Consider the following 123,739-nt stretch of genomic DNA (forward strand, 5'->3'; position numbering starts at 1 on the left):
AATCCGCCTGCCTCTGCCTCCCAAGTGCTGGGATTAAAGGCGTGCGCCACCACCGCCCGGCTCACTTTTTCTAATTCTTAAAATTACATCTATTTAGGCTGGACATGATGGTGCAATGCCTTCAATCCCAGCACTCAGGAGGCAGAGGCAGGTGAACGTCTGTGACCTCAAGGCCAGCCTGATCTAAGGAGTAAGTTCCAGGCCAGGCAGGAATAATGATGAGACTCTCTCTCCAAAATAATAATATGTTCATATATTTGTTGAAGGGCAGTGCATATTCATACAAAGATCAGAGGACAATTTACGAGTTTCAGTTCTATGAGTCTTAGGGATTCAACCTGGATTGTCTGTCTTGGTAGCAAGCACTTTAGCAGTTAAGTCATCTTGCTAGCTCTTTTGTTGTTGTTCTTATTTTAAGCTAGTCTCAAATTCTTGAATTTCAGTTTCTCGTGCTCCTACTACTTGGAGCTGGAGAGATTTTTCAGTGGTTAAAAGCAAGTGTAGCTCTGGCAGATGGACCCAAGAGTTCAGTTCCCAGCATCCCAGTCTGGTGGCTCACAACTGCCCTGTATCCCTGCTTTGGGGGACCATGATATGAGCCTCTGACTTCCACCAGCAACTGCACTCTCGTGCATATGCTCGCTCCACACACAACACAGTCCACACATGTGTACTCATGCATGGACATAATTTAAAATGATAAGTCTTAAAAATTTAATCACCAAAATATCTTGTCTAATTTTGGACCATTTTTATCTGTTCAGTAAGAGCCTTCAACTCACTTCTAGAGCCTGTTTACAAGTGATCTGGGCTCCCACCCCAACTGAGGGAAGCAGTCCCTGTGTAGATTTGCCTCTTCTGGTTGTTTCCTGTAAATAAAGCCATGCAGTGTGCGGTTGGTCCTTTGTGTCTGGCTTCTTTCACTGAGCATAATGTCTTTTGGAGAGAAACCCATGTTGCACTTGCATCCGTGTTTCCTTCTTTTCTGCGGTTGAATAGCATCCCATTGTGGTTTTGATTGACAACTGGATTGTCTCCACTTTGGGGCTGTTATGAATAGGGCTGCTATGAACATTTATGCACAAGTCTTTGTGTGAATGTCTGTTTGCATTTCTCTTGGGTAGATAACTAGAGTGGAATAATTGCTGGGTTGTATAGGAAATTTGTGTTTATCTTTTTAAGAAACTGCAGAAACTGTTTTTAGAAATGTTCATTCCCATTAACAATATATGAGGATTCCCGTTTCTGCACACCCTTGCCAACATTTGGTATTGTCTGTCTTTCTGATTACAGCCATTCTAGTGGGCATGAAGTAGTATCATGTTGTGGTCATAATTTGCATTTTCCTGATGACTAATGAAGTCGACCATCTTTTTTATGTGCTTATTAGCTGTGCTAATATACACATAGGAGCATCATCCAAATCTTTTGTCTGATTTTGAATTGGGTAGTTTGAATTGTTACTATTGACTCGCAAGAGTTCTTTGTATATTCTAGATTCAAATCCTTTGCCAGACATAGACTTTATAAATATTGTCTCTGATTCTGTGGCTTGTCTTTTTCAATTTCCTTCTGGTGTCTCTTGAAGCATGTGAGTTTTCCAGAGTTTCCAGTTTATCAACTTTAATTTTAGGAACTGTGCTTTGACATTAACATGGACTTGGTTCTGCTTTGCATTAAAGTGCATCTAAGAAGGGACCATTGCCCTTGACCGCCACTGCCTGGGCCCCGCCATCCATAGCTTGAATAGGGTAACTGCCATAGGCTCCGAGGTGTCTGCTTCTGCCTAGCTCTTTGCAGTCTCCTCGCCTCGGCAGACAAGGATACTTCCCTAGAAGCTAGATCATGTCTCTCCTCTCCAAACCATCAAAAGACATCCCAGCTCGTTTTGGAGAAAAGCCAAATCCCTTCAGACATTAGGTCAACTCCCACCCCGACTTTCTCCTCTAGGTCCTTATTCCCTGGTGTATGGTTTGCTCCCTCAGCTCCTTGATGACATGGGACTTCTTCAGCAAAGTCCTCCTGGACCACCATTGTATGCTTGCTCTGTTCTATGCTTTAGTCCTGACCTGGGCTGAGGCAAGAAGAATCACAAATTCAAGATCACCGTCTACAGTGATTTTAGGGCCAATCTGGATGACTTAAAGACTTAATGGGACCCTATGGAAAAATTCAAAAGTGATGGAGTGGGGCACTTAGCTAGTAAAAGCACACACACACACACACACACACACACACACACACACACAAAGGAACACTCATACCCATAAAATAAAATAAAAAAAAATTTTAAAAAGTGAATTGGTGGCAAAATGGGCCAGCAGGTAACAGTGTTTGTTGCCAGCCTGAAGACCTGAGTCCAACCTCTGGGATCAAGATGGTAGAGGGAGAGAACCAGCTCCGGCTAGCTCTCCGTGACTTTCATGCCCACGCAGTGACATGCTTGTGCTCATGTATAAATACACCATAAAGAAACAAATGTGGGGGGCTGGCAAGATGACTGCTGTAAGAGGAGTCTGACTGCTCTTCCGAAGGTCCTGAGTTCAGATCCCAGCAACCACATGGTGGCTCACAACCACCCATAATGAGATCGGATGCCCTCTTCTGGTGCGTCTGAAGACAGCTGCAGAAAATTACACCAGAGCGAGCAGGGCCGGAGGGAGCGGGGCGGAGCAAGCGGGGCGGCAGAGGTCCTAAGATCAACAGCAGCCACACACACGATGGCTCACAGTCCTCTCTACAGCTACAGTGTACTCATACACATAAAAAAAGAAAGAAAGAAAGAAAGAAAGAAAGAAAGAAAGAAAGGAACAAATGTGGCTGGGCGGTGGTGGCACACGCCTTTAGTCCCAGCACTTGGGAGGCAGAGGCAGGTGAATTTCTGAGTTCGAGGCCAGCCTGGTCTACAGAGTGAGTTCCAGGACAGCCAGGGCTACACAGAGAAACCCTGTCTCAAAACAAACAAACAAAAAAGAAACAAACAAACAAACAAATGTGGTTTTAATATACCTTTAATTCCAGCACTTAGGACACTTAGGAGGCAGAGGCAAGCAAAGCTCTGTGAGTTCCAAGCCAGCCAGGCCCATATAATGAAATCTTGTCCAAAAAGGGAGGGTGGGTGCATGGTAATACATGCCTTTAATCCCAGTTCTTGAGAGGTGAAGGCAGATAGAGCCCAACCTGGTCTACAGGTTCCAGGCTGGCTAGGGCTGCATAGTGAGACACTGTTTCAATTAGTTACTCAGTAAATTTAAAAGTTAAGAAGTGAATCCTGAGCCAGACAGTGGTGACTTACGCCTTTAAATCCAGCACTTGGGAGGCAGAGGCAGAGGCAGGCAGATTTCTGAGTTCGAAGCCAGCCTACAGAGTGAGTTCCAGGACAGCCAGGGCTACACAGAGAAACCCTGTCTTGAAAAACCAAAAAAAAAAAAAAAAAAAAAAAAAAAAAAAAAAAAAAAAAAAAAAAAGATTAGCTTGGGTTGGGCTGGAAGGATGATGGCTCAGAGGTTAAGAGCACTGACTGCTCTTCTGAAGGTCTTGAGTCAAATCCCAGCAACCATATGGTGACTCACAACTATCCGTAATGAGATCTGATATCTCCTTCTCTGAGGTGTCTGAAGACAGCTACAGTCTCAAACAAACAAACAAGACAAACAAAAAAATTTAAAAGTGCATAAAAAGCTGTGGCTGCAGCTGAACAGTAGAGACTTTGCCTAGCATATGTGAGGCTCAGAGTCAAGTACTACCAGGTAAATTAAATAAAGACCTGTTGAGTGGTATGTTTTCTTTTTGCCTGCATAATGAACTTCAAATTTGGAAGTCAGCAATATTGCTCATGACCCATGGTGTGTAATTGAGAGACTGTGGATAAACTAATGACTTTAGCCTTTACCTCTGGTTCAGTCACACCTAACCCTTGTCCATGGCATTAGCCACTGAAAGTAAACACTTTCCCTGGGTACTCTTGGAGGCTTTGGGCACAAGAATAATAAGCAGCAGGAACTCTCTGATTCAGCTCCACCCCTTGAGCCAGTTCACTTCTGCAGCCAACCCAGTCATGTAAATGAGGAAAGAATCTGGCCTGAACTTCGCCCTGCAGACAAAGGGCAGTTGAAAAGACGGGGCATCCTGGACAACGAAATATAGAAATACAAACACACATTTGCATAATTAGACTGACAACATGGTTCAACCAGTAACGATGCTGGCCATACAAGCCTCAGGGCCTGAATTTGATCTCTGGGACCCACGTGGTGGAAGGGGAGATCTGATCCCCAAAAGTTGTCCTCTGGCTGGCACATGTGAACCATGGTGTGTACACATAGAATAAGTACATTAAAAATGAATCCCTCACCCCACTGAAGCCTCTTTAAAAGCTCCACTGGCTTAGAGTAGAAATGTATGCCTATAACCCCATCCTTCGGGAAGGAAGACTGGAGAAAGCTCAAAGTCCTCTCGTTACAGAGTTCCAGGCCAGCCTGTCTCTAAACAACAGTAAATTAGCTGGGTGTGGAAGTTCATGCCTTTAGTCTTTCATGTGGAAAGTAGAGACAGGAGGTAGCTGCAAATTTGAAAGCAGCCTGGACTTACCAAGTTTCAGACTTAACTAGGTCTATAAAGTGAAACCATGTCTCACAAAAAAAAGGAAGAGGAGGAGGAAGAGGAAGAGAATGAGGAGGAGAAGGAGGTGCAGGAGGAAAGGAAGGAAGGAAGGAAGGAGAGAAGGAAGGAAGGAAGGAAGGAAGAAAGGAAGGAGAGAAGGAAGGAAGGAAGGAAGGCTAGATATGGTGGCACATGTTTTTAATCCCAGTACGGCAGAGGTAGGAGGATTTCTGTGAATTTGAGGCCAGCCTGTTTTAACTAATAAGCATATGATGAGTTTCAGGACAATCAGGACTACATAGTGAGACCCTTTCTCAGGGAACAAAGGGGGGGGGAAACAGTAGAATAAAATAAAATGATAAAACCTGGGTGTGGTACATGCCTTTAAGCCCAGCACTTGAGAAGCAGAGGGAGGCAGAGTTTAAAGCCAGCCTAGTCTACAGAGAAAGTTCCAGGACAGCCAGGGCTACAGAGAGAAACCCCGTCTCTGGGCAGGGGGCTAGGGATAATACAGGGGAAATACTTCTCATATTTGATACTTAGAAATGCTAGCAGATACAATTTTATTATGCTTCCTAAAGGTGAGACATAAAAAAATCTTTGGCATACTCCACAAAACAATCCAGGCCTGGGTGTCATTTACTTGAAACATGATGTTGCCACCAAGTAAAACACCCACCCCACCCACCTCAGCCGTGCTGTGGGAGCCATTACTACCAATGGTGCTAGAGGCTGGAAGAGAAAAGCAGTTTGTCCTTGAGAAGAGGGCTTGACTTGGTGGGGATGGGAAGTCGCCCTTAGAGCTGACTGGGGTGTGTGCTCACTGTGGAAGCTGGAGGGGAGACTGAGGAGGGAGGCAGAGATTGTGAGCACTCGAGCTGCAATTCTTACAATGAATTTCTCTCCTATCCGAAGGCCAGATAAGCGTGTCTCCTTTATCCATTTAGCAAACATGGATTGCTTTGAGTCAGGCTGTAAGCCAGGAGGTGAGCAATACTTGGTCCTGGCTCCAAGTACACAGTCTAGTACAGACAGACAAGACAAGCAATAATTACTATGCCAGATTGTGTCCTTTGTTATCCCTGCAACCTGGATAATTTCCTTGATATTTTTCTACCTGTTACTATTTGAACAGCTGATGAATGTACGTGAGTATATTGTCACTCTCTTCAGACACACCAGAAGAGGGCATCAGACCCCATTACAGATGGTTGTGAGCCACTGTGTGGTTGCTGAGAATTGAACTGAGGACCTCTGGAAGAGCAGTCAGTGCTCTTAACCACTGAGCCATCTCTCCAGCCCTCTACCCCCACCTCACCCCCAGCTTTTTGAGACAGGGTTTCTCTGTGTAGCCCTGACTGTCCTGGATTCATTCTGTAGACCAGGCTGGCCTTGAACTCACAGAGATCCGCCTGCCTCTACCTCCCCTGGCAATGCAGCTGGACTAGAGTCTAGTCTGGTGAGGTTGGGGAAGGACTTGTGTAAGGTGTGCCAGGGAAGAAAGCTAGGAAGCTAGGAAATGGGAATGACATCTGCAAGTACGGCATGGCGCTTTTCTCTACCTCTGACACTTATCAAAAGAAGTGCATGTCAAAGGTGGGAAAACTAGAAAACGTACTTGAGATAGATAGGGAGCACCATCCCTGGATCATTGCTAATGTTGCTGGCACACATCTTTGTCAGCCCGCCTCTAATTTTAACGCTCGTACAAGTGCCATAAGGAGCTGTCAGAGCACAGGTTCTGAGTCAGCAGGTCTGTGGCAGGGTCTGAGATTCTACATTTAAAGAGCACCCAGGAGACAGCGATCCTATATACGTGTCTCTGTGTCTCTAATTTGGGTTGTTTTCAAGCCTTCAGCATTAGGAATGCTGCTGCAGTGTTTAAATTATTTGTGGGTTTCCCCTTATATAAGTTTCTAAATATGTATAGCTGTGTAAGTGATGGAACACATTTAAATTTTTTATCTGTCTGTCTATCTGTCTATCTTTCTATCTATTGACTTTTTTTTGTTTGTTTGTTTTGGTTTGGTTTGTTTTTTCGAGACAGGATTTCTCTGTGTAGCCCTGGCTGTCCTGGAACTCACTCTGTAGACCAGGCTGGCCTCGAACTCAGAAATTCGCCTGCCTCTGTCTCCCAAGTGCTGGGATTAAAGGTATGTGTCACCATTGCCCAGCTAATTGCTTGGTTTTTTTTTAAATATTTTTATTTATTCTTTGAAATATCCATCCATCAATCCATCCATCCATCCATCCATATATACATACGTACAATATATTTTGATCAAATTCAACCCTAATTCCACTCCCCTGTTTGGCTTGGGAAGTATTTGTTTGTTTGTTTGTTTGTTTGTTTGTTTTTTAATGAGGTTCCATGTAGCCCAGGCTGGACTTAAACTTACTGTATGTAGCTCAGACTGGTCTTGAATCCCTAATCTTCTTACCTCCATATCCCAAGTACTAGGATCACAGACAAGTATTGTGGGACACTCTTCCTAGGGAGACACAAACAAATGTCTACTTACTCCAGGTAGGGAACTGACCACAGACCAAAGTATAGATACCATCAAAGTCCAACTGAGTGAACCACTGAGCTTTAATGGGGTTACTTCTAGGAACAGGGGTGAAGGGTTACTACAGGAGCACAAATGATTCAAATACAGCTGCATCACTAAAACCCCACCCTCTTATGAGTGACAGCTCATGGAAGCTGGAACCTGGAGCACAGTGCATGATCTACAGGCAGCCCGGCAGCCTGGAGAGTACTTTCTCAAGGCCACTGAAGATGTAAGACTAATAATAATAACCAAAGTGCTGTGGACACTGGACCAATGATGCAGAATCTCAGGTGTCTCTCAGCAGTCCTTACTGTTTATTCATACTTGAGGGAGAGGACTACTGTGTCTGATGAGTTTCAGGGACTTCCTGAAGTGCTGAGAGGTTCCCTGAAGGACAGATTGTCTTACCTCCCTTTAAAGAATCCTTAGTCTTTTTTTTTTTTTTCCTTGAGTGGCTCAAGAATGGTTTGAGCCACTACATGGATGCTGGGAACTGATGGTCCAGGTCATCTATCTGCAAGAGCAATAAGTACCCTAGACTGCTGAGCCATCTCTCCAGTCCTAGAACCATTTTAGGCATGATAATCTTTGGAAGATTTTGTTTGTTGTTGCTTTTGTTTGTTTGTTTGTTGTTGTTGTTTTGCTTTGTTTTGTTTTTGAGACAGGGTCTCACTATGTAGCTCTGACTGTCCTGGAACTCAAAGACATCCACCTGTCTCTGTCTCCTGGGTACTAGGATTGAAGATGTATGCCATCGCCCCCTGCTTGGATGGAAGGTTTGACTGAGAGAAAGTTGTTATAAAATAGCATGTACACCACTATGCCTGGATAAAAATGCTCTGTCGTTTCAACCAAAACTTTCTCCCTGCTCAGTACTGACCATGGGATGGCATTAAGGGCTCTGCACATGCTAAGTTCCCTACCACTGAGATAGCACCTTCTCTGGTATGCCTTTTTATTTCCTAGAGTCTCATGTTTTCCACACTGGCTTGGAACTTCCAAACTCCTGATACTCCTGTCTCCACACCAGGGAGTACTGGGTATGACAAGAATACACTCCACCCAGTTTATGTGGTGTCAACGATTAAACTCCTTGTACGTGCTGGGTAAGCACTCACTAGCTGAGCTACATCCTCAGCACCCAATATGACCTTTGATAAATATTGCAAAACATTCTCTAAAAAGGCAGAATTGGTCTATATTCCCACTAGCAACATGTGTCCAATTCCCTGTGTCAATATTGATGTATAACTTCTGCTGATTTATTTTTTTCTTTTGCCTATTTGACAGTCAAACATCAGCACCTCATTTTTGTTTCAATTTGCATTCCTTTGACTACTTAGTGGGGCAGAGGACCTTTACTGTTATCGTGAGATTTTGTAATTTTCTTTTGAATTTGCCTATTTGTCTCCATACCCATTTTTCTAGCCAGGGTATTTACTTTTGCTCCTACTGATTTGAAAGGATCTTTAACTAGTAGGTCAAGGTTTAACACTGCCTCCCCCCCCCCCACACACAACTTGTTTCTCCAGACGATGATCTCTCTAGGTAGCTCTGGCTGACCAGGAACTCCTTATGTAGCCAAGGCTGGTATCGAACTCACAGGCCTCCAGAGTTCTGGGATTAAAGGCATGTGCCATCAACAAGCTCTTTTTCTCTTTTCCTTTTAAAAAAGAAATTGCAAGCTCGGTTTATAAAGAAGTTTTTGCTTTCTTTCAAGACAGAGTTTCTGACTGCCTGGAACTCTGTAGACCAGGTTGGTCTCAAACTCACAGAGATTCACTTCCCTCTGCCTCTGAGTGCTGGAATTAAAGTTGTGTCCCACTACCACCAGGCTGCAAACAAAAGTTTTAAAAAGATTTTTTAAAAATTTAATTTGCATTTGCATGTATGTATACTGTGTATATTTGTTTGTGTGTGTGTGTGTGTGTGTGTGTGTGTGTGAATTTATACACACACATGAGTGTGGGTCCTTGTAGAGGCCAGAAAACAATGCTAGATCATCTGGAGCTGTAGCTACAGGACATTGTGAGCTTCAGGAGTTGAGTGCTGTGAACTGACCTCTGACCCTCTGGAAGAGCAGCAAGCACTGAGCCATCTCTCCAGTTCCAAACTCGTCATTTTAAAAAAAGATTTATTTATTTTATTTTATGTATATGAATACATTGCAGCTGTCTTCAGACACCAGAAGAAGGCATGGGATCCCATTACAGATGGTTGTGAGCCACCATGTGGTTGCTGGAAATTGAACTCAGGACCTCTGGAAGAGCAGTCAGTGCTCATAACCACAGAGCCATCTCTCCAGCCATCTCCATAGATTTTTACTTTTTCTTCTCCCTCTCCCTCTCCCTCTCCCTCTTCCTCTCCCTCTCCTTTTCCTTCTCCTTTTCCTTCTCCTTCTCCTTCTTCTTCTTCTTCTTCTCCTTCTCCTTCTCTTCCTCCTTCTCCTCCTCCTCCTCCTCCTCTTCCTCCTCCTCCTTCTTCTCCTTCTCCTTCAAGCCAAATCTCACTTGTAGCATATCCTCCTGCTTCAATCTCAGTGCTGGGATTCCAGACATTCGCCATCAAGACAACTTATCCCTGTGCTGTATGTGCCCTGTGTATGTCTGTGAGTGCCTGTGTGTGGAGGCCAGCGGTTGACCTCACATGTCTTCCTCTGTCAGTTTCCACCTTACTTTCTGAAGCTCACCATTCGGGTTAGAATAACTAATAAGCAAGTTCCAGGATCTACCTGTCTCCACCAATACCACCTCCGACCCCAACACCAGAGTTAGAGGCACTGGCCACCACATCACATTTTTAACCTCGGTGCTTGGGATTCAAATTCATATTGTGTAGTAAGCACTTTACCCACTGAGCCACTCTCTGACCCCAATAGTTTTCTTTTGACTAAAAGCATTAAGCTTTTAGACTTTATTTTTTTTTAATGTTAACATGCTCTCTTAGTATTTTTATTGTTGTGATGAAATATCATGACCAAAAGAAAAGGATTCATTTCATCTTATACCTTATAGTTAGCTCATCATCCAGAAAAGTCAGAGCGGGAACTCAGGCAGGAATCTGGTGGCAGGAACTGAAGCAGAGACCATGGAAAAGCACTGCTTATTGGTTTGCTCCCTATGCTTTTCTCAGCCTGCTTTCTTAAAGACTCTGGGACCTCTTGCCCAGGCTGGTACTGTCCACAATGAGCTTGGCTTTCCCACCGACTAAGAAAACACCCAACAGGCTTGCCCACAGGACAATCTTATGAAAACATTTTTTCAATTGTGGTTCCTATTCTCAGATATGTCTAGGTTTGTGTCAAGTTGACCAAAACCAACCAGCACACATGTCTATTCTTCAGATGTGTTCCCGTCGACTTTTAAAAGATACAGTAAAAATCTGTTAGGAAAACTGAGGGAGGAAGGGCCTGGAGATTTGACTCAGTTGACAGAGTGCTTGCCCAGCATGAGGGATGGCCTGGGTTTGATTCTCAGTTACCTCATAAGCTCTATAAATTGGGCTTGAGAGTGCAGTCCTGGGTCCTCAGAACTCTTTGGGGGCAGGAAGATTGAAAGTTCAAGGTTATCTTCAGCTACACAGGGAGTTTGAGGTCAGCCTGGGCTACATGAGAGAGACCCTGTCTCAAAAAGAAAGAAAAAGGAGGATGGTAATGCTGGAGAGATGGGTCACTGGTTAAGAGCACTTGTTCTTTCAGAGAGCCCAGGTTTGATTCCCAGTGTTTACATAGTGGCTCGTAACTGTCCATAACTCCATTTCCAGGGGATCCAGTTCTTTCTTCTAACCTATTCAGGCACTAGACATGCATGGAATCTAGCAAAATTTTCATACATACAAATAAGCAAGGCAATAAGTAGTGGCAAAGGCCTTTAATCCCAGCACTCAGGAGGCAGAGGCAGGTGCTGAGTTTGAGGCCAGCCTAGTCTACAGAGTGAGTTCCAGGAGAGCCAGGGCTACACAGAGAAACCCTGACTCAAAAGCAAAACAACAACAACAACAATAAAACTCATACACATAAAATGAAAAAATATAAAAAAGAAAAAAGAAACCCCTAGTAATACCCTACCTCAAAAGAAAGAAAGAAAGAAAAAAGAAAAAAAGAAAGGAAGGAAGGGAGGAAATAGATAAAAATTGAGAGAATTTCCCCTAAATAATTCAATGTTCATTTGGAAGAAAAACAGAGACTAGTCAAAATAATTTGAAAAATATAAAAAGATGACTGTAGTGGACTAGCTGTGTAATAAAGCAAGCCAGTAAAGTTAGATGCCTAGCTCTGGCTAGACTTAGCAGCAGCCCAGCAGTATACTCTGTCCACTTTGTAAGAGAAGTACTTCTTCAGACTGGGTCTCATGGAGCTCAGGCTAACCTTGGAAGTCCTATGCTGACAAGGATTACCTTGCTGTCCTGATCTCTTACCTACTTCTGCCTCTGGAGTGCTGGAATTGATGAAGGTGCATGCCACCACAGCCACTGTGCCACCACAGCCAGTGTGCTACCGTAGCCAGCCCTGTCATTTAATTTCTTTTTTTTACTAATTAGTTAATCTATATTGTATATGTGTGGGTGTTTTACCTGCCTGTATGTCTTTACTATGTGCATGCATGGTGCTGTTGGAAGCCAGAAGAGGGCATCAGATTCCCTCGAACTAGAGTGACACACGGTTGTGATCTGTCATGTATGTACTGGGAATATAAGTTTGATCCTCTGGAAGAGCAGCAAGTGCTCATAAACACTGAAGCCATCTCTTCAGCCCCTTCAAAATACTTTTTATTTATGATTTATGTATTTTATATGCATTGGTGTTTTGCAGCATGTATGTCTGTGTGAGGGGGTTGGATCCTCCAGAACTGGAGTTATGGGCTGTCATGTGAGTTCCTGGGAACTAAACCTGGGACCTCTGGAAAAGCAGCCAACAATCTTAACCACTGAGCCATTTCTCCAGTTCCATTCCAAAGTATTTTTAGAAAACAAGGATCTGAGTTAGTGAAATAGCTCAGTGGGTAAAGCATTTGCCATTTAAACCTGATAACCTGAGTTTGATCCCTGGAAACAAACTAAAGGTGAGTGAAAACCAGCCCCACACAGTCATACTCTGACATCTGCATGCATGCTGTGGCTCATATGCACCCCCGTCCAAACAAGAAGAAGAAGAAAAAGGAGGAGGAGGACAAGGAAGAGGAGGAGGGAGGATGGGAGGAGGAAGAAGAGGAGGTGGAGGAGAAGGAGGAGGAAGAGGAGGAGGAGGGAGGATGGGAGGAGGAGGTGGAGAAGGAGGAGGAGGAGGAAGAGGAAGAGGTGGAGGAGGAGGAGGAGGAGGAGGAGGAGAAGAAGAAGAAGAAGAAGAAGAAGAAGAAGAAGAAGAAGAAGAAGAAGAAGAAGAAAGAAAGAAAGAAAGAAAGAAAGAAAGAAAGAAAGAAAGAAGAAGCAGCAGCAGCAAAAATTTAAGGCCACATGTAATATTGCATTCCTTTAATCTCAGCTCTCAGAAGATATCAACAGTCAGATCTCTGAGTTCAAGGCCAATGTAATCTACATAGCAAATTTTAGGCCAGTCAAGGCTGTATAGTAAGGCCAACCATGACTAAAAATTAAATAAAGGAAACAGTCTGCAGCAAGCTCTTTTTGTAAGAAACCTGGAGTAGGGAAACTCCACACTGAATGCTGATAGTCTCAGGCACGCAAGCATCAGAGAGCTTACAGTCCTGTGTGGAAAGTCTGTGAGAAGAAGAGTGCTCCACACACGGGGACTTGGTGCAAAAGGACTGGCATGCCTGATCAACACAGGGGTGGGAGGGGATGAGTACAGTTCTGAAATGAAAGGGACAAGGGGCCGGGCAGTGGTGTGTATGCCTTTAATCCCAGCGCTTGGGAGGCAGAGCCAGGCGGATTTCTGAGTTCGAGGCCAGCCTGGTCTACAGAGTGAGTTCCAGGACAGCCAGGGCTACACAGAGAAACCCTGTCTCAAGAAAGGGACAAGAGGAAAGTCCTCAGAAGACCTGCTTGAAGCCGGGCCGTGGTGGCGCTCACCTTTAATCTCATAACTTGGGAGGCAGAGGCAGGTCTCTGAGTTCGAGGCCAGCCTGGTCTACAGAGTGAGTTCCACAACAGCCAGGCTAGAGAGATCCTGTGTCAGAAAAACAAAACTACAAAACAAAAAGGAAAGAAAAAAGAAAAGGGAAGAAATGGATTCTTCAAACACGCAATTCTTGAATTGCGTGTTTCATAAACACACAATTAAAATGCTATTTGTTGGTTTTTAATTTTTAGAATGAGAGGCTTCATTGTACTAATGAAACAGTATTATAAACACCAACAACATGAGATCAGGGGAGAGAAAGGAAGTGGAAGGAGGCGGGGGACATAGGTACACTGACTTCCTCATCTTCCCCGAGGAGAATCAATAGGGACCGTCCACAGGTGATAAATCAGCAGACAGACACTTAAATATCAACGTTTAAAGCCATGCAGGGAGCGCTGAGACAAATTAAAAATAGTAATATATCTTACAGAATTAGGAAGTAGAAGAAAGGTAGAGGCAAGGGGTCAAGTAAATTTGCCAAACCTGTCACATTTATAGCCAAGGAGTCAACAGACATTCATCTGCTAAAGACGTACAGAGTCTTCCATCAGAAGAGCCGGGTGCAAAGAGGAGGCTTACCTTTCGGTTTGGATCCTTTCAAACTGAGCTGGTGCAGCAGCTTAGCCAGAGAACTGTTGCCTAGCAGGTGCAAAGCCCCTGGGGATTGATCCTCAGCAGGTGCACTCAGCACACACCCAGACACAGACAGACAGACAGAGAGACAGGCAGGCAGGCAGGCAGATGGACACACGGACACACACACACACAAGGATACACACTATATTGTGAATAGTTTCTTTGGCTGGGTATTTGGAGAAAGAGAGCCACAACTGCCAATCCTCCTGCCTCAGCTTTCTGAGGAGCAGAGATGACAGGTCTGCACCAGCCAGCCAAGGAGCTTTCTGGCTAACTAATGACAACTGTATTTGTGCCTCTTGTCCATTTGACTTATCTCCTGCTACTCTCTGGCCTTTGCTCAGAATATTAAAGCCATCCTGGTCTCAGCGCATAGCACACCCCTTTGCTCCAGTGACCCCCTCTGCCTGGGTGCCCACCCTTTTCTATGTGTGGGAGCCCTTTGCCCACTTGTGTAGCTGCATACCTGGCATACTTGAATGTCAAGAGAGGGCATCAGGTCCCCTGAAACTGAAGTTAGAGAAGCTTATAAACCTCCGTGTAGGCATAGGGACAGAACCTGGGCCCTCTGGGAGAGTGAGTGCTCTCAACAGTGGAGCCATTTCTACAGATCCTGGATACTCATCGTGAAGACAGTGAGCAACCTTTTCCACAGTGTTCAAGACTCCCCTGCAACCCCATCTCTGAGGATTAACTGCATGGTCCACTTGACTGGTTTGAGAGGCACATTTCTGGGTGCAATTATGAGTATGTCCCCGGACAAGATGAACTGAGAGGGAAGATGAGCCCTGAATGTGGAGATCTGGACTGAATTAAGGGTAAGAAGGAGAGACCTGACAACACCCTGCTCTACTCTGTGGCCCACCATGACCAACGACGCTGCCCCTACCATAGCAGATGGGAATCATAAACCAAGAAAAAAATTTCCTCCTCAGTTCATTATTATTTCCTTCTTTTAAATTTTGTGTGGGTGGGAATGTGTCCAGCGTATACATAGTGCAGGCAGGCATGTTGGATGTGCAGGCATGTTACATGTGTGCACATGTAGACGTTATCAAATAGCGTCTTCTAATACTCTGCCTTATTATTTCGTGGTAGGGTCTCTCAAAAATAAGAAGCCAGCTGGGCAGTGGTGGCACATGCCTTTAATCCCAGCACTTGGGAGGCAGAGGCAGGCGGATTTCTGAGTTTGAGGCCAGCCTGGTCTACAGAGTGAGCTCCAGGGCAGTCAGGGTTACACAGAGAAAACTCGTCTTGAAAAAGAAAAGAAGAGAAGAGAAGAGAAGAGAAGAAAAGAGAAAAGAAAAGAAAAGAAAAGAAAAGGAAAGGAGAGAAAAGCGAAGCCACTTTGATTAGACTGGCTGTCCAGAGAACTCTGGAAGTCAGCCTGTGTCTGCCCTCCAGGGTTGGAGTGAGGGACACCCACCACCATGCCTGCCTTTTTTTTAAGTGGCTATGCTTCATGATTGGCTACATTCTTTTGTTTGTTTGTTTTTAGAGACAGGGTTTCTCTGTGTAACCCTGGCTGTCCTGGAACTCATTCTGTAGACCAGGCTGGCCTCAAACACAGAAATCTGCCTGCTTCTGTCTCCCAAGTGCTAGGCCTAAAGGCTTGCGCCACCACTGCCTGGCTGATTGGCTACATTTTTATCCACTGAGCCATTTCACCCGCCCTTGAGTCGTTTCTGTCAGGCATTTAGGGAACAGAATAGGAAAGTAGCTAATATGCCATTTTTCACTGAAGACTGCCTGATCCCTCCTACTGTACCACCAGGGCACTTACCACCTCCTGACACATTACAAATACATTTATTCACTGATTTTCATATGCATCCTCTGTCTCCTCAAGAACACATGCCTCCAGGCAGCCATCTGTGGGGTTCACTGGCGTGTTTACTCTGAACTCTAGAATGGTGACTGCCACATGGCAGGTTCTCATTAGGTACTGGAGAAGTGGATGAAACATAATATTCCAAGAGATAAAATAGGCATAATTGAAGCGACCTTATAGCTTATTGTGAGGATTACATGAAATAATAGACTTCAGATACCTGGCATAGTGAGACCATCTTGCCTCTTTTAGGATGGTTACCGCTGGCTTCTGAAGGAATTATTTTCAGCTGAGACTAAAAAAATGAGGAGTTGCATGGGTTTGGGTGGGTGGAGAGGAACTGGGTGGGAGGAGTGGGGGAGGGGATCAGAATATACCGTGTGAAAAAACTGCTCTGCAATTAAAATGAGGAAAAAAGTTATCACGTGGACAGGAGGGATGCTTTGTAGAAAGATCTAGAGCTGAGTGGATGGTCAGGTCCAACATTTAGAGAACTGGCTTGGGGCTAGAATAGAGTTTGCCTAGTATGTGCAAGATCCATCCGCAACACTGCATACACAAACAAAAGAAGTGGTTTTTTGTTTTGTTTTGTTTTGTTCTTTTTGTCATGGTTGGGAAACAGGGTAAAGGGAGAAGGAAGATTAGGCCAAAGGCCAGGTCCTCCAGGCCTAGAGAACCAGGGAGTTACGGCTGATTTTGAGGGCTTGGTGGGACTCTTCCGTCAGGTCTATCTGGGATGAGCATTCTGGTTGCCATGTTGAGACTGAGCTGGCTTGGACAGGCTTGGGAACAAGCAGAGCACGTAGACAGACGGCATGCTAAGTGGGAAAGGATGGCTCAGGGTTAGGCATGGTGGCTCATGCCTGTAACCCCAGTGCTCAGGAACAGTCTACCATGAATGTGGAGCCAGCAGGAGATACTGGGTGAGACTTGTCTTCACTGCTGCAGGGCCTAGTGTATGGCTTGGGTCAGAAGCAGTGGGACTGTAGACAGACACACGACGGGCAGGGTTCAGTGTGGAATAAGAGTGTACAGGAGAGATTAGCAAACTTAGTGCCTAGGGTGCTAAACTCTGCAAGGGGAGACCTCTGAGGGGCAGGCTCGAGGGTAACAAGGGAAGGGTGTGGCTCGTTTGGTAAGAGTGCTTGCCTGGAAACCAGGAAGCCAGAGATGGTAGTTACAGCCCTGTGATCTCCGCATTTGGGACATGGAGGTAGGAGGGTCAGAAGTTCATCCCAACGTGCATGAATTTGAGGTCTGAACTATGAGGCCCTGCCTTTTTTTTTTTTAAAAAAATGGGCATAGTGGTACACACCTTTAATCCCAGAACCCAGGAGGCATAGGCAGGCAGATCTTGGAGTTTGAAGCCAGTCTGGTCTATATGGTGAGTTCCAGGCCAGGGCAGCCAAAGCTACATAGTGAGACCCGGTCTCAAAAAACAACCCAGCTGACACAAAGTACAGTGGAGATTTGATACTGTTGGGGACGGAGAAAAGATTTTGAAACAGACACTAGTGTGTGTGGGTCCCAACCCTGGTGCTTAATCTGCCTATGGTCTCTTTGGTAGAAGCCCTTACTGGTTAAGGACTCGCTGATCTGCGTGGATCCCTGTGGTTTATAAAGCGCTGAGTGCTGTGTATGTGTGTGTGTGTGTGTGTGGTGGGAGCAGGTCTGCATGCTGACTTTCCTCAAGAGTAGGCCTGCTTGGCATTTACTCTTCCCTTGACATCTCATGGTTCGATCTTTGATTTAGCAAGTAATTCTTCAAATCATCCCATCAGAAATCATGGCACACGGGTTGCTCTTCTCTGAACAAATACAGATGGATTGGGCACTAAACTAAACCAAGGAGGGGCTGGTTCTAGGCTTGGTCATTGGGAAGAGGGGTGGGTGGGGGTGGGAGGGTGTTGGGTGGGTGGTAGTGCGGTCGTGGGGGACTATTAACCCTGGAACAGCCTGGGGCCTCTACTCAAGCTGAGCCAGGACAATGCAAGGCAGGTGGTCTGCAGGACATCTACATCCCTTTCACAACCAACTCAGTTGGTCTGGTTCCATCCACTACCCCCTTTCCAGCCTTAGCTTGCTGTGGCATAGGCTTCCAATCCTTTGCACGGGTCCTTCTTCCACTAGGAACTCTCTCCCCTGCTTTTCTGTTTGTTTTTGTTTTTGGAGACAGGGTTTCTCTGTGTAGCCCTGGCTGTCCTGGAACTCACTCTGTAGACCAGGCTGGCCTCGAACTCAGAAATCCGCCTGCCTCTGCCTCTCAAGTGCTGGGATTAAAGGTGTGCGCCACTACTGCCCAGCTCTTCCCTGCTCTTAAAACTAACTTCTACTCACCCTCTAAAATCACCAAATGCAACCACCACTCGGCTGTGTGTGACTTGGGTATTTCTCTTCTGGTTTGTCTAGGATGCTGAGGTCAGGCAGGGTCAAGGCTGCAGGGTCAGTGAACCCTCCTTGCTGTGTCCCTGAGCCTAGGGGGGTCTCACTGTGTGCATCCAATACCCACATGGCAAGAATTACAAGATTTCTTACTGATCAACTACTTCCATATGGTCACTTTCTAAGTCCACAGGGCTATTCCATTCCTTATAGCACGGGAGAGGATGAAGGCAGTGATAGTGTGTTACATCCTCTATTTGTGAATCCACAGCATCACAAGGTGGAGAGAGACGAGGGTCTGAGAGCCTCTCCACAGCTACAGCTCAGGCAGGTGGTTCCATCAGGCAGCCATGGCTGGAACCTGCCCTGTCATAGGCACTCACTCAGGTGGGGCCTCATCCTCCTCTTGGGATGGACTCCTCAGAAGCCACCCTAGCCAGAGACTTAGGATCCCACACTCTAGACACAGCAGCTGAGACAGAGGCCCGGTGTGTAAGAAATCTTGATTATTCAAATTTATTACCATCAAGAAGTATGCAATGATGCTGTAGTTTTTCTTAACAAATAGAAAACAGACTGTGTACAACAGTGAACTCTACAGCACTAGCATCCACAAGGTAAAAATGAATGTTTCATCCAACACCACCAACCCCGGACTGTTGATCTTGACTTAGCCTAGCTATATCTGGGGACGTCGGTATCGAGTCCCTCGGCTAAAACAGCTATGCACCCTTCCCCGCCCCCACTTACCTATCTAGATAGTGCTGCCCAGAGGAAGAGACCCTCTCCCTGCCCCTCAGCAAGCTGAGATAAGAGGACTGCGTATAGTACCATGGATACAAGTCCAGTAGTCTTGTCACATTGGTTTGTGAGGGCAACTTGAAGGAGTGGGAAGAGCGGGTCATGGGGGATTTGAAGACAGCTGCAAACCAGGAGAGAAAGCATCTGTCCTGTTGAGGACAGACATGTGCTACCAGGCCCACTGGCCTAGACCTGAAGGGCCAGCCACGCCCCCGCTTGGCCCTGAGGTGTGTGGGGCGTGGCACAGGCCCTTACCTGTGCCATTCATTTACCGAGGTGGCCAGAACCCACAGCCTACAAACACCTGCCACACTGCGACGCTGGGGATGATAGCGACTCTGTGGGCCCGTGGCGAGCCCCAGGCACATTGAATTGCCTCCCACTTCAGATCTGAAGTAGGGGCCAGGGGATGAATCTTTATTTCTTTTCTTAAAAAAAAATATTTTTATGTTTTTTTTTTTTTTTAAATTTTTGTTTTTTTGAACCTTTGCAAACACGATGGTGACGAGGAACGCCTTGCCAGGCTCCCCCAGACACGTCTGTGGTTGTAGGCTATGAATGTTAAATGCACACTGGGGATGTGTTTCCTATCGACTCCCCGCCCACCACTGTCTGTGGGGCCTAAAAAAAGGCTCTCAAGGAAAAACAAAACCTAAAACAAACAAAATAAAGTGTTTCCCTGCATTTGGCTGGAATAGGATCTCATCTGAAAGGCTGGAGGACAGTAGGAGCCATGCTGCCTCCCGGGGCCACAGCCGACTTGTTCAGGTAGGGCCCTAGCTCTGCTCAAGGAAGGTGTGTACTGGGTCCTTCCGCAGAAGTTGTACAAGAAAGGATCCAACGTGAACTCAAAAAGGAAAACAAGTTTAAGTCCCAACTCCCACAGCAGCCCAATCTGCAGTGAAAGATCTGCAAAAGGAAAGTCGGAGGAAGAGGCTAGGACCCGCAGTCTACCCCGCCTAGTGTATAAAAACTGGGGGCTTTGCCCCCTTCCCCACCCCATGAGAAGCATGAGAAGCGCGGAGCTGAACGGACAGCTTGAAGCGGGGCTCCACTTGGGCCCGGTGGACGAGGGCCCAGAGCCAGGCTGCCAGTCCGCCTACTTGCCCAGGTGTTCTGGGCTCTCTGACTGGTGTGGCAATGTTCCCGAAATGCTGTGATCCCAGTGGGCTGTGCTCTGCCGGCAACAGCATCCGTGCAGGAGGGCTGGACGATGGTCGGTATGGCTCAGAGGAGCTGGGTCCCCTCCGGAGCCCCTCAGGGGAGCATCGGAGGAGAGGGGAGCAGTAGTTACGTTGCATAGTGATCAAAGCTGCCGAGGTATTCCAGGGCCGCACGGTAGCACAGCTGGTATTGGTCCTTCGAGAAAGAGGGAGGGCTGGTCAGTGTGAACAGTGCCAGTAGCTATTCCAAACAGAAGGGCACTCACGCTGCAGCCAGTGGCCCCAGCTGCTGGCTAAGAGCAGATGCTGGACACAGAGAACTGCCCAGGTATTCTCCAGCTGAAGCCTTGAAAGGCTGTTTCTCCTTTTTCTCTCTCCCAGACCTCTGCTACTCAAACCAGGCTCACACGGCTTACACAGACTGCTACGTCTAACCCCGACCCCATAGGCAGCATGACACACTAGAACTCAGGAAGGGTTTACAAAAGTAAGGGCACACAGCTTGTCGGGCAGACACTTGGGTCCTTCACTCTGCTCTGCGTACCTCTGTCTGCACCATTGCAGGGCGCTGTGTGCGGAGGGTCTTCACCGTCTGGAACATGTCAACCACACCCTCGTACCGCATGCGCTCCAGGACAATGCTCAGGGTGATGAACACACCGGTGCGGCCCACACCAGCACTGCTCAGAGAACGGCTGTGTCAGGAGTCCTGCTCCCTCGCACAGTCGACTTCCACCCCATCCCTCCACGGGGACTGTCCCACCTGCAGTGCACAGTGATGGGCCCATCCTGTCCAAACTGCTCCTTTGTCTTGTGCACCTGCCCGATGAAGTCGATGAAGCCTTCACCGGTTTTGGGTACTCCTTGCTCTGGCCAGTCTGTAAACTGGAACTGTCGGATTGTCCTTGACTGCCCATCCTGGGAGAGAAAGTCAGGGGTCAGAATTAAGGTTTGTACCTTAGGCCCTCTAAACCAGGAGCACAACCACACAGGGATACACTCACAACAACACTCTAGGAGTAAGGCACAGAACTCAGATTCAGTGTGAGCTGCAGTGTCTTGGGGCAGACAGACCCACATGTGCTCAAGTAGCGCGAGGGACACGTTTATGTGCATATTCTTTGGCTGACACTCACCCGGGCATCTGTGACTTTGAATTCACGCAGGATATACTGCGGCATGTTGTACTCAGCCATCGGGTCAACAACAAAGTATTGATAGCGAGCGGAGCGCTCTGCTGGCCAGTACTGGTGACATTTCTCCTGTGGACAGAACCAGGCACCACGCCCATGATCAGGTGGGGAGGCCAGGTGAAGAGAATACCATGTCTCAGAAAACTTTGGGACAGGGTGCCTCCAGGGTTGGTAAAAGGGTCTGAGGCTATGCTGATGGGAAGCTGGGGTATGAGAGCAGAGAGTAAAAGAGGTATGTCTTTCCCAAGGGTAGCTGGTGTCCTCCCTGGTATGAGAAGGGCCCTAGGGGAAGGGGTGGGCTCACCCTGCCCATCTCCCGAAGCTTGGTCAGCATGACGATGATGGTGGAATTGTGCTCCCATAACATGCGCCAGAAGTCCTCGGTGCTCTCTGCCAGAGGCCCCTGTGTAGCTATGTAGGCCTTCTGCTGTCTGGGTGACATAAGACTTGACATGCTGGAGGTGCTGCTGCCCCGCCCCACCTATCCCGACACTGCCTAGCTCCTTAGGACCCTGCACAGAGAGCAGCCCTCCTCCAGGAAGCCCTCACTTCTGTCCCCAACTCAGTCTGATCTTTTGGATTAGCTCACTCTCCCAACCAGAAGCAGACCAAGGTAGCAAAAGGCACAGCGGGGCAGGGAGAGGCATGCCAACCTGTAGCCATCTAGAAAGCTGGCATTGATGTAGTCAGAGCCCTCCACACCACGGATGGGCTGCAAACACACTCGAGTCAGCTCATAGGGCATGATATTCACCAGGCGGTTCTTAAACTTGTTGCAGGGCAGGTTGGCACTAATGAAGCGAGATGTGTGGGCCTTGGAGTTGGCCAGCAACTGTGAAGAGGAAGGGTTCTGTCAGGTCTGGCTTCCTGCAAAGAGGCTTCCCACAACCGAATCAGTCCCCTGGAGTCCCACCTTGAACTCGAGCTCCATGGCAGTGACACTCTCCCCCGGAGGCACTTGGCCTAGCTTCTGGATGTGGGCATAGAGGTTTCGAGCAAGCACCTCAGTGTGTCCACACATGGCAGCCTCTAACAATGCCTCATGGATGAACACATACTGGTCCTCTGTCTGCACCATGTAGTTCCTTTGTGAGCGCATGCATGTCACGTGGCCATAGATGTCAACCGTCTTCTCGTGCTTCATACGCTCCAGCATTGCATCGATGACAATAAAGCAGCCTGTGCGGCCCACACCAGCACTGAGGAAAAGAGCAGAGCTTGGGGTTGGGGGTCCCCTCATCTCCAGTCCCTCTCCTCTGGTGGCGGCGCTGTACTCTCACCTGCAATGCACCACCATGGGACCTGCATCTAGTGGGTTACAGGCCTTGACCCGTCTCAGGAAGGCCAAGATGGGAGTAGGGTACTCAGGAACCCCGTGGTCTGGCCAGGCCATGAACTGGAACTGACGCAGCTCACGCTTCTCACTGGAGCCACTCTGGGAAAGGTCAATAGAGATAAGAAGGTTTGAGGTTTGCCTGCCATAGACCCAGGGAAGGGGCCAGACCAGCCACTCTCAGGTGATACCCAGAAGCCACAGCAGTCACCTGACACAGGTCGTGAGAACCCCTCATACACCTCCCAGGCCCTGACCCCACGGCTGCTCATAACATTCATGCTACAACCTAAGTGACAGATGAGCACTTGGGCACTCGGGGCCATACCTTATGGAGAGCAAAGGTGCGCATGGTGTATGTGGCCAATTCCATAGTGTCTACCAGGGTCACCTGAATTAGGCCATAGGTCTCAGTGCCACGGGCTGGCCAATACTGATCACACTTTACCTGGAGGGGGATGGGCAGGACAGGGGACAAAGTACAGGTGACAATGTTATAGGATCTCAAACAGGCAGAAGCAGGGGAAAGCAGGTCCAGCTTACCTGGCCACACAGGCCTCAGCTCCCTCCGAATTCTCACTTCCCTCTTCCTCACCAAGCCTCACCACTCTAAGCTACCACCTCATTCTAAGCTGCCCTCATTGGCTGAAGGAGGACCATAATTGAAAATTATTTATTCAACACCAGATCGCACCAGGCACATTTTCTGCCAAATTTACCCATAACGTTTATGCCCCATTTTCAAGCTCTGTAAATTTTATGTTCCAGTCAATGCTTCACAGTGCAAAAGCAGACATCAGCAGCTCCTTCCACTAATTAACTTAGATGTGTGAACACCCCAGGAGCATTCAGGCATCTGGGGAACATGTGAACACCCCGGGAACACCCCACAAACTGGGGAACATATTAACATTCCAGAAAATGACAGCATTTGGTGAAACATATTAACATCCCGGGAACCCATAAACACCTGGGAACACCCTACGTTACATCCCAGCAGTTCCCCTGTATCTAGGGAATGAGACAATACTCCAGGAAAACCACAGCCCCTGGGGAGTCCCTTGAAAACATTCACAGAAGGTGGTACCCAGCGCCACCAAGTCATTTCCCATCCATTCTCCTCACCCGGGATTTCTCCTCTAGCCTGGTCATCATGACCACTGTGGCTGTACGCTGTTCCCACACCATCCTCCAGAAATCGCCCATGGTCTCAGGCAGCGGACCCTGTGTGGCGATGTAGGCATTCTGCTTTCGGTAGCCATCAATGTAGTTGGCATTGATGTAGTCACTCCCAGGAACACCTAAAGATGCAAAGGGATGTGAGAGCAGTATCCCAGGGCCCTGGGCCAGCCCACCGTGCTCAGAGCATTCTGGAGAGCAGGGCAGAGGACAGAAAAGGGCAAGGGGCAATGTGCTGCAGGCTCACCATCAATGGAAGTGAGGAGGACTCGAGAATGGTCATAGGCAATGACATTTGCATAGCGGTTCTTGGGCTTGTTCACCTCTGAGTTGGAATTCTCCCACGTGAACTGCTGTCCAGGGTCAATGGACTGCCAGAAATGAAAGAAACAGGGAGAGTGAGGGCCAAGTCAAGGGATGCCTACCCATGGTGCTTTGTAGTTGAGTAACACCTACACTTCCCAGCCACATGGCTGATACAGCCCAAATCTGGAAACAGACAAACTGAGGACTCAAACTTCCATGACAGCCCCTTGTAGAGTGGATAAGGAGTGGGTGGGTCATGGGACAGGCCCTGCCCCAACCGGTGGAATGAGATGATGATGATGATGATGACGACGACGACGATGATGATGATGTGGCGGCCACCTGGGCCATGCTGGAGGCTGTCCATGGATACAGGTCCATGCAGCACGCTGCCTAACTCTCTTATCCATCTCTGGCTTTTCCTATTCTGCACCTTCCCTGCCCTCCCTGCGGGCAGCACCTAAGCTCCCCTGCATCTCCTACCTGGCTCTCTTCTCACTCTACATCTTCATTGCTCAGGAAATGCTTGCTTGTTTGGATAAGGTCTCTTGTATACCTGTCTAGGTTTGAATTTACTACCTACCATGCAGCTAGGGATGGCTCCAACATTCTTATCTTCCTACTTTCATGTTACGTGTGGGCGACCAGTAGGATGACAGTGTGTGCTACCCTGTTTATGTGGTGCCAACAGGTGGTGCCAGTGCAAATTTTTGGTGAGTACTTTACCAAATTAGTTTCATCCAGAGCCTATTCACAAGATTTTTTTTCTTTTCTTTCTCTCTTAAAATGCATGTGTGTACATGTATGTGTTTGTGCACCCATGTAGTAGACAACCCTAGAAACACCCTCTGCCTTCGAGCCAGGACTTCTCAGTGGCCTACCGTTCACCAAGTGAGCCAGGCTGGCTAGCCAGTAGTACCATGGTGGCTTCTGTCTCTACTTCCCCACTCTGGATTACAAGTGGCCATTTTACATAGCCATACCTGCAATCTTCACCATTTGTAATCTTCATTGACTGAACCCCCATTAGCGACCCCCACCCCATTCACAGGACTCTTATGCTTACATGCCAGAGCTGCCCCTGGACATCTCCATGTACAAGCTTCATAGGTCTTTCCATCCCCGTCCTTTTAAAGGCCAGATCATCCGTTCCCCGTCAAAGCAGGCTCTGCTGTGACCTCCCTCTCAGTGGACAGCACTAATCACTGACCCAGGAAGTCCAGCCAGGTTTGAAGTCCACCTTAGAAATTCCCCAAGGCCCCTCCCATTGCTCACCATGCCCTCACACTCCCTTCCTCTGCCATTTTCAACCTGCTGCCGCTGCCAGTAGCTAGCAGCAAGCTCCACTTGGTACCTCTAGGCCTCTTCTCTTGCCCTACTCCAACCCACTCTGTCCTTCAGCCAGAACAGTCTTTCAAAAAATGCAGATCTGAGTATCAAATTCCTGCTCAGATGCTCATGATTGGCTCAGGGCACAAAAATGCTAACAGCTACATTTCTGTGTGAGCTCATGGTGTGCTCAGCACTGCTCTAAGCCGCTGTGTGCATTTCTCTTTCTCTTAAGACAGGTTTGAGTTATTGTCCTTACTTTGTGGATGGACAGAATCAACGCCTATATCGCAGTCTCCTCCACTTTGGTCCCAGCCTCATTATTCTCGAAGGAAGCTGGCTCATCTTTTCTGCGAGGCCCCACCCACTGGACACACCCACCATTGTGTTTGCTATATTTCAGTCTCACAGCACCGATCACTGCCTGTGTTTCTCAGTGACTGTGTCCCAAGGCCATCTATTTCTACATGCCTAAATCTCAGCAAAGGGACTGGTACACAGTTAGATGCTAGCAACAGTCTGACAAATGGCTTATAGACCATGAAAGAGAAAGTTTCAGGAGAGCCCACAATAGATCTGGAGGCTTTTAGGACAAAGAAGGCCCTTTAAAGAAAGCTCAGATGGGAGGGATGGAGGGGGAGGTGGCAAGGTGGCGGATATGAGCAGGGGCTCTGGGTACCAAGGTGGACAGAGCCTTATAGGAAGGATGGCAAGGTGTGGGTCAGGACAAGGGTGAATATTGGTAAAAAACAAGGAAGGTTTCCTTGTCCAGAAGCCAAGCTAAATCCAGGATGCCCACCTGACAGGCTCTGCCTCTACAGCAGAGGTGGCATCGTTGCAATGTACAGACATGCTCATCCATCTACCTGCCAAGTTCAATTTTCTTCTTTGGAAGCCTGGCCTATTGCCTTTAGGATCTACCTGGCCTACTGCCCTTAGAAGGGCAACTCCGGTACCCAGGGATATATCCCACAAACATAACTCAGGAGTGGACACCTGACTAAAAGAGAGCAACCCCCTGGGTCCAGCTGAACAGATCCATCCATCAACTGTCCATCAGTCATCCTCCGAGGACTATGCCAAGTGCTGGCAAAAGAGCAGCCGACACAGTGGAGAGACAAAGAAAGGGGGTCTCCTTATCACTTTCTTTCTAACAAGGCTCCCCTGACTGGATGGCCTGGGGACACTGAACTGTCCCTGACAGAGAGCTGTGGGTGGGCTAGGCGCTCACTGACCCTGAAGTCTGTGCTCCTAGCAAACAGAGGTGAAGGTCAGAGGTCAGAGTGAGGCAAACACTTGGAGGACTTCCCAACTCCCCATCTATGAGCTATGTGTTTCTGCATGTACTTGTGATCACATGTGGAAGCGTGATGGAAGCCGGGCTGAGGACAGCCTTCCTGCCTCTCTCTGACAATGGTCACCATGTGAAGACTCAGTAATACTGTTATGCAAGACTGAGGTGTGGATGGTCATGAAGCCAGCACAGGCCAGGTCTGGGTGGCAATCTTGGCTCCACTACTCCGCAGCTGTTTGACTCTAGGTAACTCACTCCCCTGTTTCAGTCCTGGTCTCTGGTATATAAGACTGTGACAGTACCACTCCATGGGGGACCAAGTGAGAGGATGCTGTCCAGTACCTGGTAAGTGCAGGCCTATTCTTATTGGAGATTGTGTATTATAGCCATTGTTACTAAATCATTGTCTGCTTCTGTAGGCACGGAGACATCTGCCTGGGCACCTAGCAGAGCCTTCTGAAGCATGTCCTAGGGTGACCACCAGAGGGCTATGGTGAGCCTGTGGGCTGAGCCCAGCACCTAAGAAGGCCGATTCCTCAATTGAACTTTGCTATCCATCTCCCTGGCCTACATCGCAACATCCTTAACCCCAGCTGGGACCCACGGCAAAACAAAAATGGACTTGGATAGACTGAGGACACATAATGGGAGTGGTGGGTGTCTCACCTCATACTCCTGGGAGAACTTGAGGCCATCGTTGGCTTTGAGGCGCTCGATATTGTCTGCCAGGTCAGTGATAGGGATGGGCGGGTGGTCTCGCATACCTGGGGGAGGTGGAGCAGACACACAGGTGGCATTAGTGCAAGTTCTGAGCAAGGTGGTAGAGACAGCCCAAGGCATGTGTGAACATGTGTGATCATGAGGTACTCGGCACTGGTGGCATGGAGACAACAGTACATGCAGCGGCGACAGGAATGGAGAACACACAGTGGCTGGGCATCAGGGGAGGCTGGAGAGGGAGGCGTGTGTACTGTGAGCACGCGGAAGCATGTCCAGATGATCTGGTGCTGCACGGGGACAACAGGGCTCTCTGCCTGCCAGGTCTACCCTAAGAGGAACAAGAGGCTTCTTCCCACGAAGATGGGGCTGCAAGCTCAGGGACGTGGCGGCAGCATGACAGGCTGGAAGCTGGACTCTTACCACACCTGTCTGAGATAAACCCCCACCCCTCATTGATGCCAGTCACCCCGGGAGATTTGGTGACCCTGTCACCCCGGGCACCAAGTGTATGGGCGGAATGGTCATGGAGTGCAGAGACAATGGCAGAATGGCATAGAAGTAGGGAGAGAAAGAAGCAGAGATGGAGAGGAAGATACAAAGACAGGCAAGGGAACAACAGGAGTAGGGACACAGAGGGGTCGGACGGAAACCAGAGGTGGCAGAGACAAGGAGATAGGGTTGGAGAGATGACACTGGAGGAAGCCAGGTGGGCACAGGAGGGGACAGAGAGAAGGGAGAAGGCCGGGAGTGGGGGAATAAAGGCAAGGGAAAGAGAACAAGGAGGAAGGGGGGAGACGTGAGGAAGTAGAAGGATGGAGACACACTGAAGCCAAAGTGTCCCCGAACGTGGGAACTTTGAAAACTAACTTGAGATATTCGGGCAACTGGGGGCACTGGAACCTGCAGAGAAAACAAACCAAGAAAACAATGGGACAGGAGCAGAGCTCAGGAACTCTCTTTTGGGCTCTGCAGTTCGACACTGAAGGGACTGTAGGTGAAGGGCAAGAGGAAGGGGCATAGGTGGAAGTACGGATCAGGTCCTATTATAAGTGCACATGTCTTCCAGTAACACAGAGAGTCCCCCTCCCCCGAAGAGAGAGCTTCCAAACACCACAGGTCTAAGTGGCCTCTTGAGACCCTATAATAAATGTCAGTCCAGCCCAGCTCTCAAAATCTGACCTTGGCCATTTTCAGATGGTCTCCACACTGGAAATGAAAAAAATCCTTTAAAATCTCATGTTCCTCCTTTCTCAGGGACGTCATGTATCCATGCTATCCTTCACACACTGGTATCTGAAAGGGGCTCTGCATCCCCTTTGCTGCTCTTCAACCCACGGAAATACTCTTGCCTGAAGGCTGGGTCCTACACCCCAAAGCTATGGGCCCCACCTTCTCAGTATCACACTACCCTAGCACTGGAGACAGGGAGCCTTTCTGCCTACACCTGTCTGCATGCTCTCCTAACACCATACCATCCTGCCGCCATGGGTTCCCTTCTCCTTCCTGCCCATTCTGAGCTTTGACCACTGCCTGATCCTTGGCACCACTCATACTGGTAGCTTCCGGGCTGAAGTCAGCACAAAGGTCCAGAGACAAAGGCCTACTGCCACTTGGATATCCTCTATGGCAGCAGCTACAGAACTGCCTTTGCATCTGTGTGTGAGCTTAGCTTACCTTCTGCCTTAGCACCTTCAGCTTCCCAGAGCCTGTTCTTCTCCTGCCCTCCCTTTCCTACCACGAAACTGCCTGGCTTCTTCCCCAGGGGCTTGCTCTCCACAGAAGCAGTCAGTTATTTTTACAGCAGCCCCGTTGCTCCTCTGATGAAGACCTTCAACAACTCCTTTGGTCAGTCAGGATGAAGTCTAAGCTGTTCAGGGTGCCGGGCACAGTCCTGGTCAAGAAGGCCTAGCCCCAGTTACCTCTTGGCTCCAACGCTGTAGAAATACCCTACAGGGGTTTAACTTGATGTACACACACTGTGCTTCTACTTAGAGCCACCTTCAACCCAACTCCTATATGGTGCCCATGAAGCAAGGCACCCTCTGAGAACAGCCTCCTCTAGTACCCCTTGCCTTCCTCACAGATCCATTCACTGGGTCCACACAGCACACCTTCTCAAGACACGTGTCTCTGGAACTCAGTCCCCATGCTGTAAGGAAGTCCAGGCTACACAAAGAAGCTAGCTCGTCAACTACCTACCACCTGAACAAACCACCCATGGGTTGGCAAACATTTGCTACCAACGGCCAGAAAACAAGTACTAAAGGCCTGTAGACATCCAGGGTCTCTTCTACCTTCTATTTGTCAACTGACCTCTATAGTACAAATGTTCCCAGAAATGAATGGGTGTAGTGGTGTGCCGGGCAAATTTTATTTATAAAAGCAGATAAGCAGGCCGTATTTGGCTCCAGGCCATAATTTGCCAGCCTCACTTTAAATGATTCTAGTTCCCAGCTTTCAAATCTTCCGGCTGAGGGCCTGGGTATTTCTAGAATAGACACTGATCCTACCGTGCCCTGTCTGAATTCCTGACTCATAAAAACTGTGAGAGAGAATACATAATTACTGTTGTTTTAAGCCTCTAAGTTTAGGGTAATTTGACGTGCAGTGATAACCAACTCACACATACGCAAACCCTCTGTGTGCACACATTACTTCACTCACTCATTCCATTGTTGTGTGCTCACTGGCATCCAACGAGAATCTACCGCATGATAAATACAAGGATAGGGTTGAGCAAGCCAGGTCCTGGAGCTATAGCTACAGAGACTGTTGCTCTCTGAGAGATACCTCTGGGGTACAGGGAAGGAGTGATATTCTAGATGGAAGGACCAGAGCAGCTCAGGGGAAGGGACAGGTCTTAAGCTTGGAGCTGGGACCCTACATCCTTGGACAATGAGCCTGAAATAGTCTTCAGGAAGGGTCAGGTGTGAGCCCCTCACCTACCATTCTGTCTGCTACAGCTTCTCACTTCTAATACAGCCTGGGTGTGTGTGTGTGTGTGTGTGTGTGTGTGTGTGTGTGTGTGTGTGTGTGTGTGTGTGTGTGTGTGTGTGTCTGTGTGTCTGTGTGTCTGTGTGCATGTAAAATGGGCCAGAGAGCAGATATAGAGACTGACCACTTGTGTCAGAGCTGTAGGCTTCGAGAGGTCCCTTATAGTCCATATTCAGAGACTGGAAATACACAGGGATCTCTGTTGTCTCTAGAAGTCTCCTAGCCTGTCTACTTGTTTAATATGGATGCCTCTATCATGTCAATCCAAAGCGAACAAAAGAGGAAGAGAAGCAGCCAGAAGTAAGCATGCATTAAGGTCTTTTGGTGGGAGAGACCTATGGCCCGTGGGACTAAGCTGGAGGCCAAGAGGCTGAGGGATCAGTCCTACCTGGGGTCTGGTAGTTAAGCCTTCGCATCTCCACGGGGTCAGAAGAGTGGGCCAACAGGGAGTCCTTCAGCCCAATTGACTGCTCATCCTTTGATGATGGGGAGTGTGTTCTCTTCCTAAAGAAGCAAGAAGAGGCTAGTGAAAACTGGGAGCACAGGCAGCTCCCATGGCCACAGATGTCTCCCCACCACCCCACCTTATCCTGGGATCTCTGGGTGTGAGCCAGGGGCAGAGAAGCGTCAACATGAGAGAACACAGGGTAGGGCTGGGGCAGGGAGACAGCAGGTGTGGAGTGGGCACGGGAGCAGTGAAGCGAGGGAGGAAGGTTAGAGAAGCTGGTGGTTCCTCTGGACAGGAGGCAGGTCACTGCTGGGCAGTGGCTGCTGTCCTGAACTCGACCACAGCTGAGGCAGCAGAAACCACCACGAAAGAACATGCACTGGCACATAAAACACACAAATATCACAAGGGACTGGGTCCCAGCTGCCTGGCTCTCAGGGCGAATATCCAGAGTAGCAGGGGAGGGGCAGGAACCGCAGGGCCCTAGCCAGACAGAGTCCTCTCTCACTGGTGTCAGCTTGCCCATTGAAGGAGGACAAGGTCAGAGACAGACTACTGGGACACCACCTGCAGTCCCTGCACAGGAGTGTCTGGGGAGAACTTGGAAATATGCCCACACATGTGTGCATCAGGACCTTTCCCTGCTGCTCTGCCGAGTGCAGAGATGGCCTCTTGTAGGAATCAGTTTGGAGAAATGGGAGCCTAAGGAAGGTTCTGGAGAGCTCTGTGGACTCAGGGAAGCAATGAGGGCTGCAGCGCGCACATGCTCCAGGGAGGAGCATCTTCTGCGGAAGGTACAGAGTTGGACTAACAGGAGCGTGACAGAGCCTGCACCTCATGCCCACGAGGATTCATCCAGAACTGCAGAGCCTACTGTGCTGAGCAGGCAGCTTGCTGATTAAAGCCACAGGCTAAGAGGGTTCAGTCAGAGCTCCACCCCTCCCTGCAGGCCCAAGATGTGCACAGGGATAAGTAGAGGGGGAGGCGTGTACAGAGAGAAGGAACAACTCCTACCTTTCTTGTTTACTAGGTCCCGAGAGACAGGCAAGGACAGAAGAAAGGAATGGTCATTGTTGCTGCTGAGTACTCAGCCCTCACATGACAAGGGAAATGTGGGATCCTGAGAAGGTACCCATAGGACAACTTCAGGGAGTTCACCTCTATGTACAGACATTAGAGCCCAAGTGGGGATGGCGAGGTTAAGTGGGAGGAGGGACACTCCTTAGTGCCACCTATAGGTCTGTCCACTGCCAGAGGAAGGAGTGAACTTGCCAGGAAGGATTATGGGGTCCAGACAAGGGCAGGGTAATGAGAGGAAAGTGGGTGCCATCATGAGGAGACACATCTCACATAGCACAGGACATATTCACCAGCCAGCCATGGCTAGTTGCTGAGGCCCAGCACATATCCAGTTGGGCACTATGGGTGAGATGAGAGGCTGTATAAAGACGGGACCAGGAGCCAGAGATTTCTGAAGCACCAGAGATAGAAGAAAGAATGTGGAGTGAACAGCTGCCAGGTGAGGGGGCTTCGGGGGCTGGGGGTGGGCACTGAGGCAGAGCAGGAGCCCAGGGGCCAAGGGACCGTATTTATTTGGTGTAATGATGTCAAGGGAGAGGCTAAAGATACACTTAACCAGGCATTTCAACCATCAGGCTCAAAGGTTAGGCTTTTAAAGAACTTTTAAGTTTTTGTGGTACTGGGGATTGAACCCAGGACTTTGTACACACAAAGGTAAGCACTTCACATTGAGCCATAGCTCCTCACCTTAAAAAAACAAAACAAAACCAAAACCAACTTTTTTTTGAGATAGGATTTAGATTAGCCCCCAGATCCTGCTACCTCAGCCTCTAGAGTAGCATAGGAAACAGACAGAGGCAGGCAGATCTCTGAAGCCATCCTGGTCTACACTCTAGGGAAGTCAAGGCTATACAGTGCGACTCTGTTTTAAAAATCAGAAAAAAAAAATTACATGTGTGTGTGTGTGTGTGTATGTGTGTATAATAAATAAAATTGGGGATGGCCAAATAAAATATCTGGAAGTGGCTTGGAAGGTGAGAGGGCAGTGGGGTACCTCCAAGGACAGGTGTGACAACCACCCAAGACAGGTAAGTGTTAGACAGCCATAGCTATAATGGGTCTTTAGTAAATGTCTGCTATGAAAATACTCATGGGGATGTGGGTGTGCAACTCCACCTGGACCTCTAGTGGGCCCTAAGGAGAGGAGGCCGGATAACCAGCCAGGACTCAGTGGCCGAAGACAAACGCTTACAGCAGGAGACCAGGAAGCAGTGGCTCCTGAAAACTGAAGATGAGACAGACACACTCACATGCACAGAAACAGAGAGGGGCATGCCTCGGGACACACATGGTTCACTTCAGCCCTTCTTCATAAAGGCGGACCTGCACAGATGTGCACACACACAGACACACTGTTTCTGTCCATCCTGGCTTCCCAAGGCACCCAGGGGCCAGGCAGAGATGGCCCACTTAACAATGCACCAGAGAGTACCAGAGAGGCAAGAGGCAGGTTCTGTCCCCCCAGAACCAGGCGTGGCACTTACCTCTTGAACAGGAGGATGGCGATGACAATGAGTATGATGAGAATGACCGCCAGGACAGGGCCTGTCACCCACAGCATCTCGGGCTCCTCCTGCTGCTGAGCTGGCGTCACCTGGACTACAATCTCGTCCGAGTAGGGACTGGAGGCATAGCGCTTCTGTGGTCCAATGAAATAACAGCAAGAGCTATGAGCACAACAAGAAAGCCCCCACCCTCACCGATCAAACCCAGAGGACACTGAGACCAGGCTACATAGGGCCGACCCAGGCTATAAGATTGACTTGTGGCAGGTCAGCAGGACCGGGTTACTGAAGCCGCGTTAGTTCTGGTCTTTACATCCTGAGGCCTAGTGACATGGGATACCTAGTATAGGTCTTGGTCCTCAGAGTTGCCCTAGTCCTAGGATGCTGGAGACTGAGGATAATGCAGACCTGGGGTCTCCTAAGATCTAGACTGGCCTAGTCTTAGATTAATCCTGGGGTATCTGTGTTCTGAGAGTCATGCCAGCTCAGACCAACCTGGTCCATGGGTTCCTTGAGGGAGGCGAGCACAAAGCACTGGTAACTCAGATCTGGAGACAGGGGCCGGTTGTAGAAGCCACGGTAGTTCTTCTTGTCCCCCAGGGTGAAGGTCTCAGGGAGCTCATCCACTTGAGCTGCTACATAAGGCTTCAGCCGCTCTGCTTGGCGCCGGCGCCTCCGCTGTTTCTCCTCGCCCTGCTCGATGGCCTCCAGAAGCTGGCAGAGGAGAGCACAGAGTCACACAAGGCCTGGGAGCATCCGTCCCTGGGGCATTAGCTACTGAAGCTGATATAAGGGCTCCCTCTCCCTAGGGATCCCCATGAGCCTGGCCTGGCCATAGCCATTACAGGATACTTCCTGACATCAGAGTGGTTAGCCTCTAAGGAAGGGCCTCATGAATAATCTCACCCTAACCAGAGAAAGCAGTTTCCACATGAGCTGTGAGGAGGAAACAGGTGATTTCTTGTGTTCAGGAGAACTTAGGCTTAAGGTGCGAGCCTTCCGTGGGCTCTACACCACAGGCCTCTGAGGTCCACAGGGCTCAGGACACTGAGAGCTGCAGAGATGTCTCTAGTGACTCCTATACCATGGGATTCTTACCAAACACCTCCAGGGAAGTCACTCCTGGAGTCCAAGCCCTCCTGGAGTTTTTAAAATCTACTGGGGATTCCCCTCAGAGTCCCTCTCCTGAGAGAGGGAGCGACTGACAGCCACATTCAGACTTCTGGGGCAACACTCAGGGAAAGATGGCCACTGCCCACCCCGTGGCTGCCCTCGATGCTGATCTTCCCCTAGGCACCTCGTCCAGCTCCAACTCCTCTGGTGTGTTCCATCTTGGTGCCAGCAAGTTCCCGCCCACACGGTCAATGGGCACCACCACGATGTAGAACCACCTGTGTGGACAGAGCAACAATTAGAACCTTCATCGACTGTTGCTACGATCCCAATCTGTACCAGCCTCCAGCCTCCTCTGTACACCTGACTAGTGAAGGGTCCTGCACTTGAGGCATGGAGAGGGAGAAGCGGCCATCCTCTATAAAGGCGGAGGCAGGCAGTGGCTTCTGAGGCAGGAGGTCCGGGGCAGTGCGGATGGACACCAGGTGCTGTAGGCCCCCGGCGCTACTGCCACGATTCATCAGGACGAAGGAGTACTCCGTGTTGGGTTGTAGGTCTGCGATCAGCTTCCGCATCGAGTGCCCGTCCACCTCCACGCTCTGTCCATTGTACAGGATCTGTAGGGGAAAGAGAAGCAGCTAATGCCTCTGGGTGAGAACCCCCACCACAGGTCTCCAGGGCACAGAGGCTGCACGAGGATCCAGTTCACAGACACATGTCTGTGTGCACTGGGATGGGAATGGCAATGCAGAGCAGACGTTGGGGGAACCCTGGTCTAGGTTGGCAGTAATCTACCCACCTTGAAGGGCACAGCTGACTTATAAGAGTCAGGGACCTCCCAACTGAGCAGCACAGATGTCTTCATCGCAGCGGCCACACGGAAATTCTTGGCAAACACTGTGGAAGCATGAGGAGGGAGTGAGCTCTGTGGCTGGCTGGGCTGGGGTGAAGGGGCCGGAGGACATGGCAATGGCTATAGCACAGGTATAGGGGAGGGAGGGGATATGGACTGAGGGTGACAACCAAGTACCCCCAGGCAGCTTCACATTGCATAGTCCAGCTCCTAACCCAGGCTCTTCCACAGTGAACACTGAACCGGCTGGGGATGCCACTGTGCCTGCGGTCAGATCTCCGAAAGAGTATGGGTGAGAGCCGCGGCTCAGACACGGGGTCAGAGTAGCCAGGGATTAGTGGGTTGTGGTCATGAGATGTACGTGGCCACACGGTCTCTGGATGTCAGTAGGTTAGGCCCCAAAAGATTAGTGCTATAGACCAAAGGAAGCAAGCTGCACACCCTAGAAGGTGATGTAGCAAAAAGAGATCAGTGGATCAGATCACAAAAGACTGGAAGGTCACGCAGATAGGTCAGTAGGTCAAGGACAGCAGAGGTCAGGGCCACACACCCAAGAATGTGGTGCCTGTTCATTAGAGGTTAGCGGTCATGAGAGCGTGAAGTGTCACACAGCAGAAGCTGGTGGATCAGTTGCGAGAGGTCAGTGGGTCAAGAACAGCACAGGTCCCTAGGAGCAGTCACACTTGGGCAGCCAATGCCATGACCACAGCACACACCTTGATCCATGGGCATGGTCCGGGACTGGATGCTGGGGCTGAGTGGGCCGGCGCCTTTGCTGGTATGTGCACGGACCTTGATGTCGTAAGTGGTGTCCGGTTTGAGACCCAAGAGTGTAAGGTGTATGTCATCAGTAGCATTCTGGAGTTCAAGCTGGCTGTTGATGTCACGGTAGACCACGGTATAGTTGGTGATGCGACCATTCCTCTCCGCCAGCACTGGCGGGTCCCAGGTCAGTTCAGTGGTTGACGTGGTCAGGCCTGTCACTCGAAGGTTTTGAGGAAAGCCACTGGGCACGTCCTCGGGGGTGGTGATCTCTTTCTCAAACTCTTCACCTGGGCCAGCCCGGTTCTTGGCAGCGAGCCGGAAGATGTAGGTGGCCCCTTTGTGCAGACCGGTGACTGTAAAATGCTGGTCATCCTTGCCAAAATCTATGGTGTTAGGCCGTGCCTCGTCGGCCCGCCGGTATTGTAGACGGTAGCCCAGCAGCTCTCCGGGCAGCTCCTTGGGCGGGTGCCACTGCAGCAGCGCCGTGTGCATGGCCGTGGTGCTGACCATCATGGTGGGCCGTCCTGGGACTGAACAGCACGCACTGGGCTCTGGTGCCGTCCTCCCTGCTGCCCACCCAGCTTTGTCCCTGACCCCTCACACTCACCTGCCCCTGTTGTAGTAACCACTTTGGGCTTGCTTCGGGCACCATCCCCCTTAGTGGTATAGGCAGCAACGGTAATGGAGTAGGTGGTCTCAGGGGTGAGGCCACTGATGGTGGTTTCCTGAAGGGGAAGGGGGAAAGGCAGGTCCCATCATACTGCGTGAGAAGAAGTTAGACTATCAGTCACCTGAAGACTGTAGCCTACGGTGCCCCAGGTACATGGGACCAGGGTCTTGAGAGGTGAAGCTGGGCAAATCCTTACTCTGCTAGAGGCAGGACAGCCAGGTGGGACGTGGGCTAGGAGCATGCCACCCACCCCAGAAGTCCCAGGCTTGGGGCAGACTGCTCATTCTTCCTTTCAGAGGACGAAGGCTACATACACTGTTACTTTCACTCCATTGTGCTTTAAGTGACACCTCATGTGGTCTCTACACACTGACAGAACCTTACAGGCACCAGGCACCTTCCATGCCTCTTGGCACATAAATCCATACAGACTACTGTCCCTTTTGAATTGGCTGGTGCATGGCCACTTATAGACACTAGTACACACACACACACACACACACACACACACACACACACACACACACACACACACACACACACACACACAGAGTGAGTGAGAGAAGAGTACAAGCGCCAGATAAAGGAGAGGGCTAAAGCACAGCACTGTCAGTTAGAGTGACCCCAGCTACTCCAGTGAGTAGAGTGACCCCAGCTACTCCAGTGACTGTAATATCCAATCCCTCCTGAGACCACAGAAGAGAGAGAAAAAGACAGGACACAGAATTCCCCAAACCCAAGAAGACATCCCCCTCTTGTTTCCACTGATGCCCAAGAAATGAGCCACTCCACTTCCTTCTACCTTGGCATTTCCTACCCACACACCCATCCAGCAAAGGCATCATTTCCGTACATGTGGAGAAACACCATAGGAGACCAAGCCACGCCACACAGAGAGGAGGAAGAGGAGGAAGTGAGGGTACCACCATGGAGTAGGCATAGGGCTGCCAGCACCAGCCTGGTGTCCCTCCAGCTCTAAGCCTCAGGTGGAGCCAACTGCAGATGCCAACAACCCTTTGGAGGGCCAAGCTGGAGGGTCTCCCAGGGCTTGGGCTCCAGCAGTACCAGTGCTGGACCTGGCTCCCAGTGCTTCTCCCAGCCTGGGCCTGAGCAGGTGATTTTTCACTCTAGGGATCAATAAGGCCTAACGATCGGGATTGGATTTAACTCCATCCCTGTCTGGCCAGAGCAGGGGCCAGGTCCTGGTCGATTGTGAACATTGGCCTCAAATTGCTGCTCGACAGGCGAGGAGTACGGATTAGAGGAAACGCCAATCACTGCTCAGCCTGGTGCTCATGTCTACACGCCAATTTTCTCTGGATGTGGCTGGTGCCCTGTGGATCTCGGCAACACAGGCTGGGAGAGGGGGAGTGTCCCATGAGCCCAGCCTGACCCAGTCTTGCCCGTGCTTGCACACCTGTTACTTACATAGTCCTCGGACTCCTCTGGTCTCCACTGACAGCGGGAGGAGGAGAAAAAGGGAGACAGGACGGTGAAGGATTTGGCCCAGAGAGGACCTGGCCCACAGAGAACTGATAGATAGCTCTCAAGTACCCACTGAGGTGATAGCCCAGGACCAATGCCCACTCAAAGACACAAGTCCCTGCATCATTGAGCACCAACTGTGCCAGGCCTGTCGAGGGCAGGGAGACATGGTGGACTATCAGATACAGATAGCCTTGACAGCTGAGGCAGAGGTGAAGACATTAAGGGATGTCTGCAAACCCTGGTAAGTGCTTAGAGTCCCAATGTCCTGCTATGGCTGTTCAGCTCTACCTACCTACCTACCTGCCTACCTACCACCTACCTACCTACCTACCTACCTACCCACCCATCTACCAATCCTCCTCTCAGCTGAGACACTAAATTAAAGTCTCCTGAGCTGAGTGTCCTAGAATATAAGTGCTGGACTTATTACTGGAGTGGGCCAAGAGTCAGGCTTGCCAGAGAGATAATAAAGGCTAAGTAGGCAGCTGAGAGCCTGGGCATTACCCCAGAGCCACAGGGAGACCTCACACCCCTGATTTTGATTCTACAGGTGCCTGGAGCCAAAATAGGAAAACTAGTTTCTTGGCTGGCAGTGGTAGATTCTAACACCGGCATGCATTGGTATGCTGGGTGAACAGGTCTATGGACCGAGGACTCTAATGTGAAGCCTTGTGGTCTTGAAGCTAGGAGTTGGCTAGTGAGGGGCAGGCTGTTTGGAGTCCTCTAGCCAGATCACCCTCATATAGCTGGTCTGGCCTGTCCACTAGCCTGGTGCTGGAGTGGCCTAGGCACCTGCTATTCGAGCCAGCTCTGTCACAAAGTCTTTGCGACAGAATATAGAGAGGCTATAGAGTTCTGGAATGATCATGTCTACTTTGCAGAGTGGGCTGGGACCTGGTCTTGTTAGGGTTCCATACTTGAGGGGAACCCTGTGTGGAGTTATCACAGGGAGCCCCTCCCACGTCAGGTAGTGAGAGGAGAAAGACAGAGGGGTAGGTGGGAAAGGAAGAGGCTGAAAGAGGAGTAGGGAGAGGAGACAAGGAAGGGTGACAGAGAATAGCTAGACTAAACTACAACAGTGAGAGAAAAGCCAAAAGAAAGGGACAAAAGGAGGTGGAGGGTGGCGAGTCTCATCTACAGGGAGCACAGGGGAGGCGGGCTGGGCTGTGCACATCTGGTGGAGATATACATCACATGCTTCTTTCTGATCTTATTGAGGCCCTGGGCTGCACAGATGGTTCTATTGGGTGAATAAGGGCAGGCTGGGGTGTCCTTGACAAGAGTCACACAGGGGATACCTAGGCCCTGGGGCCAGGCTGGATAAGTTCGCCATCTGGTCTCCCACTGGCCCAAAGCAGAATGACACAGTCCCAGGGGGTGGGAGGCTACAGGGGCAGGCCTTGTCTTCCATGGCCTCCCTGGAGCCTGCTTGGGTATACTCCTTGTAAAAAGCACAAATATGGGGACAATGTCCCTGATCTTATTACCCAACCCCCTTCAAACTGTTGGGGACCAGCACACAAAAACTACATGAAGTGATTTTCCTGGATCCACAGTGGCTGCAGCTGTGGCGCCAGACTCCTAGGATGGGAGGGGCTGGATCAAGTCATTCTCTGGATGTTTCTGGGCGGGTGTGTCTGCTGAGACTTTGTGAGGAGCCCTCAACCTGCCCCAGGAATGCAGGCTGGTGAATACACCCACCTCCCCCACCCCTGGGTCCTTCAGCACAGACAGGTTGGGAGAAGAAAGAGGGCACCCTCTGGCTCGGAGGGTGGAACCTAGCCAAAGGTATGAAGGCAGTTTGTCTGTGTGTGGGATCATCCCTCAGCACAGCCTGCAGAATATGGGGTTCTCACTTGGTTGGGGAGGGAATCTAGGCTCTTTCTGTTGGGACTTGGTGCTGGCCCAAGAATCCTCAGGACCTGGTTCAGGACAGGGAGACCAAGGACAGACAACACAGTTTTTCCAATACTTGATTAGTCCTTTCCCAGGGTAGAGACTTGGCCTCCTATCCAAGCCCTGCCACCCACATGTTGGCTTATTTAGCTATACATATAACCTCACAGTGCTCGGTGCTCCTTTGATGGACTAGCAAGGTGGGGGTCAGAATACTCCAGGGATCTCACTGTAAGCCTGAAGGCAGAATCCCTGGGAACACGGAAGCTTCTAACAGGAAAGGGGTGGCAGGCTCAGCCTCGGACACTCAGCTTGATTATTTGCAGAGCTTTGCCTCCGTCACTGGCTTGAGGCCACGGAGGATGGAGAAAAGTCTTGTCTGCCTCTGGCTGTGCGGTACAGAGGATACTCAGAACAGTATTGCCTAGGACAGCAGTTCAGCTCAAAGCCACAGCAAATGTGCTTTCTGCAAACCACACTGGATGAAGCCAGTGTGCAGGGAGCCTTTGGAAGTAGTAGCCCTGTGACTGCTACCTGGGTGGAGCGGGTAGCGGGACCTAGGTTAGCACAGCTTCAACAATCCTATCAGAAAAATGAAGTCTTTCTGGAACATGGGCCTCACCTCCCGATCTCAATAACTCCTGCCCTGCCAGACCAAGGCAGCTCCAATGACCATAAAATGCACAAACACCTCTGAGGGTAGGCATTGGAGGAACAAATCTGGGCTCTAGGGAGTCACTGTGACACACTGGTCACTGTTTACCCTGCCACCCAGCACCGTCATACCTGAGCCTCTGCCAGCATGACATCCTGGATGATGGGCTGGCCTCGGGGTTCACCATTCTCCAGCCGCACATAGGTGACCTGGTAGCCACGAATCTGTCCGTGCTGCTTGTTGGGGACGGGCAGCTTCCAGGAGACATGCACAGCAGTGGAGTTCAAAGGCTCAACCTCCACCTTCCTTGGTGGCCCGCTAGGCACTAGGGGCCAGGCAGAGGAGAGAGTCAGAATGGGGGAACTGAGCCTGGCTTAGGCATGTGCAGCTAACTTTAGGGCCGTGACTCTGCACCCACCCCCTTGGGAAAGGCTCTAATGTTGTTTTTGTGGCTGGCTGATTTGCCTGCTGTGGGCCATCCCCATGAACCCTTCTGGCAGGGCTACTTATTCATGGGGAACATAGATGTGGGGAATAGCCAGAGGTAAGGTACCACGCTTTCAACTACGTAGGCTCACACCATCTGTCACAAATGTCGTTAGTATCCAGCCAAAGCCCACTTGAGTCCCTTGCACTCCTCTTCCCAATCCTGACTCATATTAGCTGGGGCTGTTGCTTCTGCCCTAACCCTTTACAGTTTAAGGCTTCAGCTATCTTAGAGACGGCCCAGAAGCCAGGACCTGGATACGAGATACCCCACCAACTACATCGCCCCAGAGTTTAGACCATTAAGCCCAAGTTTACAAAATGAGTCTGTCTGGTCCTGTGGAGGGAGGATCCTGGGTGCTTGGCAGGCAGCCCCCGATGGCGTGCCTCCCACTCCCGCCCCACCTCATGACAGTGCTACCCACTGCAGCCTACCGTCCTCATCGGTGCGCACCAGCACCGGGCTGCTCTCAGGGCCAGGGCCCACGTCTGTGTGTGCCCGCACCCACACCCGGTACTCTGTCCACTTCTCCAGGCCCAGCAGGTCCCAGCTGGAGTGCTCACGGCTGATGCCATCCACCACATGCCGTTTACGGTCCTCGCCGTCCACTGCCTCATAGGCCACGGAGTACTGGGTGATAATGCCGTTGCGGCTGTCAGCCGGCGGTGGAACCCAACTTACCCGGACCGTGGTGGAGCCCATGCTCTCACATGTCACCTTCTGGGGAGGGGCGGATGGGGCTGGGGAAGACAAATGGGGGGAAAGCAGGCAAATGGAGGGTGGGGATCACAGGCACAGTGACCAAGTAACAAGGGACTGGAGACTCACCCAGCTATCCTGAGGCCCTCTAGGCATACTGCTGCTGAGACAGCCTAACTCCCTCAGAACTAGCTCTCTACTGTTACACACACACACACACACACACACACACACACACACACACACACACACACGGTATGTGCAGTGTCTCGCACGCACATATGGAGTTCTAACAGCGTCTCTCCCATGCATATGCTGTCTCACACAAACATGGTATCAAGTATATATATATACACACACATACACACCAGAACACTCGGAGAATATAATTCTCTTCTGGGGATACGTGATGCAAAGGCCTCCTTTGGTTTAAGATGACCTTAACCTGTGCCTGCATGCACAGGGCTCTGTGCTTAAGCTCATGAAAATCTGAGGTTAGTCACAGGGATGGCTAGTGGCCTCTACGGTTTGGAAGGAAGTATTCAACAGATTCCTTATGAGGTAGAAGGCAAGTGTGTGCTCTCTTTGTGACTGGTGACTTTTCTAGATACCACACCATTACCAAGACAGGGGCTTCCTTTTACCTCAAGCTTGCCACTCGATGTCTGTAAGTTCAACAGCCCCCAACTCACCAGTGCTGGGAATGACCTTTAACCTCCCCCCTGGGCACCCACCTCTTGTCCCAGCATTCTACTGGATCACATCACCCACTTCCATCCATACAGCCCTGAATATTCAACCGTGACTTAAAAGCGCCCTGGCTTATCAATTCTCACCAGTGCCCTACACTCACTTCCTTGTCTTTGTAAGTGTCTGTGGTGGATGAATATGTGTATGTATATGTGAATATGTGCATCTGCCCCACAGATTCCCACTTCAGCCTCCTGACAGTGCTACTGCTAAAGTGCATATGTGACCATACTTTTTTAATGTAGGTGCTGAGGATTTGAACTCAGATCTTCATGATTACGCAGCAAGCTCTCTTACCTGCTCAGTCATCCCCTCAGCCCCCCGTTTCCCACCAGTGCTTGACCCACACTAGGTAATGGATACTGCAGCACTGAGGCAGGCAGACAAGGCACCTCCAGCTGGCTCCCTCTGGGCTCTATGGGCTACCTGCTGAGGTCTACTTGATCTTACTCACTCTGCCACTTTACAAATAATGCACACAGCTCCTAGAACTCCAGCTCCCTTTGCCTATAGGCTTGCTGCCTGCCTATAGTACCCGCTTCTAATTCCAGCTACCAGACCCCCTCTTCCTGTACAATCAAGAGTGAAGTCCAAGGCCAAGCTTTCTCATCCACATTCTGCCCCCTTCCTTCTACCTCCAGAGACTTTACGACCTGGCCCTCTCCATGCTTCCAGCGTGGTCTTGACTCTTATAAAAGCACACAGATGCACTTTAAGACCCCATCCTCATTGCTACACGCCTCCCTTCCCCCGTTACTACAGCTTGATGACATCTTAGCATGCTGGCTTACTTCCTCACACACTCTGAGCCCCTGCCAAGCTACCACAAAGCCGCCCCCCACCCCCACCCCCGCCATCCCCAAGCCCGCTTTCGGACTACTTCTAGTTCCTTTCGGCCACTCAGCAGCAGCTTCAGGTCCACCTCTGTAAGCTTCCTTTGTCCTCTGTCCCACCCCTAGATCTCATTTCTAGTCTTCTCAGGTCTGCCTCCTCCAGCTTAGGCCCCACACCTCCATACTTCTACCCCTGACAGACACAGTAATTTGAATCTCGGTGCCTGAAACCAGGCGTACTGCTCGAGCCTGCTTTCCATGCAATGGCCTGACCTGGGGGGGGAGTGGGCACTATTGGAGCTTCCCACCAGAAACACGATGTATCCCCATATCTGTAACCTACTGCTCCTCCTCATCATCATCAATCTATCACCAAGCCCTGGCCAGGAAGTACCCAGGGCAACCCCAGCCCACTATCAGCAGTTCAGTCAAGGCAGTGAGCTCCGTCTAGTCCACAAAACAGGTTTCTAAGTGGTCTCTGCATCTTGGGTCATCTGCCCATTTTCAGAGCCACCCGACTGGCACAGCTTGGGTGGCTGCAGAGTCCCTGCCCCGGGCCACCATATTCCCTGTTCCTTTTACCTAATTAGCTTCCACCCTTGCTTCAGCGGAGGTGAAGTGTCATAGCTCCAAGATTCAACTCTCTCTGACCTTGCACCAACAGTGTTTGCCTCTGACCTTGGACCAACAGTGGCTCCTGTAATAATGCCATCTCTCCACCTCCCAGCTCACTCTGCACAAACGTAATTAAGAGCTCATTTGGGTAATTACAGGCACCACTGTATGTCTGTCTCAGTCCACTGCAGAAGCCCTATGGATACAGGCCTTGCCTTCTGGCCGTGCTACCAGACCTAGAGCACAGCAGAGCCTTCTAGAATGAACTTAAACTACAAAGTCAGGCAATCTCTGCACACAGTCCCACCTCCTACAGACTTCACTGACACTGCCCTGCTTATGGGTTCTGTTTCCCAGTGACCCCCAGCCAGTCACACCCAGGAGCATCTTATCAAACAGGCAACCTTGAAGATGCTGGCATAGTGATCACAGACAGGCCATCTAGTATCACACCAAGTCACATTCACAATCTGCCATCTTGTGCCAATCATAATCTGGGTGTGACAAAAAGTCACACCCACACACATTGACACACTCAGGTGCTATTGGCTGGTATTCATACAAACTCCAGGTGGTTCTACCAACAGTCATGTTGTCACTCATGCTGTCACGTAAGCCATGTGCTCCCACGGGCAGATGTGGGGACACACGCACTGGCACACAGTCACATTCTCATGGACCTGTCCCCAAGTGCAGAGGCCTTAGAGAGATTACACAGCTCCCAAGGAACTGTGGTGGGGTATGAGGAGGGGACGTGGGTGATGAGATGTGGGACCATGGGGAGGAAGACAGTCATCTAGGCAGGCCTCAAACACGGCAGGCCCACCAAATCAATGCTATAATCTAGGTATGGAAGGAGAAGGAGAGAGGATAGAGATGAGTCACAGGAACACAGAACTTACCTGTGCAGGATCTAAGAGTCACAGGGGTAAGAGAGGGTCAGAAGGCTGGGCAGGGAGCAGAGAAGGCAACCACTGCCTGGACACAGACTAACAGGACACTTACCTGTCCCTTTCTTGGGGTCCAGACTCAAGAGCCCAGACTGGAGTCCAGTACTGGACTCAGCAGACCTGACCACCCACCTGCTTGAAAGGGAACGATATATGCTTGTGTGTAGTGTACCAGCCTTATGTGACAAGGTGGCCTTAGCAGACACTTACTGGACTGTGCTGTACGGGCCTCTATGGTGGGAGTGAAGACGCCCACTCCCAAATCTGAGCGGGCAGCCAGCTGGAAGTGGTACAGTGTGTCAGGCTTCAGGTCCTCCAGAGTGTAGGAGGAGGTAGGGTCGAAGGTCACCTTGTGCTAGAAGAGCAGAGAGCACTTACTGACTGCTCAGATCTCAAAGGCCACTCAGAGGTTATTCCCTATGTGGGCTGCAGGCAGCTGGCAGAGGACCCACTGTGGTTCTCTAACAGCCCCACCCTACACAGTCACACAGCCTTACAAGAAATGCAAGGCTTGACTCATGCCACAGCCACCTCAAAGATCAAAAAGGCCACCAGGGATTGATGACGGGGGTGGGGGGGAGCTTTAAGGCTAGGACAGTTATCACATGGGCCACGAACCCAAGAGAACAAAGGTAGACATTAGAAGCTTTGCCTCTAGCACAGGGGTGGTGCAGACTACAGAACCATATAGACTGTAAGAGCTACAAAGCTGTAGGGAGAAACCTAGGGTCTGTAGTCTGCCTAAGTGTGCCCATCACAGACCACCAGGAACCCCAGGAACCCGAGCCTATCTTCCTTCCACCCTTCCCAGCTTCATGGCTCACCTGCTGGCCTTCATCCTCGGCTGCCCAGTACACCAGTTCATACTTGACGATCCGCTCCTGCGGGGGCAGCAGCCATGAGAGCTGGATCCTGGTGTCCGACTCAGCTTTGGCCTGAAAGTCCGCAGGCTGTGCAGGCACTGCAATGTCCACCCCAGGCAAGGTTAGCCTCAGGACACCTCCAAGGGCCGGGTGAGAGGGTGCCAAGCTCTCACTAGCTTGGCCTGCATCCCCAGTGACCATGTATCTGTGGAGTATGGCACCCTCGCCCTCCCCAAGATCCAAATTTCATAGCCTGAGGAAACAAGAAGGACCCTGCTCGAGCCTCTGTTGTCTGCTGTCCATCTAGAACGGACCCCCTACCTACCTCCCTGCTGTGTCTTGACTTGGATGGTGGGGCTGGGTGGGCCATCGCCCACAGCAGTGAATGCAAGGACTCGGAGGCTGTAGGTGATGCCAGGTAGCAGGCTGCCCACGGTGGTAAGGAGTCCTGCGTCGGTGTTATGCTTATGCCAGGCACTCAAAGGGCGCCGAGAATCTGGGGTGTAGTAGACACGATATCCCCGTACCAGGCCATTGGGCTCTTCGGGTGGTTCCCACTGTACCAGCATGGTGCTGGCGCTCAGCATTCGGGCCTGCACACGGCGTGGAGGGCTGGAGGGGGCTTGCTCCCCCGTGCGTGCTCGCACCGCCTCACTGGGTGGTCCTCGCCCAATGCTGTTAACAGCCAACACACGGAAAGCATATTCTGAAAAGGGGCTGAGGCCACCGATGCTGTACCGGGTGCTGGCCACACCATCCACTTCCTGGAAGGGGCCGTCTGTGCCAGCTGCACGGTACTGGATGCCGTAGAAGGACACAGGCTCGGTATTTCCAGAGTCCCATGTCAGAGTAACACTGGTGGCGGTTGTCTCTGTCACCACAAGATCAATTGGAGGCTTTGGCAGAGCTGAGGAGAAAGAATTGTTAGATGTCATGACTCTGAGGACAAATCCAAGGCATCAACCAAACACAGGGTACGGCCACCCAAGTGTGATTGATGCCCATAACCCTCCTTCAAAAAAGGCTTGAGGGCTGGTGAGATGGCTCAGTGGGGAAGACCACCGACTGCTCTTTGGAAGGTCATGAGTTCAAATCCCAGCAACCATATGGTGGCTCACAACCACCCGTAATGAGATCTGATGCCCTCTTCTGGTGTGTCTGAAGACAGCTACAGTGTACTTACATATAATAAATAAATAAATCTTTAAAAAAAAAAAAAGGCTTGAAAAGCTTGAGGTGACTTCGTGGGGCAGTTACTGAGATAGTGCAGCTAGGTCTGATGGTAGTCCAAGGAACCTGAGCCCTTTGGTATATAACAAGTCACTCTTAAGACCCTACACACATACACACACACACAGGAGTGTCACATTAGCACATGTGATTCACACAACAAACAGACCTCCTGGTCCTGTCAAGTCCCACACAATTCACATGCCAACACTAGGCAGGGACCTACCTGGTGCTCCTCTACACTTACTTGTACCAAGTTCTCTCTCTCTCTACTTCTCTACCTCTCCCTCTCTCTCTCTCTCTCTCTCTGACAAGGAACTGGCCTTTTAGAGTTCAGAGTGATCCATAAACTTGCTAGCTCTGCCACTAGGCCCCATGACTTGATTCAAAATGAAGGTGGCAAAATCCCAGGCCCACGATCACTGCATGAAGAATGGCCACTAAGTCCTAGGAACCCTGTTCAGCGCCACAATGGCTTGTGGTCACATTCCTGCTCTCTGGAATTTTATAGTCTGGGGAAATAATCAGCAAATGAGTTGATGGCAAATGTGAGCAAGGACAGGAGGAGAAACATAGCCTCCCCTTGATGGGTGTGGGGATGGGTACGGGCAACGCCTCACAGTGCTGGGCCACTGACTGTGACAGAGGAGGAGCAGGCGCGGGGGGGGGGGCGCGGGGGGACTAAAACAGTATGTTTTTGTGTGGCTGGCAGAAACTGAGAGTGGGAGACCAGATGATGTTCCTGGGTGACTCCCAGAGCTACGTGAGCCCCTGAAAGCTACCTTTTGTTTTCATAAAAGGAAACGGTGTAAGGCTAGGTGTATAGGTGCGTATCTACCGTGTGTAAGGCCCTGGGCTCCATCCCAAGGAAGACCAGGAGGAGTGACATGATTAATTAATCCTACCTTAAATCCTGATTTCCTTTTGGCAGTACTTGGGATTGAATCCAGGGCTTCCAACATGGTAAATGCTCTACCAACTGAGCTGTGTCCCCAGTTCTTGGGGAGCACGAGCAGGAGGCTCTCTATGAGTTCAAGGCTAGCTCCTATTTATCTGCCATAGGCCTCAAGACAGAGGAAAACATCAGCTGGCTGAGGCACCGGTACACTCACCTTTTACTGTGACCTGGGCTGTGGCCTCTATCATGCCTAATGAAGAGATGGCCACACAGGTATAGTTGGCAGATCGCATGACATTGCTGAGCTCCAGAACATTGCGGCCGACTGGCATCTCATCCTCTTTGGTCAGCTCCTCGGCGCCCATCATCCACTTCACATATGGCATGGGTGCACCCACTGCCACACACGTGAGGTTCACGCTGCCGCCGGGCATCACCTCCTGGCTGCTGGGAGGGATGGAGAAACGAGGAGCCACACGGCGCACTGCGGGAGGAGGGAGAGAGGCACTCACAGGCTGGGCAGGATGCGAGGGGGGACAGAAGGGCAGGGGCCCCTCATTAAGGAAGCCTCTCTTTCAGAGCCAAGCCCATGCTCAGAGACAGGAGGAGTGGTGTCCCTGGGGCCCGGCTCACCATTTCCCACCTCACTTTGGGAACAGAAGTAGTCCCTGCACTCAGGGACCATCTGGAACACCTCTTAATGAGAACTTGCATAACCAAGCTCCCATCTTATGGCATGGGACACTCAGCCAAGGTCACCCAGGACTTAGTGCAAGAGCCAGGCCTGGTTAGGGCCACAGTCCAGGTGGCCCTCCAATGACCACTCTTGCTTATTCCTGACTCCCCTCCTCCTGTGTCTCCAGAGGGACCAGATGGGGGAATCAGTGAGAGAAATCCAGGTCCTCAGAGCATGGCTGGGGCGGGCAAAGGATCAGTCTGGGAGAGTAACACGGCCACCTTCTCTGGAGTCAATATCTCCACCTAAGGCCATGGCCCCAGGAGAGAAGAGAAAATGGCAGAACTACCTGCTGGGCCTTGCCATCCACAATGTGGATGGCCCCTTAGGAGGGCTAGTCGGGGTATGAGGGGTTGGGCGGGCCAGGGACGTGGTCCGCGGGCAGGATGGGCATGAGGATGGCAGTAACATGATGAGGGTGCCGAGCAGACAGCTTTCTGCACCAGTGAGTAAAGCTCTCAAGGAGGGTGGCTGTGCCTAGCCACGACCCCCAGCCTTGGACTCCCCTGGCCAGAAACTGTCCTGGGCTTCTCAGGCCAGGGCAAAGCCTGGAACCAACCCCGGAGTGGCAAGCTTGGCACAGACATTCAAAGCATGCAGAGGGGGCAAGGTGGACAAGACCTAGCTACACATAGGCATGCTTGACATGCAGACAGGTCATGCAGCTGCTGACAGAGGCTCAGATGTATCCTAGAGGGTCACCCTTACACAAAGGGCTAGCGAGGACAGGCAGCAAGCCTACGTGACCTGAGGGCCACTATGAGAGCACAGGTCTCTGAGGACTCTTGCTGAGGAGCCCAGACATGCAGAGGACCGATGTACGTAAGAAGCATGTCACACAGCCCCAGGCCACAGAAGCAGAGGTGGAATCCCTGGAAAGACCACCAGGTTCAACCTCACTTCAATTCCTAGAGGTCAAACTGAAGCTCAGAGCTGAGACATTTAGTAAAAGTCACCGGGTTGTACTAAGGGTCTGCCGAAGGCATCTTTCAAAATCCATTTCCCTCTACTAGTAACATCTAAATAACACCACTTCTGCGGTCCCTCTACTTCTTACACTAACCAACTCCCGAGCTCTCCACGGACAACTGGTGTTTCCCTAATTAATGAAGTTTCTGTGTGGTTCCTGATGCTCCATGGCCAGCCTATAGGACCTTGGGTAGAACTTGCTTCCACACCTTCTATGCCAGTTTCACTAAATCCTATGGGCCGAATCACAATATTGACAGCCCCAAGTGAGTCCCAGTGAATGGCAGACGGGGCCTGCTCCCCACACTCACGTCAGACATTTACCAGGAGTGTATTGTACACATCCAGCTTCCACCTTTGGCCTGAAGCAGCAGCACCCTTATATTTTCCTTCCTCCTACCCTCCCTCTACATCCTTCTCTCCCTCCCTCCCCCACCTCTCTTCCTCTCTTTTTTAGAGTACTAGGAACTGAACTCAGAGACTCATACATGCTAGGTGTGGTAGTCTACCGCTGAGCAACATTTCCAATTCCGTCTTCATTTTCTCTAGGGGAGCCATCTCTCCATCCTTGGCACTCTGCAGTATGTAATCTAGATCTGGCTAATAAGTAACAACCAACCTTTGGATGTTTGCACAATGGATGAGAGCAGCAACACACTTTACAGGGGCAGTTGAGCTTAGGTTCTCCTTTCCTAAGGCGGAGGAGGACCTACTCCAGTACAAAGATAAGAGCAGTGGAGGAACAGTGAGAGGCTATGGCGATCCATGGCCTGACCACACTGAAGACCTGGCTCCAGTCCTGCTCAACACCAAATCTACTTCTATGCTTCCTAGTTCTGTAACATAAGACTTTCTATTTTGCTTTCTCTAGTATACATGGATTTCTATCCCAAGTCTCTTTTTAAAAACTTATTTATCTATTTTTGTTTTTGTTTGTTTGTTTGTTTGAGATAGGATTTCTCTGTGTAGCCCTGGTTGTCCTGGACCTCATTCTATAGACTAGGCTGGTCTCAAACTCAGAAGTCTGCCTGCCTCTTCCTCCCAAGTACAGGGATTAAGTGCACTGCCCAACAGAAACTTATTTTATTACCCATTTATTTAGGTTTATTTTATTATTCTGGGTGTTTTGCACCACATGCATGCCTTATGCCCAAGGAGGTGGTAGGCATTCAGGATGGGACTGGGACTAGAACCGGGGCCTTTGCAAGAACAAGAGGTCTTAACCATTGAGCCAAATCACCAGCCCTATTTTTTTTTTTTTATATGTGTGTGTGTGTATGCCTGCACAATCATAAGTATACCACATGTATGCTGGAACCCCCGGAGGCCAGAAGAGGATGTTGAGAGCCTATAACTGAAGTTACGGATGGCTGTAAGCCACCATGTGGGTGCTGGGAACTGAACCTAGACCTCTTCAAGAGCAATTGCTCTAACCCTTAAGCCATCTTTTCAACTCCCTTATCATTTATCCTTTTTGTTATTGTTGGTTTTCTAGACAGTATTTTCCTGTGTACCCTTGGCTGTCCTGGAACTTACTCTGTAGAGCAGGCTGGTCTTCAGCTCAGCCTCCTGAGTACTGGGATTAAGTGTGCGCCACCACTGCCAAGCCTCTTTATCATGTTATGTTAATATCAGGAGTCTACATGGCTGATGACACAGTATCATAGATACAGCAGTTCTCATGACAAGGGACAGGTAAATCCCAGGGTCATGGCTACCAAGTGATCCATGGTAACAGACTCCCCTTCAAGAACTCTCAACTGGCAGAAGGTACAGGCAGGCTTTGCCAGCCCAGGGCATGGGCACTTCTGAGCTTCAGACAAGGTCCTACAAGGGCTGGGCACTACAAGGTGAAGAATAGGTACACAGGGCTGCATTTAAGCCAAGTCTGGGCCTAGCAAGGAATGGAGGAGTTCAGAACACAGAAGTTGCTGGAACTGAACAGGCCTCTCTGTCATTCTCCTTTTCACTGAAGGGCATGGAGTCAGGTACAGAGGAAGCCACCTCCCCCCCCCCTCTTTATTTTTTTGAGACAGGGTTTATATATCCCTGGCTATTCACCATGTCTCAACTGCAGATGAGGGCCAGAGTCAACGCTGACACAGGAAGTGACACATCTGCCTTTATATACACAGAGGAACAGGTCTGTGTGGTAAAAACTCTATCTTCGAAAGCCATGAAGGCCATGGGGTCTTAGCACTGGCATAAGATGGAGCTCCAGATGCATTCAGATGGGACATCTGACAGTGACACCAGGAGAAAGGTCAAGGATGGACGTCTGGCTCTAGTTAATGGTGGAACCCTAATGGAAGTGAGGCCACTGGGTATCAGATGCCAGGGGTTATACAGCAGGAAGTAGGTCTTTGGCCAATAAACCTGGGGCCCAAACTTTTACCCCTGGATAGTCACTGGTGGACAGTGTTTTCAGCAGACTCATGGATCAGCTTCAGAGCCAGGCCAATGTCCTGGGCCTCTCCTTTCCATCTCTAGCCACTGTCAGGAACTAGGCCCCTGTGGGAACTGATACTAAGAATGGCCTTTATCTTCCCTCCAAGATGCAAGCTATAGGGAGAACTCTAGTGGCTACAGACAGGTGTGAGGTCAGGGTCACCCCTCACTAGGAAAGGAACTCAGCCAGAGGCCCCAGGTGTTCCATTGATAACTACATTCCTATATAAGGACACTAGGGTCCAGCCACATGCAAAGACTCCTGGAAGGCGATCAGCTAGAGCTCAGGCAGGCCAGCACATCTACAGAAAATAAGGGAAAGAGGCAACAGAGTGCCCCAAATGCTAGAGGCCCTGTGTCCTAGCCCAGCCTAGACAGCTACCCCTGTGCCAACAGCTGGAAGTGGTTGATGCTTCAACATAGCATCTCCACCATCCTCCCCCGGCCACCACAAGCACAGGGCCTCCAAAGGGAGCAGGACTCACCCTGGACTCAGTCTATTGACAGAAGCAACAGCAGGGAAGAAAAAACTGGAGCTGGGGAAAATGCACTTAGGGTCTAATCTCAGGCTCCAACAATGCTGGTCTATTGCCGTTCCCCGTGTATCCTTAGTGCTGACATTTTATAGACAATTTCCAAAACAGGGCCCTGCCATTTCTGGATTATATTTCAGCTGTAACTTTTAAGTCTAATTATTTGCGCTGACAACCCCCTATAATAGGGTGGTGCGGCGCCTGGAGGTATCAGCATTCAGTGGAGTGACAGCCTAATCGCAGGGGGAGGTAGCCCCGCAATCTGCATTCACTTGCGGAAATTTCTCTGATGAAAATAACACAACATTAAGGAGGGGATAAGGGGCAGGATCCACTGTATCAAGATAAAATAACTCTTTAATAAATAACCTTGTGGCTGCCGCAGAGCAGTAATTAAATGCTGGCACACCCGGCACACAGTTTTAAGTAAAGCTAGAAAAATGTAAGATGCAATTATCAGCACCAAACAAATTACCAGCCCGGCAAATCCCCCCGGAATATTTAGAAACTCGTTTCTCCTTCCCGTTAAATATTTGTGTATGCGTTTATTTTTGGTGGGACCACAGGGTGGGTGGGGGAAAGAACAAAGGATGCAGAAGGTAGGTGAAGGGGTGTGGGGGGAGTGGCTGCGGACTGGGCTGTCTGCTGATGACTATTTTCTGAACGCCCCAGCAGATCCGCCTGGTCAGCGAAATGGTGTAACCGAAATGCCCCAGAGCTCAGGAGTGCATATGGAGGGAGGCTTATGTTGATATCTGAGCCCAGGCTGCAGCCCTCCTCCTGACTGGCTCCCTTGTCCTCCCGGAGTAAACTCAAAACCACAGAGCACAATACAGAGGCCACCTGGTAGCTTGGTTCTGTGCTGCGCTTCTTCCTTGGACCCCTCCAAAGCCCAGTGATTAACCCTTTACACCACATGAGACGTAAAGGACCACTAGCCCCTTGCTGGCCCAGTACTGGGAAGTATAGGCCTGGATTCAAAGGGACAGATCTGGGAGGGGATCCAGGGAGTTTCAAGAAGCCCTGCCCAACCTAAGGCTGAGCTGGACAGATACTCAAGGCCTCAGCAAGTTGCAGTGACAATTCAGTCACTCCAGGCATAGGCAAACTGGATCTAAATGCTCAGTGCCACTGCCCAGCGCGGGACTGAGGGCTGTTAGCTGGTCAGCAACCCACATACACTGTACCCTTGGAGAGGCATAGAGGCTGCCTTGGAAGCCCTCGTAGAGGGGTCTGGGCAGGTAGGGTGACCTTGGTTTGAACCTGGTAGGAGACAGAAAAGATATAATGTTGGGACACTTACTCACTATACCAAAATGATGCCACTTGCCTTGAACTACGGCCATCAGGGTGTTTGAGAGGCAGACCAAGGCTGGTCTTAAGTCTCAGAACAGCCAGTCTGCTTCACAGAGCACTGGTAAGGATCTGGAGGCCTCAAGGACAGGGCAGACACTGCAGGACTGTGTCGTGTATTGCAAGATCTCAAGGGGACAAGTCGTTCTAAATTAGTCTCCTCCTATTGTCCCCTGTAGTTCCACCTTCTCTTAGGGAAACTCCTAGGCCTACATAAGGGTGGGTGGGGACATTGTAGACGCTTCCCCGACCCCCCTACATGTCAAGTGCTTCAGCCTTTACAGTTTCTCTGACAGAGATCCCCACAACCATTCCTGGAACCATTCCAGCTAGCCTGGTCCAGGTACAAAGCAGGGTGCAGTTCTATGGGGTACAATTTTATGCCGTGCACCATGCATGTATGGCCACTCCAACAGCAGAGCTAAGGGGACATGCAGACACACATTGCATCAGGGTCAAGCAACAGGAACATGCAGGGCAGAAGGCCTGCCCACCCATCCCTGGTCCTGCCTGCCAGCCAGCCCAAACACTGAGAAGAGGCCAACTGGCGGGCAGGCGTGGCTGGAGCGAGCCTGAGGGAGCCGACCAAGCCCGCTGGTCCCAACTGACGGGCACAGTCGGTGGGCGAACTGTAGATGGATAAGAAGTGAAAACGACCAACCTTCTCGCTGATCTGAGAGATGAGAGTTTGGGTTGATGGCAGAGTGCGATGAGGATGAGAGGGAATAAAAAAAGACAAGGAGAAACACAGAGAGAGTAAAAACAGGCCAACCTCTATCTGCCCACACAGCACAGAGACAAGACAGGACTCCTGTGCCCCTCGCACACACACGTGCACACAGGTGCACACGGACCACGCCGCTCACAGAGGACTCAAGACTCATGGAGGGACACGGTGGACAGGGTAGGGCCCACCAGCGGTGCCAGGGACAACGAGGGCAGAGCAGGTAGGGGTAGAAGTGGGGCACGGGCTAGTCCCCATGCCTCACATACCCTCACCGCTCAGACAGACCCTATCAGGCTCTGGGGTCAGGGTCCACCCAGCTCACAAACCCACCGAGGCATACAAGCCACTCCAGTCCCACCACCGTGAGGAAGCCCCATGCTGCGCCAACACCAGTGTGAGGAGCATATCTGGATGCCTGTGGGAAGAAAGGCTAGGAGGCAACGTCCTCTATCCAGACAGTGGAGTCTCAGATGCCGGGTCCCTGAAGAGAATGAGGAGGCTGGTGATCTTGGTACAGGTAAGGCAGGCTTTGCCAAGGGCAGGGTTCTGCCTTGACCCAGGCAGCTATATGCCTGGAGAGCCGGAGGGGAGAGACGCCGTGGATGGAAGGAGAGAATGAGTCACTTGGGGAGGGAGTCAGATGGTGATGGAGAAAGAGGCTGGTCTACCCAGCGTGCCTGGGCCTGCTAGACTGTGGGTGGAACTGCAAGCAACTGTGAATAAAGTTAGATGTAAGTGTACGATGTTGTGTCCTCCAGCGCTAGCCCAACAGAAACCTAGACAGCTGACTCTCATGTGCCTCCTGTGCACCTGGCAGAATGCTGGGAGCTTTACAGGCCCATGGACTGCCCCCATCGGTTGTAGCAGCCCTAGGGCCTCAGAGAGGCGACAGTTTGGGGAACAGAGGAAGAACATGGGGAGGCTAAGCCTGAGAAGATGAGTCAATAGACAGAAGAACAAAGTTAGAGATGGAGACGGAGCCCTCAGGAGGTAGCAATGCCGAGCAAAGGGTCTCCACAGGGGCAAAATACCCTGGGAACCACAGTCTGGAGAGAGTTGTGGTTATTTAGACGGGTCTGATTAAGCACTGCTGGTACCTGAATGGCTAGGGATGCTTCTAAATAGCCTACTATGCATAGAATGGCCCTCAACAGAGATGTATTCAGTCTAAAATGTCAACAGTGCAAAGGATAAGAAACACCTGAGCTATAATTCACACTCGCCTGAATCAGGGGCTTAGGGTCTGACAAGAGCTGGAGACTTCCATTTCAGGGTGATAACAGAAACTACTATGGACTGACATCTTGAAGCCGCTATATTGGGAGACAAGAGTCCAGCAGATAGGAACTGGGGTGGGGCAGGATTCTTCCATGCCTATCCACCCACATACAGAGTTACAAATACAGAGCTGGTGATTAGCATTACACAGGCAGTCCCGGAGCACTCCTGGGGCTGATGGGGCTTTGCTAGGCACACAAGAAAGCTGGAAACACTACAGGCAAGGGTCCCAGTGAGCAGGTATTTCCTTATGGTTGGAAATCCTAGACCAAAGGTCCCTCATAGATTTAGATGGGTTCTAGATATGAGGCAGGGCCCGGAGGGTGAGCTGCAGAGGCCAGGTTGGCTATGTTAGGCTCTAGACAGGAAGGGCTGAGAGCAAAGGAGCTCCTATACCCCTCCCTGACCTCCTAAAGCTCTTTCAAGTGGCGCTTATCCCAAGAGATGGGATAAGGCAGGATCCAGCTAGGGTAATGTCCAAGCCAATCACATGTGGACAGCAGGGACTCTGAAGGTAGGGATGCCCCAGGGAATTTAGGGTCTCCTGGTCAATGCCTTAGCAGCCACCTCAGCCTATTTCCAGAGATAACCATTGCCCTGCCACTGGCCACAGCCTGCATGACAGTGCTAGCTGGACAGGTGCGGTGCCTATTGTGGATGGCCGCATCATCCTTTTTGAATCTGGGTGTCCTTTTTCTGCTTTGGTTCTGCCTCTGGCAGCTCTACCCTAGGAAATGGCCATCAAGCAATGCTTAAACAGCTGGCCTAGGGTTTACCAAGGCTCTGCCTGGATTCTCCTCTCTCTGGTGTAGCTATGTGCCATGTGCCAACGGGGGCTACCCTGGCTGAAGAGGGAGGAGACGGCTAGTCCCTGTGAAGAGTCTTTTCAGCTGCTAATCTCCCAGAGGGAACTTGGCAGGCTCCTGTGCCTTTGTTAGGATACCCAGCCGGGATGAGCACGGGCTTAAGCGTGTGCTCTTCCCAGTTCTACTTCAGTCTGCCTTCAGGAAGTTTTTGGGTTCCTGGTCTCTGTCCTGGTGGTGTTCCTAAAGACAGGCAGTGGGTCATTTCACTGACTGGTATACAGGACACCCAACAACAAGGACAGTGATAGGGGTTTCCCAACTCCTAGGAAGGAACACAATTAGCCTAATACAAACAGCCCCTCTGGTCCACTAACAGGCTGACACCTGCAAGCCCTCCAAAACCATAATGTGCTCTGGGACACTGCTGGCCCTCAGTAAGTAGCTGGCAGCTTTCACCTCTCCACCTTGAGTAAGCAAGTCTACCAAACTGCTTTGAGAGGAAGACAGACCACTGCCATCAGTTGGGCTCATGAACTGGAGAGACGTCAGACCATCCTCAGAAAGAGGGGAGGGAGCTTTTAAGTGATGGAGTTACTACTGCAGGGGAGCTGCAGGGAAGCTTGGTCTTTCCTTCAGCCATCCCCAACGAGGGATCCATGCTTTCTAGACTACCTCTCATTGTATCATGGAGGGACCCCTGACCGGTCCCAGACCCTTCAGCTGTGGACCTCACTGTAAGTAGCCCCCAGTCCATTTCGCCCCAAGTAGGAATGCCCAAGGCAATATGCTCATAGGGGCTCACAGCTACCTTAGCCTTGCCCGAAACATGAGGGGTGGAGTTGGTCATAGAACTCCTGGAAGGCCCATCTGGTCCATTCCTGCCAGATCTAAAGTTTAGAACCAGAGTCCTAAAGTCCAGCCTGCTGGGGTAGCAGGAGGGAGCCAGGTCAGACAGGTATATTCACATGTAATCGCATGTGTCTGTGCCCTCACTCCCCAGCCCCAACACACACGCGCGTGCGCGCGCACACACACACACACACACACACACACACACACACACAGGAACAGCAGTGTCTGCTCAGAAGGCTCCAGACTCCCATAGGGCTCTGGGACCAGGTAGCAAAGACCTACAAAAGATACAAATGCTCCCAGGGGTGAGAGGGTAGAGGGAGTGTCTGCTTCCCCAAGGGCCTGAGGGGAAAGAAGGCAAGTAGTGGCGGCTGCTAGTAGAACGGCCCCTGGGAGCCACGGAGCTGGCGGCGGAGAGCACTGCTGCAGAAAGAGATGGGAAGGAAAGGCTTGCAGAGTCCCTCCAGCATCTGCACCAAGGTCTCCTCCAGGCAGCATGCTTGGCAGGTGAAGCTTGGCTCCAAGTTGACAGAGCCGGGTGTGGCCAAGTTCTTACCTCGCACATACAGGTTGGCGGGGGCCGAGTAGCGTGTGCCTGCAGAGTTGGTTGCCACACACTCGTACTTGCCTTGGTCAGACTCCTCGCTGCTCTCTATCTGCAATGCACCTGTGGGGGGGACACAAGAGAAGACATGGGTCATGGTCCATGGTGAGTGTGGCCTGGGACGCGGAGGCCTCGACAATAAGTATAGCCCCAGCTGCAGTGGCTCGCCTGGGCCACAGCATAGGGCCTGGGTGGCTTCCAGGAAGCTCTTTCTGATGAGCCAGGTCCCTCTAAGCAAGAATCAAGAATGTGTCCTTAGAAGCAAGAGCCACCCAGGGGCTGTCCATAGAGTGCCCACCACTGTCCCGAGTCCTAAGGCTAGTTACCAGTAATCATGCTTATCAACATTCTTGTCCCCAAAGCCTACAGACCCACAGGTCTGGAATTCCTAAACAAGCTCATCAGACAAGAGCCTGGGACACCGTCACCTCCTCGTTTGCCTTGGGGCCTGGCGCACAGCAGCCTCGGGCCACACTCCCACCATCTCCTACTCTACCTCTACCCTGCTAGCCCCACCCTTTCCGGCTACTTCCCTAAGCTTGGTCCTGCTAAAGTGCTTCGACCCACAGAGGCTTCTGCATAATTCAGAAGGCTAATGGAGACTGTAGCTCCCACTTGGGCCAGTGCCCTGAGGGGCTGCTCCTGGCCACAGACGGACAGACAGGAGCCAAGCAAGACTGGGGGTGGGGGTAGCTGAAAAGACCCTCTGAGGGGATGAATGAAACTTGCATTTGGGACCCGTACTGTCAGGTCAAGTGAGTGAACTCAAGGTGGAGGATCATTCGAATTGATGCCGCCCCACCCCCACCCCCAGCAATAAACACTTGGAAACTGCTAGTGAAAGCAAACTGGGCTATCTATCTATGTCAGAGAAACCCACAGGGCAAAGCACCACGCCCCTCCCTGGAACAATCTGACAGACAATTACACCCACACAGGACAGTCCAATGGACAGCTAATAACCCCCACAGGACACAGTCTGACAGAAAACCACCTCCTGCATGAACAGCTGGAACAGCTCTAAAGAGCTTCTTCCACCCCGACTGACAATCACGCCCACACAGGACAGACAGAACCTGCCGGGTCCCACCTAACTGGACTGGACAGGAACCTCAGAGGGAATTTCAAGCTGTGTTCTCACAGCCCAGGCCCATGGGGAATCACTCTGGGTCCCCAGCTTCAGCTTCCTCAAACCCCGTTCTTCCTCCTTCCACCATCAGCACCATGGCAACAGGAGCTGTGGGGGATTCCAACACAGAGGAAAAGGGCTAGCTAGCCTGTCCGTAGCCTTGACCCCAGCCTCCCCACGGATATCAGAGCACAAGGCAAATGCCCAGCAACTGTAACAGCAGTGCCGACTGGCAGCCAATGGGTCACATTCATGGGATGAATGGACACTATTATAGCAGACGTTCACTCAAACAGGTGAGGATCAGGGCCCTGGCTGGTAGGCTTTGCCCATGGTCAGCTCAATAGAAGTTTTGGAGGAGACAGGCAGCAGGTGCCACAAGTTGAGGACAGGAAATAGTGCCTGGGATTGAGTTGATGGAAGGAGGAAGCTCCCCATGGGACAAGAGTCTAGGTCTGGTTAGGAGACCTGTGCTTGTTATTTTTGTCAACTTAACATAAGCTAGAGTCATAAGAGAAGAGAGACTCTCAATTGAGAAAAAGCTTCTGTTAGATTTGCCGGTAGACAAGTCTGTGGGATATTTTCTTGACTAACCATTGATGTAGGAGGGCCTGGCTCACCGTGGGTGGTACCAACCTTGGGCAGGTAGTACTGGATGTATAAAAAAAAGCAAGCTGGGCAAGCCAAGGAGAGCAAGTCAGTAAGTAGCTCTCCTCCACTATCTTTCTCTGCTTCAGTTTGAGTTCCTGCCCCAACGTCCCTCAATGACAGACAGTAAATCAGGACATGCTGGCCAAATGAATCCCTTCCTCCCCAAGTTGACTTTGGTCATGGTTATCATAGCAATAGAAAGCAAACTAGGACATTATCCAGTACAGACCTTGAATCTATTCGCACACAGACATCTCCAAATCTGGTACTGACACCCAGAACCAATAGTAGGGAAAGCAGGGTGGGTGTGTGCTAAGAAGACAGATGTGCAGGGAGAGGCAGAGAGGGAAGGGAAACCGAGTCCTGTTATCAGAGCAACAAATAGCTACTCCCCAGCCCCAGCTTCTCCCCTGAGCTCTCCAGCCTTCAACAGAGGGCAAAGATGTGCCCACAAATATTGACAAACGTGGGAAGAAAATGGCGGGATAGAAACACAAACTACCATTCTGTATGTGGCAAACTGTCCGTACCCATCCTCACTCTCCTGTAGGTAACACAGCCCTGAGGGGTGGCCCTGGCTCCAGTTCTAAGAGGAGACAGACTTGAACCCTGACCTCTACCAGCTCAGAATCTATGCTTTCTCACCAGTAGGTTACAGAACCCTATTACATGAAGGCAGCTCAGGGGGGCTGCAAGCTGATAGGTCAAGCTGACTTAGTTATGCATGGGTCTGTTTATTTCCCAACTGCCATCTAAAATGATCTAAAAATCTCTAGTCCTTGCTGCTGAAGGGACATAAGGGATGATCCTCTTTTGTCCTCGGGACCAAAATACTAAAGGAAAGGTCACATAGTAACGTAAGAAAAAGGAGAATCTTAAGGGAAAGGCCAGACTTGGTCATGTTCCCCAACCACTTTCTCCTGGAGAAAGTGTCTCTATCTACACCAGCCTTAGGGACAGGCTAGGATTCGCTATGGGAACCAAATGGGTCCATTTTGTGGGGCTGGCCTAGAAAGCCTGGGTAGCAGGGCTTGCCATCCTGGGTGGTCTCAGCTGGTTATGTCCACAATGCAGACTTGTAATGGATGAGTCCACAGGAGGAAATGACTGAAGAGTGGAGGTGTGTGGTGGCTGGTGGCAGAGGGGGCTGGAGCTGGAGATGAAGAGACTGGAAAGGGCAGGATGGGTATGGGGAGGTGACGGACTGGACGGGATGGAGTGGAGGTGACCGACGGCGACAGTAGTGGTGTGGTGTGGCGTGGTGTGACGTGGCGTGGCGTGGCGTGGCGTGGCGAAATGCACGGACAGCATTCTTACCTCTGATTGGTGAACCACCTGGCGAGGTAATTTGAATGCAAATAAGATCAGAGAGAAACATTAGTACAAAAGGAAGGAAAGCCACACAAAGCCAAATCAGATAAAACAAAACACTAGAAAGGGCCTTAACTATATGGAGAACTTGAGGCCTCAGTGTAGGTGACTCAAGGGTTGTATGAGCAAGCACTAGGCTGGGCCAGGCTGAGTGTGGGTGAAGCATGTCCCCTGGGTCACTGGCACTGCTCTGGGGGATTTAGAGAGCTGGAGCTAGTGGAGGTACTGACAGGAATCAGGGAGGTGGGACTGGGCTCCTATGACCCTTGCTGGCTGGGCTGATGGAGAGAAAGGGGAACAGCACCCACCCCAAAGACCACCCAAATCCCAGAGTTTGTCCAAGGAGAGCTCTTACCAAAACAAAACCAGGGCATTTCATCAGGCAGGGTTAAGGGGACAGCTCACACAGGTTACCATGACCAGCCTTGCATCCAACAAGGGAGGCATGGGACTCAGCTCACACCCCAGTGGCTAACAGCCTGCAAAACCCACCTGACTCTATTAGGATAGAGTAGTCAGAGCTCCTTAGCCTATCTGGTGAGAGGCAAGGGGCCAGCACCCACCCCTTGTGTGTCTGGTGCTTCAGACCCCTGGGGATCAGCAGCCAAAAGGGGCAGGCACTTGATTTTCTAAGCCTGGCCTGTTATGGACCTTGAGTAGGCTTGCCTTCCAACAGGAGCCTGTCCCAAGACTCCCACTTCAAACCACTGGAGCCAGGAACTTCTAGACAGACCCAGATACAAGTCTACCCACCCTCTTTAGCTCCTTCAGTGGGTTTGGGTTGGAAGTGCTCAGGGCCAGAGAGCAGTTCCTGTCTCACTGAACTTGGCAACACCCAAGTGGAAAAAATACCCATCTCTATGTACAAATGAGGAAAAGGAGGCCTGGCTTTTACATGAGAGGACAGGATCTAACCAGTATAACTTGGAGTCTTCCTAATGGACATCCTGCAGATGTGGAAGCTAGAAGGCAAAGGTGGTGGCTGGGGAGGGAGTGATGTGTTCATACAGGAAAGTGAGAATAAACCAACATAGAGATTCTCCATGTGTATTCTGAAGGGGTGTGTGTATGTGCGTGCGTGCTTATGTGTGTGTGCGTGTGCGTGTGTGTGTGTGTGTATGTGTTTGGGGGGAGGAGGGAATTACTGAGAACCTTTTAGGGAGCCCACCAGAATAAAGCCTTCAATTAGTTCCTACAATACTGAGACTGGGGAGGGGTGTGGAGTCTGCCTGTGATCTTAGCACTTGGGAGGCCGAGACAGGGTGATTGCAGCAAGTTCTAGGAGAGGCTGGGCTCTGTAGAGTATCATGCCTGGGGCTATACAGTAAAGACCTTGTTTCAAAACCAGAACTATCTGCCTTATTTAAATGTTTTCTCTTATGAATATATAGTGTCACTTCCTGAAGAGTGCACAACCTGTAGTACTTTTAACAGGCTGAACGCAGCCACATTTAAGCTCCACATTAACAAGGAGGTTTTCCTAACTAAATATTTTTTCTCTTAAATTACACAATTATCTTTTTTTATTTTAGAATGTTACTTGGGTCAACACTTGATAGTTTTTAAATTATTTTAAAATTAGTAAATATTTAAAATCTTCTATCTTAAATGTCTAATATGGTAAACATCAATAGGTATAAGCCAGATAAGCAAAACTACCTTAAGGTCCTTAGAGTTAAAGTTAACAATACTAAGACCAGAAAGTTGACAACCGCTGACCTCCTATGGCCTAGGCTGCAGCTAGGGTGAGGGTCGTAGTGTACACAGCCTGGCACTGAAGCCCTGAGCCTGTGGTTCCCATGACTGAGAAGCTGGCTCTTCTGTTTCACTAGACAAGTATATGGGACTGAAGGGGCACAAGTGACAGCCTCCCCAGGAGACTCGTGCTAACGAGCTCAGATGCGTAACCACACACTGACTGCACTATTCTGGAAGACCCAGCCAAAGGCAGAGCAGTGCAGCGTAGATGGGCACTTCCAGTCAGTGTGGGGCTGGCCAGCAGAGGGAGAAGCCACAAGTAGCTCATCCGAGGGAGCAATGGCCTCCTCCTACAGCCAGAGCTACCATCTCCACTTGACAGTCCAGATTCTGCCACGGCCACAGCAGGCGCCCTTTCTGCATGGGCTTGCCGGAGGTCTCAAGCTCAAGTGGCCCATTAGGGTACTGAGGCAGCGGATCACATTGTTGCAGCAAAAGAAGAGCCCTTCAAGCAGAGCTGATGTGCACAGATGTGCTAGGGCTCAGATGCTGGCAGCACTATAGAGACCACCAGGCAGACCTGAGGTCTGATGAGCAAATGTCTGGAGTTCTGATAGTCTGCTTCTCATAGACTCCAGGGTTAGGATATGCCATTAGAATACACTGAGGTGACCTCCCAGGACCTCCATGTGTGACCCCTTGACCTTCGGAAAGTAGACATAATCATCATGGTCTATCTTACTGCAGAGATGTTGCAAGAGACTCCAAGGTAATAAAGGGTGGAAAAGCACTGTGTGAACTGTCCCGTGACATGAAAACCACAAGGATCCTTGAAAATATGCAAGTATATAGGGACCTGAACCCACTGTGTGAAGGGATGTCCCCACACGGCTTCATCCCAAGCCCTGGACACACACGCCCTCTCTAGTCTATCTATGATCCTTAAGTCACAGCTTCCTGGTAGCAGGAAAGGTCAAATGAGTAGATATCATCTTCAGTGATAAGTCCCAAAGGTCAATAAAATAATTCCTCAATGAGGATGTAGAGAGAACCAGGTATGGTGGGGAGGGGCACCTTACCAAGCAAATCTGTCCCAGGTCTTCCCATATCCAGCCTAGGTAAGTAGGGCTGGAGACCAATGCTGGCAGCATGAAGCAGGGTGGCTCTTGAGGGAGTAACCGGAAGCTGGGTACAGGCACCCAGTGGAGGGAGCTAAAGTGAGTGGAGGGCCAGGTGGGCAAGGGTGGGTCATCGTGGTGACCTGCGAGTGTGAAGCTGCGGGAGGCAGGGACAGAGCCTTTACCACAAACCAGGCCACAGAGTGTCACTGTGTGCCCTTAATGCAGCTACTCTGCAAGATATGAAAACTGACCAAGTTAACTTAACTAAGGCCACAGAACTAATAAGGTGCATGTAGATAGAGCAAGCCGAGATAAAGCCGGCATGTGACGTGAGCAGGGTCCCTTGACCAGGAGCACATATCTGTCCACGCAGGCAGGGTCAAGGGTTAGGAGCCCAGGGTCCAGCACTGACTCTCAGAGTCTAGGAGGAGGATGAATGGGCAAAACCAACAGTTGCCAGAAGACAGAGTTTTCAGAGGAAGCCTAGAGGCAGGGAGAACAGTGGTGTCCCAGGCTAGAACAGAGGCAACAGAAAGAGAAGAGGGCACCAACCTGAGATCCATTTGGTGAGGCATGAAGAGGATGTGGTTCCTTACTAAATGGGAGTGATGGGTCTCTCTTATTTGGGGGGGTGGGTTGCCTCTCATGGACAAATGGTCAATGGGAGCAAGGAATGGCTGTTTGTAAAGAAGTCAGTGCTTATCTATGATAGTGTGAAATCCAGACGGCATCGAACGTAGGACCTGGAGCTCATACAGGATATCTGGGCTGGGTTGACCAGTATAGGACAGATAAGGAGTGGTGACTGAAGCGCCAGGAGCAATGGATTTGCCTGCCAGAGGACAGACTGTCAGCAAGGCTGGCAGGTCTCTGGGCTAGAGGAACCAGCACTTCAGGCAAGGACAACAGGGCAGCTAGAGGAGTTCAGGGATGGTAAAGCCCAAGGGAGGGCAGCACATTTGCTCAAGGAAGAGGAAGGGCTGTTGGCCACTGTGAGGACAAGAAGGAAGAGGCCTGAGCAGCATCCAGGGGAGTGACGGGCAGGGGAGGGGTGGCACAGGGTCTGGCACACAGCAAGAGCTACATAAATACTTGATGAACAAATGCTGGAGACAGTGGGCCTTCCCAGAACTGCTGCCTGCCACAGACAGTCAATGCCATTCCGGGGAGGAGTCAGGCCTGCAGGGAGGGCCGTCTGGCAGCATGGGGGACCTGCCTGGGGGCACCCATGAGCAAAGACAGGGGAGCCGAGCCATGCCGGCCTCTGCGCTGCGCTGGGCAGCAGCCACGAACGCTGCCGGACCATTTCCTGCCTTGATTATGGCTGTTTTAATTAACTGCACTACAGCTGCCTCCATCTTGTTGAGTTTTAATTAAATTAAATGAGCTAACACTTCGTGGGCTGTCTCAGGCGGCCATGGCTGGGGCCGGAATCCTGCCCTGCTGGGTGGCTCATCATTCCCTCTTCTTCCTGGGCACCAAAATGGTTTGGGCCTCATGCAAGTGGCTAGGGAGGGGCTGGGACTGGTGTGCACCTCTGAAGCCAGCAGAGCCCTAAGAGAGGCGGATACATCCTTCATGATGTTGGCATTACAACTGATGGGCAGCGGTAGGTCAAGCCATCCAGCAGAGGCCTACCTTCTCCCAGCCAGCAGGACTTTTGGAGCTAAGTCTGTGGGTCTATCCTGAGCTGCTATAGGGTGTAGAATGCAACCAAGCTGATTCTGAGCCTTGTTTCCCACCCACTCCATCTCTACAAAATCAAAATCCATTTTCTTGGCGGGAGCCTCACAGGCAGATCGATCAATGGGGCGACACTTCCCTCTTGGTCACAATGGCATCCTTTTTCCCAGGGCTCCAAGGTGGCTCAACTGAGATATCCGTGGGAGGGAGACAGGTAGCTCTGATGGCCACAGCACAGAGGCAGATCCCCTAGTTTCAGGCTCTTGGGCTCCATTTGGAGCCCGATGAATCAAGTATCACCAGCCCCTTCCCCAGCAAACCTTGCTGCCTAGAGAAGCAGAGACATGGGCTGGGCTCTGGAAACGTAGATGAAAAGCCAGGGGCACCTTCCTCAGGCTTGCCATGCTGGCCTATCCTGCATGCTTGGAGGAGCAAAACTGGCCTAAAGTGTGGTGGTGCCTGACCATCCTAGAAGGACCCTAAGCAAGATCTGGTCCACGACGACATTAGGGACATTATAACCAGTCTTCCTTAGAAAGTTCATCCCCCAGCATCTAACTGAACTAGGCTGGAAGCTGTCTTCCCCAAGGTATTCATGACACCTTCACTCTGCCTTAACTCAGCTCACCTGAACGCAGCTGCTTGATACGACCGTTGCTCGCAGCAGGGTCCACAGGAAGGAAGTCTTTGAACCAAGAGATCTCAGGGTCTGGATTCCCACCAGCTGCGCACAGCATGGTGGCAGTGCGACCCTTCTCCACCACCTTCAGCTGAGGTCCCATGTCGATAGTCGGGAACCCAGATGGCAGCTGATCCTCTGCAAACAAAGAGTGACATGTGCATTAGGACTGTCTCTGCTCACCTCTGAGGAACTCTCTGTGTAGCTTTCTCCTGACTTCCAGATTATCTGGGACCCATAATACACTATTGTTTCCCACCCCTGACTTCTAAGCACAAGCCCTACTCCAAATAAGGAGTCAGAGTCCTGGGTCCCTTTTGGCGAGGCAGGGGCTGCAGGAGGGCCCATAGCACCACATCCCTGCTGGGAAGTTGCCAGGTCTGGAAGCACAGACTGAAGATGTCAGCACTTATCTCTCTAGGTCCTGGGAAGAACAGAGATCAATGATCTGCTGGCTGCGGCAAAGTGCTATATGGATGTGGGGTGGGGGTGGCAAGGGAAATAGAGTTCCCCAAGCATCAATAGCCACAGCCCCACCAGAGGCTGCGCTTGTCCAGCCTCCACTTCCTTGTCGGCACACATGATCTCTCTCCTTGGCCTGCATCCCTTCAGCTATACTATGTGGCAGAGCCTCAGGTCTCTGACCCTGGGCCCTGCCTACCAATGACCTAACTCTAGTCTTGCCTCTGATCATTCTCTACTGCAGTCTTGATCCCTGGCCTTTCTTACTCATTCCTGACCCTGAGAACCAGGATAAAGCCTAAGGGCCATGTCTGAGTATGCATAGGCTAAGAAGACAAAAACAAACAAACAATAATAATAATAATAATAATAATAATAATAATAATAATAATAATAATAAAAACCCTCCCAATATTTCCTAGAGTTGGTAACTCAAAAAGGAAATCACTTCCACTTGACCCATTCACTCCTGCTTTAGGTTCCTGAAGCAGTCCCCATGAGCTGAGACAATGCTGCCCGATCTCCACCTCTCAGAAGCACCAAGAGCTGGAAACACAAGCCCTGGAACAGTGTAGACCATGTGGGACTGGCCTCTCTACCGCTAACTACCACCTCTAGGGCCTCACTGATGCTTGATCTGTCTACTGGGTTTAGGTGTCCACCTTATAAAGATAACCTTGAAGACTCCCTCAGAAAAAGAATCCAGGGTGCTGAGGAGTATCTGACACAGAACAGGTACCCAGTAACTATTAGAAGTTATAATTAACCAGGTCTGAGGCACTGGGACAGACAGATACTGGCACTACAGCCTGGGGCCCCCTTTCCCATTCTGGGCTGGTAAGAAGTCCTTCCCATTGGAACAAAACCATCAAGTGTTTTGCAGAACTCAACAGTACCTCCCCTCTTCCCAAGCTTGGTTCTGGGCACACCAAATGAGGGCACAAAGAATATCTGCCCTTTATCTTTCGGCAAAAAAGCCGGGCTATGTGGTGAGGGGAACAGACACCACTCTGCTCCTCCCCGTCACATACCTGGTACAGGTTAGTGTGTAGGAACAAGTTGCGCCCAGGCTCCCATGCCAGGAAGACTCAGCCTCAGAAGGAGAAAAGTAAAGGGCAGGGTGATGGCTCCTGCTTTCCCTGCCTACTCTGGCAACCTAAGAGGAGCACCCAGGGGCACAGACGAGATGAAGCTGAAGGAGCCATAGCAGGCCGAGGAACCCCATCAAAGCTGCAACTTCTAGGAACACCCTAGAAGGGTATCTGGCTGGGGTTAAGGAGATCTTCCATCATGGCCCTGAATCTCCAGGCTTGGCCAGGAACTGGCTATACACTTCCCCCGTTCGCAGCCCTATAAATTCCAATGTAAACCTTGGGTCTCTTTGGCTGTAAGTATGATCCCGCAGTGCCCTGACTCTCGGCTGATTCTTGAAAGAATCATATTAAACAGCAGCAGGAGGAAGAGAGAAGAGAAAAATGAAGACTTTGGATGCACAGCTTCCTTGGCCTGGTACCACTTGGAAGATAAGAGCAAGAACTGAGGCCTAGGGCATCTTCCACATTCCCTCCTAGCTGCAGGGATCTCAGGCAGCTAGAGTTAGAGCTATCCTCACTGGCCAAGGCTCCAAGCTTGTTCTTCCAGGCTCTTACTCCTATCTATCTGAATAACTAGGGTGCAGGGATCTCAAAGCAGCTAGAACTAGAGCTATCCTCACTGGCCAAGGCTCCAAGCTTGTTCTTTCAGGTTCTTAGTCCTATCTGTCTGAACAACTGGGGTGCAGGAGGGGTGGCTAGGTCCTACGAGAGTCAGAGCACAGAAGTTATCCAGCCTCTACGGCCTAGGTGCAAAGCGCTGATCTAGAATGAGAGTAGTACACATGATGGCAGCCCGGTGTCCCAGGGATCTACTCTGAATTCTTGACACGGGGAAGGTCTTTGGGACCTACGCCAAATTAAGGACAATTAATTTTCCTCCCTCAATTATCACACCCTCAAATGGCTCCGTCCTTGGCACAGATCACCCCTTAGGCACCACTGCCAAAGCCTAAAACCAGTGAGTGTAAAGAGCCGTCTACTGAACAGCAGGACCTAAAAGCCAGTCCCTGGTGCCAGCTAGGCTCCCAAGCAGCGCTGGGAAGGTCGCTTCTTAGCACTCTCCAGGAGGGGAAGTCAGCCCCTGAGGGCTGACCTGCTGTGGCTTCCTCCTTTCCCGCTCTGAGGGAGCTTGCAGCACACTCTTATCAGTCAAGGACAACAGACATTCCCCAGATGCCTGTGGAGTGACTGGCCCCCTAGCCACCTTCATCCCCCAGTACCACCTGAGCTGTGTCTACAGAAGTCTGAACCACTCAGGTTAATGACCAAGGCAAATTTCTCAAGAGGATGCATGCCACACTGCCACTTCCAACCCATCAACAACTGAGAAAACTGAGGCCTCTGGACACAGGGATAAAAGGTTCCAAATATGAAGCATTCACTCTGCTGCAGGTACTCTCTAACAGCTTTACAAAATGACAATCTTTACCAAAACCCTATGAGGCACATGAGCAAATGGAGACTTGGCAGAAATCTGGAAACCCGCCCAAGGTCACTCAGTTAAATTGGAGGTGGGGCTTGGAGGAAAGCAGGTGGTAAGACCCTGGTGTTTTAGACTAGCACGCACGAAAAGGTGGGCAAGGCAGGGGAAGGGAGGGGCATCCCTGGGAAGAGCCACGCCCTTTCCCCTCTCTCCGCCCTCAATTGGCTTCCCGCTATGGGCTCTACTGCAGACCCCCTCCATGCACATACGCCCCTTCGTTTTCAGGTGCTGTAAAGGAAGCCCAATGCTCCTCACATGTGGACACCCTTGGCACGCGCCCGTGTTCCATAAGGGGGGATGCACGGGTTTCGCTATAGCCCCTCCAAACTGGTCCTGTCAGCACAGGGGCTGCTGGCGCGGGAGGGCCCCTCCCCCCGCCAGGCCACCCGGTAACCATGGCGACGGTGGAGAGGCGGGTGCCACGGTGGAAAGGCTGCGCGCGCTTGTGTCCGAGCGGGTGCGCGCCTCCGCGTCCAAGTCCTACTGGGCGCCGCCCTTCCCGCCCCCACCTAGGCGGAGCAGCCGCGCCCCCTCCCTGGACCCTGCTTCTCAGTTGGGGGGGGGTGCTCCCCCTTAGGCATTCCTGCTCCACCAACGCAGCGCACCCAGGTCCCGCCTGCTAGAGTCCAGAACAGTGCAGGAGGCTGTAGTTGCCTCTGCATATACAGTCCGCAGTGTCGGCCAGGTCCTCCACTGCACTGTTCCCAAAGCAGAAAGAGAAACCCACTGGCTTTGGGGGACTTTGGAGAGGCACCAACCCAGTAGCCTAGTCCTGGATAGCCTCTAAACATAAGTACCACACGCAATCGAAAGTCTGCCCCACTGACACATATCTATGCACCTAGAGTGAGGATCCAAGTGGTTCACGAATGGCTCCTACACCCAGCTGGCCCCTCAGATACTGCGGTTGGGAGACCTGACCCCTTGCCGGTTGTCTCAGAGCTCAGAGAAGACAGGGCATGTGGGAGGGCGTGTCTAAGGGGTGGGGCAGGGAGGATACACACGACAGGGACAGGGAGCATGGTTGATGTCCCTCAGCAGTAGAGCTAATTACTGTGACTCCACCTCTCATCTGCTATCTTGGTGACTTCCTGGAGGAAGGAGGATCAAGAATGATCACGCAAAGCAGAAAGCTTTTCTGCACATTGCCTGAATAAAGACTATAACCAGGATGGAGGAACACTAAATAACAAGGTGGGTCTGGGGTATGTATTTGAGTTCTGATAGCCGAGGCTAGGGCAGAGGTGGGTGGGAAGTTTAGACCGACAGGCTGCAATGACTGGGGGAGGGAAGCTGCTGAAGGCCCCTAGAGAACACACACAGGTCTCTTTGTCCAGAGAAGCCTGGGATGCCTGGGGCGGAGTCTGGGCCAGAGGCAAGGGGCTGCATCAGGAAGGCTAACAGATGGAGATGCCTTAGAGGGGAGGGTGGTGGCAGTAGGGGCGAGCACCGGCACCGTCTGTCAGTAAGACCTCTTCACCCGTGCTTACCCAGCTTCATGGCATCTCTGAATACAGGCACATATGCACATGCACATATCCTGGCTCCCTGGGGTGGCACTGTCTGTGAGGCTGACCCCTCCTCTATGCATGAGTGTATCACCCTGTCCCTGAACACACAGACACCTTAGAAACATGCACAGCCAGGGACCTAGAGAACTACGAGGAGAAAGAGACAGGTGCAAAAATAGAAACCTACATGTGCCTGTGGAGGGGCATCTGCAGTGACAAGCACCTGTGGAAACAGACTCCTGCAGGCAGATCCAGAGGCGGCATGCAGAGGTGTGGGAACACGGGTGTGAGGACATGCAAAGTCAGACACACATACGAAGAGGCACACGCACCTGGAGACACAGTAAGACCAAACCCACAAAGGAACCTCTGTGGGTGGCCAGGCTCCACCCTGCCCTTTGGCACTCCAAGGAAACCCGGGGCCACCTCAGTCCAGTCCCCAGAGCAGCTCCATCCTCAGCAAAGACAGGGTCAAGACAGAGCCCTCCCAAACCTATAAGCTCTTAGGCTCAGCACCTAGACGGCACCCCACCCCCAGGCTCCCAGGCAGTAAGGGGGGGGGGCCTAAGGGGCCTCAGGGCCCATCTCCCTTCGCAGCTTTCAGTCTCGACTTTCAGCTGTTTTTCCAAGAGAAAACTCCCACCTCTTCCAGCACTCAGATTTCATCAAACTTGGCATCTTAAAAGCCTGTTTTGTTTTTGAGTCTGAGCTGTTTGGGGCCTGTCGGCAGCCACGGCCTCCCCCTCTCAGTAATCCCCCCTCCCTTGGGTTTCCCTCGTACTCCACAGCAGCCTACTCAACCTGGCAGGTGAGGCCTCCCCACCACAAGGACTCAGTGGACGCAAGAGCCCTTGCCTGGTCCCCACACTCAGGCTCTGGCTCATGCTGGGCTCTCTCCCTTCTGAGGTTCTTCTACCCCAGGCCTGCTCCAGGAATTTTCTTTTTAGCCATTTACCTCTCTGTGTTCAGCCCTTGCTCCCAGTCACTTCAGACCACTGACAGCCTCCCACTTGCTCTTCAGCCCCCTGCAGCCCTGCTGCCACCCCCGCAGCTTCCGCCTGCTCGCCAAGGTCAGTGCCAACTGCAGAGCTAAATCCAAAGAAGACTGCCCAATACTCATCTTGCTTGGCTTCTCCTCCTTCATACTCTTCCATTGTCTCCCCTGCTCTGGCTTCCCCTTTAGCTCCCAGGAACCTCCTCCCAACAGTGAAAGCCAGTTCCTGGGGATCCTTTTGGCTTGGCGACTTGGCTTTCATAATTCCATCTCAGCTGCCCTTCAAGAATGCCAGGCAAACCCATATGAGGCCTTCTCACGTCTTTCCTTGGATACCTGCACACACCTGACTTGACAGATTTCAAATTAGACTTTATCAACTCACCTCCTCAGACTTGGGCCTCTTCCTGTATTTCAATCTTAGAAAATTGGTTCCACTGTCTACCAGTCTTGAACCAGGAACCCAAAGCCAACGGCCTGGGGTCTCCCAGGCAGCTGGGCCGTATGCTACCTGCATGCTCTTGATCTTTCTCCCGTCCTCCTCTATTTACAACAAGGTTCGGGGTGATACTGGCTTTTGCTAGCTAGATTGACAACACCTACCTCTTCCGCCCTACTTTGCATCAACAAGGACTTCTCTGAAGCATGAATCTGCCCTTAGTAACCCCTCCTCTCCCCTGGCAATCAGGGTGAGGAGAATACCTTGGATGGAAATATGTGGATGGAGAATATACATCCAGGGACATCAAAAGACCTCCAACTTTGAGAGCTATTACTAGCACTGCCGGTTCAGCCCATGATCATAAGCCGGGCGAAGGGCAAGAAGCACAGAGCACAGACAGACACCTATGAGCACAGGTGGGCACAGGGGTGGAGAGCTAGGTGGGCACAGGCAGAGTCTTCTGTGTCCACAGCTAACAGAAGAGGACTCCATTCAAAAAGGAGTTCACTGAGCTCTTTGAAGACTATCAGAACTGGAAAATATGACAGCATTCCAGGAACCAAGAAACCGTGTGTCTGACCTTCCAGCTGCCTCTACTGCCCCATTCCAGAAGTGCCTTCCTACCCAAGAATATCTCAGGTTTGAACCCCCAAAACCTGGCTATAGCATTCCATATCTTCATGATCCTGAGATCTATTGTGGTCACAGGAAATGGAAGTTATGTCCCAAAGGCTGCTGGACCAGAGGTGTGTCAGTGTCATTGCTGCCAGGGGTTGCCCAGAATTCTAGGTTTGGGACTTCCTATAGTAGCTCTTCACCCTAATCTTTCCACCATGAGTGAAAAGAATAGAAAGGCTTATGGTAGGATAAAAGGTGGGGCAGGGAAAAATGATCCCTAGGAAAACACACTCATCCTGCCCTGCTCAGGCAGGGTACCTCGGGACAGGGTCCTAGGTGGCTCATCATCAGCCTTTTCCCCTGGAGCTATTTCTAAAGATTGTGTGTGTGTGTGTGTGTGTGTGTGTGTGTGTGTGTGTGTCTCAAGAGCTTATCTATCACCCTAAAGCCTCAGAGCCGATGAGGGTGAGAGCAAGTGCACAACCAACAATCCAATGTTACACTGAAATACCCCCAACCCCAGCCATTGCCTCACAGCCTGCTCTCCAGGTGGGCAATATGAGACACTCTACCTGGATCCAGCCGAGTGGCATAGGGGGCACAGTCTGGCTCACTTAGCAGACACAGAGGCCAAGATGGAAGCAGGTAGAAGGATAAGTGTGTAGGTGGGAGTGTAGAAGAAAGGAGAGGTCCTAAATCCTAAGGCCAGGTTTAGTCAGGACTCCTAGTGTGCCCTCCTCCTGGCTTGGTCACGGAGGAGCTGCTGAAGTGTGACTGCAGTGGATGCCAACAGTACTTTAGCCCCACCATGTTGTCCAGCTGTTCTGACTGACTCTGTGGGGTCCCAGAGACAACAAATCTGAATACAGCACCTGACTTCCCACCAGCACCAGACTGACCCTACACATCCAGCTCAGACTGCTGACTCCCTTGCTGTTCGCAAAGCTCAGGTATAATAGCACCTGCTGTAAACCTGTATCACACACACACACACACACACACACACACACACACACACACACACACACGCCACCTGCCGTATGAATCCCACAGTCCAGATATTGCCTGCTGTGCACATGTGCATGTGTACACATCCTACTACTGCACAGAGCCCATAAAGTACGTACCACCTGCTTATGGATCATGCCCCTCCCCAACTGCCTGAGGCACACACATGCACCCTGCTACACAACTCCTTCTGTGTGAAGAGGCACACTCCTAGTATACACATGCTCACACCACCATAAGCACATCATCTTCTATGTCAACGAAATGACAAACATCCAGCCCTTGAGCCTGGCCCCCAGAAACCGTCTATTCCTACTCTGCCGCCTCTTTTCCCCATTTTCCTTGGGGCATTCTGTGTCCCTTTCAGAACTTACCCAGTCACTAGGGCTCCACCACACCTTTGGCTGCCTCCCTGAGGTTTTCCCCAACCATGGTTCTGCCTGGCTTGGCCTCTGCAATCCCTGGGGACTCTAATGACCTCCAAACTGAGCTCAACACCCTCACTATCCCCCTCCACCTCTGAAGGGAAAGCCCAGAATCAAGGCCTCACTCCCTTCCCCCACCCCCCTCCCTTGTGAGGGAAAATGTCAGATTCCCTGTCTCAGTGGCGGCAGCGGGCGGGTTGGAGGGGGAATGATTCAGCCACCGCCTCAAGAGTGCGGAGCGAGAAGAGCTTTTCCTGCCATTACCCGGCGAGGGAGAGGCTGGCGCGCTAATGGCTTCAATTACCACTCAGACAGGAACGCTGGGCGGCAGGGCCCTGGTACTCATCGCAGCCCAGGACAGGACAGGCCCACCCCCAGCCAGCTTGTGCTGGACACCCCACCTTGTACCCTGACAGGGATGTTGGCACACTGGCTGGCTGTCCCAGCTCAGTGGGCAAGGTCTCATACAAGCTGCACCAGAAGCACAGTCTTGCTCCGGTAGCAGCAGAGTACGGAGACTCATGAGGGACCTGGCATGGCAGTATCCCCAGAGGCTGCAGTGAGAGTGGACTGAGCTGGGCCTGGGGTGGTAGGAGGAAGGGCAGAGGGCCCTGAAGGAAGTATAATACTGGGGTTTCCTTCTGAAGACACACTGCTCCTGCACCTGGGTCAGGCTCCCCAGGCATTCTTCAGGCATTCCCCAAAGCACCTATCTCCTGATGCACAGACTTACACACCCGTGTTTGGAGGGCACATGTGTGTGAGACATGAGCAAGGCAATCAGGCACTGTCTTCCAGCCCCTAAGCCAAGTTTATCTCTTACTACTAAGGTGGTCTCACAAAAAATGGCCCTGGCTCTCCCCTCATGTCAACCCCAGAGTTCCAAAAAAGCCATCTTTTCACCTACTGCAGGCAGGCACCCCAGCTTTCCTGGCCCCCGCCCAGACCCCAGGAAGAATGGGGAGGAAATGAGGCAGGGCTGCTTTAGGCTATATCCCTGAGGTCCCAACCCCTGTGACATTCCTTTCTGCCATGCCTTAAGCTGGTCAAGGTTACAAAGACAACAGGACAGGTCAGCACTTTGCTTCGCTGGTGCAATGTCTCAGGAGGAGGGGCCCACAAGGCCCGCAATTCCAACCACTCTGTTGTAGTAGAGACCTGTCTGTTCCACATGTCATCAGACATCTTCCAGTCCCCAGAGGCCTCAATATATAGCCTAAAGCCCAGGACTGGGAAATAAAAGTATGTGTATCAGAGTGAGTTCCAGGAAGCCAGGGATACACAGTGAGTTCTAGGACAGCCAGGGATACACAGTGAGCTCCAGGAAGCCAGGGATACACAGAAAAATCCTGTCTCGAAAAACCAAAAAAAAAAAAAAAAAAAAAGTTATGTGTATCTAGTACCGGGGTCTGTCCCCAACATCATAAGAAAGAATAACCTCGAATCCATGAAAGGAAACTCTTGACCAGGAAGGCCGTTTCTAATGGCAACTCTCTGCAAGTGTGAGTTCTCTTCCCTAAACCTTGAGAGACCCTTTAAAGGGTAAAGTTGGCAGGCCAGTGGGATGTCTTGGAGGAATCAGCTCTCCATTCTCACAAGGAGACTACTCCCCCGCCTGAGAGCCTCAACGGATGCCCACCATGCTAGGGATCAGAGCTCCAGTCTTTTAGACTCCACTCAAATACAAGGCAGGGTACATGACTCTCATGCCAACAGGTGAAATCCTTTCTCCTGGGTCACAGATTGGAGGTCAGAAATGACCAGAAGGAACCTCTGAGCCAGTAACTTCAGCTCAGTGCTGGTTGTCTGGTCCCTTGTCCCCAAATGGAATGGCTAGTGGGGCCAGCACAACCCAATGACACCAAGCAGCAGCAGGAGCAGCAGCAGCAGCAGCAGCAGCAGCAGGAGCAGGAGCAGCAGCAGCAGGAGCAGCAGCAGCAGCAGCAGCAGCAGCAGCAGCTGCTCAGGTATCTAAGCTTCAGAATGGACTCTGAGATCCTGGGATGCAGTTAAAGCTCCACACTAGCTTGGACAGTGGGTACGATATCATAGATCCCAGATGGAACAAATGAAGCCCAGAGTCCCTGTCTACAGGGGAGAGCCTAACACAGCTCTATTAGAACCCACTGATTCACATAAGACACACAGATGCAAGAATTACTGAATGGATGCATGTGTGAACACATAAAGCCAAAGCGTAAAAATGGCCAATGTGAAAAGATGTTCAACTGCTCTTGTAATCAAAGAAATGCAAATTAAATTGAGATGCCATTTTTTGCCTATTAACTTGGCAAAGCTTTTTTTTTTTTTTAATGGTGATTTCTACTGCTGGTGAAGATGTGCAGAGAAGAGGCCCTCTTATGCCCTCCCTGGTAAGAATATAAACGGATACAATCTTCTAGCAATATTGAAGGCTTTAAAATGCATGTGCCCTTTGACTTAGCAATTCTACTCCATGAACCCAGAATCAGAAAATGATCAGCACAGCGACTGTATCTTCACGGACATGTGTGGCACCTTACTTATAAAGGCTGAAAGCTGAGAACATAGGCACCCAACAAAAAGGGAACAGCTAAATAAATTAGGGTGCTTCCATGTGACAGCTTACCACAGCCATTAAAAATAATGGCGCAGAAGAATATTTAATGGCAAGGAAAATCTTCACAATATATATTTTTTTAAGCAGGAGCTGGGGAGATGGCTCTGTAACGGACCTGCTGAGCAAGCATGAAGACCTGAGACGAGTTTCCTAGCACACATGGAGGAAGCCGGGTATGGAAGTGAGTGCCTGGATCCCAGTGCTGGGGAGGCAGGCAGAGATAGGTGGATTCTTAGAGCTCACTGGCCACTAGGCTAGCCAAATAGGTGAGCTCCAGGTTCAGCGAGTGAGCTGTCTGAAAAGCCCCGGGTTTGCCCTCTAGCTGGAAAACAAAAAAACAAACAAAAAAAACCCCCAAAATCACGGAACAGTGTGTGATCACTATTCTGTTTATATATATTAATACAAATATGCATACATATATACAAAACATACACACAGAAAATGGGCCACCAAGAAATAACCAATAGCGCTAGGGGTAGGATAATAAGAGATTATTATTTCTCCCTATGCACTATCCTATGCTTCTCAGTTCTTTAACAGTGAACAGATATCGGTATTGCATTTAAAAATGAAAGCAACAATCAATACAGTATTTTGAAAACGCACATTCAGATTCATGTATCCATTGTGGTCAAGGTTTAATCATGTCACTTCCCACCCTATTTGTGGCTTTCTACGTCTTCAAGAAAGGGCTCGTTCCTCAGCCCGATCCTCCAGCCTCACTGAACTGCTCTTCCCCTGCTCTCTGTTCTCCGATCTCCAGCCGCCACTTGAAAAGCCTCAAATTGACCACTCAGAGTTCTGGAAGCTCTGCTCCCCTTTATACCCTGGGCCTTGGCAAAGGCCTAGAAGCAAAGTGTCCATGTTCCTTACAGAATTTACTGGACACTGACTGAGGGTAGCATGTATCAAGTGACATTCTGGGCTTAACAGCAGTTCAAGCAAAGTATGTGAATGAAGAAATGAATGAACGAGTCACCAAATAAGAAGAGACACTAAAATTCACATGGAGAGCCCAGCTCCAGCTCCTTGATCAGGGTACTAGGAGAACCCTGCCAGCGACGGCCAGGCTTCATTGCCATTCTCATATAACCCCAGGGCCACAGAGCTGCAGCACCACACCTCCAGCCTGACCCAGACCCAAGGAAGCAATGACCCTTCAGGAGACCACACAGCTGGCAAGCTCACTGCTAGCTTCAGCACGGACCAGTGACCTTGGCCTGTTGAGCACAGACTCTCACCCACCCCAGGACAGGCAGTCCTGGTGGGCTACACCCACAATCTACCTGGTTCCCATGCCATTTCCCTCTTGGTACATACCTTCAAGCACTGACAGTTTGGCACTTGTGTTGATCTCACCGAGACTGTTCGTGGCCGTGCACTCATAGATGGCTTCGTCTCGCTGAACTCGTAATGGCTGGATCCGTAGCACTGACCCTGCTCCATCATCAAACTCAATTACCTGTCACAGGACAGATGTGGACACAGCCTGTTAGGGGTGTGGGGATCTACTATAGTTTTCCTCACACCCCCAAAAGGCCCTTGAGGGAGACTAAGAGAAACAAGAGAAAGACCACACAGAGAGTAGGCCAACTCTAAAGCTTGCCCAGCCCTCCTGGCCAGTCCATGACAAACCTCAAAGCGCTGAGAGCTGACTTTCTTCCCCTTCTTCATCCACGTGATTCGAGGCTTGGGTTCCCCTGTGGCTTGGCACACGAAGGAGGCCACCCCTCCCGACAGTCCAATCTGGTCCTCGGGGACCTTAACAAAGACAGGTTTGCCTGGAAGAGACAGAGACCAGGACAAATCAAGTGGCACGACCACACCAGGCATGGCCAATGCTACAGGTAGCAGGCCTTGGGGACGAAGGGGCAAGAAAGACTTAGAGAAAACAATGATAATACCTAACTTTTACAGAGTGCTTAATAAGTGCCAAGCCCTGCTCATAGAGTGGAACCCTTGTAACTCTTTGAAGCCAGGGAGGTGGGTGCTATAATTACTGTTTACAGAGAAGAAATCAAGGTGTGGGGAGGTCAAGAGATTTGCTGGATGGGACACAGCTGGTCAAGAGCAGAGTCTGGAGTTGGGCTCTGCCTCTGTCTGTCTCTGGCTCCTGGTCGTTCCAAGCTCCAGGAATTACAAAAAATTAAAAAGGTAATGGAGCACAGCTTTCCCCAGACTCTCCTAGAGACTTTCTATCTTCCCTAAGCCTTAGGCAGACCCTAGGACCCCTCCTCTCCCACCCCTACATTCCAACAGCCCAAAGGCCTGGACATTCCAGCTCCTGAGAGACTCTGGATGGCTTCCCAGAGGGATGCTTTCCTCCAACTCCCCGCCCCCACTGGCTTGGCAACAGCCTTCCCACAGGGCGGCAGCTCCTAAGTTCTGACTCCAGAGGAGGAGGACAAGGGTTCAGCCAAGGCCCTGCCATACCCTGGTTTACATGCCAGGGCTGACCTACAGCCTCTTATCCCTCCATGTCCCACCACCTGGGGTCATAGCCCCAAGAAACCTGGCTCATTGAGACATAGCAATGCCTCGTTAATCCTGACAGTGGATCCATTTCCTAATAATCAAGCCAATGCACGGTCCCAGGAAAGTCAGTGCCTTGGGAACTGGCCCTTCAGATGACCTGCTTATTGCCCATGAGCTCAGGCTCAGTTTGGGCCCTGGCAGAAAAGTACCCACTGGGCACCAGGTACTTTATGTCACTTCTTGCACAATCAGTGTCTCCACTTTCTAGGCTGAAGGACCAAGTCACATGCCCAGAGTCACACAGCCAGTACCGACACATTTGGGACCCAAATTTAGGCCCATCAGAGTCCAAAACACCTGATACAAAAAGTTCACAGGAGACAGGGAACCTTGTCAAAGAGAACAGCCAGTGGTGGCAAAAGTCAGACAAAAGAAGCAAAGGAGTGGCTGAGGTGAGGGAGGGGCACAGGTGACTGTCACAGCACACTGTGACTAGGAAAGAGATACCAACTGGAGGAAGGTTTGGAAACTCTTGGAGTTTTATCTGTACTGATGTCTATATGCCTGCTTGTAGGTATATGCACCATATGCATGCAATGCCCACAGTGGCCAGAAGGGGGCATTAGATCTTCTAGAACTGGAGGTGGCTGTGAATTGCCTGATGTAGGTGCTAGGAAGCAAACCCAGGTCTTGACAAGATCACTTGCTGCGAGCACTCTCGATGACTGAGCCAGCTCTCCAGCACCAATTCTGGTTTTTTGGTTTGGTTTGTTCTTTAAGGCCATGTGTCAGTGGCAGGCCTTCACCCAGGGCAGGCAGTCACTTGTTAGCGTCACCAGTCCTTCAGGTCAGTAGGTCCATAATCACTCTCCTTTTAGAGACAGGGAAACACATGCCAGCGGTGAAAGGAACAAGGACCAATGAGTCAGTGTTCTGGGGTGGAGCTGGGGTTCACACTACATTCTAAATCCTAAGCTCACTTTAAATAACCTGTGTCCTCCCCAGGAAGGAAACTTTGGTCCCACCACAATCTCTTCCTAGGGACTAGGCTGAGCAACTCAGAGGCAGGGGAGGGAAACTCCTTTCTGCCTCTGGAGAGAGGCATGGATCTTTCCTCCTCTGTAGAATTTACAGAGCCTGCCACTGTTGCCTATACCTGCCTGAGAGGAAGCCCCCTCCAGCGTCTACTGAGGGCATCTCTTAACCCCTCCCCCATCCCAAGAGCTTCCAGCTCCCCACCTGCACTGCCACCACCTCATATGGCATGTTTCCTCCATGGGACAACTGGCTGGCTGAACAGGCTGATGGCCCTGCCTCTGTCACCCCCACCCCACCTCCTCTATTCTGAAGCCAGAGAACAAGACTCCTCCTGATCAAATCTCTCCAAAGGCCTCCCACTGCTCTTGACAAAGGCCTATCACTGCAGACAAAGCTCTGCCAGGTCTGACCCAACCACTCTCCCCAGAGTCCTGGCTTTAGAGCCCAGAATAAGCAATGTTCCCTGCTGCCTCAGGGCCTTTGCGTAAGCTGCACCTTCTGCTAAGAGCGGCTTAGACTACCCCTTACCCACTAGGCTCCTAAGTCAGCTTTGAACACCATCATCTCAGAAAACTATCCCTATCCCTACACTCCTCTCCTGCCCCCCACACACTAGCTTAGTCTAAGGTTTTAAGCTTGCTCTGCCTCCCACAGTATGCCCACAGTTTCGGCGTGCGCAGGAGGCTACAGCCTTCCCACCTTTTAGGTGTTTAATAGTTGCTTCCCAAACAGACCATAACCCTGGGCAGAGCAGATTCCACGTCTGTCTTGTCTTCTGCCCTGTCCCACTGTCTGACCCAGTTCCTGACACCCAGGGGTGCAGAACAGGAAGAAGGCAGAGGAAGGAATGTGAAAGGAGTGCAGAAGGCTGGGGCCTCACATACTCCTTCCCTCTAGGCAAGAGAGAAACCCAAGGAATAAGTGCCCCTCCAGCTCCTGCCTCAACGTGTCTACAGTGAAACCAGAGACTGGAACCTGAAGAACCAGAAAGACTAGGAGTGTGCTGGGGTGGGGTGGGGTGGGGCCTCCTGAGCCAAACAAAGAGCAGAGGCTGGGCAGGGGAGTCAGGTAGACGGTGAGCAGCCAGGAGGAACAAGCCTGGAAGCTGTGTGGGGGCTGGACTGTGCCCAAGGCCTGGGGCCATCAGGGAGGTAGAACTGCTCCTCTCCCTGCTCCTCTCCCTTGGAGGCTGGAGAAGAGCCAGGGTGTTGCCCAGGATCAGGCTGGCAGTGCTACTCCAGTCCCAAGCTCCCTAGGACTGGGGCCCCTTCTATGCCTAGGCCTTGCCTTGCTTCCTACTAAGGGGACCTTCTCAGAGGCCCAGGCCACCTGGCTCTTCCTCATTCCAGAGCCCTAGCTAGCCTTGGATCTTCCTGTTGTTCCTCAGGAGACTTTCAGAGATCACAGTCAAATCTTGTTTCTACACTGTCTCCCAAATTTGCTCCTGCTAGCCTCTCTAGATTCCCCCTTTTCCATTTCAACAAGTATCTTGTTGTGTATGCATTTGCCAGAGGTCAAGCACTATACGAGAACTTAGCTTGGGCCCTGTTGTGCTTACTCACCATCCAGGCCTGCCTCTGTGTGTACCCGGCATCCCTTAGTAGCCCCTCTTCAAGCCAGGCCCACACTCCACTGCCTGCCAGCTGGGGTGCTAGGCAGGCAGGTAAAGCCAGGCTACAGTGGCCATTCTGCCCTGGGCCTTATCAGCTGGTGATGTCTGTGTGTGTGTGTGTGTGTGTGTGTGTGTGTGTGTGTGTGTGTGTGTGTGAGCGTGCGCGTGCCCGGTGGTGAGTGCCTTTACTTCCTGAGCAATCTTGTTGGTCTATGAACAAAACTTCTGAACCAGAAAACAGGGTGTCATCTGAACAAGCAAGGAGCAGCTTTGTGTCACAGTTACCTGCTGTGTCACCCAGCCCTGTGGGCAGCTACTCACAGTAGGATACCCTGGGCCATTCTTTACATGTCAACAGCTGACCCTGTACATGAGAGGAAGTTACCAAAGAGAGGGGTTGGCTTGGGCTAGAGGGAAGCACACCCCCTGGAGACGTGCAGACATGCAACTCCAGAGACAGCTAAACTGGGCCACCTCCAAGGCGCCTCCACAGGGAGACTGACTGCTATGTTGTGCCTCCCCTGAGAAGCACATGTACACAAGCACATAAACAGCATTGCACACGGAGGAAGCACACCCAGCACTTTAGGACCACAAGGGCAGGAGAGCTGCTGGAGAGGTGATTTCCCAGGCCCTGAGTGGCTATGAGCTGGGGACTCAGTTAATGAGCTCCTGTGACTGCTTCTGGCAACCTTCCCCAGCCCTGTCCACTCAAGGGCAATCCTAGCTCCAGGAGGCACTCCAATAGGGGGAGAACTTAATAGGTGCCAGGTGCCTTGCCCATGTGACCTCGGTTAACCTTTACAGGTAGGAGTGATTACCCCTGTTGTGCAATAGGAAAACAGGCTCAGAGAAAGCACTTGTGCCGGAAGCTCCAGAGGGCAGGGTCTAGACGGGCCACCCATAAGCATGAGGGGGAGGGCCCTGCCACGTTCCAAGGTAGGGGCTTTGAAGGAGGAGAAATGGCAAAAGAGACACAAATACTCTCCAGCCTCCTGCATCTCTGCTTCCTACCACCGACTCCTTCAGCTCAACTTTAAAGCCTGTTAATAACCAGGTCATAACCAGGACCCAACGTGCACCTGGTCTTGGGGGAGCCTGTCGCTGGCCTGTGCTGTCTTCAGCCCTCACTCTGGCTTTCTCATAAGCTCAAAAGGCCAGGGGTATGACTCTTTCTGCCAGTCTCATTGCTTCATTGGATGACATTCTATGTTAGCAAATGCCCACCCATCTTCAGGGGCCCTCTTTTCCAGGAAGCCTCTCAAGATATTCAGGCTGCTGCCTGTGCCAGCGCTGCCCCAACCTGCCCCCACTGCTCTGTTAGCTCACAGACTTGTGCCCAGCTCGGTGGATTCTGTCTTGTGATGGGTCTGGGCAGATTCTTTCTCTCCTAGCACCTACCACATGAGGTCAGCACAAACCTCTGCCTAAGACCACCTCTATGCCCACATCCATATTTATCTTCCCTCCCAGGAAGGCACAAAACCCTGGGTTGGGGAGATGAGCTGAGGGAGGTTCCAGAAGTGTGCGTGCATGCAAGCAAGCAAACATCCCTTTGTAGCCAGGCTTCCACTGGAGCTGACTAGGCATCAACGCTAGGCCTCCAGGCTAACTCTTGCCAGCTGCTTCTCTCCCCTGCTTCTCTCCACTCCCCTCTGAGGCCAGGGCCCCCATTCATTTGTCTCGTTAAGAGGCCTATAGAAACACATTTGTCCGCTCTGCGCTTCACTGCTCTGGTCGTCAATTCTCTGGGGGCACCCGCCCTGCCTTCTGCAGCAGCCCTGTCCGTGTCTGGCTGCTTGCCCCTAGTGAGAAGTCTTGCAAGTTCAGTCCAAGCTTGGCCATGATGGGGGTGGGAGTGGGGGGTTGTATTCAAAAACTGAGAGTAATTTAAAGATAGGCTAGGAGGCAGACCCTGACTCCTGAGGTTGGCTTACCACAGCTCCTAGCTGATGGCTCTTGGCCTGGGACAGTGCCCAAGTCACAGCACCTTAGCAGAGGCAGGGTCCCAGCCTCTCCATCTGGTTAAGTCCCTGCTTGGTCTCTGTAACCAAATTACTAAGGAGCTAGCAGGAAGATTCCTGGAAATCTGCTCTAAAAGCAGCTTCACTTCACTCCTCCCGATTCCTATGGCAGTCAGGACTGTCCTGCCCCCTTTATTTATTCACCAACTCCCTCCAGACCCTAAGCTGGAAATGTCTAAACTCCCAGGACTCCCAACCTGCCAGGGCAGACAGACCAAGAGCAAAATACCACAAGAGCATGCTATGAGGACTGCAGAGGACCAGAGCATGACCACACTGCTACAGGAAGTAGTGACAGTTGAGTCAGATCTGGTCATGTAAAGGGAGGGAAACGCACCCCTCACACCTTGTTTGTTTTTGGAGACAAGTCACGTAGCCCAGGCTTGTCTTCAACTTACTATGTAGCCAAGATCCTCTAGAACTCTTAATCCTCCTGCTTCCACCTCTCAAATGCTAGGAATACAGGCCCGTGTCATCACACCTGACATCGAAGGCGGAAACAGAAAGCATGAAGAAGGCCTGGACACGGGGAGCTCTGCGCAGCTGAGAAGAGAGCACGGCGGGTTCCGGGGGAGAAGAGGGACAGTGAAGGAAGGGTAGGGGAGCAAAGAGTCAGACACTAAAGCTCACCCTGCAGGCAGCTGAGGAGTGAAGAGATGCAACCTGATTTCCACTGAGGAATAGAGAATGGGTTCAGAGGGAAGGGATTGGAGGCAAGGAAACCATCAGAAGGTTTCCTGATGCACACTCAAACTCAAACAGAAGCCAAGGGAGGCTTGGCAGAAGGGGGCAGGGAGAGCGGAGTGGATGCATTCCAAAGACACTCAGAAGCTAGAGGCCACAGAACCTGGAGACGGATCACATGTGGGATGAAAGGGGGAGAGAAGCTGGGAGAAGGCCCAGCTTTCTGACTTGGTGACCAGGTGGACAAGTAATGCCAGTCACAGAGAAACCCAGAGGGCGGGCAGGATGGTGGGACTGAGGGTTGCAGGCTGGGGCGTGCTGGGTCAGAGGGAAGATGGAGAAGGCAGTTATTCTCCTAGGCTTTACTGTTTCTCAAAACTCAGTGGCATGCCTCCCCTGCTGTTTGGGCCCTCAGACTATCTGAGAAGCATGACAACAGTCCTTCACCATCCGAGGGCCACTGACTACATCAATGTCAGTCACACCTAGGGTGCAAAGCCCCAGGATCACCTCCCTCTCCTGTCCCTGTAGCTCCAAGCTCTCTCCCATCACCCTCACACTCCCCCTTTCTAAAGTTTTCCACCTGACTTCTCTTCTAGACCCCTAGCCCTGCACCCCACTGGCTAGACTCTCCAGAGAAAGGCCCTCTCCCTCCCATTCTCCCTCACCCAGGGCCCAGCCTCTGAGGACAAAGGGAGGGGTGCTCCAGGGCCACCCTCTTCTATAACTGGCTCCTGAATTATTAATAAGCCATTTAGATAGAGCCCTGGTGGGACAAGGCTCTTGTCTAAAGACCTCGAGGGGATAGAGGGATCCCTATGGCCTGCTGTCCTGGGGCCTGACCCCTGGTTTGGCCCTGGAACTGCCCCTGGGTTCAGGACAGGCTGGGAATAGCCCCTTCCCCCCAAGGGACCTCAGCTCCGACCTTGCCCCTCCCCCCAGCCTGCAGATTGGCTAAGCCTGTCCTGTGCTCCGCCTCCTACCAGTAACCAAGCAGTGGTAACCATGGTGACAGGGCGGGCTATGGCCAGTCTTATAGTGCCAGGCAGGGGGAAGGGCAGCAGCAGGGAAGAGACCAAAGTTCAGAGCTGGATTGGAGTATGGGGACAAATCGTCCCCCCAACACACAAACACACAGACTCACTTTCATTCCCTGCCCCCTCTCTCCTTCCTGCAAACCAAGTGACACAGTCCTTCCCCATTTTCCAGGGATTGCAGGCCTGCCTCAGGGAAGGATATGAGTAACTGAGCTTCTGAGTCCTCCCTGGACCTGTGGACATGTCTGGTACCCTGCTTCCTTCTACTCAGGACCTTCTACAGAGATCTGCAATGTGGACAAAGCACATGCCTATGCATGTCACACAAAGATCACATGAATCCAAGACAGGGCTCCCCAACTCTATATAACAGGGCCACGCTTAGACATGCACCACTCTGTAGAGCCTAAGGGATACCCAGGTGCTTGGCAGGATGTTCAGAGAAAGCAGGAGCAGGTACCCCTCAGAAGAGGGCTTTCCAAGTGCGGGTCTCTAGGGCAGGAGGACTACAAGGTTATCTATGATCATCCTGTTTCTTTTTCCTGTGATCTAGTCCCGTATCACACTCTAGAGACCTGCCAGGAGGTTAAGTCACTTTTCAACATAGTGTATCTGTATGATGAGGAGTCGGACTTACTGTCGCCATGAGCGCCTGCCATCAAACCAAGCATCACGAGGGCAGGTACAAGGGGCACCATCCTCCTCCCTGGGGCTGGCTCAGGGGCCATCCAGGGTTCTAGCTCCACAGCCAGCCACAGTCTAAGACAATCCACCTGTAATGGAGAGAAGGGTAAAGCCAATTAGCCAGTGTCCCCCTCAGTTCCCACTGCTCATGCTCCTCCACTTCACCCCTGCCCATCCTCACTGCCCATTCAGACTGAGTTCAGCAGTCCTGCCCTGGACTCCCTCACCACTGAAAGTCAACCATCCTATGGAAAGAGTGCAGAGGCCTTCAGAGCATCCTCTAAGCGCCAGGAGGGGGAAGAAAGCTAGTTAGAAACTAGCATGAGGGTGGTCCACTCCAGATCTTGAGTTTCCCACTCATATCATTAAGGGGATGAGGACAGGGAAATGGAGTCAAAGATACAAACAGGTTAGGGCAAAACCCAAACGAAACCAAGACAGAGACAGGAACAGAGAGCAGCCAGGCAGGTTTACACAGTCCAGGGACATCTCAGTCCCTGGAGCATCCTGTTGCTCTTCCTCAGAAAGCAATGGCCAGACCCTGGCACACTCAGCAAAGGCCCCAGTACATAGACTTAGCAGCAGTTGGTTCCACGTCGTCGTCAGAGGCTCACAGCCAAAGCCACAACCCGTCAGGGCTCGCCAGGACTGTTCTCTACAAGTTACAGTTGCCCTGCCTGGTCATTCTCAGCCTACCCAATTCCCATGGCACCTACCTATCCCAAAGACAAACTATAAAGAGTCTAGGAATTGGAATTCTAGAGCCCGAGCTTCAACATCCATGCTTCCTCTTCCCTTGTTCCCGGTATCCAAAGCAGATGGGGGAGGGCTGTACTTGGGGCTAGCCAAAGCCTTCCAGACCTTGCTCACCCTCCTGTCTACATGCCTTTCCCAATCTGCAAACCCATGCTCAAGCCTTACGGTGGCCACACTATGTACCCAGGGGTGAGCTTCTAAAGGTTCCATGTTGCCAGCCTGGGGGCTTAGGTGACATGCAGCAGAGCCCATCAGTTCTGCTCACACTGCCACAAACAGGCCATTGGCACATGGCCAGGCTTCACCCATGCTCTGAAAATACAACAGGGTCTAATGGAGGAGTGATACCGGACACAACTTAGTGTGGCTAGGCCTTTGCTACCTTGTGGGTTCTTTTTCTTCCGCCCTTCTTAACCCCCTTTTCTTCTACCCTTTCATCCTCTTAACGGGGCGAGAAAAATAAGAGTAGAGGGGAAAGGGGGCAACATTATCGTTAGAGAGCTTCCTGCTGAATAAGGTGTAGAGCTCCTTGGGGCAAGTTTGATCTTCGCAGTCAGGATATCTAATTTCTTCTCGTTCCTCCTTTGCGCACAACTACTTAACAAATGGCAAGCAACCAACAACCCACCCCCCTCTCCAGGTATTAATACCATCTGAAAAGACCCCCAAATTCCAAACATCATACAATCGCAGAAACTATCTGCCACTGGCAAAAATCACGCCGCTGCTAGGGCACGAGGTAAATCATAGTCAGCCACTGTGGACAATATGAAGCCAATCCATATCCCACACCTGGGATTAAAACCAAAACATTCTTGTAATATTTCTGTATTTTTCAAAAACAAAAACCCCACAAATTTCTCACTACAATTTGGGACCCTGTGGGACCCCCCACAGTGCTAAGAGAATTTTCAAAGTGAGAGGACAGGTGAACAGGAGGGATGGAGCTCAAATATGGTTCGGCTCCTCCCTGGGACTTGAACCCTTATCTGAACTTAGGACAGTCAAGATCCTAAGGTGAATGGGCAAAGGCAAAGCAGGTGGGGCTGTGACGTGAGTCAAGGGCTAGAGCCCGTTGGAAAGGGGAGAGGTGCCCTGTCTCAGACGCTTACCCAACCTGTACGTAAGGGGTAAGCATCAAGAGCCATAAGGCTACAGGGGCAGGATATGGTGTCCAGCACTCCTTATTCCAGGCTGGGAGTTCCTCTGGGGGACCAGAGCTGAGGTGGTTCAGTCCACAGCGAGGCCAATACCCTGCCATGTCAGGATGGGGGTCCTGTTCTGTTAAAGTCTTATCTGGGTTTGTTCATCACAGCATCAAGGTTATCTTAGTGTGGCCATGAGAACATCAGGTGGTGAACTGCCTGGCCAGGGTCCCATGGGAACATTGTATTCAGACAGGACTGTAGCTTGGTACCATTACCCCGGGTACAACTCAGAAGTGTGACACCCCACAGGTCAGGCAGAGCGGTCTAGGCAGGTATCATGGGTGAGACATCACAAAAGCCAGAGTTTAACTTCTGTGCTCAGGTATTCCAGGCACACTCCCCACCCCCCAGCACAGACACCATATGGACATAATCTTCAGCACAAGTATCATGGGGACGCATCTCCCTGATACGGACATAAAGGGATGAAACAGAATAGATGTTACACGGTACAAAAACGCACAGCACAGTCATCATGGGACACAATTCCCCAGTACAATTACAGAGCCTCACTCCCCTGTAGCTGCCTCAGTATGGCAATCACAGCATGGTTAACTCCCAGGTGCATATACCATGCTAACAGTGTCTGGTCCAGACATCATGTGGGGGTACACAGAGGGTACAGACATCTGCGGGTACAGCTGCCTGATGAGGACATCACAGGGATGTCCACAGAGGTGTCACAGATACGGGGTGGGGGTGCCGATATTAACTATTAAAGGGGAACAAAGCTCCTCTCATTAAAGCCACCATAGTGTCTCACTCCCAGAACAGGAAAGTGAAAATCTGGTCACAAGTGTGATTTGAGCCTAATCCTCAGTAGAGCAAAGGCCGGTGGCTCTTACTTGGGGATCCAAGATCCCCTGTGTATGTCAGGTAGACTGTTCAGAACACTGTGTACACTTCCACAGTGTGGCAAATAGGCAGACAAGGGGCCAGAGAGAAGGCTCAGAGTTAAAGGCACTGGCTGCCCAAGGACTTGCATTAGATTCCCAGCACCTACATGACGGCTCACTACTATCTAACTCCAGTTTGAGAGGATCTGATGCCCTCCTCGGCCCTGTGTGGGCACCAGACACACATGGTACACAGACATGCAGGCAGGTAGACACTCATCATACACAGGATATATTTAAACCTTTTTCTTTTTTTTTTTTTTTTTTTGTTCCAGTTGGAAATCTAGACATTCCTCCCAAAGAGAGCTGCTCCCAGTGGATCTTGAATACAAGGCCACAGACAACTAGAAACAGCAGGAGACCCCAGGGACAAAAGGGAACCACTCCAGCAAACACACAGTCTCCCACGCTTTAGCCTCTCCCTCCCACCCCTGGACTCTGGGCACAGAGCCTGGCTCTGGTGTCAGGCAGTTCAAGGCTGCTCCCAGCTCCAGAGCCTCCTCCTCCCTTATCAGAAGAGAGGTGAGCAGCCCTGAGTCCCAGGCTTGGGCTTAAGTCTAGATGTTGGTCCTGCCCACACTCTGGTCTCCAGGTCCCCTGCAGAATGAGTCTGCCTTGCCGGACTGGCATGGCCTCGTGCACCTACCTACCTAACACAGCGGTTCTTGGAACAGATAAGTCACTCCACCAGCATGGACGGGTGAGTTTGTGCCTGGGACAATTCAGATAGAATCAAGGCCCAAACCCGAGGGCACTCAAGCTCATCTGTGAATTGCACTGCGGACCGCTGGCTCTACCGAACTGACATACTTGGTCAGGAAAACAATTACGTGGCATATGATATTATAGGATATAATTGAGTGTAATTTTTCTACATTCAGGATGGCTTTGATATATCTTTTTTCCTTGCTACACCACTGTAAAGCTGCCAACTGCCCTTTCTCAGGAAGAAATGTCCTTTATTCTCAAATTTTGTCCTTGGTGCTAAAATATCCTTTCTTGTATGAAGTGATAGGGACAGCAGATAGCAGTTGTTTTTTTTATAATGTCCTTACTTGGCAAAATAAAAAAAAAAAAAAAAAAAAAAAAAAAAAACTGCTAACCCCCTGTCTGGCCCTAAGCACTTTTGGAAACTGAACTGTGTGTGAAACCGAAGAGCCTGGGAACCACTGCTCTGAGGAAAGAGGGTTCAGCAGGCACAACACCAAGCCACAGGAGTCGTGTATGTGTCTCATGGAAAATGCGTGTCACTTCCAGAAGGTCCACCCTAACCATCCCTGCCAGGGCCAAAGAGGACCCCCAAGAGACCATGTGACGCCAGGACCAAGGGATTTCCGGATGGAAAACAGCTGGGATCATTCTCAAGGCCCCCCTCATGAATATGCAAACACAGATTGATTTGTTTCCCGTGGGCATGAGTTATTATTCACAAATATTAATTAGTCTCCAAATACCACCTGTTTCTCTAGCCTCCCTCACCACTCCTCTTCAGGCCAGTACCCTGGCTCCCAGGAGGCTGGAGACCAAACATGGCCATGGGCAGAAGAGGGGGCATCCAGGATTCCACAGTGTGCTCGGGCCAGGACTTGAGCGACAAGATGCACACTGGGCAGGGAGACCTGTGAGCTGTTCACCTTCTAACCTGTGGCAGCAGTTAACCAAGCCTTTTTGTCAAGTCCTGGACAGTTCACCGCGTGGCACTGCGGCAGCAGCGGAGGCAGAAAACGGGCCTTGTCATACTTGAGAAGGGAAAACCAGCACGATTCCAACTCTCACCAAACCAACCGCTGGATTATGATGGGGATAAATCCCAGCCTTATCCTTGACCCCGGCCCAGAGAAGCTGGCTGGCAGGAAGGAGCTGAGAGCGTCTTACCTCCTCCAGCCGGGCTGCCAGAATCCATGTGAACAGCCAGGAACAACATGCCCTCCCACTCCAGAATCAGGGATCCTCTAACTACACTGAGGCCCCTTTTGTAGCCCTCAGCTTCTGTATGTCTGGGGAGTCAAAGGGGAAACCACAGGTGTCAAAATCTCTGTGAGTCGCAGCCAAGAACCTAACAGGGGCCTCGTTATGAAACAGACAAAAATCAACATAGGTTTCTTTCTACAGCTACAACCCCTCAGTCTTCTCCTTGGGGGTGTGTGATGGGATCCCCTACATTAATGTTCACCATCTTTACTGCCTTCTCTTGCCCAAGCCACTATCCACTTCAGAACTGGGTTCAAGTGATCTGTAACCACATCTTCCGAGTGACTCCCCCTACATTTCCAGGTTATACAGTTTAGTGAAATTACAAGAGGTGATACAAACCAGTGGTTCTCAGTCCAGGGTGGCTCTGCCCTGCAACAGGACATGAGGTAATGTCTGGAGACATCTTTGATTGTTAGGACTGGGGATAGAGGTAGGTGGTATTAGCTAGCATCTAATGGGACAAATCCCGGGATACTTGAGACATCTTACAACATCAGGCAGCCCCACAAAGAAGTATCACCTTGTTTAGAAAATTCACAGTATTGCACTAGAAACCCTGACAGAAGACAAGCGCTCAGCCTACAGGCTGACCTAGCTCTAGAACCCAGTCCCCTAAGAATCACTTACAGCTTCATTCACAGGCAGTCCTATCCTACCCTGCCTGATGTTCACATCAACACCTTCCTGGTCTACAAATTCTCAAAGCATCCCTCTCTACCCCCAAATTAACTCAGCCTCCAGGAGCGAGGGCCCCATACATACCCCATCTCCACCCTCCAGACAAGCCATTAACAAGCAGCACCCCAGAGCACAAAGGGCTCTTCTTTCCCAGCCTCTTCTGGACTTCTAAGCAGATCAGCCCCCTCACCTGAGGACAGACAGAAGGGCGCATGGTATCCTTACCCCTGTTCTCCCCGGCTGACCTTTCCTGCCTATGGCGGCCCCCTTTTGTCCTTCTGCATAACCCTACTGTCCGTTTCACCAAGTGTGAACACTCACAGCATCTACATTCCTCTCCATCGAGACCAGATCCATTTCTTTTAAAAAAAAATGTATTTGTTATAATTGTGTGTGGTTACGCGGAGGTCAGAGGACAACTCTGTGGAGTCAAGTCTCTGCTTCCACGTTTACCACTGGGTTCTGGGAATGGAACTCGGGCTGTCAGGCAGCAAGCACATTTACCTGCTGAGCCTCTTCACTGGCTCCAGATCAATCTTTGTCATGGCTTCCTGTTTAACCATCTATCTAGAACTGTTCAATGAACGGGGTGGTGGCCAGGAGGCATGGGTCTTGCCTTCAAGAAGCTTACAGAGAAAGGCCCACCAAGCTCAAGGACACCCTTTTATCCAGGTTAGCAAACCTTTGAAGGCCCTTTCTTCATTCCAAACACCCAACTTGTGGGGAGTTTGAATTTGCCCCTCGTCTATCCCAACTACTCCCCATCCTCTCCTAGGATGCTGCCTTCCGTCACTTCCCTCTAATTCATCCTGAACACAAGCCAATGGCGCCTGTAGCTCTCAAAAAATGCAAACCTGGGGCTGGAGAGATGGCTTAGCAGTTAAGAGTGCTTTAAAGTTCTTGCTGGAAACCCAGGTTCAGCTCCATATAGGGGCTCACAACACTCTGGAATAGATCCGACCCCCTCTTCTGCCACCACCAGTGCCAGTCATACACATGGTATATACATACACACACATGTAGGCAAGCATACACATAAGATAAAAATAATTCCTTTTTTTAAAATGCTTTTTTGTTTGTTTGCTTGCTTGCTTTTTGAGATAGGGTTTCTCTGTGTAGCCCTGGCTGTCCTGGAAGTCACTCTGTAGACCAGGCTGGCCTCGAACTCAGAGATCCGCCTGCCTCTGCCTCATAAGTACTAGGATTAAAGTGAGTGCTACTGCTGTCCAGCTTTGAAATGCAAATCTAATCATGTCCATGGGGTGTGCTCTGTCTGTTGCTCTTGTTTACAGGAGGCACTACTAGCCAGTGTTCCCTGAATGAAGTGACAACTGGAAGAATGTAAGGGTGTTGTTGCTTTAGGAACCTTCGTCCTTCCGAGCCCCCTCAGGAAGACATCTCCAGCCTTCGGCCTCACATCCAAGCCCACCATGTAGACACCCAGCTAACTCCCTGACCTTGTTCCCGACAGCTCCAGCCCACCGCCCTGAGTCCCCTGCTCCTCTGCCCATGCTTCTCAGTTGACAGGCAGTCTGTTTTCCATACAGAAGCATGGCGAATGGAGAAGCAGGAAGACTCTGGTGTCGTCTGGAAGCCTATTTCACACCTACGGCAGCTGATGAACGTCATCGCTCCTCACCCACCTCTGACCCCCACAGCGCCCCTCCTTCACATCCCACCTTCCACCCTTCACGATGGCCTGTCTCTCCAATCTCCCTGAATAACGCTCAGATCCCTTCTCTCCCTCATACCACCCTAGCGTCTCTCAGCCACATGTACACAGGACATCCCATCCCCAACTCTATATGGATCTCACAGCAAAATCCAAGTCACTCAGCCCGGCCCACAGCCGCCCCTGCAGCCCTGGCCACACTCTGGGGCACACTCACCGGGTCTCTGCTTGGTTGTACCAGTCACTCTTGCTGGGCAGTCAGCACTGAGGGCAAGGCACCAGGGCCTCCGCTCCTTCCTGGACAGGGACGAAAAGATGAGAAAACATTAAGAATTTCATCAAAGCAGAATATAAAACTGACAGAGACAGACTTTTGAAACTCACTGTTTATGCAAGGAAAATAAAAGCAGGTTACAGTTCTGTAGGTGCCGGCTGACCCCCATTTAGTAAAAATATCCATCTGGTTGCTTCACTGCATTTGTTTGATGTTCCCTAAGCACCTACTATGTGCCTGCCCATCTGTCTACTTTCCTATACGCATGAGCAACTCAGGCCAAGTCTCAAACCATGGCCAAGTCAGATTATGGGTCTGAATTCCACAGTGATCTTGGAGGAGAGCAGTCACCCATCCACCTTTGGAACCCCATCTGCTGGTTTCTCTTTCTCACTAGCCAGCCACAAGAGCACCCTCTTCCAGTCTTCCAGCGTGCCCTACTTTCTCCTGTCTCGAAGCCCTGCCCATGCTGACCAGTTACCACTCAGAGTTCAGATCCAACACTTCTCAGGGAAGTCTTCCATGACATCAAGTACATGCCTGGACTTTGCCTCAAAGCGGTGGCCACAAATGTATTTACTGACATGACTCTGAGTCACTAAAATAAGCTCAGTAGACACTTGGGGCACACTTGCCTGGCTCCACTCACTATCCGCAGTGCCCAGCGGGAACCCAGCACATAGTAGGTGCTGGATCAACACATGGTGAGAACGTGAGTTCACAGGAAACAGCCCAGCCTGGAGGACACGCCCCAGTACATACACCAGCCTTCAAAGAAGCTTCAGGAGCAATATTTATTTTTGACTTTCTGCTTCTCTATAATTTCTAAAATGAAGGTGTGCCCCAAGATGCCTCCTCCGCTGGCACACGTGGCGTGTCAGAGCCCTGCCCCTTCCTTCTAAAACTATTACTGAGCTCTCACTAGCACTGTGCACGGTCCTGGTGGGGCAGAGCTTAGTCATCAGCTCATCACTGGCTCAGCTACTCTGCTAGTGCCCACTGGAAGGATCCTGCGGCCCATTCAAGGCTCCTTCTGGGCCTCACCCCAAACTCCAGTCCTGCCACCTTGCTCTTCACTGGCCTAGGACTGATGCTCATCACTGTCCACAGACTAACAACCTCCACACACACCTAGGACATGTCCTTGCTTTCACCTTCTTTTTTTTTTTTAAAGATTGACTTGATGCATATGAGTGTTTGGCCTGTATTATATATGTGTAGAGTATTTGGCCTGTATTATATATGTAGCATCTGTGTGTGTGTATGAGGCTCAAGTTCAGAAGAGGGCATTAGATCTCCTGGAACTGGAGTTATGGATGGTGGTGAGCCACCGTATGGGTGCTTGGAACCAAACCCCAGGCATCTGCAAGAGCAGCCAGTGCTCTCAGCTGCTCAACTGTCTCTCTAGCCTTTGTCCTCACTTTAGACTGGTCACCTTTGGAAAGTTAGGGAGTCTGCTTAGGTAACAAGACACTGCCTCACCCAGATCTCACCAAGCCAGCTTCTACAGACCCACCCACCGCCTGCCAGACCAGACCCAAAGGCCCTGAGCCGTAGGACGCCAGTATGGACTGCCCACCCCTGGTCCACCGCATTTCTCCACAACATTCCCAGTGGCCATTGCTCCTGCAAGCAGGCTGCCAAGCGGGTCTGGCCAGAGAAACCAGCTTCTGAGTTGCAAACTCAAAGGCCCGTTTGTCTAGAGATGCCTGCCCAGCCTCACAATGCTTGCCGTGGGGCTGTTAGTGCCACCGTTGCTCAGGAGCCCAGGCAGAGGAGTAGTGTTCAAGGCACTGAATGGTGTCACACCCCATGCCAGCAGCACTGGTCCTCCTGCCTGATGACAGGGACAGGCCCTACCTAAAACAGGAGCCGTATCTGAAGGGAGGCATACATCCATAACGGCCATGAGACAGGTGTCTGAAACACACGGGACCTCAAGGCTACCAAGACCCCGGGGAACACAGAACAGCCCACGGCAGAATTCTAGAACAGTGCTCTGGACCCCACCAGCACAGGATCAAACAGCCCCAACACAGACTATCAAGTCACCTTCAGTCAACCACCAGCAGCCCACAGAACGACTCTAAACCCAAAAGGGGACAAAGCCTAGAACAGTCAGGATGGCCGGCTACCCAGAGAACAAACTGGCATAGGCATCTGGAAGACAGACTTGGCCTAACTGGATAGGACTTCAGTGACGAATCACGCTGGGTTCAACCCAGAAAGGTCTCCAACCAGGCTTAGGTAACAGCCATGAGCAAGATCACGTAGAAGGAAGGCCCTTGCATCAACCTGGCTGGCCTCTGGGCTTGGGCTCTGCCTCACCTGCCAGGCTGAAGCCCGGCCTACCAGTGGGACCAGGAACAAGAAGAAACCCAGAGCACAGACGACGATAGAAGCAGCCTCCAGGCAGCCCTGGGGCTGCACCACAAACAGTCCTCAGAAGCTGTAACACACAGCCAAGGAAATAAACCTGAGCCCTCAGACCCAGAGCGCAGAGATTTGGTGCATCTGGACCTTGGAGGCAAAAGCAGAACAAAGAATCTTGGGAGGAAGAAGGCATTAAACCACGGAAGCTGCCCTTCCTCAGAATCCTCTCCCTCCAGCTCAAGAACTCTCTTCTCCAGGGCCCTGCCTCCAGCCTTCGCACACCTACCTGTGCCCTGAAGGTCAAACACGCTGGTACAAAGCAAACACAGTCCCATCAGTGAACTCGAGGCTGGGGGACAAGATAGCTGCTCCCCGACCCCTGCCTGGCTGAGCGCCCCACCTGTGAAGCCCCAGTCCCGGGCAGCCGTGCAGTGTGCCTTCGCCTGGACAGTGTGTGTTTCCAAAGACAACTCTGTGACTTAGTACTAGATTCTGAAGGAAAGAAGAGTTTATTTTCAGCACAAACATCAAAACAACTGCTACCACTGAGCTCCGAGACAGGACGTGAGGCCCTGTCCCCAAACACTCTGTGCTTACCTTTAATCTGCCTAACAACCCTACGGGGCATGCAGTTTTCTCATGCCCCCGTTTGAGAAATGAGGTTCGGAGATGGTTAGCAAGTTGTTCAAGGTCAAGTCAAACTCCAGCTGTTGATAATGTGGGCTTCTGGCCACTGTTGACAGCTGTCTTGCCTGAGAGAAGTCACTCCTAGCCCTCATGTTTCCTTCTTTGGCTTAGACACTCACCACCTTCAGACTAAAACCCCTTGTAGGATCTGTACCTTCACCAAAGCTCAAGTGCTTCAAAGACAACACATGGGGCCTGAGCTCAACATCCACCTAGCCTTCCCCTTTCCTCCCCAGGTCTCTAATTTAGGGACCTCAGCAAAGCCTGGGCCCCTCCCCACCTCCACATCCCACCAACCACCCTGTCCTGTCTTTCTCCTTGGCCTGGGTGCTCCTCCCAGACAAGCTAGCCTTCTCTCACCTGACTTTCTGCATGCAGCATCTTTCTCACTTGGAATCCTGTCTCCACCCAGAACTTTCCATAGCCCAGAACCATCTTCTAGAAAAGCAATCTAGCTGTAGCATGACCCACGGTCTCCACCCAAACCTTAAGTTACTGGCCTTTCCCCTCTGGGTTTTCAGAAGTCACATGTACCTCACAGAACTCTCGAGGCTCTGTGAGCCGCTGTGTCTCTGAACACGCCACAAAAGATAACATCTCTCGACCTTTACTCAACACTGTCTAAACTTTTTAATTAACTAATTAATTAATTTTGCGGTGCCGAGAACTGAATCCAGGGCCTCCAGCATGCTAGGCAAGGGCTCGTCCACTGCATGATTTCCAGCGCTGCTCATATTAATTTTCTTCCCTCCATCCAAAGCATCCTTTCTCTTTTTCAACTGGCAAACTCCTACTGATCTGTCAAAGCCCACTTCAGAGAGCCCTTCTTCCTTAGTCTCTGAGACTCATCTCACACTGAACCTGCAACACTGCCCTGTCACACAGGAACTGCTCCAATCCTCTCAGCTTCGGCTTGGAGCGACAGTTGCTTTATGTGGCTAACGCTCCCACCTCAGCAGCTGCTGAGGGAGGCTTCCTTGTCTACACAGCTGCTAGTCTCACAGGAAGCAAGACTGCCAGGCACAAAGTGCCTAGCCCTGTGCCTGGCACACAGACAGCAGCAATCAATAACAGGTTACCGACCCGCCTTTGCTTTCCCACCAAGTGCTTGCTCACTCGCACAGCCGCATGGTTCTCTTGGCTTCTCACAGCAGCCCTGAGGCCCACCCTACACTTGATTATCATTCTACAAGGGACTGAACCTAAGACCCGCATAGAGATCTCCTTGCCCTGGCACGCTGGAGCACAGAGGTTTGTTCAGGCTGGGGGCTGGCTACCTCCTCCCACTGAGGACCTCGAACTGACTCCCAGTACTGGGTAGAAGAATAGAGAAAGCATGAAACACCAGGAACAGTATCTTGCTACACATCCATACAACTCACAAGGCAAGGTTTCCAGCCAGCTTACTTTGCTGCAGTCTACCACCCCACACCAGCAACCTGCTTCTCCAGCACCCAGAACTAAAGTCCTCTTCCCATAGCCTTAAACACAAGGGCCTGGACAGAGGGAAGGGGTGCAGCTGCAAGAAGGGAGGGAAGAAGAATCCTATTAAAACTGTCCCCATTAGAGGATGGGGAGAGGAACACTGAAACTCAAATGAAACAAAGCCATGAAGAAACCGAACTAGAATGTGCAAGAAAGTATGTGTACAAGGCCCAAGACTAAGTGTGCAGGGCGCACAGGTGTGCGGTGTGTGCAAGCACAGCAGGTTTCTGCAGGAGGGCTCCTCCATGCAGGGAGGGTGAAGTGCGCTGGCAGAATGGAGGTTGAGCCGAGAGTCAGAAGGAAAGCGGGGAATGTGGGGCCTATGGGGTGTATGGCCTGAGCCCCAGCTGAGAGTGAAGGCTTGTTCTTAAGGACTAGTTGGAGCCCTAGGCAGATTCACATAATCTGTAAAAACAGGGATTTTCACGCTCCCTGAAGCAAGAGTTAATACGGAGCCAAACAGAATCCCCCAGATTTCCTGTCAGACCTCTCCTCTGGATCCTATCAGATTCCTGGTACCTCCCAAAGGATCCCAGACTGGGCCCTTTATCCAGGAACTACCACTGCGCTTCCTTTTCCAGGCCTACCAACCATAAAATACTTCCCCGTACTCCCAGGCCAGAGCCAGCACCAGGTCACTCAGGATGCCACGCTGGTCCCTTCAGAAGCACAAGTGGAGCTTTCCTCAACAACAACCCTTGGTCATCCAGCATCCCTAGGCCCGGCCTGGCTGCTCTCAGGGTGGTCCTCCCTCCCATTCCACAGCTCGGGGCAGGTAGGGCTCCCACCCCACCTGCTCCAACTCAGGGGCCCTGCAGGGGGGGGGTGAAATGGGGGAGAAGGGCTAGCCCCTCCCCCTCCCGGGGTAGAAGAACCAGAGGGGCCGCATTCCAGAGAAGTGGGGGAGGGGGCCTGACAGAGGGGGATTCAGAGACACCAAGCAGAGAGACACCTAAGGAGGGAGCTACAGACATGGAGGCAGGCACAGAGGCCCAGGGAGACCCGGGGTGAGGGAACACGGAGACCCGAGGAGAGGGAACACGGAGACCCGGGGAGAGGGAACATGGAAACCTGGGAAGAGGGAACACGGAGACCTGGGGAGAGGGAACACGGAGACCTGGGGAAAGAGGACAGGAAGACCTGGGAGAAAGAACCCGATACTCGGGAAGAGAACACAGAGATTGGGGAAGGAAGCGAGACCCACGCCTGGACAAGCCGGGACCGCAGGGAGTAAGATCGGGAGGCAGTGAGCGACACAGGGAGCCGGAGACACCTAGGGAAACCGAGAAAGGCGCCGAGACGAAGACGCGGGCGCAGAGACTGGGGACCGGGCACACCCGAACGGGACGGGACGGGGCGGGACGCCGGGAGGCGACTGAGTGAACTTTCGGAGCGGGTCCGAGCGCACCCGTCCTCCCGGGACAAGCCGCTCTGGGGCCTCTCCTGGGCGCTGCTCGGGGTGGGGGTTGGGACTGGCCGGCCGGCCCCTCCCCGGCCCGCGCTCCGCACAGAGACCAGGGAAGGGGGGGCTCGCAACTCACGCCCCGCTCGTCCCGGGGCCGCACGTGCGCCCGGTTGCCCGCGAGACCCGGCGTCGGCTGCGGCTCTTCCGCCGGCGGGGAGGGGGCGCCGTGGGACGGGGAGGCGGCCTGGACCCGCCCGGGGCCGGCGGGGGAGGCTGCAGGCCGCCCCCGGAGCGCGACCGTGGCGGGTGGGGAAGCGGGGCGCCCACCGGCGCGGGGAAACTTTGCACGGGGGGCGCGCGGGCTGCGGCTCAGGTGCGGCGGGGGCTCGGTCGAGATCGCGGGCGCGGCAGGTGGGGGCGCGGCTCGGCCTCCTGGCGCCCCCGGGCCCGCCCCCGGCTCAGCTCCGCGGACGCGGGGGCAGGGTGGGGATGGCGCGGAAGGGCCGCGCATCGAGGGGCCCGAAGGGGGCTCGGGGGGTCACTCACCGCCTCTCCGGGGGCCGTCGGTCTGCATGTCCCCCCCTCGAGCCGCTAAGGCCGCCCTTCTCAGTCTGCCGCTGCCGCCGTCGCCCGCTCCCGCCACCGCCACCTCCACCGTCGCCCGAGCAGGAGCCGGAGCCGGAGCCGGAGCCGCCGCCTCTGCCGCCGCCGCCACCGCTCCCGCGCCAGCTCCAGCGGCGCGCGCCCGCCCGCCCGCGCCCGCGTCCCTGTCCCTGCCCCTGCCGTGCGCGTCCCCGGCGCCGCCCCTCCCCTCGTGCACTCTCGCTCGTAGAGGAGTGGAGCTGTAGGCCCAAGGAGGCTGCAGACCAACCCCAAGTCTAAACCACCTGGAACGCCAAAATGGAGCTTTAAACCTCAGTAATGAGTGTGGAGAGATCCAAACTCTGATACAAAAGTCCAAATCCTCACATGAACCTAACACTTCTCTAGGATCCCCTGCCGCCTATACAACCCAGAGCCACCTTTAAACCTAGTGTTGAGTCCAGACTTGCCTAGCAATCAGAAAAAGTAGTCATTTTTAACTGAACGCCTATAGTGTTTTGACTCCAGTTACAGATTCTAACACTAAATGGCTTCATTACATCTACCTAGCCTAAGTTTGATATCGATAGCAGCCCAGCCCTTGGTCTGAATAGCTATTGTGACCCCTTACCCCCAAGAAAATCCTACTCTGAGGTAGCTGCCATACACTGTATCCTAATGCTTTCCTGTGCTCTTCTGCTTTAGTTCTATCCCAGACAAGAACATTCCCCCACTGGGATCCTTGATTTTTAAAAAGGATTTTTATTTATTTGTGTGTGTGTGTGTGTGTGTGTGTGTGTGTGCTTGTATATGCATGTGTGCCTGTGGGTGCAGGGGCTGGAGTTACAGGAGGGTGTGAGGATCCTAATGTGGATGCCAGGAACCAGACCCGAGTCCTCTGCTCTTGACTGCTGAGTGTTCCAACCCAGAAACTCTCAATTTCAATAGAAAAATTGGGATTGGGTCACCAGAGGAGGTGGGGAACATACCCTAATACAGTACAGACACTGGCCTCAATACCCTTCCCTTCTTAATGATCTTTTAGTACAATAACCTGATCCAACGCTAATAATTCTGCAACCCAAGATAGGACTGGCTTTGCAGAAACGCCACATGAACTTTTATCTCTACACTGCTCTTCTCGTGAGTTCTGACCTGAGGTCAACCAGAGGCTGACCAATATCCCAACATCTACACTAATTCTAGCAGATATAAATTGATCTCCAGTCTCAAGACCCAGCTTCAGCATAAACCATAGCATTGAATTTCAGACTCCCTGTCTACAGCCACACCAACCTGGAACCATCCACTTGCCTCTGAATTTCATAGTCCTCATACCAAATTCAAATGCACGTGCCACCATGTCCTGTGTATGCAGTGCTGGGGACTGCTATGGACTGAACTTGAAGATTTATATTCCAAGTTGTACTTAGAGGGACTTGGTGATCTCCAAACAAGAGGCAGCCTTGGCAGCAAAGCCTTCAGGCTCCTCACACACACAACTATCGCTTAGAAAGCCACCAAGGCCACACCAGCTCTTTTCATTCCCAGTCCCACACCATGAGGCTTCATCGGTAAGGTGAGAGGTAAGACCCTTCTGGCCTCTGGGTCAGGTGAGATCCTTTGAGAAGGTTCTGGTCTCTGTATAGCATTTCTCTGATTTTCCTGAAAATTTAAAATCAGATGAGACATAAAAACAAGATCTGGGGACTGTTGAAGCTCCTGGATTCTCGGTGGTTACCTGCTTGATCTGGGTTGAGGGATCAAGTTCAGGGGAACACCTGAATCATAGCCCGCTTTTGTCTTGGAGCTGTATTCACAAGCAGTGCGCGTGCGCCCCCTGGTGTACGATAAGGTGATAGGACTGGCTTCCGAGAATGGGCAATTTGGTCCAGATGACAAATAGATCAAAAATCCTAAGGCAGTGGTTTTTCACCCACGGGTAATTTTGTTGTGCTGTGGGAGAGCTGCTGCAATTTTTATGCATCTTTAAATATATTTTGTCTGTTTTTCAGAGCTCTGACTGTTTAGTTCCCCAACTTAAAAACATATAATTTTCAACCTCAATTTTGCTGACTTCTGGAAACAGCTCTTTCCCGTGGCTTTACTGGCCTACTCTGCCCTCCATGACCACTGGTTCTCCAATTACTTTGCTGAGTCTCCTCATCTCCAGAGCTCAGTACTGGGTCTCCCCTTCTGCCTCTTTCTATCCCTTGGCCCTCGTGTGAGCCAAGCGCCTTCTCTATGGCACTTCTCAGCTGTCCCTCAGATAAATAGAATTCCCGTCTCAGGTCTATCCCCATTCATCTCAGGCAAGGAACTCAGTCACTGGTCCAGAAATATAGATCTCCTGCCCAATTGGTCATCAGTCCTGTAAACTTTGTGAAAGAGACAGAGACAGATGAGATGAAGAGAAGCTGGTTAATTCTGACCTCCACATTAACCCAACCAAAGCCAAACTCGATTTTAAACACTCTTGTACATAGTTATATAACAAGCCCCCCCCCCCCATTTTACTGCACCTAGAGAAAGTTGTCATGCTTGCTAAAGCTTTCTTCCAGAAAGCCACACCTAAGCCTTGGGCTGGGTTAGTGAGTTACCTCCACCTGAGTTGTCACCTAAGTCTATATGTTTCCCTCATCTACGACTGTAAGGACAGGAGGGAATGCATCTGCTTCATCCATTGCCTTATTCCAGTAGTCAATAAGGGTGCTAACACTCAGTAGGTGCCGGGAATATATTTATTAAAACAGTGAAGATCTTTGTTTCCTTTCTATTCACAAGGAGCCACCAGATGTGAATGACCAAGCAAGAAAGTTTCCCTCACCAGGGCTTAGACAATCACACCTCAATCTTCCTTCGGTGGGCCTGGCATCTATGGAAAGAGGAGATCATCTTGTCTTTTTGGCTCACCACCCTGAGGGTCAGTAAGTGTGAGGTCTATTTGGTGGCCCTGTACCTTTGTCCAGTTTAGTGATTGTGACACTCACAGATAGGAGGGGTGGAGCCCCACCCGACCTCCACCCTGGCTGAAGGCGGCAGACCCACTCATTGCTAAACCAACTACCCACTCACTGCTAAACCAACTACCCACTCACTACTAAAACAACTAGGCTTATACTTTGAATCACTCAGAGAAATGCATTCTGGGGTCACCACAGGGATCTCAGGCTCTCAAGCAATTGGTCTCTGTCCCATTTCTCACCCATCTTTTGGTCCCTAGTCAGTATAGTGTATATGAATGATGGGCAGAAGAACACTGGGACCCTCCCCCCAGTTTTGATCTCAGAATGTATAGCACCTGGCTGCACACAAACTCAAGGGAATGAATCCAGAGGCTCAGGCCCTGAGGCCACATGATGAGAGAAAAATCTCAGAGGAGTGGGACAGGATGGCATACAAAGAAGCAAAGCCAAGTCTCAAACCAGATTGCCAAATGCTGAGCGCAGGGTCCATGCGGACCTGCCCCCACTGCCCTGCTCTTAGACCTGGTGGGGAGGCATGTCCTTGTGCTCATATGTGAAGGCCAAGTGATGCCTCGTGGAAGCTCTGTGTCTGCTGCGTTCCAGCCCCAGGGTGCAGGGTGAGGGGAGCACCAGATGTCAGTTCCCACTCACTATTCACCCTTTGTCCAGACCCTGGGCCCACTGGATGCCCCTCAAATTCATGACGTCAGTACATCTCTTAGTTGGTTGAAATCAGATTACATTTCAGCCTGAGTCCCCACCCCAGCAGATCAGCAGGAGTTCTGTTATCCCTAGCAGCTGCCTTTACCCTCTCCTTGCCGAAAGCGAAAGAATTCTGGGGCTTTGCAGAGCCCCATAGTTGGTTCATCTGTGCTCTCGAGCCTTTCAGCGAGAGATTTAAACAGATATACAAACACTGGTTAACACTGTAATGGGGAATCCACTATGCACTGTCCCCTTCTCTGAGGCCTGGCTTTCCCATCCCCATCCCCATCCCCCACCCCTTCATCCCAGGTTTTCAAGGCAGCTCCACCTTTCACAAAGCTCCAGGCTTTAGTTCTTGGCGTTTTTTTATTTGTTTGTTTTGTTGTTGTTGTTTTGTTTTGTTTTTCAGCCACCCACAGCCGCTTTCCAGGGTGGTGGGGGTAGACAATGCTGTTTACCTGCCCTTCTGCATGCCTCCAACGTCAAGAAGAGCTCAGAAGACACAACTACCGGATTGCCAGTTTGCCTTCCCGGGTACAGATGGGAGAGAAAGGGCTGAGTCCCTAGAACACAAAAGCCTGGCTAATGTCTTTGCTTCCTTGCCAGTGAGTCACTGTGGTGGGGCATGATACAGGAGCTAATTTCTCAATGGAACAAGCTGCTGATGACCTCACCCCAGCAGGACTCCCTAATGTCCTTATCACCAAGTGATGCCACCCACACCTGCTCCTTCCTGCCCATCCCCATGGTTTCTAAGGGACTGGAGGTTGCTGTCCAGCAGATGCTCTGGCTCCCTCAAGCCTCTGCTCCCTTTTCCCCAGGTGTTGCTTCCTCTTTGCTACTTCCTGTGCTCTGTCATGCTCAAGCCTCTCCTGTCCCCCACTCAACAAAACTTTCCCTCCCTCAGTGGGAGAGACTTAAGCTCTTCTGCCATCTCCTCCCCAGCAACCTCCTTCACTCTTCCTCTTGCTCACTTCTGGGTCAGCTGCAGGTCAGGTTTGGATGATCACTAACTTCCTCTTCTGAATCACTTTCTATGTGTACAGCGTGTGTGTGTGTGTGTGTGTGTGTGTGTGCGTGTGTGTGTGCATTGTATGTATGGATGTGATAATCACTCTGCGTGTGTATAGTGTGTGTGTGTACGTATCGTATGTGTGGACGGGAATGCAGGTGAGTGTATGGGAACCAGAGAGTCTGCTCTTGCCTTGTTTGTGACAGTGTCTCTTGTTGGTCACCTCTATGCCACATTAGCTGGGTTATAAGCTTTTGGGGATTCTCCTGCCTCTGCCTCTCATCTCACCAGTGCTAATCTGGCATTAAATGGGTGCCCCAATCCCTGAAATGACGTCTGCTGGCTGTGCCTCCATGTTGTGTCTAGGGGGGTGGACATCCCAGCAGCTTCAGCTGCTTCCTGCTCCACACTGAGTTACTCCATTTCCCATTACACATTTCTTTGACCTTGCTGTCCCAATGTCGATCTCTTGTAAGAAGTGTGAATCAATCTCTCCTTCTCCCTCCCCCCTCCCTCTCTCTCCCTCCCCTCATCTTAGTCTCCCCCACTCCATCTTTCCATCTTTTCCTGGGTTTCATGTTGTCCACAAACTCTACAGCTGAGGATAGCCTGCAACTTCTGATCCTTCTGCTCCTACCTCGAGAGTGCTAGAGTTACAGGCCAGTACCACAATGATCAGTGTATGTGGTTTGGGGGCTCAGACTCCAAGTTTCATTCATCCTGACCGAGCACTCTACCACCCGAGCTGCGAGCCCCCTCTTCTTAGCAGCACACACTGGGCTTGGTCCCTGCTGCACCTCACCATCACATCAGGCTCCTCTGCTAGTGACCCCGAGCTCTTCCGATGAACCACCCCTCTCTCTCCTTCCTTCCTTCCTTCCTTCCTCCCTCCCTCCCTCCCTTTGTTCCTTCCTTCTCCATGGCCAATTTAGGTTCCAAAGCCTAACACTTCATGACGCTCTTGTCAATCCTCCTAGCGCCTTTGCCTCCCACCTCTTCATCATGTCTGGATGGCAAAAGCCCAGCTCTGAATGAGCCTTCCTGCCTTCTCCTGTCTGTGCTAAAGTAACCAAGCGACACTGGGTTTGTTTTGTTTTTGAAGGAACGAACTAGTGGAACAAATGCATGCAACAGAGAGAGGGGGAGAGAAAACACCTAGCTTCTCGGGAGATGGAATACCAGAGATGTACACCGGGGACCACACCCCACAGCCTAGAATACATGTAGGGTCAGCTTCTCCATGGGACAACAAGCATTACCCCGCAGGAGCCTGTCCTCTGGGGAGCCTGGTCTTTTGTGGAAAGTGGGGTGGAACTTAAGAGAATACCAGGCAACACAGGTGAAGGGATTCAGAAGCCTGGAGGGGCCTCTTGAAGCTGTACAGGAACTTGATGCTGGATGCTCAAGTTCTCACGGACTCCCCATCTACTGCCATTCTACCCTCCATCCCCAAGACTCAGTGAGCACAGAGCAGCCAGCTAAAGGGGAGCCTGACATTTAAAGAGCTGCTGACCTAGGTCTGAGTAACACCCACAGCACAGATCACTTCCCCTTGCTAATGCCCTACTCTCCTCTTTGTGAAAGGGGATAAAACAGCAGAATTGGAAGCGGGACACAAAATCGTGTTTGTAAAGCACTTAATCAGAGCACACCCTAGGTTCTAGAGCTTAGAAGCTATTTGATGGTTTTAGAATTAGCATAATCAAGCTTCTAATAGCATCGGCTTGGAGAAGCATTTTACAAGCTCATCTTGCCAGGTCTCCTATACTGGATAACCCTGACTACTCTCCAACGACAGCTCAATGTTCACCGCCCCCATCGGCCTCCTCTGGCACATGCCCTACCCTTGTCTATCTCTACTTTTCCTTTCCTTAAGCCTTAAACTCTCAGGCCTCTTCAGACAAGCTTCCCTCCAGTTCCTGCCTAACCAAGGAAGCAGCAATGGTCCCAGGGGAGGCTGCCATTGCACAGTCACAGAGCAGAGGCCTGGCAGCGCCTCCCTGTTCTCAAAGCCACTCCCCGATCATTATTCCTGCAGCCTCAAGGAAAAGCCCTGCTCGCTTCAGGCTCCTGCCATCTGGTTCACACAGTCCCTTCATTCAACCAAGATTTATTGAGTTTCAGAGTCAGTTTCTCTCTCTCTCTCTCTCTCTCTCTCTCTCTCTCTCTCTCTCTCTTTCTCTCTCTCTCTCCTCTCTTCTCTCTCTCTCTTCTCTCTCTTTCCTCCTTCCCTCCCTCCCTCTTTTTCCAAAAGGACTTCAGGTACACTGGCAGGGTGGCAGCACCTGTAATCCCAGCCCTCGGAAATGGAGCAAGGAGATCATGACTTTGAAGCCAACCTGTCTACATAATAAGACCCCGTTTCAAACAAGCAAGCAAGTAAACAAATGAGCTGGGTCAAAACACAGGTCCTGGTGAGGGTCTTGGGGAGGATAAAGGTGATGTTGGGAAGAGCAGAAGGAAGCTGCTAGGGCTCAGGAAGGGGGATGAGACATCAGGGTCCAGGTGCTGACCAACTTCAAGAGAGGTGATCCCTGCCAAAAAGGTTTGGCTCATGATTGGAGTATATTCACTATAAATTATACTTTAATTTTCATATGGGGTGGCTGAGATGTAAAAGCACTTGCCATGCTAATCTGGTGACCAGAGTACAAGAGATATGATTCCCAAAAGGTGTGCTCTGACCTCCGTATGTGTGAAGTGGCGCGCACACACACACGCACACACACACACACACACATACACACACACACAGAGTCACACAGAAAAAAAAAATCTCTCCCCAATATATGTGAGCTTCAGCTAACTTAAACAGGGAAGTAGAAGTCTTTTAAGTATTTATGAATTTATTTTATATAAGACGGGAGCATCGTAGAATTTGGGTGTTACCTTTGTTGCCTTATATGGAAGTTGTGAACAGTCCAAGCCACTCAGAAGGAAGTATAGACAATAGCGTCGAGCATGCGACCTAGGGTGGGAACTTTTGAAAAAAGATCAAAAGTTAGACAGCCATATATCTTCTTAGTGCTCTCATCACTGAAGAAGATCCTGCTCCCTGTTCTGCTCGAGCTGCGCGGTCAGGAACCCATTCGCCATGGTCACGGTATCCTAAGCTGGGCTGGGAGATGGCTGGGTGGTTAAAGGCACTGGCTGCTCTTCCAGAGAAGCCAGGTTCAATTCCCAGCACCCACATGGCAGCTCACAACTGTTTGAAACTCCTGTTCCAGGAAACCTGACACCCTCACACAGACATATGCAGGCAAACCACCAATGCACACAAAATAGAAATAAATAAATTATATTTAAAAAAAATCCTAAGCTCTGCAGGGATCACCTCTCAGTGTTGGCCAGCACCTGGAACTTGATGATGTTCCATCTCCAGAAAATACTGTTCCCTTCTCTGAGTCCAGCAGCCCCTCCCCTTCACCACATCACTTTTACCCTCTCCAAGGCCATTTGTCACCCGAGTGTGGGATATCACAGGTGACTCGATTTAGAGAAGAGAAGTGCACATTTTCTTTTACTAATTAATTGATTGGTTTTGGGAGGGGGGGTCTCAGGGAACTCATTGTAGCCTTGAATTTCTGAACTCTTGTTGACCTTCCATCCCTCTACTTTAGAGTACAGGGATTATGGGCCTGCACTACCACACCGGGTTTTATGTGTTTTAGGGACTGAATCTGGGGATTCCTGCATGCTAAGGAAGCCCTGTGCCAACTGAGCTACACTCCAGACCCTGATAATGTAACTTGAAAGACAACTCACGATGTAGACAGAATATGGCATCATGGTAATAACCAGAACTTTCCAAAGACCAAAAAGAAAAGAATTAAGAAAGAAAAAAAAGAAAAGACTTTCAAGTCAAATGAGGCTGGCTATGGCGACTCATACCTGTAATCCCAGCATTTGGAGGCTAAGACTGGAGGATTGCCACAGCTGGAGGTCAGTCTCAAATGTATAGCAAATCTCTGTTTTAAAACCACAAGAAGAGTTGGGGAAGAAGCTATCTCTAGACTCCTGGCTCCCTTTTATTAAAGACTTTTAAAATTTAAATATGTGGATTTATTTGAATGGAGAGGGGTATGGGTGTGCCTACATGTACTTGTGGAAGCCAGAGGACAACTTACTGGGGATAGGACCTCTCCTGGAGTTGCCTCTCCTTCCACCAGACAGATACTGGACCTCCTACCCTGTGGGTTCCAGGGATTGAACCAAGGTCCTCAGGGCCCCTTTACTGCAGAACTTTCTCAGCCTTCCCGCCCCATCCTCTAACGCTTACCTATAGTCCTTCAATCGTCCTCACCTCCACAACAAAGAATTTTTCATTTTCAGAAATCTCTTTCCCAGCTCAGGTAGCTCAGACCTGTACTCTTAGCCACTTAAGAGCCTGGGGCAGGAGGATTGCCACAATTGTGAAGCCATCATGGGATATATGTGTGTGTGTGTGTGTGTGTGTGTGTGTGTGTGTGTGTGTGTGTGTGTATTCTAAGACAGCGTGTCTATAGAGTAAGACCCTGTATCAAACAACAGCAGAACAAACATCGCTTCCTCCCCAGAGCCCTTCTGTTTCCCAGTCGCTTTTCCGGGTCATATCTGCCAGGTAGATCTAAAAACTGAGTGATGCTGGGATTGGAACCACTTTTCACAGATCTTTCTAGTAGGGAAGAGTGCTCCGTTCCCTGAGCTTCGAGTGGGCGTGGGCTCACTGTATAGGGCTTTCTTTTCAATGCCTGCTATTCGGGCTGACTTCTTTATTCAACCTGCTAAATAAAATACTTTCATATTCATAGCTCAAAGACAGACATTACTTCTTCAGTCTAGTACATTCTAAAGCTGTAGTGAGACGGGAAATAATTCCTTAACTGCCTCCTAATTAGCAGTGTGTCTTCCCTATTCCCTAAGAATCGGTAAATCCGATTATTGTGGCAAGGGTAGATGTCTGTTCCTTTCTTGATCCCCTTTGGGGTTTGTTTGAATAAGAATATGGTTGTAGTCCCTTTAATGGCTTCACAATGATGTTCGAGAGAGAGGCCTTGATGGTTTGATTTTAGGAAGCCCCAATTACATTTTTGCCAAAGGCTAATATCAATTTGGGAATGATATATTCTCCCAGTTAAATAAAATTAAAGATAAGTGTATGAAGACATAGGAAGAAAAAAAATACAAGGACAGTAATCAAGAGCATGGGTCTAAGGACAAGCTTACGAATCAACAGAACAGAATACAGAGTCCAGGATAAAGCCCTTATATTTATGGCCAATTGATTTTTTTTACAAAGGTGCCAAGGCAATTCAGTGCAGAAAGGACTGTCTTTTTTAACAAATGGCTCTCAGAAAACTGGATACTTACATGCAAAAATATGAATTTAGAATTGTGCCAAAATTCTCTCAACAAGTCAGACACCAGCGAAAGACCCAAACCTACAAACCGTAAGGAGCCATGGAATCAAGTGTCCGTGACTTTGATGAGGCAAGGTGCTCCTAGATCTGACAATAAAGGTACAATAATAAAGAAAATAGACTTTAGAAAGTCTAATTTAATAAACACCATCAACTGGGTAGACTTGGTATCACACACCTTTTAATCTCAGCCCACGGGAGGCAGAGGCAGGCAGATGTCTATGAGTTCAGGGAAATCCTGGTCTACAGAGTGAATTTCAGGCCAGCTAGGGTTTCACAGAGAAACCCTGTCTAAAAGAAGAAAAAAGATGTTGAACATCATCATTAGCCATTAGATAAATGCAGAGCAAAGGGGCCTGGCGCTTTTGCTCAGTAGAAGGACCTCACCTTGTACACATCTCTGGATGCAATCTCAGGCACAGTAAAAAGAGAGTGTGAATCAAAACCGCATCGAGCTAGCACTTCATGCCTAGCAGAATGGTTCTGATCAATAAGACAGGCAATAGCAAGCATTGATGAGAGTGTGGAGACACCAGAGCCTTCCTCACGCTTATAGCTTATGCGAATGGGAAAAGCCACAGCACGTTGAAAAGCGGCTTGTTAGGTTTTTAATAAAATTTTACCATGCGACCCTGCAATGTCGCTTATAGGTATTTGCTCCAGAGAAATCAAAGCCCACGCCTATAGAGGAACTGATATTGTCGATGCTCAGAGCAGAAGCTGCAGAAATGGCTCAAAGTTGAAACAACCCAAACGTTTATGATTCAGTGAATCACTAAAGAAGACATAGCACATCCATAGCATACTGCACTCTTCAGCAATAAGAGGAGCAGGCAACAAGCAAGTGATGGTCACAGAGGACTCTGAAGAGCGTACTCAGAGGAAGAGACAGGACATAAAAGGCATATGAGCTTGGGATATATGTAAAGTTCAGCATGCAAAGGCTAGCATGCAATAGACCCCGGGCTCATTCCTCAAGGAGGAGGAGGGAGATATTTAAATCAAGGAGGGTGTCTGGTGAGATGGCTTAGCAGGTAAGGTACTTGCTATAACTCTGACAACCTGAGTTTGTTCCTGGGTCCAACACAATGGAAGGAGAGAACTGAACTCTATAAGCTCTCCTCCAACCTGTGTTGGGAGACACTTTCATGTGCATACACACATACAACTAATAAAAAGTGTAATACTACATATGCTGCTGGAGCCATGAGTCCCCTCCACGGGCAGTCTTTGGTTGGTGGTTTAGTCCCTGGGAGCTCTGAGGGTACTAGTTAGTTCATATTGTTGTTCCCCCTAAAGGGCTGCAAACCCCTTCAGCTCCTTGAGTCCATTCTCTAGCTCCTCCATTGGGGATCCTGTGCTTAGTCCAATGGATGGCTGTGAGCCTCTACTTCTGTGTTAGTCAGGCACTGGCAGAGCCTCTCAGGAGACAGCTATATCAGGCTTCTGTCAGCCAGCACTTGCCAGCATCCACAATAGTGCCTGGCTTTGGTGATTGTATATGGGAAGAAGTCCTAGGTAGGGCAGTCTCTGGATTGTCCTTCCTACAGTCTCTGCTCCATACTTTGTTTCTGTAACTCCTTCCATGAGTATTTTGTTCCCCCTTCTAAGAAGGATCATAGCAGAGGATGGCCTAGTCGATCATCAAGGGGAGGAGAGGCCCTTGGTCCTGTGAAGACTCTATGCCCCAGTGTAGGGGAATGCCAGGTCCAGGAAGTGGGAGAGGGTGAGTTGGTGAGCAGGGGGAGGGGGAAGGGAATAGGGTTTTTTTTTTATTATCATTATTATTTGGAGGGAAAACCGGGAAAGGAGATATCATTTGAAATGTAAATAAAGAAAATATCTAATTAAAAAAGTGTAATACTTTTTGTTTGGTTGGGTTTTTTGAGACATGGTCTCGATACGTGGCTCTGGCTGTCCTGGAATTCACTGTATAGACCAAGGTGGTGTTGAACTCAGAGATCCTCCTGCCTCTGTCTACCGAGAGCTGGGATTAAAGGCATGTCCTGCTATACTCGGCTAAGAAATGTACTAGATTTTATAAAGGGACATGCAGATTGTGTGATTTTGTTTCTGTGAAATTTCCAGAAGAAGACATTTTAAAGGCGGGATGTGGACTGTGGTTGGCTGTGGTAATCAATGGTGACTGACTGGAAATTCTTTTAGGGTGACGTATGTAATTTTAAGTTAAGTTGTGCTTACTATTGCACAACTTTATAAATTTACCAAAAATCATTGAACCATAAACATGAAAAATAAAACACAAGCCAGGTGTGGTGGTGTACACCAGCAGTCCCGGCAATCCCAGCACTTGGAAGCAGTGGTGTGAAGATTGCACAGATTCAAGGCTAGCCTGAGCTACATGGTGAGTCTCCGGTCAGCTTGGGCTACACAGCAAGAGCCTGTCTCAGAACAAAGACAGAGGATGGGGAGGGGGCTCAGGGGTTTCCAGAGCCTGCTTTCTCCAGCATCTAGTTCAGGTGGCTCACAGCCAACCTCTCCTAAGTCTATCTCTAGGAGATCCAACACTTCTGCCTTCTGTGGGCACTCACACATATGGTGTATACACACACACACACACACACACACACACAAACACACACTCTCACAAAGTTAAAAAAAATAAAAATAGGTCTTAAATATCAAAACAGAAAGATGAAAACTTTCAGAGAAACAGACTGAGTGTAATATGTATCCCTAATATAGAGATGGCCTAAAACATGCTTAGCATGTGCAAAGGTCCTGGGTTCAATCCCCAGCACTGCATAAAACCAGCCCCACAAAGGTACACATGGAGAGGTGCACACTGAGGACCGCTGAGCTTCCTATAGCCAGAGGAGAAAAGGGAACGTGATTGACAATGAGGGTTGCTGAAGTGCCCACAATTAAAAATAAAACAAAGAATAACCTTCAGCTGCTTCAGAGCCGCTTGTTGTCTGAGGAGGAGCTAAGCCCCCATTGGGCTGCCACGTTAGACACACTCTTTATGTGGCTATTTAAATGAAAAGCAATTGCAATTCAATAAAAATTAAAAACAATGTGTAGGGGTGAGAAGATGGGTCAGCAGGCAAAAGTCCTTGCGGGCCTGAGTTCAAGCCCAGGAATCTCCATAAAAAGACAGATGCAGTGGTTCACATCTGTAATCACAGCACTGAGATTAGGAGAAGTTTGTGGGCCAGCTAGCCTGGAGCAAGAAACCAGCACACAGAAGCAGAGAGATAACCAGGCCCTGAGTGTTGTCCTCTGACCCCTCCACGCACAGCTATGCACATTTACACACACACTCTCTCACGAACATACATACACCAAATGCACACAAAAGTTTTAAAAAGAGATGGTTTCTTGGGTCGAGTAACAGTTCAGTAGTTCAGCATTGGCCCAAGGCCACGGCTCTGACCTCCAGCACTATTTTTTTTTTTTTTTAAGTTAGAGATGGAGACTTCTGGTTCTCTCTGAACAAACGCACAAGAGCTCAAGGCTCCCATCTTGGACAGGGCCCTGGAGAAAGCTCCAGTCACTGCTCCCTGCACTGAGCACCGAGAGCTCCCTGCACTGAGCATCAAAAACAAATACAGGTTTGGGTCTGGAAAGTCAGCGAGGGAGTAACATTGTCCCGTTCTCAGCAATAACTTTTAAATAGACTTTTGCACATCATACACTGAGACTAGAGAGAAGGATTTGGGGGTGGAGGAGTCAAAATTTTAGTTTTCTTTCTTTTTTTCTTTCTCTCTTCCTTTCTTTCTTTCTCTTTCTTCCTCCCCTTCTTTCCTTCTTTCTTTCCCTTTGTTTCCTTAGTGTGTCAGAGATTGAAGCAGGATACAGTCCAGCTTTTTCCAGCTCGTGCATGGAGTGGTAGGACAAGCTGAGACCCACCAGGACACACTCCAGGAACAATATTTGGTTAGTTTCGCTGTTTAGCTAATGACTGGGCTTTTGTTGAGCAAAGCGCCCTTTGGCTGGCTTCTCCTTTGCTGAGTGGTATATTCTGGCTGGCAGGATGCTGATACACAAAACAGAGAGGCAGAGCCAGCCTGGCAGGGGAAGCTGGGAGCTGGTAGAGAGACTGACATGGAGGAGGGGATGGCTAGAAACTGGAAAAGTTTGACCTCTGCCTCTGAGGGTGGGGGGTGGTGGTACTGAGGGAGCAAGAGAATAGGTTTTACCTTAAATTTTAAATTACATTGATTTATTTCATGTGTTGAGGACAAGAACTGTTTTTCTCTCTGGGCAGTGGTGGCACATGCCTTTAATCCCAGCACTTGGGAGGCAGCGGCAGGCAGATTTCTGAGTTCGAGGCCAGCCTGGTCTACAGAGTGAGTTCCAGGACAGCCAGGGCTACATAGAGAAGCCCTGTCTAGAAAACCAAAAAGAACTGTTTTTCTCCTTCCACTATGTGGGGCCTGGAGATCTTTTGGCCACAAGCACCTTTACATGTTGAGCCATTTTGCCAGCCCCGGGAACACAGATTTTTGAGTGGGATTCTCAGGGGATCCTCCTGTGCATGGGTGGTGTAAAAACATTCAAGTTGGATCTATCTTAGGGGAATTTTGTGGTGTGTACAGACTGGCTTCAAGTCTGGCTTAGGACGGTAGAAACAATACTCAAAGGAATACAGTCTAGTATGGGTTAAAGGCTGGACCTTGGGGTTGGAGAGGTGTCTAAGTCAGTAAAGTGCTTGCCCTGGGAAAATGGAGACTTGAGTTCCATTCCCCATGACTCACATTAAAAGCTAGGCAGGCATTCTGGGAGATGAAGACGGGAGGATCCAGGAGGCTTACTAACCTTCCTCCCAAACTGGGCTAGCCTGGGCTATATAACGAGACCCTGTCTCAAAACAAACAAACAACAACCCCCTTCCCCCCAGCGAAATAACAAGAACAAAAACTAATACACAACAACAACAAAGGGCCATGTGGCCATTGGACCCCTGATCAGAGACAAACACACAGGACACATGGCCTGGGGGAGGGATGGGGACACTTAAGAAGTGTGTCTTTGATAGTGATATTCTATCACCCAATAGTCCCTCTCCTGCTCTTACCCTCCCCTCTAGAGTGAAACCAGGTAACCCGGAGCCTGTGGCTCAGTGCTTGTACCACAGGAGGTGAAGGCAGGGACCCATAGAAGGGCAAAGAAAGCACCTGACACCAGAGAGCAGGGCTAGGCCTGAAAGAAGGCCTTTTGCTTCTGACCTTTAGCATGTGGGAGATGTCATGGAAACAGAGTGCTACTGGGGCTCAGCTACTTCTGCGAAGAGTTCTGGACATTGTCACACGAGTCAAGATTAACTCTCAAATCCAGAGTCAGCAGTAACTTCATGTGTTTTTCTCTCCTTTAGATGTGATGATCTTTTTCTCCTTTGGTTAGCATTAGTAGTATGGTTTATTTACAGTAAAGTTTCTTCCATGTTTAGAGTGGAATCATCTAGAAGTTTTGAGCATGGCTACCGTCAGCTGTGGCCAGATTCAAAGATATTGAATTTAGCCAGTGTGCTCCCTCATGGGGTCTGAGGTGTGTCTAAGAACACATTGAGGAATAAAGAGTGGTGGCTGAAGAAGCTGCCCATAGTGGCAGCTGTCAACACTTAACGCCTGCCCCAGGATCTTCTGAGAGTGGAAAAGAGAATGGGGCATCCAGCCCACCAGCCCCAACCTCCAGCGGAGGGATCCAGTGACTGGCAGCAGCGTGGACACAGTTGGGATGTAATTTGGGGCAAGAGTAGTGAGTGGTCCCCCCTAGAAGGTGTGCCGATCCACCACCCTTCTCCAAGCCCATTCTTGGACTGTGGCCACCTTGGGATTAGCTAGTCTGTGACAGGAATTACTCATTCCACATGTTTTAGATCGTTGGTGGCTTCAAGGATATAGTATAGCTTTCTGCTTTTTATTTTCATAAAAAAGGATTAGGACTTTCCTATGTTTGAAGAAACAACCAAGCTACCTGGAATCCACATGGGTCAGGGTTCTGGTGTTGGGGGCTACACCCTCATGAGCAGGGAGAATGACGGCAGGGCAGGGATGGAGCAGGGCAGGGATGGGTCCTCACTAGGTTTCTAAAACTTGGGCTCTGGCACAGGGAAGGATTCACCCCCTCCCCCAATCCCATACAGCCCCACTCTCATTAGCGGGTCATGGAGCATCCTGGAGCCCTAGAAATAGTGTTAATGCCAAGCTAGAGGCAATGATAAGGCTGCCCAGGGCAGGCATACCAGGGAGGGGACAGTTTCAGAGCACTTGGTATCTGCACCCTTGGAAGGTGTATCCAAGGGGATTCTGTCTGTGATTCCTGGAGGTGCGACAACAATGTATTGTTTTTATAAGTAGAAGAACCAGCTTGGATTCTGCATCATGCTTTAAGTTCTTAAATCACATTTCTTTCTTTATTTTGTGTGGGGAAGGCGCGCGCGCACACACACTCACCAGGGTAAGAAGGTAACTTTCAGGCTTTGGTTTTCTCCTTGTACAATGTGCTTTCCCTGGATTGACCTCAGGTGGCCACGCTTCCAGCTCCTGGGAACTTCATTGTGTTTTTAATAGGAGTCTGTTACAATCCGTATTTGTTTTTCTTGCACAGCCTTTCTTTTTCTTTTTAAAATTTAATTAATTTGTTAGTTAATTTTTAATTTTATTTTTGAGGCCATTTCTGAAGCATCCCAGGCTGGCCTCAAATTTACAACACAGTCTGAAGGTGACCTTAAACTTCTGGTCTTTTTGCCTCTAGTTCCCAAGTGTGTGGCTTACACCATCACACGCAATTTATGTGGTGCCAGGGATCGAACCTAGGGCATTGTGTATGCTAGGCAAGAACTCTGTCTCCTGAGTTATGTCCTTGCATATTTATGCAAATAGAAAGAAGAAACCTTACAAGTGTTTTCCCAAATAGCAAGAAACTCTCTCACTCTTGTGCCACTTTGAATAAGAACACCGACATCACGCTCAGTGGGTTAAATATTATGAGGTTGACGGAAAGTTCAATTTCCCATAACAAATGTACAGTGTGTAAATACAATTTTCTACAATCAACAAGCATCATAGTCTTAAGGTTAAGGGTTATAAAACAATAAAATATTGTAATTAGAGTAGACTATCACAGGAGAGCTCCTTGCATACAAATTACTCAATATCAGGATATCGAGACATAAGAAGGGATGTAACTAGAAATAAGATCTTAACTCCATATGGTTAATATTCTCTCCCTCCTCCCTCTCTCTCTCTTCCTCTTCTCTCTCTCTCTTTCTCTCTCTCTCTCTCTCTCTCTCTGCCTCCCTCTTGCTCCATTCAAATCACTCCTAATTTTTGCTACACAAAAATAATTATATTCAGGCAAGTGTTCTGCATTCTTCCTGCAGTCCCTGTGTCAGTAACTAACTTCTCGGGGTTCCTTATCTCTTTCTTATCTATTGCTATTGGAACATGTGATCTCAGTTACAGACTTAGAACCAAGATGAAATGGTAGATTGGCGGATTATAATGTTTTAGGGAATGTCTTAAAAGTGTGGATATCCCAAGACGGCTTGGTCCACACGCTAGAGGAACACTTGGAACTCCCCTCTGTCTTCTACATTTCTCATTGCTGCTTTTTTTTTTCTTGACCATCATTGACTTCATTCTCTTTACTCAAAAAAAATAAAATAAAATTGAGAAATGTTTCATGTAGTCCAGACTAGTCCCAAATTCCTTATGTAGGTGAGGATGGCTTTGAACCCTTGATCCTCCAGTCTCCAGTTCTCAAATATCAGGATTATTATAGGCGTGTGGACAGAGGAGGGCCAGTAGGAGCTTTGGCTCATACTGTCATTGAGAGGACTTTCTTAACAGTTTGGATGGGGAGAGGGAGAGACTCTCAGAGAAGGATCTGATTGGCCCACTCCATCACACGCTCATTTCCTGGCTGTGGCGAGAGAAATAGGCTGGTTTGCAGGCAGGTGTCTCACACTTTGGGGGCCTGGAGGAAGGACTGAGTAGGGCATCAGAAACCCTTCAGACACTATGCAATAAACAGAAGGCATTCACTAATAGAAGGGGTATGGGCAGATGAACAACCCTGGTTTAGGACAAATAGATGAGAGGTGGTATTTTACTAGTTTGAAAGATGCAATGACATTGTGGTATTTGCTCATTGAACCCCACAAAGCATCGAGCTCCAGTGTTTTAATAACAAGAGAGGGATTCCCCCACCCCCACTGCTCTTCTTGCAGTACTGGAGGGGGGATCCTGTGTGTAGCAGGCAAGTGTTCTGCTCCTGAACTACACCCACGGACAGACTGGAGCTTTTAATTCGGGTGTATATGATCAGGGCTACATCTAAGGTGTGTGGAGCACCCGTCTAGTTGTGCCGGGTTACACTCTTCAATTTCCAGGGCTGATCTGGGTATCAGAAACTTTGTAGCTCCTGGGCCTATAATTTTTAGGGTTGTTATCATATGTTCTGAAGGTACAGCTGCTGTGTGCCAAAGGCCTTGGGTCGCTGAGGTCATCCAATGATGGAGTGTTGGCTATTAGGCATGGGGAAGGGGTCTAGAAAAGATGGTTGGCTGTCAGGAAGGGCCACCTTCAAAAGCTGTGTTTATAACCTTGAATCATAACCCAGATCTACTCACTGTCCTAGGTGGGAACCCAAGAGCCTCATTTGGAAGGTGTAAAGTTGTGGTTGATGGTGTAAAGGAATTAAGGCCTTTGGGTAGGGAAGACACAAAGGCACCATGGCAGTCAGAAAGTCCTACTCCAGGAATGGCTGAGAGCGAGCGCCCTAGTTACTAGATCCTGCACAGGATGCTGTGTGCATCATGAATGGACTGTGGAAACAGTTGGTACTGTTTCAAAAGGCTGCCCCTCAGCACCGAGGTCCACGCATGATGAGTTCAGGCCTTGGGGAGGGAACAGATGCTGGGGCTAATGAGGGCACGGTTCCTCTGGTCCAAGATGGCAGAGAATATCCAAATAAAGCTTGACACCTGCGCCCAGTGTGTTACATGGGGATCACTGCTCACTCACCAGCCTATTGGATGCGACTCCGAACGGACACGCTTAGGAAATGGAGCACTTGATCATTGTCCTTGAAAGCCAGGCTGAAGGGGATGGACTGCTTTCTCCTGTGCGTGTGGGTAGTCCACTGGGGGTCAAGAAACATCCTCTATGGTGGGTTCTTTTCAGATTATGGACCCCCTGTTTTGAGACCTTCTTACAGAGACACTGTGAGGTTTGTGAAGTTCATTTTACTATCAGAATTTCTCCTGGCAAGGCGAAGATCCTTTTCCCAAAAGGTTTGCCCTGACCCAAAGGACTTAACAGAACCCCATTAAGCATTCTTGGAGTGCCATATCCAGATTGGAACAAGTAGTGGGGTGGCACACAGACTCCCTATTCATGCTGCTGGAAGTACTCTGTCTATCTTGATAGGCTGGAGCCATGTCCACTTATTGATCTTGTCTGGCCTTGACAACAAGGGGCCACTCAGGGACTGTCCCAGTATCACCATGGAGGCTCAGGGGAATGCTGCCCAGAACACAAACGGATGATTATCTGCTATTCTGGTCCACTCAGAAGCTATTTATCTCCTGGGTGGAAGTTGGGGGGAACCACAGCTTGGTGGGGTGGGGAAGGGACCTGATAACAACTCTCAGGCAAGAATGGGTTCATGTAGACTCCTGAGGATACTGTTTGAACTCTGGGTTGACAAAAAAGAGCCTGAGTTGACATGAAGAGCCTACTCTGAGTATTTCTAGCTGAGTGGCATATAGGGTCTGTGCTGCCATCACTTGGTATCATGGAAGTAAATGATAAGTAAACAGGTACAAAGCGTGTGTGGAGTGTGTGAACCATATATAAACAAATCATCATGACTAATGCTCCAAAGAAAGTATCTACAAGGAAGGTGGTGGGTGAGATTCACCTCAGAGGCCAGTTTAGCCAAATTTTCCTGGACAGTGTCAGACCTTCTAGAATCGGGTGAGGCATCCATGATTCAGACTCACAGAGAATGTGTCCTCTCACTGGTCATTGTCTTAGGGTTTTACCACTGTGAACAGACACCATGACCAAAGCAAGTCTTATAAAGAAGCTGATAAATTCCCTTTTGCCTTACTCTGCATGCTGTTTTTTTTTTGTTTTTTTGTTTTTTCCCAATGCTACTGAGAGTTTCCTTCAAATTCACCCAGCTGCAGAGCCAGGGCCACAGATTGGACACTGGGTTTCAAGACTTAGTTGGTAGGCAGAAGGTAGGTAGCCTAGCAATAAGAAAACCTCAGGGCCAGTGAGATGGCTCTGTGGGAAGAACCACTCACTTGCTGTAGTAGCCTGATAACCCGAGTCTACTCCCTGGATCCCGTGTAAGGGTGAAAAGAGAGAACCAACTCTGTAAAATTGGCCTCTGCCCTAAATGCCAGTGCCTTGGCATGGCCACACCCACCTTCCTCCTCCTCGTAATAATAATTAATTAAATAAATATGTTTAAAATTTCATTTTAATAAATAAGAAAGTAAAATCTCATATCTGACAGGAGACATGCCAGGCTCTCTTGACAGCTTAAACATGCAGCTGGAAGCCAGCGCTGTAAAGATGGTGCCTCGAAGCAAACCCAAGGGATGCCCTCGGGGAATGGAATCCACAAGTCACACAGGAAATGCTCCTGTGGCGTCAAAGAGAAGCCAGACTCCTCTTTTGTTGAGGAATGAGTGTCCAATGGATGGTGAGGAGGGCATGAGAGGATGATGAAGGCAACTGGAGAACCTCTGGGTTGGGTGGGGGCGGTCCCAGAATGCCTTGACTCCGGGTACATAAAGTCCTTTCCTCAACACTTACTTAGAGACAGAAAAAGACAAGGGCTGGGATGTGGCTCAGTTGGTAGAGTGGTTGCTTAGCACACATGGAGCTTCTGGTACCACAGAATCAGAGGGTTTGGCATGTGTGTGTAACTCAGCATTCGGAAGGAGGAGGACTAGAAGTTAAAGGGCATCTTCAAATACAGAGAGGTCCAGACCAGTTTGTGCTATATAAGACCCTGCCTAAAAAAGAAGGAGAAGAGGAGGAGGGAGAGGGAGAGGAGGAAGAAGAGGAGGAGGAGATCATTAAGAGGAGTGAAGGTGTGAGTCCCCGGACCCTGAGGTAGAAGGTGGAGAGTCTCCATGAAACAGAGAAGCAGATTTCAGCCTCTGGGCGCACAGGGCAATCAATCTACTGTCATTCTTTTGGTGGCTTGTGGGATGACTGGTTTTGCCCATGTCAGACTTCTGCCTGTCTAAAGGTATGTCTCTAGACAATCTTTCTTTAATATTATTTTTTAATCATATGCATGTATGGATGTGAGTGTGAATTCATGCATATGAATGCAGGTCCCCATCGAGGCCAGAGAGGGCATCCCCAATGAGCTGAAGTTACAGGCATGAGTCTGTGAGCCATCAGACATGAGTGGCAGGAACCGAACTCAGGTTCTCTGCAACATCAGTATGTGCTCTTCATCTCTGAGCCCGGACGGTTATTTCTTAAGGGTCAGACTCTTCCTGAAGAGGAGTGGGGAGTAGCTATATATACCTGCACTAGTTGGGCCCCGGCTTCTCCTGCAGGAGGGCAGATGCCAACATTCAGACCACGGAGTTCCGAGGGGAATGGGGAGATAATATAAGTGGAGGCTGGAGCGTGCCAGAGAAGTGTGATAGCATGGCCGGCCTCAGAGAGTGAGTTTGCATTTAGAAAAGTATAATGGAGAGATTATAGCCGACGCTGTCCGTGGACCCCTGGATCATTTTGCACATCATCAACTCAAATGCTTTCACTTCCAACAGCCTTCTCTCCTTTGCCAGATAGTGAGCCAGCCTCCTGGGACCCACTGCAAGTCAATACACAGAGCGTAAGTGCCTGGGAAGCTGCGTGGGGGCCGGGGCAGGAGTGAAGGAGCTTGAGCCATAAATTACTAGAACTGTCTCTCCCTGCCAGAGCAATCCTCACACTCAATGCTCCGATGGCACAGAGTCCCAGTCACCCACCCCTCTGTGTAACAGTGCTCTCCATTCTCTCCTGTCCTTGATTCCTATCCCCTCTCTCTTCTTGGTTCTTCTTGGGAACAACTCCCCCTCTTCCCTTTCCCCCTCCTCCTCCTCCTCCTCCTCCTTCTCCTCCTCCTCCCTCTCCTCTTCCTCCCTCTCCTCCTCTTCCCTTTCCTCCTCCTCCTCCTCCTCCCTCTCCCCCCTCCTCCTCCTCCTCTTCCGTTTCCTCCTCCTCCTTTCTTCCTCCTTTTCTTCAGAGGTGAGGTGAGACAGGGTCTCATTTAGCCCAGGATGACTTGGAAATAAGTTACTGTGTAGCTGAGGATGACCTTGAAATCCGGATCCTCCTGCCTCCACCTCCTCAGAGCTGGGATTACAGGCATGCACCACCATGCCTGGCTTCTGAGAACCCTTCCTAAAGCCCATGCTTGTGAATCCCCCATGAAGGGTTTGCTTCTGGAAAATTAAACCAAGTCAAACCCCCAGTTGTGAATGCCACAGACTCTGATGGCTGACCAAGGAGAAGGAGGAGGTAACATGCCTCGTACAGATGCTGAGATGCCCTAGGTGGGTGACGTGGGCATGTGCTTTTACGTCTCTGAGGATCAGAAGTGGCTGGACCAGTCCACACAGGAGCAATTAAGCCAGGATTTCCTGGATG

General features: G+C 50.6%; 1 protein-coding gene across 15 annotated transcripts; it reads right to left on the reverse strand.

The window, feature by feature from the left end:
• Positions 1–18,576: 18,576 nt before the first annotated feature.
• Ptprf (protein tyrosine phosphatase receptor type F) lies at positions 18,577–101,182 on the reverse strand. 15 transcript variants are annotated; one of them, XM_031378414.1, is made up of 36 exons: positions 100,981–101,182; positions 94,428–94,507; positions 86,980–87,115; positions 79,108–79,253; positions 78,793–78,934; positions 66,783–66,971; positions 61,599–61,616; positions 58,454–58,564; positions 48,410–48,679; positions 46,393–46,974; positions 46,029–46,165; positions 45,415–45,559; positions 41,792–42,097; positions 41,002–41,195; positions 38,260–38,286; positions 36,769–36,886; positions 36,113–36,691; positions 35,343–35,440; positions 34,907–35,160; positions 34,728–34,821; positions 33,926–34,144; positions 33,410–33,564; positions 30,786–30,901; positions 28,271–28,303; positions 27,350–27,447; positions 24,002–24,125; positions 23,701–23,876; positions 22,904–23,023; positions 22,523–22,677; positions 22,156–22,441; positions 21,896–22,074; positions 21,547–21,673; positions 21,186–21,311; positions 20,813–20,967; positions 20,594–20,729; positions 18,577–20,245 (listed from the first exon to the last, which is right to left on the reverse strand). In XM_031378414.1, the coding sequence occupies exons 3-36, from the start codon at positions 87,068–87,070 to the stop codon at positions 20,177–20,179; spliced, it is 5,775 nt and encodes a 1,924-aa protein (XP_031234274.1). In that variant the 5' UTR covers positions 87,071–87,115; positions 94,428–94,507; positions 100,981–101,182; the 3' UTR covers positions 18,577–20,176. The 15 variants fall into 15 exon arrangements, with proteins under 15 accessions (XP_031234274.1, XP_031234275.1, XP_031234283.1 ...); XM_031378415.1 differs by lacking the exon at positions 61,599–61,616; XM_031378423.1 differs by lacking the exon at positions 41,792–42,097.
• Between the last annotated feature and the right edge of the window lie 22,557 nt (positions 101,183–123,739).

Source organism: Mastomys coucha, unplaced genomic scaffold (assembly GCF_008632895.1).
Source record: "Mastomys coucha isolate ucsf_1 unplaced genomic scaffold, UCSF_Mcou_1 pScaffold18, whole genome shotgun sequence".
Lineage (NCBI taxonomy): Eukaryota > Metazoa > Chordata > Mammalia > Rodentia > Muridae > Mastomys > Mastomys coucha.

Coding starts and splice junctions, on each gene's coding strand:
- Ptprf (XM_031378414.1), bottom strand. CDS start 87,070: ATGGCCCCTGAGCCAGCCCCAGGGAGGAGGATGGTGCCCCTTGTACCT. Junction 23,877..24,001: donor CCTCCTCACTTCCATTGATG/GTGAGCCTGCAG, acceptor TTGCATCTTTAG/GTGTTCCTGGGAGTGACTAC. Junction 23,024..23,700: donor GGCTAGAGGAGAAATCCCGG/GTGAGGAGAATG, acceptor ATCCCCCTCCAG/GTAAAGTGTGATCAGTATTG.